Here is a 144,179-nt window from a genome sequence, read left to right as displayed (position 1 = left end):
CACCGCGGCCGGCACACGAACAGTTCGACGACGTTTGCAGCAGCATAGACTATTAGCTCGGAGACCATGGCTGCGGTTACCCTTGACAAACAGGAGCGCCTGCGATGGTGTACTCAACGACGAACCTGGGTGCAAGAACGGCAAAACGTCATTGTTTCGGATGAATCCAGGTTCTGCTTACAGTATCATGAGGTCGCATCCGTGTTTGGCGACATCGCAGTGAACGCACATTGGAAGCGTGTGTTCGTCATCGCCATAGTGGCGTATCACCCGGCGTGATGGTATGGGGTGCCATTGCTTACATGTCTCGGTCACCTCTTGTTCGCATTGACGGTACTTTGAACAGTGGACGTTACATTTCAGATGTCTTACGATTCGTGGCTCTACCCTTCATTCGATCCCTGCGAAACCCTACATTTCAGCAGGATAATGCACAAGCGCATATTGCAGGTCCTTTACGGGCCTTTCTGGATACAGAAAATGTTCCACTGCTGCCCTGGGCAGCACATTCTCCAGATCTCTCACCAATTGAAAACGTCTGGTCAATGGTGGCCGAGCAACTGGCTCGTCACAATACGCCAGTCACTACTCTTGATGAACTCTATTATCGTGTTGAAGCACCATGGGCAGCTGTACCTGTACACGCCATCCAAGCTCTGTTTGACTCAATGCCCAGGCGTATCAAGGCCGTTATTACGGCCAGAGGTGGTTGTTCTGGGTACTGATTTCTCAGGATCTATGCACCCAGATTGCGTGAAAATGTAATTACATTTCAGCAGGATAATGCACGAGTGCATATTGCAGGTCCTTTACGGGCCTTTCTGGATACAGAAAATGTTCCACTGCTGCCCTGGGCAGCACATTCTCCAGATCTCTCACCAATTGAAAACGTCTGCTCAATGGTGGCCGAGCAACTGGCTCGTCACAATACGCCAGTCACTACTCTTGATGAACTGTGGTATTGTGTTGAAGCTGCATGGGCAGCTGTACCTGTACACGCCATCCAAGCTGTGTTTGACTCAATGCCCAGGCGTATCAAGGCCGTTATTACGGCCAGAGGTGGTTGTTCTGGGTACTGATTTCTCAGGATCTATGCACCCAAATTGCGTGAAAATGTAATTACATGTCAGTTCTAGTACAATATATTTGTCCAATGAATACCCGTTTATCATCTTCGTGGTGTAGCAGTTTTAATGGCGAGTAGTGTATATGCTTAGCGGCAGCTGCAATTCATTTACGTATCCACACAAATACTTGCAAAACATAAATTTACGACAGACTAAAATTATAACTTCTTTTGCAATGCCTTTCTTGTGAACTGTATGCTACGTTACAGAATATATCACATTTTCCATTGACGTCAAATGGGTTGTGTAACACAATACAGTTCGTTTCACGTTCATTAGTCCTCTATTCTATTCATTAGTCTTATTGTGTAATTGTAATCTTTTGGCCTACACAATTAACACGATGTTTCTACAGAGATATTGCCAATACTAGCACAACTAATTACTACAACTCTTCTTACAAATTGTATGAAGGGGAGTTAAATTATATTATGGAAATTAATGTTCCAAATCTAGGTGCAATAAGGTAACACATTTCTTTAAATATTTTACACGAGATGCCTGTTTCGGCTTATTACCACTATCAAGTAACGTCTATACAGGGTGTTACAAAAAGGTACGGCCAAACTTTAAGGAAACTTTCCTCTCACACAAAGAAAGAAAATATGTTATGTGGACATATGTCCGGAAACGCTTACTTTCCATGTTAGAGCTCATTTTATTAATTCTCTTCAAATCACATTAACCATGGAATGGAAACACACAGCAACAGAACGTACCAGCGTGACTTCAAACACTTTGTTACAGGAAATGTTCAAAATGTCCTCCGTTAGTGAGGATACATGCATCCACCCTCCGTCGCATGGAATCCCTGATGCGCTGATGCATCCCTGGAGAATGGCGTATTGTATCACAGCCGTTCACAATACGAGCACGAAGAGTCTCTACATTTGGTACCGGGGTTGCGGAGACAAGAGCTTTCAAATGCCCCCATAAATGAAAGTCAAGAGGGTTGAGGTCAGGAGAGCGTGGAGGCCATGGAATTGGTCTGCCTTTACCAATCCATCGGTCACCGAACCTGTTGTTGAGAAGCGTACGAACACTTCGACTGAAATGTGCAGGAGCTCCATCGTACTTGTAAAGGCACATGTTCTAGCAGCACAGGTAGAGTATCCCGTATGAAATCATGATAACATGCTCCATTGAGCGTAGGTGGAAGAACATGGGGCCCAATCAAGACATCACCAACAATGCCTCCCCAAACGTTCACAGAAAGTCTGTGTTGATGACGTGATTGCACAATTGCATGCGGATTCTCGTCAGCCCACACATGTTGATTGTGAAAACTTACAATTTGATCACGTTGGAATGAAGCCTCATCCGTAAAGAGAACATTTGCACTGAAATGAGGATTGACATATTGTTGGATGAACCATTTGCAGAAGTGTACCCGTGGAGGCCAATCAGCTGTTGATAGTACCTGCACACGCTGTGCATGGTACGGAAACAACTGGTTCTCCCGTAGCACTCTCCATACAGTGACGTGGTCAACGTTACCTTGTACAGCAGCAACTTCTCTGACGCTGAAATTAGGGTTATCGTCAACTGCACGAAGAATTGCCTCGTCCATTGCAGGTGTCCTCGTCGTTCTAGGTCTTCCCCAGTAGCGAGTCACAGGCTGGAATGTTCCGTGCTCGCTAACACGCCGAGCAATTGCTTCGAACGTCTTCCTGTCGGGACACCTTCGTTCTGGAAATCTGTCTCGATACAAACGTACCGCGCCACGCCTATTGCCCCGTGCTAGTCCATACATCAAATGGGCATCTGCCAACTCTGCATTTGTAAACATTGCACTGATTGCAAAACCACGTTCGTGATGAACACTAACCTGTTGATGCTACGTACTGATGTGCTTGATGCTAGTACTGTAGAGCAATGAGTCGCATGTCAACACAAGCACCGAAGTCAACATTACCTTCCTTCAATTGGGCGAACTGGCGGTGAATCGAGGAAGTACAGTACATACTGACGAAACTAAAATGAGCTCTAACGTTGAAATTAAGCGTTTCCGGACACATCTCCGCATAATAACATCTTTTCTTTATTTGTGTGTGAAGAATGTTTCCTGAAAGTCTGGCCGTACCTTTTTGTAACACCCTGTATATTCTGACAGTTAAATTTTGACAATTATTTACTAGTAAAGAACTGTCAAAATATCTGACAAAACCTATTTTTAGGTTTCGTAACTACAAAAAGTAATATTCTTACCAAGCCATTGCAAAAAAATTATTTTTTATGCCATATGATCGTCACTCCCAACTAGACATCACTAGATAATGGCAACAAGCCGAAACAGGCCTCTCGTGTAAAATATGTAAAGAAATATATTACCTTATTGTAGCTAGTTCTGTAGCATTCATTTTCATTATGTCTTATACTTACGTTTATTGTGCTGTGGGCCTAACGGAAAGAAAAAAAAATATGGGAAATGACAAGGGACTTGTGTATCACTGTATAATAGATTTGCGCTGAACATTTTAACTAAACTGTCCTCTTAACGTTATGGGTACGTATGTTATTCTATTTAGAAGTTAAAAACTGTAATGCGCATAATTATTTCATAAATAACACAAAATCGTAAGATGGAGCTCATAGTATCGCGACTATTACTGTGAACTTCCCATCAGCTCTAGAGCTATAACACAAGCTTCAAAATGCTCATCACTGCAAAACCGGAGGGCGTATTTTGTATTACTTCTTAATACACTACTGGCCATTAAAATTGCTACACCACGAAGATGACGTTCTACAGACGCAAAATTTAACCGACAGGAAGAAGATGTTTAGATATGCAAATGATTAGCTTTTCAGAGCATTCATACAAGGTTGGCGTCGGTGGCGACACCTACAACGTGCTGACATGAGGAAAGTTTCCAACCGATTTCTCATACGCAAACAGCAGTTGGCCGGAGTTGCCAGGTGAAACGTTGTTGTGATGCCTCGTGTAAGGGGGAGAAATGCGTACCATCCATCACGTTTCCGCACTGCAGCCTATCGCGATTGCGGTTTATCGTATCGCGACATTGCTGCTCGCGTTGGTCAATATTCAATGACTGTTAGCAGAATATAGAATCGGTGGGTACAGGAGGGTAGGTAATACGGAACGCTGTGCTGGATCCCAACGGCCTAGTATCACTAACAGTCGAGATGACAGGCATCTTATCCGCATGGCTGTAACGGATCGTGCAGCCTCGTCTCGATCCCTGAGTCAACAGATGGGGACATTTGCAAGGCAACAACCATCGCCGCGCGGGATTAGCCGAGCGGTCTCGACGCTGCAGTCATGGACTGTGCGGCTGGTCCCGGCGGAGGTTCGAGTCCTCCCTTGGGCATGGGTGTGTGCGTTTGTCTTTAGGATAATTTAGGTTAAATAGTGTGTAAGCTTAGGGACTGATGACCTTAGCAGTTAAGTCCCATAAGATTTCATGCACACACAACAACCATCTGCACAAACAGTTCGACGACGTTTGCAGCAGCATGGACTATCAGCTCGGAGACCATGGTTGCGGTTACCCTTGACGCTGCATCACAGACAGGAGCGCCAGCGATGGTGTACTCAACGACGAACCTGGGTGTACAAATGGCAAAACGTCATTTTTTGGGATGAATCCAGGTTCTGTTCACAGCATCATGGTGGTCGCATCCGTGTTTGGCGACATCGCGGTGAACGCACATTGCAAGCGTGTATTCGTCATCGCCATACTGGCGTATCACCCGGCGTGATGGTATGGGGTGCCATTGGTTACACGTCTCGGTCACCTCTTGTTCGCACAGACGGCACTTTGAACAGTGGACGTTACATTTCAGATGTCTTACGATTCGTGGCTCTACCCTTCATTCGATCCCTGCGAAACCCTACATTTCAGCAGGATAACGCACGACTGCATGTTGCAGGTCCTGTACGGGCCTTTCTGGATACAGAAAATGTTCCACTGCTGCCCTGGTCAGCACGTTCTCCAGATCTCTCACCAATTGAAAACGTCTGGTCAATGGTGGCCGAGCAACTGGCTCGTCACAATACGCCAGTCACTACTCTTGATGAACTCTGGTATCGTGTTGAAGCTGCATGGGCAGCTGTTCCTGTACACGCTATTCAAGCTCTGTTTGACTCAATGCCCAGGCGTATCAAGGCCGTTATTACGGCCAGAGGTGGTTGTTCTGGGCACTGATTTCTCAGGATCTATGCACCCAAATTGCGTGAAAATATAATTACATGTCAGTTCTAGTATAATATATTTGTCCAATGAGTACCCGTTTATCATCTGCATTTATTATTGGTGTAGCAATTTTAATGGCCAGTAGTGTATAAATGGCATATCCGGCTTTCACTTCACTTCTCAGATTAGCTCGTGGTCCCTGTATAACTATAAATCCTAATGTAAATTTCTTACCCAACGTGCGCAAAGCTAAACGAAACAAAACTGCAGGACGTCGCTTGATAAACAGAGAAGCGAGTCGCAGTCATACTGCCACACACCGGTGCTAACCAGCCAGGCAGCTGTATTGCAAGCACAAATTGCCGGGGATTTCCATGTGATCAGCGACAGATCGCTGTGATTTGCGCATACAAAGCGATTAAAACAGAAGCGATCGGTCGCCACAAGGAGGTTAGAAAATAGAGAGTGCCCTTACGCCGCAAAAGTGAAGCCTGCTCTCTGTCTGCGTCCATCGTATTGCTGCGTCTTGGTAAGTGTTGATATCACTGTGCTGCTTTTCGAAACATAATCATAAATTCGTTAAGAATAGTCTATTGTGTTGCCTACGAATGTAGCAATAAAACTGGGAAGTCAGGTGTTACTTTTCACAAGTAATTATATTAATATTTATAGTTAAAATGTAGCACTCCGTCTTCAGGCCACGAGTGGCCTACCGGGACCATCCGACCGCCGTGTCACCCTTGGTGGAGGATGCGGATAGGAGGGGCGTGGGGTCAGCACACCTTTCTCCCGGTCGTTAAGGTGGTATTCTTGACCGAAGCCGCTATTATTCGGTAGAGTAGCTCCTCAACTGGCGTCGCGAGGCTGAGTGCACCCCGAAAAATGGCAAGAGCGCATGGCGGCCTGGATGGTCACCCATCCAAGTGCCGATCACGCCCGACGGCGCTTAACTTCGGTGATCTCACGGGAACTGGTGCATCCACTGCGGCAAGGCCGTTGCCCGTAGTTAAAATATAGACAATTCATTTCGACTAAACGACTTCAAATTGTTTGTAGGATCACGAAGGACAGTGAAGAAAGAATCTTGTGGAGCAAGAAGGCATTGCAACGAAAAGATTGGAAACTATCTGAATACAGCAGAGTATGTTCTGATCATTTTCGCAAAGCTGACATTCATCGAATGTCGTTGTCACGCGTTCATATCAGACACTGTGCAGTGCCATGCATTTTCTCGTCGTTTACGTCAACACATGCGGAATGAAAGTTTCACGAGATGTTACTGAAATGATTGTAATGTTTCAGTGTGCTGCGTACTTTTTGGAATTTGAAGTTCGGCTATTATTCGTGTTGTGTTGGTATCCGATATGTCTGTACTGCATACTTAAGTTTAACGTTTTGAGCTAACACAAGGAATAAATATTGTGGCCCGACTAAAAATAATTCTTTCGAGATGTTTAGTCTTTTTTGTTCCTACACGTGTGTCTAGTGCTAATTATAGGTTTGAAGACTTTTCTGCTTTTTTCGAAGCCATTGTACTTTATGACTGTTAGCAATATGTATGGATAAATATAAGATGAACATCAACATAAGCACAACGAGGATAATGGAATGTAGTCGAATTAAATCGGGTGATGCTGAGGGTATTAGATTAGGAAGTGAGACGCTTAAAGTAGTAAATGAGTTTTGGTATTTGGGGAGCAAAATAACCTATGATGGTCTAAGTAGAGAGGATATAAAATGTAGACTGGCAATGGCAAGGAAAGCGTTTCTGAAGAAGAGAAATTTGTTAACATTGAGTATAGATTTAAGTGTCAGGAACTCTTTTCTGAAAGTATTTGTATGGAGTGTAGCCATGTTTGGAAGTGAGACGTGGATGATAAATAGTTTAGACAAAAAGAGAATAGAAGCTTTCGAAATGTGGTGCTACAGAAGAATGCTGAAGATTAGATGTGTAGATCACATAACTAATGAGGAGGTATTGACTAGAATTGGGGAGAAGAGAATTTTGTGGCACAACTTGACTAGAAGAAGGGATCGGTTGGTAGGACATATTCTGAGGCATCAAGGGATCACCAATTTAGTATTGGAGGACAGCATGGAGGGTAAAAATCGTAGAGGGAGACCAAGAGATGAATACACTTAATAGATTCCGAAGGATGTAGGTTGCAGTAGGTACTGGGAGATGAAGACGCTTGCACAGGATAGAGTAGCATGGAGAGCTGCATCAAACCAGTCTCTGGACTGAAGACCACAACAACAACAATGGAAAAAAGGGTAGGGTTAAAAAAATTTCCGTGAATTGGATGGACTACTTAAACTCCTCTTAAATGGTTTTGTGCAGCTTTCTAAAAACCTTCTGACGATTGCCAGTACCGGTACCTAAATGACATGAAGCACACTGTGATGTGATGACTAGTGGTGACGAAACTTCTCATGAAGCAGCGTAATTAGGTTAAAGAGTCTTGAATACAGTTACTCTCTTATTTCATGTAAAAATTCATTTCATGTGATAAGAGAGATGTATCTCCTGACACCTTCGGAAGCTATCTTGTTACTACCAAATTAAAGTGGAGTTGTAAAAAAAAAAAGGAATGGATGGTTCCAGCTTAAGATCTGTAGAGAAATACACTATCAGGAGGCCAGTCTCCATGGTCACTGTATAACTCATTCAAGTAGATAACCTGCTTTTGACTCATATATAATGTATAATTGTAACCTGTCTGTATTACACTATTTGTTTCAATTTTCGTTTTGTTTTCTATTCTGCTGGTGTCCATATGAATTATATGAGTTGATTTCACGGTGGTAACTGCCAATTCAGAGCATAGGTCTTGAGCACAACATGCCTTAATATAGGCTGCACTTTTGAGCAAGTATTGCAATGTTGCAGGTTCCCAAACGGAGAAGTATTTTGCAGAGGTCAACACTGGAAATGACATCTGTGAGATGTAACCACCAATTCCGAAGAAAGTAAGTCTTACACTAATTGTGCGACAACTAATGCAGTGATTCTCAAACTTTCTCGGTACATCTTTATTTCATGTGTACTCTAGATTAGTTCTTGTTAGCTGTGAGTCTACACGTATCAAGTGTCATTGTACTTTTATGGGCCGGCCGGGGTGGCCGACCGGTTCTAGGCGCTACAGCATAGAACCGCGCGACCGCTTTGGTCACAGGTTCGAATCCTGCCTCGGGCATGGATGTGTGTGATGTCCTTAGGTTAGTTAGGTTTAATTAGTTCTAAGTTCTAGGGGACTGATGACCTCAGAAGTTAAGTCCCATAGTGCTCAGAGCCATTTTTTGCACTTTTATGTTAAAGTTTTTAGAATAACTTTGAATGGCAAAGTCCCCTCAGTCTGCCTTATGTTTTACCTGTTAAATGTGTTTCAAGATAGTGCTACAACAAGGGTTGTAAGAGGGACTTACGTTTTCAATAAAGTTACTGTCACGGCAACAGGTTGTGAGAGCTGTCAACAGAATACTTTGGGATCTATGGATCATAGACTGAGAACACCAGCTTCATTAAGTAGTAATTTCTGTGCTTCCAAAACTTGTGAAACGCTACTTTCGTAATTTAATGCTTTTTTTGTGTGCTGCCAACAGAAGTGCCACCAAATCCAGTCATACCACCTAATGAGCCTGTTGTATCAATGAAGCGTAAATTGGACACTACCTCAGAAGTAAACATACGGTACACAAAAAAAAGCTTCTTCAGCAGACAAACTGTCGCCTCAAGAAGCGAAACTATGGTTTGAAAGACATTATAAAGACTTTGCAGAAGAAGAACTATTTAGATGAAGACAATATTTTGGTGCTCAAGATTGTAACAGATGTAAATGAAGAGTTGTTGTCACGTCAGTAGTAGGGAGATGGCGGCGTCGCTGCACTTTTGATATCAAATTGATGTGCACATTGCCGGCCGGAGTGGCTGAGTGGTTCTAGGCGCTTCAGTCTGGAACCGCGCGACCGCTACGGTCGCAGGTTCGAATCCTGCCTCGGGCATGAATGTGTGTGATGTCCTTAGGTTAGTTAGGGTTAAGTAGTTCTAAGTCTAGGGGACTGATGACCTCAGATGTTAAGTCCCATAGTGCTCAGAGGCCTTTGAACCATTTTTGATATGCAAATTAATTAAATTGATCAATTAATCACCCTGTCCTGACCACCCCCGCGCCTGACTACGCCCACCGCAACCCCCAGATGATGTCACGTGTTTTTTCTCAGCTTGCACATTGGCCCCAGCCCCCTCCTCCCGCCCTCCCCAAACCTACCCTATTGGTGGAAATTTAGAAGTTTGGCGAGAATTTCGAATTTTTGTGGGAATTTCTTTGCCCCAGGGCTGCGCCAACGTCCCTCCCCATCCCGCTCCACCCGGGAATTCGCGGGCAATTAAAATTGGTGGTGCCCTTCCCAGAAATTGAACCCTGGTCCTCCTGAATGGAAAATCCAAGTGCACTCCCCTAACACAATTTAACCACCAGAGGCGCTTGAAATTGGTACTAGCCAATAGGAACTCAGCATCCGATCACAACGGCGATATAAGGCGGGCCCAGCAGCTCTGCACAGCCTCAGTTGCAGTCAGTCGCCCAGCATGAAGCGCCAGTCAAGATCGTCCAACGCCGTCCACTCACAGCAGCAATGGAATACGAAGAAGCTGCAGAAGAGTAAGTACCCTGGGCTTAATGTCTCTGTTTACTGCCATGTGAGGGTCTTTGTGCTTCTATGGCTGGCTCTGAGCACTATTGGACTTAACATCTGAGGTCATCAGTCCCCTAGAACTTATAACTACTTAAACCTAACTAACCTAAGGACATCACACATCCTGCCCGAGGCAGGATTCGAACCTGCGATCGTAGCGGTCGCGTGGTTCCAGACTGAAACGCCTAGAACCGCTCGGCCACACCGACCGGCTGTGCTTCTATCGTCGCTTGTAACTATGTTTCTTCTTTGCTCATAAGCGGATGCGACATCCTCCAGCCTGCCGGGGTCTGCAACAGTGACATATCCCAGCCCGTTGGGATCTACAGCAGTGGCAGCATCCTGGGATCCTGTCGAGCACCTGGTCAGCTTGATGGAGCACGACAATCACCTGTTATTATCGGTAAAGACACCCAGCCAGTCCCTGACTCGCTGAAGTGCACTGGGGATCCTAATCAGCATGACGCAGGTCGGTAACGGCCTCCATCATACGCGCCATCGCAGAATATTCCAGTGATACTGCGTGGACAGAGTGAGGATGTAGTGGATGAGTAGATACCAATTAAGCACCACTACTCTTCTTTTCAGCGTATAACTTAACTGCTAATAGTTCGAAATGTTTACATATTGGTGTAGAAGAAACCACAAAGAGTGGCGTATTGTGATAGAGATCGAGAATGCAGCTAAAAGTATTTAAGTGCGGTTTACGGAGAAGGAATGGGATGAACTCTGTCATGCAAAAGCATATATCAAGCACTGACCGCTGAGTATCACCCAAATCTTCCTCCTCTGGACATTTATTGTGCTGTTCTAACTCTATCCATTACAACCACATCCATTTATCTACAGCACTCAACCATTAAAAGCTTTTTCGATCCACAGATGGTGCTACTCATTGGGTTGGAAAAACTGAACAGATGGCTGCCTTGTGTTAAAGCTGTGTATCGAGACATTGCAGAATATCTAAGTATGAACAGTGTGTATGAAGATGACTTCGAACAGTGGGTCAGTATGGTGCCAGCGAGAACTATTGTACTGCGAATAAGTTTGAGAGAAATACATGCTGAATTCTCTGCTTACAAAAAGGCTTTATTTTTTTTATATTCTGTACTAGCGTTAGGATAAAGAAACAACCAGTTAATGTAGTGCATCATGTGTCTGATTACTGAATAAAGAAAAATATATAAGCATGTATGTGATTCTTATTTCTTACCTCTTATTATATTGCAAGTACTAAAGCTATTGCCCCAGTATTTTCACTGGAAACAGGCAACAGCAAAATATTATGTCATTTAACTACATTCTCCATGTAAGCCCATTGCACACCAGTACCTGAAATGGTTGGTATCATGGAAAGGGCATAGTGTTGATTATTTTCTATAAAAATCCATTGCACGGCAGTACCTGACGTAATATGTATCATAGCAGGGTGGGTGAAGCATCAATACTTTGTTGTAAGTGAATGGAGCTGTGACGGTGCGCAAAAAGACCAGAAGAAGAGGAATGGAACATTCCTTCCCAACAACATACGTGCAATAATTGTAGGTCCATCCAACTGCGGCAAGACAAATGTCCTCATGTTACTGCTACCACATCCGGAAGCAGTCCACTTTGAGTATGTATATATATTTTTAAAAACACTGTTTCAGCCCAAATACCAACTATTACAGGAAATTCTGCAAGGTGTAGATGGTGTGACATACACGACGTTCAGTGAGAGCAGTGATATCCCTCCATCAGGAAAAGTAAAGCCAAAAACAGTGATCACATTTGACGATGGTGCTGTGGAAACTCAAGATCAAATTAGGCGATATTTCTGTTTCGGTTGCCATATGGCTGTTGATGTATTTTATCTGAGTCAGACATATTCCAGAATCCCAAAACAGCTCGTGAAGGATAATGCAAACCTAATCATAGCATTAAAACAGGACGATCTGAGCTTAAAACACATTTACCAAGATCATGTAGGAACTGACGTGTCGTTCAATGATTTTGTAAGGATATGTGCAGATTGCTTGAATCAATCACAGTATGGGTTTCTCGTTATTGATAAAACAAGGAAACTGAATGATGGCAGGTACAAACAGAACTTCCAGGAGTTCCTATATATACACTACTGGCCATTAAAATTGTTACACCAAGAAGAAATACAGCTGATAAACGGGTATTCATTGGACAAAATATATTGTACTAGAACTGGCATTACATTTTCACGCAATTTGGGTGCATAGATCCTGAGAACCCCCCCATGAACCATGGACCTTGCCGTTGGTGGGGGGGCTTGCGTGCCTCAGCGATACAGATAGCCGTACCGTAGGTGCAACCACAACGGAGGGGTATCTGTTGAGAGGCCAGACAAACGTGTGGTTCCTGAAGAGGGGCAGCAGCCTTTTCAGTAGTTGCAAGGGCAACAGTCTGGATGATTGACTGATCTGGCCTTGTAACAATAACCAAAACGGCCTTGCTGTGCTGGTACTGCGAACGGCTGAAAGCAAGGGGAAACTACAGCCGTAATTTTTCCCGAGGGCATGCAGCTTTACTGTATGATTACATGATGATGGCGTCCTCTTGGGTAAAATATTCCGGAGGTAAAATAGTCCCCCATTCGGATCTCCGGGCGGGGACTACTCAAGAGGATGTCGTTATCAGGAGAAAGAAAACTGGCGTTCTACGGATCGGAGCGTGGAATGTCAGATCCCTTAATCGGGCAGGTAGGTTAGAAAATTTAAAAAGGGAAATGGATAGGTTGAAGTTAGATATAGTGGTAATTAGTGAAGTTCGGTGGCAGGAGGAACAAGACTTCTGGTCAGGTGACTACAGGGTTATAAACACAAAATCAAATAGGGGTAATGCAGGAGTAGGTTTAATAATGAATAGGAAAATAGGAATGCGGGTAAGCTACTACAAACAGCATAGTGAACGCATTATTGTGGCCAAGATAGATACGAAGCCCACGCCTACTACAGTAGTTTATATGCCAACTAGCACTGCAGATGACGAAGAAATTGAAGAAATGTATGATGAAGTAAAAGAAATTATTCAGGTTGTGAAGGGAGACGAAAATTTAATAGTCATGGGTGACTGGAATTCGAGGGTAGGAAAAGTGAGAGAAGGAAACATAGTAGGTGAATATGGATTGGGGGACAGAAATGAAAGAGGAAGCCGCCTGGTCGAATTTTGCACAGAGCACAACATAATCATAACTAACACTTGGTTTAAAAATCATGAAAGAAGGTTGTATACATGGAAGAACCCTGGAGGTACTAAAAGGTATCAGATAGATTATATAATCGTAAGACAGAGATTTAGGAACCAGGTTTTAAATTGTAAGACATTTCCAGGGGCAGATGTGGACTCTGACCACAATCTATTGGTTATGACCTGTAGATTAAAACTGAAGAAACTGCAAAAAGGTGGGAATTTAAGGAGATGGGACCTGGATAAACTAAAAGAACCAGAGGTTGTACAGAGATTCAGGGAGAGCATAAGGGAACAATTGACAGGAATGGGGGAAAGAAATACAGTAGAAGAAGAATGGGTAGCTTTGAGGGATGAAGTAGTGAAGGCAGCAGAGGATCAAGTAGGTAAAAAGACGAGGGCTAGTAGAAATCCTTGGGTAACAGAAGAAATATTGAATTTAATTGATGAAAGGAGAAAATAATAAAATGCAGTAAGTGAAACAGGCAAAAAGGAATTCAAACGTCTGAAAAATGAGATCGACAGGAAGTGCAAAATGGCTAAGCAGGGATGGCTAGAGGACAAATGTAAGGATGTAGAGGCCTATCTCACTAGGGGTAAGATAGATACCGCCTACAGGAAAATTAAAGAGACCTTTGGAGATAAGAGAACGACTTGTATGAATATCAAGAACTCAGATGGAAACCCAGTTCTAAGCAAAGAAGGGAAAGCAGAAAGGTGGAAGGAGTATATAGAGGGTCTATACAAGGGCGATGTACTTGAGGACAATATTATGGAAATGGAAGAGGATGTAGATGAAGATGAAATGGGAGATATGATACTGCGTGAAGAGTTTGACAGAGCACTGAAAGACCTGAGTCGAAACAAGGCCCCCGGAGTAGAAGAATATAATAATTCCAATCCCAAAGAAAGCAGGTGTTGACAGATGTGAAAATTACCGAACTGTCAGCTTAATAAGTCACAGCTGCAAAATACTAACACGAATTCTTTACAGACGAATGGAAAAACTAGTAGAAGCCAACCTCGGGGAAGATCAGTTTGGATTCCGTAGAAACACTGGAACACGTGAGGCAATACTGACCTTACGACTTATCTTAGAAGGAAGATTAAGGAAAGGCATACCTACGTTTCTAGCATTTGTAGACTTAGAGAAAGCTTTTGACAATGTTGACTGGAATACTCTCTTTCAAATTCTAAAGGTGGCAGGGGTAAAATACAGGGAGCGAAAGGCTATTTACAATTTGTACAGAAACCAGATGGCAGTTATAAGAGTCGAGGGACATGAAAGGGAAGCAGTGGTTGGGAAGGGAGTAAGACAGGGTTGTAGCCTCTCCCCGATGTTGTTCAATCTGTATATTGAGCAAGCAGTAAAGGAAACAAAAGAAAAATTCGGAGTAGGTATTAAAATTCATGGAGAAGAAATAAAAACTTTGAGGTTCGCCGATGACATTGTAATTCTGTCAGAGACAGCAAAGGACTTGGAAGAGCAGTTGAATGGAATGGACAGTGTCTTGAAAGGAGGATATAAGATGAACATCAACAAAAGCAAAACAAGGATAATGGAATGTAGTCTAATTAAGTCGGGTGATGCTGAGGGAATTAGATTAGGAAATGAGGCACTTAAAGTAGTAAAGGAGTTTTGCTATTTGGGGAGCAAAATAACTGATGATGGTCGAAGTAGAGAGGATATAAAAATGCAGGCTGGCAATGGCAAGGAAAGCGTTTCTGAAGAAGAGAAATTTGTTAACATCCAGTATAGATTTAAGTGTCAGGAAGTCATTTCTGAAAGTATTCGTATGGAGTGTAGCCATGTATGGAAGTGAAACATGGACGATAAATAGTTTGGACAAGAAGAGAATAGAAGCTTTCGAAATGTGGTGCTACAGAAGAATGCTGAAGATTAGATGGGTAGATCACATAACTAATGACGAAGTATTGAATAGGATTGGGGAGAAGAGAAGTTTGTGGCACAACTTGACCAGAAGAAGGGATCGGTTGGTAGGACATGTTCTGAGGCATCAAGGGATCACCAATTTAGTATTGGAGGGAAGCGTGGAGGGTAAAAATCGTAGAGGGAGACCAAGAGATGAATACACTAAGCAGATTCAGAAGGATGTAGGTTGCAGTAGGTACTGGGAGATGAAAAAGCTTGCACAGGATAGAGTAGCATGGAGAGCTGCATCAAACCAGTCTCAGGACTGAAGACCACAACAACAGATCCTGAGAAATCAGTACCCAGAACAACCACCTCTGGCCGTAATAACGGCCTTGATACGCCTGGGCATTGAGTCAAACAGAGCTTGGATGGCGTGTACAGGTACAGCTGCCCATGCAGCTTCAACACAATACCACAGTTCATCAAGAGTAGTGACTGGCGTATTGTGACGAGCCAGTTGCTCGGCCACCATTGACCAGACGTTTTCAATTGGTGAGAGATCTGGAGAATGTGCTGGCCACGGCAGCTGTCGAACATTTACTGTAGCTAGAAAGGCCCGTACAGGACCTGCAACATGCGGTCGTGTATTATCCTGCTGAAATGTAGGATTTCGCAGGGATCGAATGAAGGGTAGAGCCACGGGTCGTAACACATCTGAAATGTAACGTCCACTGTTCAAAGTGCCGTCAATGCGAGCAAGAGGTGACCGAGATGTGTAACCAATGGCACCCCATACCATCACACCGGGAGCTGCGCCAGTATGGCGACGACGAATATACGCTTCCAATGTGCGTTTACCGCGATGTCGCCAAACATGAATGCGACCATCATGATGCTGTAAACAGAACCTGGATTCATGCGAAAAAATGGCGATTTGCCATTCACGCACACAGGTACGTCGTTGAGTACACCATCGCCGGCATTCCTGTCTGTGATGCAGCGTCAAGTGTAACCGCAGCCACGGTCTCCGAGCTGATAGTCCCTGCTGCTGCAAACGTCGTCGAACTGTTCATGCAGATGGTTGTTGTCTTGCAAACGTCCCCATCTGTTGACTCAGGGATGGAGACGTGGCTGCACGATCTGTTACAACCTTGCGGATAAGATGCCTGTCATCTCGACTGCTAGTGATACGAGGCCGTTGGGATCCAGCACGGCGTTCCGTATTACCCTCCTGAACCCACCGATTCCATATTCTGCTAACAGTCATTGGATCTCGACCAACGCGAGCAGCAATGTCGCGATACGATAAACCGCAATCGCGATAGGCTACAATCTGACCTTTATCAAAGTCGGAAACGTGATGGTACGCATTTCTCCTCCTTACATGAGGCATCATAACAACGTTTCACCAGGCAACGCCGGTCAACTGCTGTTTGTGTATGAGTAATCGGTTGGAAACTTTCCTCATGTCAGCACGTTGTGAATGCTCTGAAAAGCTAATCATTTGTATATCACAACATCTTCTTTCTGTCGGTTAAATTTCGCGTCTGTAGCACGTCATCTTCGTGGTGCAGCAATTTTAATGGCCAGTAGTGTACATAGCTATGTAAAGAGGTGAGTACATCAGTATACGCATCAGCATGGATAAATTCACACCTATGCCGACAGCTCAGTTCGATAGGGTGGGTGTACATAGACAAAAGATTCACTTGTACGTGGACGCAAAAATTCAAACTGTCGAACATAAAATTGGTGGTGTACGCAAGGAACTAGACACGGACTGTCAAACCTTTCTGAGACTGAACAATACACTGAATGATTGGGTTAATGCAATCGACTAAAAGGGAAACGATTTAACTGAAGGGGAAATAGGTGTCATTGAGAACGGGACATTGTATGAACTAGTTAATGCAATTGAAAAGATAATAGGCTACTTAACTGAAGGGAAAATAGCTGTTACCGAGAAGGGGGAGCAGCATAAGAAGAAGAAGAGCGGATATATAAAACCTCACGCTGCACGGAAGTCCGATTAGTATACACCGAGATGTTGACTAAGCATAAAGTCATCAAGGCACGGAACGCCATTCGCGAGAGGCACGTTCGTGAGAAGTTATGGTTGCTGACGTTAGGGCATTTGAAGCGGGAGCAGACACTGCGGGAAACCTTTAAACCATCTCCTGAATCTCTCAATGAACTCTCAGTGAAATTCTGCAACGACAACAATGACGCTATTGCCAGTTTCATTAATCGTCACAGCAATGCTAGGATAGACAAAACATTCAGTGCGAGTGGTGAGAAACCATAATTGTTGAGCACACAGTCTGTTACTTTAAATGAAAAAACGATACAGACTGGCGATAAACAATTTCGAAGGTCACCCGGTCTACTGAACCCTATTTTCCTAAGACCCACAAAAACTGTAAATTATTAGCCTAATGATCTGGAAATGTATCGTGGAATATTGCTTTTAAGTGGTCTGCATAAGAATGCAAAAAGTCGAAGCAATGTGAAATAGAAATCCTTTATAAGACCTATTTTGGACGGTGAAAAAAATAGTGGTGATGGAATTGACATTCAGCATAAAAGAGTAAGAAATCGACTCTCGCAGTATACAGGGTGAATCACTAACTATTGCCATCAAGAACAACTCTAGAAGTGTGACAGTAGCTGAAAAGTTTGTGGGACAAATGTTGCACGGGGCAGTGGGTGCCATAATAAAGCGATGGTTTTTTGTTCCTAGGTGGGGTCGCGTCAGAGACATGAAGGTCAACTTTGTTTTTTTTTTTTTAAATGGGATGGTACTTATTTTCTGATAGCAGCTATCGAGACGAATCCAATAATGTGTAACAGTAAGGTCTTTGGAGGTCAACGAAGGTCATAAAGGTGGCATGAATGTCCATTTACAGAAAGTGTTCGAAGTGATGACCATTGGTATCAATGCAGTGCTGCAATCTTCTTATCATGGATTGAGCGGTATATCACTTAGGCACATAGCGAAGCACATGCTCTGACATTCTCTTTCGTATATCGTGCAAATAGTAAATATTAGGCAAATACGGAGTATCCATCTAACGTGCCATTGACATGTAAACACCATTCGACAGTTTCGCAATACAACACTAATAGGAATGGTAAGATTAGTATCGTCGAATCAAGCGAACGTGAATGCTATATTCCTTCAAAGAACAAGTCGATGTGCTTCTCATTTACAGAGAATGCCAACAAAATTCAGTGAGAGCTAGAGGCTTATACGCTGAATGATATCCTCAACGTACACGTCTTACACGTTGTACATTTAAATATGTGTATGATAAACTGAGAACAACTGGATCTTTAACGCATCAGAAACATATCCAGCAAAGGAAAGTTACTAATGAGGAAACGGAAATTGGTACTCTTGCCACTGTGGTTCGAGATCCTTTTGTTAGTTTGCGTTAAATTGCAAGGGAATCTGGCATGAGCCAGAGTAGTGTTGTTCGTGTTCTGCATCGTCATAAACATCATCCTTACCACATCAGTCTCCACCAATAATTAACTGGTACAGATTGTATGCGTCACATTGAATTCTGCCGATGGGTTCAACTTCTGATTCAGAGGGATAACACATTTATTAATTTGATTTTATTTACTGATGCGGCTACATTCGCGAACCGTGGAAATGTTAATTTGCATAACATGCATTATTGGGCAGCTGAAAATCCACGTTGGCTGCGGTAAGTTGCACACCAAAAACCGTGGTCGGTGAATGCATGCTGGGGGACTCTGGAGGACAGAATTATAGGCCCCTACTTCATCGAAGGAAATCTTAATGGTAGGAAGTACATCACATTCCTGCAAGAAACATTAGGTCTGTTATTGGGAGAAATACCTTTAGAAACAAGGAACAGAACGTGGTATCAAAACGATCGGTGTCCGGCACATTTTTCGCTGATGACTGAAAATCAGTTGCAGAAACAATTCCGAAATCGTTGGATTGGACGTGGAGGAGATGTGTCGTGGCCGGCTCGTTCGCCAGACTTGACGCCTCTGGATTTTTTCTTGTGGGGATTCGTAAAAGACATTGTTTATAAAGACGTTCCAACTGCACATGAAAATATGCAAGAGAGAATAGTCAGAGCATATGCTTTGGTAAGTGCCGATGTGATAAGGAACAACACTCAATCTGTGATAAGAAGATTGCAGCATTGCATTGATACCAAGTGGTGACACTTCAAACACCTTCTGTAAATGGACGTTCATGCTACCTTTGTGACCTTTGTTGACCTTCAAAGACCTTACTCTTACACATCATTGGATTCGTCTCAATCGCCGCTATCAGAAAATAAGTACCAAACTATACCATCCCATTAAAAAAAAAAACAAAGTTGACCTTCATATCTCTGAAGTGACCCCACCTAGCAACAGAAAACCAATGTCATATTATGGCCCCCTTTGTCCCACGCAACTCTTGTCCACAAACTTTTCAGCCACTATCATACTTTCGGAGTTATTTTTGGTGGCAGTAGTTAGTGACTCACCCTGTATACATTATGACGACCCCAATGAGCTAATAGACCGGCTACGACTGTTCAAGGCATCAGCTGCTGTTGGTAATATAGCTCATTCAAACGAAGTTGTTTCAATAGGGCCGGCCGCAGTGGCCGTGCGGTTCTAGTCGCTGCAGTCAGGAACCGCGGGACTGCTACGGTCGCAGGTTCGAATCCTGCCTCGGACATGGATGTGTGTGATGTCCTTAGGTTAGTTAGGTTTAAGTAGTTCTAAGTTCTAGGGGACTGATGACCTAAGATGTTAAGTCCAATAGTGCTCGGAGCCATTTTAGTTCAATAATTTCTGAGCTTAGAGAGAGAGGCATCATCGAATAAGTATGGAGATTGTAGTTCGAGAGCTGCACAAACCAGCACGCAAAACATACCCTCAAAGATATGTTATGATAAGAGGTTTGGATGACCTGTGGCAGAGGGATCTTGTTGACATGAGGGAATATTCATGTCCGACTAACGGATTCAAATATATTTTAATGATCATTGATACTTATTCTAAATATGCCTGGGCATTATCTGTGAATGTGAAAACAGGGCAGAAAGTTGCGCATGTGCTGCAGATCGGGACAAATCGAAGCACAGACAACCTTCAAACAGATCACGGTAGTGAGTTTTACAATAAATATTACAAGGACATGATGGAATATTATGGAATACATCACTGCTCAACGTTCACCCACCTGAAGGTGAGTACTGTGGAACGTATGAACAGAACAGTGAAAAAGTCAAATGTGAATGCAATTCAATCTTCGTGGCTCACACAGATGGATCAATATCCTCCCGCAAATAATTGCACAGTATAATCAAACCAAACATCAAACAATAAAAATGAGACCAATCAACGTTCATGATAATTCTAGATACAGTATACAATCGTATTAAAATTATAGATCCATGCAAACAGCAATTTAATGAAGGTGATTTAGTACGTATTTCAAAACACAAGACAACATTTGAGAAGTCATACATGCCAAACTGATCAACCGAGGTATTCACAGTTTCCAAAGTGGAGAGAACGAATCCTAGAACCTACCTCTTAAAGGACAGCAGTGGTACTGAAATTGCAGGATTCTTTTACACACAAGAGTTACACAAGAGCTCTGAACCAGATGTGTATCTCGTAGAGAGGGTCACACGGCGTCGAGGGAATAGAGCACTGATTAAATGGCTTGGTTTTCCCGCATCACAAAACAGCTAGGTCAGCGCTGACGATTTGTTATATAACAGGGACCGTAGATCACAAGCACCTCCGTAGCATGTCATGCGTGATAGGAGACGCATTAGGGGATAAAGTGGTACTCTCGACAAACTACCAGTCGAATTACACGTTCCTGGATAGAACTACTGTGGACCTGGAACAAAACTTCAAAAACGTTTGGCATGCGGTTATAGGGGAATAAATCAACTCGACGAAGCATGTATGGAACACACTGCTTACTCAGCAAATAAAGAGCGTCACACCGCCAATCGAATTTCAGCTGATAAAACTAGGGCAATACGTGCGAGAAAGGATATTGGTATAGGTCAACGCATTGCAGCATTTGCAGTTGAAAAAACTGTGTGTGGCGTAGTTAAGTTGGGTTTGGGTGTGAAGAATTTCAGCCAAGTTATGTGCGCTGCACGTAGGGCGCTAAGGAAGAAGATGAAAACCAGTGGGTGCATGAAAAACTGTATCCTGACTGCGTTGTATGCAGCTAAAAGCACCCTGAAGCAGAAAGGAGTGAGAAAAAAAAAGATCAATTAAACCACCCAAGGTTCTACCAACACCCAAGATGTCGGGTGGAATTATTCCCTTCCTCATTCCTGCCTTAGCTGGTCTCTCGGTAATGGGTTCACTGGCTGGAGGTGATGTGGCTATTGCCAGGACAGTCAAGAATGCACAAAGCTCTCAGGAACAACTGTAGGAGGTATGAAGACATAACCGCATGATGGAGGCAGCAGCCATTGGAAAAGGGCTATACTTGAAACCATACAAGAAAGGACTAGGTCTCTTCATAAACAAAACAAAAAAAGAAAAACCCTAGAAGTCCTACCAGACACGGCACTTACAAATACAGATCTGCTTAAGTTTTTTACGAAGAACTTCAACATTCTGAGGTGTGTTTAAGCGGAATACATTACTGAAGACTATGTGGAAATTAGAATAATAGAGAATTGTGAATCTGGAACTAGCAGGAGGACTCACTGGGTAGCATATGATATAAAAAGAAATACAAATAACGTCTACTATTTCGACTCATTCGGTGACCTGCAACCCCCAGAAGAATTGCGATACTTCACAGGCAGAAGACGTGTTCTACAATTTTTGACGCTACCAAGAGTTTAATACATTCCTGTGTGGTCATCTATGCATGTTCCTCCTGATTTTTACTAATGATATATAAGGTCGGGTATCAAGCACCCATTCACAAGTCCATGTTTAGATGCAATGTCGTACAGTCCGACATTAAAAGAACAATCGTCTATACTACATGCGAATTACTTCGTACCAATTGATTAAAGCATTGGAGATTGGAGCATCACGCTGATTGGATTGGAGACATACAACTCCATCCCAAATATCACAGAGGCTAACAGTAAACTGCATCTGGATATTAACGGTAAAGAAGGAAGCGTAGATACTAAACTTGGTGCATACGATACTGACGATTTAAATGAAGTTTTAAAACAGTCTGGAAAAGGGATTGAGCTCCGTGAAAACACCAGTACATTTAAATCTGAACTAAGGATGGGGAATGCTTTGACTGGCTTTAAACAGAAAAGTTCAATTGACAGATTCTTCCCATCAGTCGGAACAGGGTATAAGATTGTTGAGACTCCTACCACCGCTATATACCTTCCAGTGATAGTTCAGACATTGGACTATCTGGAGATGCGTATTATGGATCAGAATAACCAACTTGTTGACTTTTGTGGTGAATAAATCATTGTACGACTACATCTACGGCAAGATAGTTGCAAGGTATAAAACACCAGTGCACACAGCGCACAGCGTAGCACTTCACAGCAGAACCGCAAGGTGATAACACATGCGAACTATTAGTTTCTTATATCAGTAGGCTTGAAACGTCATAATGACGTCGTCACTCAATATCTCTCACCCAGTGGAGTACGATGAACAAATCATACGGCAGGAATACTTCTCACATAAACCTTATGCTTCAACAACATTTAACAAGAACAATTAAATTAGGATTGTCATCCAGCATCAAGACGCTATAACTCTTCCATGCAAGAGTTTCATATATTTGGATGGATCCTTTAAGAAAAAGGATGGTGGTCATTCAGTGGGATCAATGCTTTGGCATTCCTGTTCTAGGAAATACATTATGAGCATAATGGGGTGGAGGTTGATTGTACACGTAATGTTGGCATCGCATCAACCCTTAAAACATATGTCTCATCATTGTCCTCAGATTTGAATGGCTTAGAAAATGCACAATGGTCCATAGATGAGCCTATGGACAGAAAAGCAGAAGAGTACCACCGATTTACTGCATGTATACCTCAAAAATGCTTATGGGGTACTTTGAGGACATGCAGCAAATTATTATGAATCCTAAATAGGACCTTATTCAGGTACAGAGCGCAACAGATAGCAACTCACATTCAAGGAGCTCAAGAGGAGAATCAGATCATCATCAATAAAATCATATCGAAAATGCCACACATCACTGTGGCATATGAGGAGCGTTTGAAACTTTTAAAAGTTCTGAATACTGGTACATATCTGCCATTAAGTTTCTGGTCATGGGTGGTTTTTGTGTACCCAGTGCTACTGACAGCGAGCAAACATGGGCTTTTAATACTTCAGAGCAGCTTGAAACACCAAGATTCATCATACTTGCAATCCAGATGAATAGAAGGGGGGATTTAGCAAATGATTCCACCATATTTGACAACTGTAATTTAACTAATGCCAGAGTCTACTTGAATTCCAAACTCTACCCGTATGACAATTTACTGCTACAGTGGGATCAGATTGTACACAGTCCAGCATTTGACACGTACGCAAGGTTCCATGCTTCTTACTGTGAAGGTGTTGAAGAGGAGGGATGCCCTCTCAGACCATGGAAATTCAAGGAGCTGGCACCAATCATTGTAATAGACTGTAATAATCAGAACGAGATAGTTAAATCAGCACCAATAGATTTACGAATCAAATTTGAATCATCAAATTTCCCACAACACATTGCAGCATATGCTCTAGTTCTACACGACCGTGTGATTAACTATTGCACACTTACTGGTATGCAGCGTACTGTATAAATGACCCAGTGCTGTGGCATGTGTCATTTCACAATGACAACTTGCAGTGTGAACATCGTTGCCGAAATTCAAGGTTTCTATGATGACGAGTGCACACAATTCATATTTAAAGATGTTGCACTCATCACATACACACAAGATACTGGTATAACAGAGACATTCTCAGCAAGAATTGCATCTCCGAGGCCTTTCAACGATTTGAACTGTCCTAAAACATGGAGGACTGCAAAGTGGCTTACACGTTTCTTTCATGGACTCCACTGGGATGATCCTGGTATACCTTATAAAAAATGATAATGTCACTTTGAATATTTGATCATTCTGATACCATCATCTACATCAAAGGCGATGAGATCACATGGATACAGTGAATTTTCAAGCCTGCATCTATTGAAGACCTGCTATCCTTAACCTCAAGAAGATGTGTGAAAATAGTGTTGTGTCTGCTCATGAAAATGTAAAATTACTTTTAAATTGGATTATTGAAAATAAATGAATTTTTTACCTCACATTCTGTGTTTTTCTTTCTTTCTACCTAGCTCCTATTTAGATAGTATGTAGCTTTGCCCAGATCCTTTGTTCAATCACAGGAGATATAATTTCAGCCATAGCACGGTGGGCAGGGCCGGCGCAAGGCACGTGCAAAACGTGCGGCCGCACGGGGCGGCACTTTCCAAGGGGCGCCAAATCTGCCGCCGCCTCCCCCCCCCCTTTTTTTTTTGGACAAACTCAACATTCATGCCTAAGAGGGCATTCGAAACCAAACTTCTGAAGGAGCGGCTTCCGGAACTGTGGCATGGCGCCTCGACTACCTGCCGGCCGCCCCTGTTGAGCAAGGAGAGGAAAGGAGGACTAATTTGTTCCTCGCCACTGTGGCAGCACCGTCATGTTTACGCCGGAGGAACAGAGAGGGGGAAGCAGTCTGGCGTACACGCCAGTATTCTTACGAGTGGAGCGCCGCCAGCCTGTTACGCGCCATGCGTTTACTCACAACTAATTTTACAGAAGACGAAATCTAATTTGGAAATTCGAATGCAATGTTCGATACTGCGGTTACATGTTAAGCCTGAAGCAATTTTGCTAAGCCCTTCAATGGCAGTTACCGAATGTTTTATTCTTACAACATTATGGAAAAAAATGGTTAAACAATTACTACAAACATGTCCTACACCTACAACGGCTAGAAGTATTCCGAATGGGTAAATACGTTGCGAGTCATTACAAGGGATAAAGACATTGCTAATAAGCCTGGCATAAGTTGGGTTTCGACGTATTTTTGAAAATTTTTGGTATCCGTTTCTGAGAGATAGTCGGATGTTTTGGTTTTTGAGCCATGAAACACCTGTCTCCGCCTGCATGAACAACAATTAAACTCTGACCGGCTCCTTTGTTTGACAATACTATTAGCATACTATTACTTTGCAACATTTATTTACTGTATAATGGGTGTGAATCCATGTTTCATCTTGGTCGCTTTGATTCTGATGAAAACCTAAGAAAGTATGGTCTTTTAGCAACAATGCCCTCTCGTCCGCACAAAACAAAACGTTAATTTTGACACCTTCTAAAACAAAAATCCATAGACAGAACATTGCTTCTAAGCGTTTCCTTGCGAGCTCTGAAGCTCATTTCTGTTTGACAAAAGTTGTGCAGTTTTCGCAAAGTTCGTATTTCTTTCTATTGTTCGCAATGCCATAGAAATTGCTGCCTGATAATATATTTGTCCATATCATCGGTCACATACTTATTGTTTCGTCCAGGAGCCAAGACTCGACGGGGTATACGATGTCCGAATTTGGGAGCATTTCCTGGGATTTCTTCCAGTGCCCGATTCTTCAAGCTCCACTTTGACGTAGGTCATACTCAAGTTCCTGGAAGATAAAAAAAATCCTATTGTGTAATATGAGAGGGCAAGGATACGACAATGGAGTAAACATGAAAAGAAAGAAGTCTGGTCTCTAGAAAAGAATCTCAGATATGAACAAGAGAACATTTTATGTACCATGTAGCAGTCACTCATTGTATCTTGTTGTAAACGATGCTAAATGTGCTGTTTCCATGTTTTCGACAGTGAAAAGCTTGTATAACTTCTTCTCGTCCACCGTTCGACGTTGGGATGTCTTGAAGAAGTATCTGCCTAACCTCTCGCTGAAGCCACTGAGCGATACTAAGTGGGAAAGTCGCATCGATGCACTTACTCCCCTGAGGCTCCAAATTGGAGGCGTTTATGATGCACTGGTTCAGATATCAGAAGAATTCGATTGCATGACCGCTCACGAAGCAACGTCACTTGCGAATCAGATAAAGAATGACACTTTATTTATTTATTTATTGTTCCGTGGGACCAAACTAAGGAGAAGTCTCCATGATCCTGGAACGTGTCAATACATAAATTATAACACGATAGTAGAAACAGATAAAATGAAATATAGAAAACATATTCAGGCGACAAGTCATAAGTTTAAATAAAGAAAAACAAGAATGTAACACTGGAATTTGCTTAATTTTTTAGCTCTTCCAGGAGCTCCTCGACAGAACAGAAGGAGTGAGCCATGAGGAAACTCTTCAGTTAAGAGTCTTAAAAGAGTCTGGGCTACTACTAAGATTTTTGAGTTCTTGTGGTAGCTTATTGAAAATGGATGCAGCATAATACTGCACTCCTTTCTGCACAAGAGTCAAGGAAGTGCATTCCACTTGCAGATTTGATTTCTGCCTAGTATTAACTGAGTGAAAGCTGCTAACTCTTGGGAATAGGCTAATATTGCTAACAACAAACGACATTAAAGAAAATATATACCGTGAGGGTAATGTCGGAATTCCCAGAAAATTGAATAGGGGTCGACTAGAGGTTCTCGAACTTACACCACATATAGCTCGAACAGCCCGTTTTTGAGCCAAAAATACCCTTTTTGAATCAGAAGAATTACCCCAAAAAATAATACCATACGACATAAGCGTATGGTTCAAATGGCTCTGAGCACTATGGGACTCAACTGCTGTGGTCATAAGTCCCCTAGAACTTAGAACTACTTAAACCTAACTAACCTAAGGACATCACACACACCCATGCCCGAGGCAGGATTCGAACCTGCGACCGTAGCAGTCCCGCGGTTCCGGACTGCAGCGCCAGAACCGCACGGCCACCGCGGCCGGCCATAAGCGTATGAAAACATGCGAAGTAGACTACTTTTCGTGTTGAACTGTCACTTATTTCAGATACTGTTCTAATGGTAAATAAAGCAGCATTTAGTTTCTGAACAAGATCCTGGACATGGGCTTTCCACAACAGCTTACTATCTATCCGTACGCCTAGGAACTTGAACTGTTCCATCTCGCTTATAATATGCCCATTCTGTCTGCTCAAAATATCGGTTCTTGTTGAATCGTGGGTTAGAAACTGTAAAAACTGAGTCTTACTGTGATTTAGCATCACATTATTTTCCACGAGCCACGAACTTATTTCATGAACTACAAAATTTGATACTGTTTCAATATTACACACAAGATCCTTCACTACCAAGCTGGTGTCATCAGCAAACAGAAATATTTTTGAATCACCTGTAATACTAGAAGGCATATCATTTATATAAATAAGAAACAGCAGTGGCCCCAGCACCGACCCTTGGGGAACGCCACCCTTAACAGTGCCCCATTGGGACTGAACATCACTGCCACTCTCAATATTGCGGAGAATTACCTTCTGCTCTCTGTTCTTAAAGTAAGAGGCGAAGCAATTGTAAGCTACTCCCCTTACTCCATAATGGTCCAACTTCTGCAGTAATATTTTGTGGTCAACACAGTCAAAAGCCTTCGTTAAATAAAGTAAAAGACCTAGCATTCGAAACCTTTTATTTAATCCGTCCAAAACCTCACAGAGAAAAGAGAATATAGCATTTTCAGTTGTTAAACCATTTTTAAAACCAAACTGTACATCTGACAGCAAATTATGTGAATTTAAATGCTGCAGTAACCTTGTATATACAACCTTCTCGATAACTTTAGCAAACACCGATGGTATAGAAATAGGTCTAAAATTGTCAACATTATCCCTGTCTCCCTTTTTATAAAGTGGCTTCACTACCGAGTACTTTAATCGGTCAGGAAACCGACCACTCCTAAAGGAAAAGTTACAGATATGGCTAAGTACTGGGTTAACATACATAGAACAATACTTCAGTATTCTGCTAGATACCCCGTCATATCCATGAGAGTTCTTGGTCTTTAGTGATTTAATTATTAACTCAATATCCCTCTTGTCAGTATCATGGAGGAGCATTTCAGGTAACAGTCTCGGAACACTTTTTTCTAAGAGCGCTATATGATTCCCTGTTGGGACTAGGTTTCTATTTAGTTCACCTGCTATATTCAGAAAGTGATTATTAAATACTGTACATATATGCGACTTATCAGTAACATGGACATTCCCACTACGCACTGATTCTATATCCTCAACCTGTCTCTGCAGACCAGCCACTTCCTTTACGACTGACCATATGGTTTTAATTTTATCCTGAGACTTAGCTATTCTATCTGCATACCACATACTTTTTTGCCTTCCTAATAACGTTTTTAAGCACCTTACAATACTGTTTGTAATGGGCTGCTGCATTTAGATTTTGACTGTTTCTAACGTTTTGATATAATTGCCACTTTGTTCTACAAGATGTTCTTATCCCTCTAGTCAGCCACCCAGACTGCCTGTTTGTGCTAGTACCCTGTTTCGAACGTTCTAACGGAAAGCAACTTACAAAGAGCACGAGAAAAGTCTTGAGAAAAGCATTATATTTATCGTCTACTCTATCAGCGCTATAAATAACTTGCCACTCTTGTTCCTTGGTAAGGTTTACAAAGGTCTCTATAGCAACTGGATCAGCTTTCCTAAACAGTGTATTTAACATGTGTTGCAGCACAAAAATCTTTTAGAGTTAAAATTTGTGCATCATGATCTGAAAGGCCATTCACGTTTTTGCTAACAGAATGCCCTTCTAGTAATGAGGAATGAACAAAAATGTTGTCTATGATTGTTCTACTGTTCCCTTGCACTCTCACTGGAAAGAATGCGGTTTGCATAAGACTATATGAATTAAGGAGGTCTACCAGCATCCTCTTCCTTGCACGATCACTTATACAATTAATATTGAAGTCACCACATACACTCCTGGAAATGGAAAAAAGAACACATTGACACCGGTGTGTCAGACCCACCATACTTGCTCCGGACACTGCGAGAGGGCTGTACAAGCAATGATCACACGCACGGCACAGCGGACACACCAGGAACCGCGGTGTTGGCCGTCGAATGGCGCTAGCTGCGCAGCATTTGTGCACCGCCTCCGTCAGTGTCAGCCAGTTTGCCGTGGCATACGGAGCTCCATCGCAGTCTTTAACACTGGTAGCATGCCGCGACAGCGTGGACGTGAACCGTATGTGCAGTTGACGGACTTTGAGCGAGGGCGTATAGTGGGCATGCGGGAGGCCGGGTGGACGTACCGCCGAATTGCTCAACACGTGGGGCGTGAGGTCTCCACAGTACATCGATGTTGTCGCCAGTGGTCGGCGGAAGGTGCACGTGCCCGTCGACCTGGGACCGGACCGCAGCGACGCACGGATGCACGCCAAGACCGTAGGATCCTACACAGTGCCGTAGGGGACCGCACCGCCACTTCCCAGCAAATTAGGGACACTGTTGCTCCTGGGGTATCGGCGAGGACCATTCGCAACCGTCTCCATGAAGCTGGGCTACGGTCCCGCACACCGTTAGGCCGTCTTCCGCTCACGCCCCAACATCGTGCACCCCGCCTCCAGTGGTGTCGCGACAGGCGTGAATGGAGGGACGAATGGAGACGTGTCGTCTTCAGCGATGAGAGTCGCTTCTGCCTTCGTGCCAGTGATGGTCGTATGCGTGTTTGGCGCCGTGCAGGTGAGCGCCACAATCAGGACTGCATACGACCGAGGCACACAGGGCCAACACCCGGAATCATGGTGTGGGGAGCGATCTCCTACACTGGCCGTACACCACTGGTGATCGTCGAGGGGACACTGAATAGTGCACGGTACATCCAAACCGTCATCGAACCCATCGTTCTACCATTCCTAGACCGGCAAGGGAACTTGCTGTTCCAACAGGACAATGCACGTCCGCATGTATCCCGTGCCACCCAACGTGCTCTAGAAGGTGTAAGTCAACTACCCTGGCCAGCAAGATCTCCGGATCTGTCCCCCATTGAGCATGTTTGGGACTGGATGAAGCGTCGTCTCACGCGGTCTGCACGTCCAGCACGAACGCTGGTCCAACTGAGGCGCCAGGTGGAAATGGCATGGCAAGCCGTTCCACAGGACTACATCCAGCATCTCTACGATCGTCTCCATGGGAGAATAGCAGCCTGCATTGCTGCGAAAGGTGGATATACATTGTACTAGTGCCGACATTGTGCATGCTCTGTAGCCTGTGTCTATGTGCCTGTGGTTCTGTCAGTGTGATCATGTGATGTATCTGACCCCAGGAATGTGTCAATAAAGTTTCCCCTTCCTGGGACAATGAATTCACGGTGTTCTTATTTCAATTTCCAGGAGTGTATAACTAACTTTTTGTATTTCCTATAAAGTGAACCAAGAACCTCCTCTAGATTTAGCAAAAATGTTGTGAAATAGGAGTCTGGGGATCTATAAATAACAACAGTAAGAAGTTTAGCTCCACTAAATTTAACCACACCTGCACAACATTCAAACACCTTTTCAGTGCAGTACTTTGAAACGTCAATTGACTCAAATGGGATGCCATTTTTCACATACATGGCTACTCCCCTACACCGCAAAGAGCTCCTAGAAAAGCTGGCAGCCAACCTGTATCCTGGTAAAGGAAGCCTCTGAATTATCTCCTCATTTAAGAAGTGTTCAGATATACCAATAATTTCAGAGTCAACATCTATAAGCAGTTCACTAACTTTATCTCTAATACCTTGTATATTTTGATGAAATATACTAATTCCCTCATTACTCGGATACCTAAGCTTTGTCAAAAGTGGTTCCTTTGTTAGAGAGACTTCCCTTAAGCAGGAATACCTATCAGCTGACTTCAATCTAAAAAAAGTTCAGCTCTAACATCCACTACTGCAGAAATTTTCCCATGAGTGGTCCCACCACCCCCACCTATGCTGTCACCTATAAACTTTGCCAACCTCCCCTTTCCATATCTGTTGAGGTGCAGGCCATGTCTAGTGAAACCTGTCCTGCTGATAGACTCCACCGACACCACTGAAATGTGACCCATGCTTTCTGTCATCAGCGCACCCCCAAGTCTCATGTTATTACGCCTGACGACTGGATTACGATGAGGCCAATCGTGACGCTGAAACAGTTACACGAAATGCACATTCTTGTTGCCAGTCTGAGTGGCTATCTTTTCCAGGTCACCATCTATGTCATACTCTCCATCCCTATCAATACCATTACCAGCCCCACCCTCAATCACTACCTGATCCTCTTTAGTAAAATCCCTACATAACCCCCCTATGTTAACAGTCACCTGAGCCAATCCTGCATTAGGCTTCACAATGCTGGTGACCTGGTACTCACTCCCCAACACTTCCTACAACTGCTGGCCTACACCTCTGCCATGAGAACTACCTAACAGCAGAACCTTCTTCTTTCTCTTCGACTTTGCAACTGTCCTAGCCACCGTAACTGCTGAGGTCTGCTGCATACTTCCTACATCTACAGCTACTAGAGATTCCTCTCAACTAGACTCTGACAGTTGGTCATATCTATTGCAAACACCAACAGTAAAACTATCTGAAAATCTTCTCCTAGCAGATCTCTTGCCAACAGCCAGCTCCCATTCCCCAACCCCCTTCTCCCTCCTCATCCAATCTAGCTCCTCCTGCACGTTTTTCAACTGCACCTGAAGAGCACAGATCTTACGCTCCTGCTCCTCTATCAACCTACTCTTGCTACATAACCTGCAGTTCCAGGAGAGGACCTCACCAGAATGCCCACTGGCTTCCCCACTGCATTCCCCCCGCGAAAATACTTCGAACAAGTCTCACACCGCAATCCACTACTCACGAACCTACGGCAAAGCCCATACTTCTCACTCATGGTAAAATTTTACAGTTATTGAAACAAGAAAACTACTTTATCTAAGTTCCGCTACTACAATAAGAAGATGTTAAAAAAACTGACTACAATAATCACAAACTTATTCTACAAGGGAAGTAACTACTATTATTAACAGTATGAATCAACAGCAAATGAGAATATAACAAAAGACTAACACAGAAAGAAAATCAAACATCTAATGACACAGTAACGAAACTGAAAACAGTTCCCAAAAATTTCTTCTGAAATTATTTCACCAGAAAACACCAAGAACACCAGTTGAAGACTACTAAAGTTCCTAAATAAAGCACAATACACAAACAATTAATTAGTACTTAGCTTTCGATGCGCCGCTACAGCTGCAACTGGTCAGCGCGGAATGTAAACACAGGTAAGAGGTGAAGTTGCTCAATACGAAACACTCACAAATATCAGGTCACAACACAAGAAAGGCGGAGGTGAATGAAGAAACCACTAATAAGTCACTTATATAGTAAATATTATCACAAAAACCGTCACTTCTCTGGTAATCTGGTACGACGTTCTGTTTCACATCAGTGAAGTCAGTAAGGACCTCCAGGCCATTGACATAAATGTTTCTGAGGCCGTGGAAATGCTTGAAAAAACGAAAGCATATTGTGAGACCCGCAGAAGAAAAGTTTGCGTATTTCTTGATGGATTCCAAAGGATTGGCTACAGAATTAGAGCTAGAAGATCGAACGTTACCACGGATAAGTGTTTCCCGGCGACGAAGTAAGAAGCCAATACACTTTACCTATGAAGGAAGGAGGAGGAGGAGTTTAGTGTTTAACGTCCCGTCGACAACGAGGTCATTAGAGACGGAGCGCAAGCTCGGATTAGGGAAGGATGGGGAAGGAAATCGGCCGTGCCCTTTCAAAGGAACCATTCCGGCATTTGCCTGAAAGGATTTAGGGAAATCACGGAAAACCTAAATCAGGATGGCCGGAGACGGGATTGAACCGTCGTCCTCCCGAATGCGAGTCCAGTGTATGAAGGAAGGGATGAGACAATAGATGACCCAACAAAACGTTACAAAATTGAATTCTACTATTATCTTTTAGATATAGTAACCACATCTTTGAATGAGAGATTAAATCAACTGAAATCTCTTTGTGATTATTTTGATTTTCTCTACGACATTGGCGAGCTGACAGCCTGGACACAAAGTGTCGAAACCTCGCAGCGATTTTGCAAGATCATGAGTCAAGCGACACTGATGCACTGGAGTTGAGGGAAGAACTAAAAGTGCTTTTAACATTGTTGAAACCTGGAATAGGTCCAAAAGAGACTCTGAAGTTTATAGGAAGACACAATTTTTGCCCTAATGTTAACATTACTCTGAGAATTCTCCCAACACTCCCAGTGACAGTTGCGAATGGAGAGAAGAGTTTCTCAAAACTGAAACTGATAAAGATATACCTGTGATCAACGATGAGCCAAACTCGTTTGAATGAGCTTGCAACAATATCAATTGAGTACGAGCTTGCAGAGGACTTAAATTACACAGATCATGTGAAAGAGTTTGCACAAGCAAAAGCCAGGAAGGTTCGATTTCCCTAGTATTTTTTAAAAAATTTTATATTATCATCAGTATCTTGGTTATTTGCTATGTTGTTTCTTATTTTGTTCAACACTGAATAGTTATTCTAAATATTATTGTTCAAACCAAATTATTGTTAAATTGTAAATATATTTTGTTTCCCATTGGATACATTATCTGTTCACAACCATTGAAAAATTTTTATTTACGTTATCTGTAAGTTCATGCCGCGCGGAATTAGCCGAGCGGTCTTAGGTGCTGCAGTCATGGACTGTGCGGCTGGTCCTGGCGGAGGTTTGAGTCCTCTCTCGGGCATGGGTATGTGTGTGTTTGTCCTTAGGATAATTTAGGTTAAGTAGTGTATAAGTTTAGGGACTGATGACCTTAGCAGTTAAGTCCCATAAGATTTCACACACATTTGAAAATTTTTGTAAACTCACAAGGCTTATTAAAATTAGCTACCTTGTTCACAGTACGAGCAGCCCTTAGCGGCTCGCCATCTCACAAGTGTTCATGACGTCGCCTTTCTGGCTTAGATCTTTTTTAAAATGTGACTTGTAAGTACTGCATCTTTTTGAGTCAGTACAAACTTTAATTTTATTAATGTACTATATACCAAATGTTTTAGTACAGTTAGTCTAATTCTGAAGACGACGCTCATAGTAGCGTCGAAACTAGGTCAATTTTGACTTAATATTTGTGACCGAGGGCTTATTTGTTACAATATTAGCTAGATTTCTTCAATCAGGTTTGACTACATTTTTGAGCTGGTGCCCAGCGACTGTTATGTACAAACCTGTAGAGAATGGTACCAATCAGTCGCAATTTTTGTTTTTATTTTCCAGATCTACATAGATTTCGAGCATAGTGCGGCTATTCTCGGTGCTTTGAGTTATGTTTACATCTATACCGTCATGCTGAACGTAACTGTCAACATGACAGTTTAGATCAGGGGTCTCCAAACTACGGCCCGCGGGCCGAAACCGGCGCGCGAGGGCCAGAAGACCGGCCCGCGTCAGCTGGCCGGACATCCCCGGTATCCGGCCCGCCAAATATTTGAGGTGCTACCTATATTGCCGACAAATGAGTTTCGAGGCCTCTCGCGACCAATACACCGCGACATTGGCTCTGCTACTCGCTACATAACTAAACTTATTATTGCGCTGCTTGAAATAACATAGCGTTGACTTACTCTACCTCTGTTACATCTTGCAGTAATAGTGTTGTTAACAATGATTTTGAGATTTCGTTAACTTTGCAGGACGCTTTCGTGAAGAATGTATAGTGACATACTTTTTTGTCGGTGAAATTCGCCAGAATAAAATACGCCAGAATTTCCGTCAGGTACGTCCACCAATTAAAATTGTGTAATTAAATAAAAATCAGTTCGTTTCAGTGCTAGCTATTCACACAACCTTCGATTTTTGCGATTTCATCTTTCCTTTTGCCTTACATTACGGTGATCATGGAGTGCTAGGGTGCTTTAATCCCACTCGGTAGATCTTGGCCCTTATGACTTCGTGGAGGAGTCAAAGCGGCCCGCGGACTAAAAAGTTTGGAGACCCCTGGTTTAGATGTAAGCACATATTAAAAGCGTTGGGACTGGCCACTCAGTGGCCGAAACGTAGGTAGATCTGAAAAGTAAAAACAAAACTTGCGATTGATTGCTGACATTTCCTACAGATTCGTTTAAATAAAATTCCACAAACGTCATGAAAAAAAAAAAAAAAAAAGGATGGGGAGGGGGGCGGCAATTTAGCAGCTCGCACGGGGGCGGCACTTGGGCTTGCGCCGGCCCTGACGGTAAGCGAGACCCCATGCAATCATTACATATTTTTTGTTTTCCCCCATCTTAAACGTCACCTCATGCTTTAAACTAGTAACTTGTGCATTTTGCACAGCCTTTATATACGGGTAGGGATTGGTGAAATAAGTAAGATGTACGGTAACAAATAACAATTTTTTATTCAAACATAAATACTCACAGCAGTAATACAGCTTTACATCCACAAATATTGTTTTTTTGTACCATACACGAATTAATACTGCTTTTAAATTCACAGTTCTTGTAACTGCTTGAAATTTTGTTATTTACAGTTCATAGTTTTTCAAAATAATAGCACTGATTGAAAAAAAAATTTTTTGTGCTTTACATTGCAGTACTGTTTACGGCAATTGCAGAGGTATAGCTTCTCTTACACTAATACTATTACTAGTGCAATTCCACCCAAACAGAAGACCTAATTTATACTTTGAACTGGGTGGCTCTAAACATTTTCCACCTCAAGCAGCTGAAATAATTTAATAATACAATGAAATGGATGGTCCTAAAATGTTCATGCCAAACACTGCACTAAAATGAACTGGGTGGAACTCACACTTACAACTAGTATAACGTGGATAGCTAGCAGTAGGTGAAACTTAATAACTAATCTATTTACACATGCACTCATACTCTCTCTCTCTCTCTCTCTCTCTCTCTCTCTCATTTACACCGTCGGACTCCCCCTTTTGCACTTCAAGTAAATAGTGTGAATATGGGAGGGTTTTGATACCATCATCACAAATGGCTCTTTTTATCATCAAGAGGTGACGATCTGACTTTAGATTGCAGCACAGGGTACACCTCATGACCCCGCGATCGAATACTAGTTTGCTGTACCAAATGCGGAGGTTGCAGCAGAGCACCGCGAACGCCACCGTACAGGCACTGCAAGTAGTCTTCAACCGCGAGGACATGTGATGCCGCACATCGCACACCCTTAGCCAAGCTCTGGGTGTCTCCAATTGTTGTACAGTAATTTTGGATCTTAGAACTACAAACTCCACAATCAGCAGTCCATCCACCTTATCTTTCATTAAGCTGATAACTTTCTTGTTCTGAGGAACAATACTGCAAGAATTATTGCCTATGTATCCCGATGTGTTGAATTCATTACCGTGACACCTAATTACTTCATACGGATCACAGATCTTCACCCAGTAGATGAAGCTATCTTTATCCATGTAAAGAAACTTTGGTTCCACAAAATGCGTTCTAGCAAACTCATAGTGGAAGCAGCACATGTGGAGTTTGATGTCTAGTACACACACACCCAAATAGATTGTTTTCATAAACTCTACCGAAACCTTCACATCTCCGCAGCAACAAAGTTCTCATTGAAAATTGTGACCTGCTTAAAATTTGGTCTGGTGATGCACTTTCTTATGCCCCATGGTCCATCTCATTCGGCCCTAATCAAAATATCGCATTTGATTCTCACATTCTGCATGGTTTTATCGAAAATGGAATTATTAATCAATTTGTAAAAGTCTTTTTCAAAATCACTAGTTGCACTCGCCCTCTTTTCGGTATTTAATTCAATATACTCCTTCAACTGATTGAAGGAGATAGCCCAGGTGATTCCACCTAGCTCCATCCCTAAGGTGAGACACTGCTGGAGATTACAATAATGAATTACATACCTTTACTTGTGTCCCACAATGGTCACCATTTTAGGGATAGTGCTTCCTCGCAAAACTTGTTGCTCTGGACATAACGGCAATTGTCATTTCATGCAAACTAACAGGGTATATGAGGTCTGCCTCCACCACATACCCTACATCAGAATCAGCCCCCAGACACAATTTTTTTTTTTTTCACCTAATCCCTCTAATTCGTTTTTGGGCACCCATTGAAACCCACCAACTGGCAGCGGCTGCATCATGGCATGCTCATATAAGTTATTCACATCCAAATACAGAATATAACTTGAACTGAGGGATGCGTTGAACCCCGCACCCATACATGGATTATTTGCCTTGCCTTGGTGTGTCGATGGACACCCTGGTAAAGTCCTTCATGGATCCCACACTCAAAGAAAAGAAGCATATTGGCATCAGTCAAAAGTTCGATGCTGCACCTCATTTTCTTGAGCATTGCATGCCAGGACAACCCAGCTGCCACGTAATAAAAGATGGGGTCCACAAAGCACTCGTCTCCAGTTCATGCTAATGTTAAAGTGAATAAAAGCAGGTCTCAGATTAACAGTAAAAGTAAAGGTAAAACCTTACAGCCACATGGTACATGAGATGCACTTCAGAATAAGATGAGGACGCCTTGTTCTCAGTGGTTTTCAAATCATTATAGAAAAGCTTGTCTTCTCGTGATGTAAAAAATTTTAAGTGTGGTAAACGAGGTAATACTCAAACATTCTGTTTACACTGCAGCCAGGGCAGGCACTGGTCACCCGCACGGCTATAGTGTACCTTTCAGTAAGTGAATGTTGTGGCAGCACTGGCACCAACAGATGCTCCCTTTCCTGCTTTGCAGAAATCTTCTGCTGTAGTCTACAAACAGAAGAACAAACTTTTTTGTCAAGTTAAAGTAGCTCAAAAGACAATTAAATTATACTTAGACACAGGAGCACCTGTTTCACTAACTAATGAAGACATATATGAAATGAATGGTAGCCAACAGCTACAGAAGCCTACTTCTGTTTTGTCTGCATATAATGGACACAAAATATCGGTACTTGATGTGTGTAGTTTGCTAGCAACTTTTCATGATGTTACAAAGTGTACGATGTTCTAGAAATAGTGCAAAAAATTTCTGGTTTTAGACTTGTTTGATTTGTTCAACCCGCACATACAAAACAATGTGTTACAAATCAGTGTTCCAGTGTCTCATACTAATGTTTCTTACTCGTGTAATAAGTACTTAACTCTCTGAACCAGGTTTAGGAAGGGTTAAAGTTTTTAAGGCACCCATTACTGTTAAAGACTATGTGCAATCATGATTTCGTCATGCTAGGCCAGTCCCCCACGCAATATGCGAGCAGGCTGCTCAGGAACTGCAATGATGGAAAGACATTTGGGGGACAAAACCAATTTCTGCAAGTCAGTGGGTGTCCCCATTGGCTGTATTTCAAAAGTCATCAGGAGGTTTATGTCTGTGTGCTGATTTCAAAACCACGGCAAAACAAACTTTATGAATTAATTTCCTCTTCCACAACCAAAGGAATTACTGGGGAGATTGGGATAGGGAGATCCTTTTCCAAGATTGATTCACATGAGGCATATTTAGTTACCTCTGGATGAGCAGTCCAATCAATATTTTGTGATCTATGCTTACCTAGGCTTGTTCCAGTTCCAAAGACTATCAATCATTCAGAAGTGCTTTAGCTCTGCTGTTTTTCAGTGTTTCCTGGGATCGTTAGCAGCCAGTCTCCTATCTGAATGATATAGTTGTTGTGGGTTGTATGCCTGCGCTGAAAATTTGGCAAATTTAGAATGTTTGTTTAATGTGCTTGCTGCAGCCGTCTCAAAAACAAGGATAAGATCTTCTTCCATGAAGAACTTGCACATTTAGGACAGGTCATAAACGCACAGGGTATTCATCATGCTTCAATATTTAGGACAAGTCATAAATGTGTAGGGTATTCATCCCACTCATTCACACTTGTGTGCAATTAAAGATCTGCCAGCACCTCATATCAAGGAACTACAGGTCATCATGGGGAAGTTAACATGTTACATTAAGTTTATTGCAAATGCTGTGAAATTTTCTGCCCTGCTGAACTGGCTGTGCTAGGCTAGGTGCAGATGCATCTTCTTGTGGGACTGAAGCTGTGCTCTCCCATAGCAGTGGTACATCTGATGGGACCAGTGCTTTTTCTACAAAAGCTCTCAACAAAGTGCAGTGCAATTGCACTCAACTTGAAAAAAAAAAGGTGCACATCATTGTCTCTGGTATTACAAGATACCTCCAATATTTGTCCAATTGAAAGTTCTATTTCCTTACTGGTCATTGGCCTTTAATGGTTTTATTCAATCCTTCAAAGCCCGTGCAACTGTGGACAGCACAAAAATTGCAACATTGTGCTCTGTTCTTGTTTAATTATCAATATGACTGCAAAACATTCAAATGCTGACTTGTTGTCTCAGTTACCTGCTGGTACCAACAGAGCATTTAATTTGTCTGAGGAGTAGTCAATACTTCAAGATTTTGAAATTCTTCAAAATTTTCCTCTCGATTTTCGGCATATTTCTGATGCAGCTGCTTCTGACCCAGCTCTCTGGGTAGTTCTGCAATACCTGCATCATGGTGGACTCTTAGTCTGAATGTCCGCAGCATGTGGTCTAGTGGCTAGTGTTACTGCCGCTAGATCACAGGGTCCCGGGTTCGATTCCCAGCTAGGTTGTGGATTTTCTATACCCCAGGACTGGGTGTTTCTGTTGTTCTCATCATTTCATCACCACCACCATTTGTGACAGTGACTAGATTGGACTGCGTGAAAAACTGGACTGTGAATAAATTGGGACTTTGTACGGGCACTGATGACCGCACAGATGTGCGCTCCAAAAACCAGTCGTCATCATCATCATCATCATCTTAGTCTGAAAGAAATTCCCCGCCCAGTGACATGTCGCTACTTTTTGCATCATCATGGCCTGTCCACAAGGTCAGGTATTCTGCTGCTGCATGCAGAGAATGATGGTGCACAGGTTGTGATTCCTAATTCCCTCCCCAGCACAAAGCTTTCTCACTGTTACATCAAGGTCACTGGGGCACAGTTCACACAAAGCAACTCACCTCATGCCACTGAACTTTGCAGGACATGGACGCCAAAATTCAGCAAACGATGTCCTGTTGTCCTTGTCTCTGACAGTGAAACACAATTCAGATCAGCTGATTTTCAACAGTTTTTTGCTGACAGCGACATACACCGTGTAAGTACTGCCCCTTTCCACCTTTAATCTAACAGTGCAGCCAAACAGTTCGTTCAAACATTCAGAAGTCACACTGAGAACCTCTGTTCCTCCCAAACGCAGGAGCAAGCCTTAAAGATTTTTCCTTCCTCCTACCATTCCTTGCTACATGACGGGAAGTCATCAGCAGACTTATAGCACAGTCATCACCGTACCCTGTTGCATCTTCTGCAGCCGCCATGGAAACCACTTCATTCCACTGGGTCAGAGAAAGATTCAGCCACAGGATAAAGTCTTTTTTTTTCAGTTTTTGGCAAGAAACAGTGTTGGGAGCATGGTGTCATCAGATAAGTATTGGGTTGTTCGTCTTGCATCATTCAAGGTCCCTCTGGGCTGCATCATTAGCACCAGATGCAGCTCAGCATTCTTATATCTGTGATTCTACCACCGAATTTTTTTCCATAGACCCAGCATGCCACCGAGGTATGCAACAGCAGTCATCTCCATCTCTCCGCCCACTGTGGTTGGTGCAGTACAGAGCAATATCAATGGAGATCAATGTCATGCTACTGCCACCAACATCACTGTTGGTCCTGCTGCCAGAGCTGATGTCCCTGGAAACACTGTCCCCAGACACCTGTCACAATACCCGTTTCCCTTGCTGTCCTCACAACTGCAGCATTTGTGTTCCTGGATGTGGGTGTGCCCCCATGGCTGATTTTTTGGCCGGAGTTCCTGGTCACTCGCAAGGTGTGACAGGGAACTGCCATCAACCGTTGTTACAATATCTGCCTTCTCATCTACGTCTGCATTCCGGCATCCCCCCCCCCCCCCTGACCCACCTGCCAGTGTCACGTGACCCGCCAGTACACAATGACAATGCAGACGTTTGGGGGTAAGGAATGTGGTATGATCTGAAGAGGTTACAGTTGGTACTTCAAGAGCACAACAAGCTAAAGACAGCTGCTGCCAGATGCAGCCACAAATGACAGTTGTGAATGAAGACATGCCCTCAAGAGGTTCCACACACTGCTCACTGCTAGAAGACTACTTACATCAGAGAGCAGCACTGCTCACCCCACTCTGTGATCATCAATTAAACACAGATCAGATCCAACAGTGTGTGTATTATTAGTTAGAAATGTGTACCACAGTTTAAAAATAAATATAATTTTTATCTTGACTATACTTCAGTACTAAACAAGTACAAGCAGTATTCTTGTACTCAGCAATAGTAATAATATATTAACATTCAAGTGGACATGGACTGGAACTAAGTTAAATAATCTACATTAAACTTTTTTACTTAAGTTAATAATATTTTGTGAGTGTTGTAGTTAACTACTCAACCTCCTCCTGAAGTAAATCTAGGCTTGCTACAAGACACAGAAGTTACCATATGGCATCACTATGATCTCGCTGTTGTGAAAATTATTGTTTCCAATATGCGCAGATTCAGTACAAAACTGTTTATTACTTTTACACTCCTGGAAATGGAAAAAAGAACACATTGACACCGGTGTGTCAGACCCACCATACTTGCTCCGGACACTGCGAGAGGGCTGTACAAGCAATGATCACACGCACGGCACAGCGGACACACCAGGAACCGCGGTGTTGGCCGTCGAATGGCGCTAGCTGCGCAACATTTGTGCACCGCCGCCGTCAGTGTCAGCCAGTTTGCCGTGGCATACGGAGCTCCATCGCAGTCTTTAACACGGGTAGCATGCCGCGACAGCGTGGACGTGAACCGTATGTGCAGTTGACGGACTTTGAGCGAGGGCGTATAGTGGGCATGCGGGAGGCTGGGTGGACGTACCGCCGAATTGCTCAACACGTGGGGCGTGAGGTCTCCACAGTACATCGATGTTGTCGCCAGTGGTCGGCGGAAGGTGCACGTGCCCGTCGACCAGGGACCGGACCGCAGCGACGCACGGATGCACGCCAAGACCGTAGGATCCTACGCAGTGCCGTAGGGGACCGCACCGCCACTTCCCAGCAAATTAGGGACACTGTTGCTCCTGGGGTATCGGCGAGGACCATTCGCAACCGTCTCCATGAAGCTGGGCTACGGTCCCGCACACCGTTAGGCCGTCTTCCGCTCACGCCCCAACATCGTGCAGCCTGCCTCCAGTGGTGTCGCGACAGGCGTGAATGGAGGGACGAATGGAGATGTGTCGTCTTCAGCGATGAGAGTCGCTTCTGCCTTGGTGCCAATGATGGTTGTATGCGTGTTTGGCGCCGTGCAGGTGAGCGCCACAATCAGGACTGCATACGACCGAGGCACACAGGGCCAACACCCGGCATCATGGTGTGGGGAGCGATCTCCTACACTGGCCGTACACCACTGGTGATCGTCGAGGGGACACTGAATAGTGCACGGTACATCCAAACCGTCATCGAACCCATCGTTCTACCATTCCTAGACTGGCAAGGGAACTTGCTGTTCCAACAGGACAATGCACGTCCGCATGTATCCCGTGCCACCCAACGTGCTCTAGAAGGTGTAAGTCAACTACCCTGGCCAGCAAGATCTCCGGATCTGTCCCCCATTGAGCATGTTTGGGACTGGATGAAGCGTCGTCTCACGCGGTCTGCACGTCCAGCACGAACGCTGGTCCAACTGAGGCACCAGGTGGAAATGGCAGGGCAAGCCGTTCCACAGGACTACATCCAGCATCTCTACGATCGTCTCCACGGGAGAATAGCAGCCTGCATTGCTGCGAAAGGTGGATATACACTGCACTAGTGCCGACATTGTGCATGCTCTGTTGCCTGTGTCTATGTGCCTGTGGTTCTGTCAGTGTGATCATGTGATGTATCTGACCCCAGGAATGTGTCAATAAAGTTTCCCCTTCCTGGGACAATGAATTCACGGTGTTCTTATTTCAATTTCCAGGAGTGTATATTGTAGACATAATATCAGTTTCATGTTTCAATGGCGTTAAATGTTCTGCACATTTAAGAATATACCGTCTCACATATGGTATCCAAAAGAGTATTTTCATCCATTCTTGAAAACAAAATGTTATTATCACGGAATCAAACGGGCTACTTGTTCAGTCAATCACTGATTGTCCCATTCAAAAAGCAGCAGGGTCAGCCACGGCATGTAAAACTGCACGCATGGACGATGGTCACGCGCAATGTGCTGCGCATGTGTGGTCCGAGACTCAGTCTGTCTTGGCATTACTTGGTATATTTCAGCTTTGCTCGGTCCTTCACAGAAGTACTTGGTACAGCACAGCATTTCACTTAGCAGTACAGTGCGGCATTTTTCAGTCAGCACAACGTTCTTCACTTCCGCAAAATTGTGATGTCAGCACTGTTTATCCTTCGCTATATATTCATGGTATAAAGGAAGTTCACAACTCCAGTGGCAATTTGCACAAAAAGAGCAATCTAGCAATATATCTTCACAAGCCTTTAAAAATTAATTGGAATGACAGAAGAAAGGGAAGAAATTCTCAATACCTATTATGCAGTCACATAACAGACGGGCACTGCAAATTTGCTAAGGAACGGCATTACAACATCGTGCAGAAGGAATTTAAAGATTTAGTTGACAATGAAAGAGCAAAAAATTACAATCATTAATGGATGATTTGGATGGGATTCATTGTTATGTACATCAAAAAGCACTTCTTGCTAAATTTGCTGGCATGGAGCATGTGATGAAATTGATTGCACAAACAGCAAATTTTCTGAAGTCACACACATTATTACACTGACAGTTGCAACAGTTTTCAGTGGACTTTAAAAAGGCGTATGGCGACTTTATACCTTACTGCAAAGTCAACGAGCATATCTGACCTGATTTTTCGATTTAAAGCCTGATATTGATCAATTTCTGAAGGAAACAGGAAAGCAGGATAAGAATTAGGGCATCCACAAAATGGATTGCAGACCTCACATTTTATGTAGACTTGATTGCCCTCAGTCCAAATTGAGATGTTGCAAGATGAGAACCAATTTGTTTCCGATTTGATGGCAACACATTCAAAAAGAAAATCGCATTGCAAAAGGATCAAATTCTGACAGAAACACTGTCCATTTCTACAAGTTAAAAAAAAAAAAAACACTAATTGTGAAGAATTCACTGTGGCGTTAAAAGAATTACAAGTATGCCATATTCAGAAGAACGCAAAATCCTCAAGACTGGCTAAGTTTCACGGAAGCTCGAAATTTACTGCGGACATCAATGCGAGATGCTTTTAATAGTTTCTACAATGAAATATTGTCTCAAATTAGGGTAGAAAACCCAAAGAGATTCTGGTTGTATGTAAAGTACACCAGTGGCAAAAAATAGGCAGTATCTTCACTGCACGATAGCAATGGAAATGTTACTGATTATAGTGCCACTAAAGCGGAGTTACTAAATACAGTTTTCCATAATTCCTTCACGAAAGAAGATGAAGTAAATATTCCAGAATTCAAAACCAGAACAGCTGTTAGCATGAGTAACATAAAAGTAGAGATCTTAGGTGTTGCGAAACAAATCAAATCACTTAAGAAAGGCAAGTCTTCCGGTCCAGATGGTATACCAATCAGGTTCCTCTCAGACTATGCAGACACAATAGCGCCTTTCTTAGCAATCATATACAACCGCTCACTTGACAAAAGGTCTGTTCCTAAAGACTGGAAAGTAGCACAGGTCACACCAACATTCAACAAAGGAAATAGGAGTAACCCACTGAATTACAGACCCATATCACTGAGCTCAATTTGCAGTACGATTTTAGAGCATATACTGCACTCGAATATTATGAATCACCTTGAAGAAAATGACTTATTGATACATAACCAACAAGGATTCAGAAAATATCATTCTTGTGCAACACAGCTAGCTCTTTATTCCCGTGAAGTAATGAGTTCTGTTGACAAGGGATCTCGGATCGATTCCATATTCCTAGATTTCCAGAAGGCTTTTGATACCATTTCTCACAAGCAACTATTAATCAAATTGCATGCATATGGAGTATCATCTCAGTTGTGCGACTGGATTCGTGATTTCCTCTCAGAGAGGTCACAGTTCATAGTGATAGACGGTAAATCATCGAGTAGAACAGAAGTGATATCTGGCATTCCACAAGGTAGTGTCATAGGCCCTCTGCTGTTCCTGATTTATATAAATGATCTAGGTGATAATCTGAGCAGCCCCTTAGATTGATTGCAGATGACGCTCTAATTGACCGTCTAGTAAAATCATCAGACAATCAATTCCAGTTACAAAATGCTCTACAGAGAATTTCTGTATTGTGCTAAACGTGGCAATTAGCATTAAACAAAGAAAAGTGCGAGGTAATCCAAATGGGTACTAAACAAAATCCAATAAATTGTGGGTATACGATTAAGTGCACAAACCTAAGGGCTGACAATTCGACTAAATACCTAGGAATTACAATTACAAGCAACTTAAATTGGAAAGACCACATAGATAATGTTGAGGGGAAGGCAAAACAAAGACTGCGCTTTGTTGGCAGAACACTTAGAAGATGCGACAAACCCACTAAAGAGACAGCCCACATTACACTTGTCCGTCCTGTGCTGGAATATTGCTGCGTGGTATGGGATCCTTACCAGGTAGGATTGACGGAGGACACCGAAAAAGTGCAAAGAAGGGCAGCTTGTTTTGTGTTATCACGCAATAGGGGTGAGAGTGCCACTGATATGATATGCGAGTTGGGGTGGCAGTCACTGAAACAAAGGCGGTTTTCTTTGCAGCGAGATCTATTTACAAAATTTCAATCACCAACTTTCTTTTCTGAATGTGTAAATATTTTGTTGACACCCACCTATGTAAGGAAGAATGATCATAATCATAAAATAAGAGAAATCAGAGCTCAAACAGAACGATTTAGGTGTTCCTTTTTCCCACACACCATTCGAGAGTGGAATGGTAGAGAAGTAGTATGAAAATGTTTCGATGAACCCTCTGCCAAGCACTTAAGTGTGAATTGCAGAGTAACCATGTAGATGTAGATGTAGTTTTAGAAACACTCTTGAGGACACTGTCACTCTTTTATCTGTTTTTGAACCCATTTGCCATTTGAGTTGAAAACAACATCCTTGTGCAGGTGCAGAGGGAACTGATCAAACTGCAATGAAAGTCCTGTTTAAAGTAAAATTCCTTTATTGTAAAACTGTTCACGAGTTATACGTTGTTTTCCTCAGGAAGAGTTTCCATGGCCCCATAATCAGGTTACAAATGGGATACTATATTGCCATCAACATATGTCTATTAAAGACTTTCTTTGAAGCTAAATAAATCACAACTGTGTAGACTTATGAGTTACAAAAATCTGCGAAGTTGAGGAGGAGGAGATAGTGTTTAACGTCCCGTCGACAACAAGGTCATTAGAGACAGAGCACAAGTTCGGTTTAGGGAAGGATGAGGAAGGAAATAGACCATGCCCTTTCAAAGGAACCATCCCAGTAGTTGCCTGAAACGATTCAGGAAAATCCTGGAAAACCTAAATCAGGATGGCTGGATGTGGGTTTGAACCACTGTTCTCCCAAATGTGAGTCCAGTGTGCTAACCACTGCTCCACCTTGCTGTGAAGTTGTCTGCATCACACAAAAAATGTATTGTGTCTTGAATGTGCCAAAAATAATTAAATAATATTGAAAATTTTATTTCTTTGTGATGTACGTTACTGAGCCATATGCATGCCATTCAATGTGCCTTGCGGGACTGCATTGCTATCTAAATGCAGAGTGGGCACAGTTTCCCTCTCCACCTATTCAGACATCATGGCGTTTTGATGGAAGAAAGGTGCAACCAGGCAAGAAAGATCCACATGCGTGCAAAAGTTCTGCACACATACAGAAGTTTTGGCCATCCCTGGTCTACAACAATGTACAGAGTGCATTCCATAAGTAATGCAACCAATTTTTTTCTGACGCAACAGTACACCACAGCATGTTGTAACCAGATGGGATAAGTGGAGGGGGATTTTAGCTTCAAAACGCTCTTTATTTCATTCGGCTGTGAGCTGCCGGAGAGTCAGGATGTGCGTTTCTGTCAACCTTGTTTTGAGTTTATGTAACACGACACAATGGATCATTCTGTAGAGCAACGGTACGCTATCAAATTTTGCATTAAACTTGGGAAGTCTGCCACCAAAACGTTTCCATTACTTTAGCATGTCTTTGGGACCGATTGCTTGTCCAAATCACAAGTTTTCTGATGGCACAAGTCGTTCATGGAGGGCTGAGAGGAGATCACCAACGAACCTCGCAGTGGACAGCCATCAACCGCACGAGTTGACAAAAATGTGGCACATGTGCGTGATTGTTTGAACTCTGACAGACAGCTGAGCCTTCAATTGATAGCACAAACTCTAAACATGTTAAAAACAACCGTTTTCTGCATTGTGACAGAAGATTTGAACATGAGAAAAGTGTGTGCCAAACTCGTGCCAAAAGTGTTGACAGACGAACACAAGCACATGTGAGTGCTTCGGTGCCGAGAAATGCTGGAAATGTGTGAAAATTATCCTCATTTTTTTTTAAAACTCATGAGTTGTGGATTTTTGAGTACAACCCTGAGACAAAAAGGCAGAGTTCAAAGTGGCACACCCCATCGTTGCCCTGTCCCAAGAAGGCACGCATGAGCAAGTCCAGGATGAAAACAATGCTAATTGTCTTCTTTGACATCAGAGACATTGTCCATCATGAATTTGTACCAGGACTACAGTGAACTCAGCTTTTCTAGTTGGAAGTGCTCAAGAGACTGAATAGGAGGGTCTCGCGCTGCCGAAGTGACACCAAGAACATGTGGAAACTTCACCACAACAATGTGCCGAGTCACAGCGCCTTCATTGTCGACGACTTCCTGGTCAGGAACAAGACCCCATTGGTTCCCCAGCTTCCCTACAGTCCTGACTTTTTTTGTTTCCTCGGTTAAAAGGAGTCATGAAAGGAAAACATTGGGACACGACTGAAAGCATCCAAGCGCATGTTAAGATCAGCTCTAAAGGACATTCCAGAAAAGGTATTCCAGGATGCCCTCCAGGCATGGAAACACCGCCTCCAGAAGTGTATCGGCGCAAAAGGGTGCTATTTTGAAAATTTTTTATTATTTACATATTCAATAAATGATTTTTTATGAATTTGGTTGCATTACTTATGGAACACACCTTGTATGTTTGACTGTGTCAAGAAAATGTAAATATCTGGAAGGGTTGCAAAAGATGAAAGACTATGTTCCAAGAGAAATAACATTATTCTGCTATAAAGTGACATGACAACAGATTGTTGACATTTCTCAGTAATTTTGTGGTAGCCGAAAGGAGAAAGATATGACAAGGCATTCAAGCCATCAACTGTACAATATAATCTGTTAATGGGGAGGTGTAGACCCTGTAGAGTCAGTGATACCCTTTTACAGGATCCAAATACATTCCAAAATGTTGCACCACAGAATATTTTTTCATACACTTAATCTGATGGTGGTGAATGCTTGATTCCTTTATAGAGGAGAAGCATTGTCAAGTGGAGTACATACTCATAGCAGAAGCACATCTTCAGAGTTCCATAAGGCCATGTGTAAAGCGCCAATAACATTTGTTTTATTTAAAAAGCTTTAAGAGTTTTCACATAAAAATGTCAAAGGCATTACTTTTCAGCACAGCCTCATATATTGCTATATGCATGGTGCTGCTATATGGCAACAAATCTAAAATACTGAATAAATAAATAGTACATTAAAATATCTATGTTTAAACTAATACATTTTCACTGAAACTGGTTTTGCAAAAAAAGTCATGCAGTAGAGGGCTAATTACAAAAATCTTCGAAGTCCAACTTACACACGTCACAGGTTCCAAGCTGTCACCACTTTTACAGCTCCAATTTACACTGAGGTGAAAAAGTCATAGAATACCTACTAATATCATGTCGAACTGCTTGCTGCCCAGTATAGTGCACCAACTCGACGTGGCAAAGACTCAACAAGTCATTTGAAGTCCCCTGCATTGAGCCATACGGCCATTATAGCCATCTAGCATGGCAAAAGTGTTGCTGGTCCAGGATTTTGTGCATGAACTGACCATTCAATTATGTTCCATAAAAATGTTCGATACGGTTTGTGTTGGGCGATCTTGGTGGCCAAACCATTCACTCGAATTGTCCAGAATGTTCTAGAAACCAATGGTGAACACCTATGGCTTGGTGACAAGTTTGTGAATATGAATTCCATTAATGGCTGCAAATGGTCTCCAAGAAGCCAAACATAACCATTTACAGTCAATGATTGGTTCAGTTGGCCCAGAGAACCCAGTTCATTCCATGTAAACACAACTCACTCCATTATGGCATCGCCACCAGCTTGCACAGTGCCTCGCTGACAACTTAGGTCCATGGCTTCAAGGGGTCTGCATCACACTCAAACCCTCCCACAGCTCTTACCAGCTGAAACTAGTTATCTATGGTCCAACTAATATGGTCACAAGTTCAGGAGAGGCGCTGCAGGCAAAGTCATGCAGTTGGCAAAGGAACTTGTGTCAGTCATCCGCTGTCATACCCCATTAATGCCACATTGTCCTAACGGATATGTTTGTCCTATGTCCCACACTGATTTCTGCAGTTATTTCATACGATGCTGCTTGTCTGCCAGCACTGACAACTCTATGCAAATGCCGTTACACTCGGACATTAAGTGAAGGCCATCAGCCACTGTATTGTCCATGGCGAGACATAATGCCTGAAATTTAGTATTCTCGACGCACTATTATCACCTGGATCTCGGAATATCGAACATGCTAACAATTTCCAAATCTGAATGTACCATGCGTGTAGCTCCAACTACCATTCCGTGTTCAAAGCCTGTTAATTCCGATCATGCAGCCATAGTCACGTCAGAAACCTTTTCACATGGATCACCTGAGTACAAATGATGGCTCCACCAATGCACAATCCTTTTAATAGCTCGTGTACACGATATTATTGCCATCTGTATATGTGCATATCATTAGCCCATGACTTTTGTCACATAAGTGTATTACACAATTTGAGAGCTGTTACGGAACACTTCTGGAACAGTGGAAGCCATCTTAGAGTAAGTAATCCATTTCAAGTCTAGTTCATCCAGTATCAGAGTTCCACCCATAACAACTAGAGTCCAAAATGTAAACATTATTAACCAAAACAATATATTGACTGGCACACAGTTCACCAATCGAATCGTAACTGCCTCAGACCGGCCACTGGCTGGCTTATATGCAGGAGTCTAGCATTGTCTTGTCAGCGGGTGCTCTTGATGACAGGCGCTATCTGCGTATTGGTAACGTGGCAGTCGACAGAAACATTGTGCCAGATTCTCAGTTTCCATAGTGGCATCAAGTAGTGCCACTACACCTGAAAATCACAGTAATACTAAACTAATATATAATCAACAAATAAAAAAGAAAAGAGTACTTTTTAGCAATGAAAGTATAGAATTAGCTGATGAACTTTGGATCTAGGGAAACTGAAGACAATGACTGATGTGCAGCAAAAGTAATGTAGAGAAGGAAAAATGGCATAAACTGCCTTCGGTAAAGTAATGAGAAGTTTACAATCCGTGAGTCTTATAAGGTTTGACTTCTGGCAGACATGGAGTCTAATGGACGAACAATTTGAAAACTCAGAGTTTCTGCATAAAGCGAAACCTATGGTGAGAATTACGAGGGGGGAGAGAGAGAGAGAGAGAGAGAGAGAGAGAGAGAGAGAGAGAGAGGAAAACAAACAAGTGAATCAGGAAACAGGCTTGAGCAGAAGATGTAACTATGACTGTAATTAAAATAAAATGATGAGCACGGCATGTTCAAAATTGAGAGCATCAAGGCACTTCTCTGTTGGATTCCAAGATGTCGGAGAAGCCGAACATGATGATATTAAAAAACACAGAACAACCTGAAACTGGACAGTGAACTGTGGATGGAGAAGTCTGGAGTAGGCCTTTATCCAGCAGTGGATACTGAATGGCTTATGATGATTATATCCCCATATAGAAAGCAAATGGCTAACACCCCAGTAACTGCAGACAGCCTTTCCAACAACAGGGTGTATACAGTCCGGGACAACCGGGAAATCCGGGAAAACCCCAAGAATTTTTTTATCTGAAAGAAAACCGGGAAAAAACAGGATTTTTTTATAATTCCAGGAATTTTTCATTGTTTTAGTTTTTAGTCAAACTTTTGTAATTGTGACTGGTAGGAACTGATAAACAGCAAAATGTATCAAAGGCTTTAGGACGAAGACAATGAAATACTTCATAACAGCAAACTGCCTCCGATGAGCATGACATCCCAACTGCTTACATTAAGTTCGTTTTGAGCAGTTGCCAGAGGGCTAGTGTGCATGTGCAGTTGAGTTGCATATGAGCAGTGCCTTCTCCTGCTTCTGGCTACTGGAAGTGTGGCTGCAGCAGTAGCAAGAAAGTCATGCTACACAGAAAAAATTTTCTGGCATGTCCAAGCTGCCAGAGTCACACATGTGCAGAGCAGTCTGGGTTTTAGTGGGGAGGGGGATAGTGACCGATGTTTACATTTAGTGATTTTGCTGCTTCCTGATGTCCTATTTCCTCTTCGTTTACAGTTCACAAGTCAAATGAAAACAAAACGGATTTCTGTGACCGAGAGCTATCAAGTGAATTAAAATACATTCACATAATTACAGAAGGCTCTTATCAGTTTTAGTTTTCTGATTTTATTTTATTTCCACATTCTTGGCAGTCAAGCATGAATCGCCTTGCACATCAATGAAGTTATTTTTGTGTTTGCTAAATAAATGTGGCTTTTATTAACCTTTTCCACAGGTGCAGTCAATATATAAGAAACTAAGTGATTCATTCCACACTATTGGCTAGTTTCAACTCTTCACTGAATTTCAAGTGCACATTTTCATCTTCTGGGACATACGACACTATGCAATTATAAAGAATCAAAAATGAGACAACACAGCACTGGTACTCCAAGAAAATTTGCATCCTCAACAGAGCACTGAAAAGCTTAATATCAGGTTGGAGCCAACTTCATTGTGAATCCGAACATATGAATGTGTCCTTTATGCCAAATTATGCACTTTGGTATGGTTTATGAAATTCTTATGCTCTTGGAGTATCCTCTGATTCCTATTTCATTTATTACATCATGTAAGAGCTCTTAATGCTATATATGTATGAACATAAGGGCTTCCTACATCATCGTAGCTGTCCATGCGTGGTAATGCCTGTTTTCTGGCACTCTCTGGCAGCTGCTGAAACGAAACCACATTTAAGGGGTTGCACGAAAATATTGTGGATGCTTCTTCGAAAAGTGTTATCATTTTCAAAGGAAATTTTCCTTTATGCAAGGTGAACTATGTTACGTGTGAGAATGTGCAATGAATTTCTTAAATCACGGGACTTTTGGCTCTCATTTAAACCTTAACACCACTAAGAATAATTTTGAGCCAAACAGACCAGACATTAATGTCATTGTTTAACATTTTACTGGCACATTTGTGTGATGTATCTTAAAGTGTAACACACACTAAAAATACCAATGTTATGTGAAAGCTTAGCTTTTCTTGTAGCTATACTATGTACATTAATTTAAACCATTAATTTTCCTGTTTGTGCGTTCACACTACTTAACAGTGATGTTGCTATTGTCCTATGCTCTGAATATCTGCTGTCACTGGCTGACAAGATCACATGACAAGAGCTGTGAATGGCTTACAATAGCGCACTGCAATCTCTATTTCAATGCATCGGGAACTAACGTGCTGTGTTTGGTGGAATTCGAATGCATACTTTCGTAATACAAAAATATGCAGCATACATGTTGGTGCACATCAAAGATCTTTCCAAAACACTTTTTTTTTTTTTTTTGGGGGGGGGGGGGGGGGGGATCCACGTATACACCCTGAACAACCAGTTAGATATTAAAACATTGCCCAATTTGGTTTGCTCACACAGAATTAAGGAACAGTTATACAATTATCGAGATAATTAAAAACATGAAGTCAGCACTAAATTCTAAACAAATGTGTTTGGATTAATTGAAAAAAATACAGCTTTTTCTCTGATAATTCCCCTTGTTTAAAGTGAGACAGTAGACTAATTACATCTCATTTTGATCACTTGAAAGGCTCTGCTAATCTTTTGCTTGGAAAATGCATTAATGTACCTAACAAGGAGAAGTGGAGCAAAATGAGTAACTACTGATTTTACCTCAGTAATGCATCATAGGAAAGGAAGGAGATTGACGGAGATCCGAAGTATGAAATAATTTGGGTGAAGGTCACAGTTAAAGCAGGCTCAAACATGGTAACTGGATGTCCCTACAGGCCCCCTGGCTCAGCAGCTGATGTGGCAGAGCACCTGAAGGGAAATTTGGAAAATATTTCGAGTAGATTTCCCGACCATGTTATGGTTCTGGGTGGAGATTTTAATTTGCCTGATATAGACTGGGAGACTCAAACGTTTATAATCTGTGGCAGGGACAAAGAATCCAGTGAAATTTTTTTAAGTGCATGATCTGAAAACTACCTTGAGCAGTTAAACAGAGAACCGACTCGTGGTGATAACATATTAGACCTTCTGGTGATAAACAGACCCGAACTATTTGAAACAGTTAATGCAGAACAGGGAATCAGCGATCTTAAAGCGGTTACTGTATTGATGATTTCAGCCGTAAATAGAAATATTAAAAAAGGTAGGAAGATTTTCCTGTTTAGCAAAAGTGACAAAAAGCAGATTTCAGAGTATTTGACGCCTCAACACAAAAGTTTTGTCTCAAGTACATATAGTGTTGAGGATCAGTGGACAAAGTTCAAAACCATCGTACAATATGCATTACATGAGTATGTGCCAAGCAAGATAGTAAGAGATGGAAAAGAGCCACCGCGGTACAACAACCGAGTTAGAAAACTGCTGTGGAAGCAAAGGAACTTCACAGCAAACATAAACATAGCCAAAGTCTTGCAGACAAACAAAAATTACGCGAAGCGAAATGTAGTGTGAGGAGGGCTATGCGAGAGGTGTTCAATGAATTCAAAAGTACAGTTCTATGTACTGACTTGGCAGAAAATCCTAAGAAATTTTGGTCTTATGTCAAAGCGATAGTTGGATCAAAACAAAATGTCCAGACACTCTGGGACCAAAATGGTACTGAAACAGAGGATGACAGACTAAAGGCCGAAATACTAAATTTCTTTTTCCAAAGCTGTTTCACAGAGGAAGACGGCACTGTAGTTCCTTCTCTACATTGTCGCACAGATGACAAAATGGTAGATATCGAAATAGATGACAGAGGGATAGAAAAACAATTAAAATCACTCAAAATAGGAAAGGCCAGTGGACCTGATAGGATATCAGTTTGATTTTACACAAAGTACGCGAAGGAACTTGCCCCCCTTCTTGCAGCGGTGTACCGTAGGTTTCTAGAAGAGCGTAGCATTCCAAAGAATTGGAAAAGGGCCCAGGTCATCCCCGTTTTCAAGAGGGGATGTCGAACATATGTGCAGAACTATAGACCTATATCTCTAACATCAATCAGTTGTAGAATTTTGGAACACGTATTATGTTTGAGTATAATGACTTTTCTGGAGACTAGAAATCTACTCTGTAGGAATCAGCATGGGTTTCGAAAAAGATGACCGTGTGAAGCCCAGCGCTATTCGTCCACGAGACTCAGAGGGCCATAGACACGGGTTCCCAGGTAGATGCCGTGTTTCTTGACTTCCGCAAGGGGTTTGATACAGTTCCCCACAGTCGTTTAATGAACAAAGTAAGAGCATATGGACTATCAGACCAATTGTGTGATTGGATTGAAGAGTTCCTAGATAACAGAACACAGCATGTCATTCTCAATGGAGAAAAATCTTCCGAAGTAAGAGTGATTTCAGGTGTGCTGCAGGGGAGTGTCATAGGACCGTTGCTATTCACAATATACATAAATGACCTTGTGGATAACATTGGAAGTTCACTGAGGCTTTTAGCGGATGATGCTGTAGTGCATCGAGAGGTTGTAACAATGGAAAAATTGTACTGAAATGCAGGAGGATCTGCTAAGAATTGACACATGGTGCAGGGAATGGCAGTTGAATCTCAATGTAGACGAGTGTAATGTGCTGCAAATACATAGAAAGAAAGATCCTTTATCATTTAGCTACAATATAGCAGGTCAGCAACTGGAAGCAGTCAATTCCATAAATTATCTGGGAGTAGGCACTAGGAGTGATTTAAAATGGAATGATCATATAAAGTTGATCATCGGTAAAGCAGATGCCAGACTGAGATTCACTGAAAGAATCCTAAGGAAATGCAATCCGAAAACAAAGGAAGTAGGTCACAGTACACTTGTTCGCCAACTGCTTGAATATTGCTCACCAGATAGGGTTGATAGAGGAGATAGAGAAGATCCAACGGACAGCAGCACGCTTCGTTACAGAATCATTTAGTAACCAAAAAAGCGTTACGGAGATGATAGATAAACTCCAGTGGAAGACTCTGCAGGAGAGACACTCAGTAGCTCGGTACAGGCTTTAGTTGAAGTTTCGAGAACATATCTTCACTGAGGAGTCAAGCAGTATATTGCTTACTTCTACGTATATCTCGTGAAGAGACCACGAGGATAAAATCAGAGAGATTAGAGCCCACACAGAGGCATACCGACAATCTTTCTTTCCACTAACAATACGAGACTGGAACAGAAGGGAGAACCGATAGAGGTACTCAAAGTACCCTCCACCGCACACAGTCAGGTGGCTTGCGGAGTATGGATGTGGATGTGGATGGATGGAACAGCAATGAAGGACCATATGTGCAGAATTGTTTGCACATTGCATGGCTGATTGTGACAATTTTTTGTCAAGCATTGTCACTGGCGATGAAACACAGGTTAATCACTTCCAACCAGAAACAAAATGGCAATTCATGGAATGGCACCACACCACCTCTCCTCTGAAGACAATGTTCGTAGCCATATCCTCAGCTGGTAAAGTCATGGCGATGGTCTTCTAAGTCTCTGAAGGGATTATTCTGTTTGATGTCTTCCTTCATGGTTCAATGATGAGCTCTTAAGTGTATACAGCTGTCCTCATGAAATTGAAGAATCAACTGCAGTGTGTTTGTCACCACAAAAATGCAAACGAACTTCTCCTTTGCCATGACAATGCAAGGCCTCACACAAGTCTGCACACCCAAAAGCAACTCATAAAACTTCATTGGACTGTTCTTTCTCATCCAGGTTACAGTGCGGATCTCTCACTTTCTGACTTTGATCTGTCTGATACCCCTCATGTATTAAAATTCTCTCTCTGAAATATAAAGGGAGAACTATAGCATGAACATTAAGTCGGATGCGAGGTTTTGTGATAATGTTTGTTTACATAACACGATGACTATAAAGAGTATCCCAGAAATATTATAGTATCAGGTTTTACCATTCCATAATTTTTGTAAGTCCCCAGGGTAGTTCACACAATAAGACACGTGTAATTTCCCAATTACTTATTATTAAATCATTCTTTGTAACAAATTTTTAATATTATCTCACACATGTAGAGAAAAATGGGTAAGGTACACTAGATTCATTTTTCAAAACATCTTTAATTACAGATAGGCTTGGGTAAAAAAAACCACTAGCAGTCTTTGCAGATGACTGTAATATTGACACATGCTCCACTAATTTCCATCTCTTGAATACACACTCTTTTTACAAAAATTCTGATTTTTTTGTATTATTTTAGTTTTCAGTGACCAAATAGCACTTGAAAAATGTAAGACTAGCAACTTCATTACAACGGTTGACTTATTAATATAATTTACCCATACAAGAAACCAATGAAACTGATTAATAAATTACTTCATTCACAAAACTTGCAGATTTTTTTCTACAGTTTCCTGGCAAACATTTCTTTAACAACTGCGAAAGAAATAAACCAACTTTATGAGAAACATTACCAACAAAGCAGCTGACACTACAGAAAACAAGATATTGCAAGGCCTACATTAATAACATCCCGGAAAGGGTTCCGTACGATTTTTTCTCATAACGAATTGTATCTTGCGACTCATATCTTCATTATAAATTGCCTTACACCTTTCGTAGTTAACTCTTCTTCTCACCTGAAAATTTTAGAAGGGTGAAATTAGTATATATTGCTGTGGCTGAGAAAAGAATTGATAATGCATGATAATTGACGATGGGGAATGATGACTAAATGAGGTTACATTTACAGCCTACACTAATTATCATTTACCTACTTTATGTGAACACTTGTACTAAGTTACAAAACTAAGCTGAACAAGAAAATATCAAAATGTTAAGTTGCATCATCATGCTTGAAGGATCAAATTTACCTTCAATTTTAAAATAAATGTCTGGTTTCATTATGTAATGAAGATAGGATAAGAAAACTTTACAATACAACCTTGTTCCACTGTTAACAGAATTAGCTTCATAAGAGGCTCTAAATGTAACCTTAACAACAGTTGTATCTATACAAAACCCATTTTATCCATCTTTATTTTGTAGGTATCAGAGAATATTATGGTCAACTTCTGCTTATTCATCATACCAACTAGTCAGTGTTCAAGAACTTTATCTTTAGGAACTAAAATGCCACTCCCAATCCTGTCATTTTGTGCAAACAGATGGCTGCAACGCATGCTGAACTCAAATGGGAATCCCTGGAGGGAAGGTGATGTTCTTCTCATGAAATATTGTTGAGAAAATGTAGAGGACAGTAATTTGCTTATAACTGTGGAATGCATTCACCTCAGCCGAAGTACATTTCACATAATGGCCATGCAGACAAGAGAAATTAGAGCTTATATGGGGGCATATAGACAGCCGATTTCCTCTTGCTTCACTTATTAGTGGAACACAAAAGGAAATGACTCATAGGGGTACAAGGTCCCCATTGCCATATACCATACAATGGCTTGCAGGGTATGTATGTAGATGTATCAAATAAACTGAAGTTTAATATATTTGTATTAAGTTTATTGCAAAAAAACCTGGATCAAATCTCTGCCAGATGTAACACCTTTAATTTGTCCTTTGTTATTGTCCTCTACAATGCTGGCAGTTCTCTCAGCTTTCATAACACATATTATGCATATGCACTCCACTCATTTGCTTCTCTGTTCTCCTGCTTCTGCAACACCTGTCTTGGAAGCTGAGAACTGTCTTTGAGCTATCTTGCTTCCTTGCTTCATATCCATATATTTGTCTTTCTAAGGAGGGAACACTGCAGTAACTGGGCCAGCAATGCCCTCTACTTCATCGCCTCCTATCTTCAATTTTTTCCAAATTCTGAAATCAAATGTTTTTATTTCAGCTTCTGGTGACTGAAAATGACTGACAGAAATGGCACGTTTGCATGGGTACTTTATTTCCTCCAATACATTGGAGCAATTGCTGAGAAACATAGTCCTAGAGTGTCTTATTGTTAGTAGGAGTGACTTTTACAGTTACAAAAGGCCATTTAGCATTGTGCTGTGGAGTGGCACAATGCCTGTTACAACTCTTTGAATTTATGTACTGGTTGCCACGGATGAATTACGGGCAGAAGTTTATTCGAGAATGTGTCCACAAGTACACTAATTTATAAAAAAAAGTGTAACAACATGGCATTGCCCTATGTTTTCCAGGCAGACTACGCTTTTCCATTATAGGAACACATTATGAATCCATAAGCAGGAAGGCATGTTCAAGGCTGAAATGAAAGAAATTTCAGTTACCAATTTTCTAAGGCAACAAAGGTTATATGAAACACTTTCAATATTATTCCTACAGTTTTTGTCTCTGCTGAATCAATGTTGCTGCAACCCAAGAAGTCATGAAGTGGCACCTGTGCAGCGTGTGTCTCCATAATTTTTTAAGGTGAATTGCAGATGAACCAAACCAACATATCCCACAAGAAAGATTCGATTTTTATAACTTGCAGAATCAAGGAACACAAGAAACGAGATGACACTGCATCTGTTATTATTGCACCACAGAACATACAATGGAGAGCTTCTAACTCAAATAAATAAATCCGTAATGAATTTGCAAATTACTTTTTAAGCCCACATGAAAATGTAAAATGAGAAAATGAAATGACATTATATATGAATGTTGCAGTACAGTATAAAATACAAATAAAGACAAGCAAGCATGAATTTGTGTACCTCTTTGTCCACAGTGTATTTTGTTTCTTTGGGTTCATGAACATCAAGACATCCCACGAACTTATATTCAACCCATCGCAGCTCATACTGAGTCGTGCATTGTCTGCGCTCTGCCCAGTCTCTCTCACTGTCTTCCATCTTTCACTTCTCCCTTGGGTACTGTACAACAAGCAAGTGACATTTTTCAAACAAAGGAAACTCCAGGTAGGACTATCAGCAATGCACTAAAAGATAGAGTGCTTCTTACTGTAAATAGGACATGTTAAGTTGCAGACAGACATAAAGCTTTCGACCACAGCCTTAATCAGCAAAAAAGAAACACAAGCGATTCATACACACAAGCAAGCACACCTCATGCACACATATCAGCTAACTCCAGAAGCTCAAGCCAGAATGAAACTAACACATGGGATGCAAGCTGCAGTTTGGGGGGAAGGGGAAGGGGAAGGGGAAGGGGAAGGGGAAGGGGAAGGGGAAGGGATAGTAATGTATACACGGGATGAGTGACTAACGCTGTCTGGTGGAGTGTGCAGAAACTAGAATGCCAAGAGGCAGGAGGTTGTGGAACAGAGAGGTGGGAAAAAAAGGAGTGGAAAAGGGGATGAATGAGGAAAGATTGGCAGGTGTGTTGGCAGAGGGCAGCAAACAAAGAGGATGGGAGACGAGAATAGGAGGAGATGATAGGACAGAGGGGGTGGAAACTGTTGGGTGGAGCGTGTAGAGACAGTATGTTCCCATAGGTTGATTATCCCAGACTCAACCTATGGTAACATCCTGTCCCCACACCCTCCACCCAACAGTTTCCACCCCGTCTGTCCCATCATCTCCTCCAATTCTCATCTCCCACCCTTTTTGTTTGCTGCCTCTGCAACCGCAGCTGCTCATCTTTCCCTGCTCCTTTCCTTTTCCACTGCTTTTTACCCCACCTCCCTGCCCCATAAGCTCCTGACACTGCGCCTCTTGACATTCTAGTCTCTGCACACTCCACCAGACAGTGATCATCTCTCCCGCCACCCGTACACTACTAACCATTCCCCACCCCTCCAGATTGCTACTTGCATCCCACGTGATAGTTGCATTTCAGCCAAGCTCCCGGAGTTGATGGTCATATGTGCATGAGATGTGCTCACTTGTGTGTATGAATTGTGTGTGTTTCTCTTTTGCTGATGAAGGCTATATCCAAAACCTTTAAGTAAGTGTCTTAACTGTACTAGTCTGTAACTTAAATTGTCATCTTTATGACAAGTAGCAATCTATCTTCTACTACATTGCTGAGTGATACTTTTCTGTATGCAGTTGCTACTGGTGTTCAAAAAGCAGCAGCAATTTTCTGCAGTGAGTTGTGTCTGGTGTTGTCATTTTTGTAGTCTGATTCTTACATTCCATAAGCAAGCCTTTGACTTACACAATACTGAAATTTCACAATTTGATGCCTCATCCACTGCATTATCACACTGTTTATGAAGCAGTGACAATACCTGTACATGAAATCACAGCTCAGGATATAAATATAAGTTAGTGCTGTGCAACCACGATATGTGGCTGCTGGCTAGAAACGTTCTTTTCTTTGATTTGTACCACACTGCAAACATCAGCCACATAGTATAGCTGGAAACTCGTTGGAAAGATGTTTCAAACTCATTGTGCATGCAGCTTCAGGAGCAGCTACATGTTGTTTTCCCTGCCAAAATCCTCATTTGCCTGGTAGAAGTAGGAATATGTTGTGATTGGGAAGCAGGATTATGATTTTTTTTGGCTGTCCATATACACGCATACATAACACATGCATTGGGAATTTTTGTGTGAAGAATGAGTATTCAAATCTCTGTTCGATTGTACTGATTTATTATGTGTGTGTGTGTGGGGGGGGGGGGGGGGGGGCGCTTTTGCTTTTGCATGCCACAATGGTGTATCTGAGTTGGGAATTTGGGTCGGCCGGACTAAATGTTCACATTGCCGACGCGGTTGAGGCAAAGAGAAGTAAAGCATCCAGGTTCAAGTTCCAACCGGGCGCAGGTTTTCAATTCACATCCTTGATTAACTGCAATGCCCTAATGCGGCCACGGTTGGAAAAATTTCCCTAAATACTAACATTGATTTAAGTTTTCTAAAAGAAACACTTAAGGCACAGGCTGGGATAATCCATGTAAAAGGTTGTGCCAACTTTCCTTGCCTCATTTGTTCACTCACAAGGTCTGTTGTATTTGTAATCACCTCTACTGGACATAAGGGTTTAATTTTCTTTCCTTCTGCACCCACTCCATGTAAAATATGGCATAGACTGCTACCAAAAGATGTGCACAACATATTATCAGTAAACACAAATGTGTCTTGCAAGGTAACAGAATTAATATAGTTAAGAACATGTGTTAAATATAAAAAAGTACCACTCAAATGATTTAAAACTTACTGGTCATATGTGTATTTTGCATTCTACTGTATTTACAATGGCTGACACTTAAGACATGCTCATCAGTTACAAACAAGGTCTACCCAGTATTGTGGCCTTTATGAGTGAAGTGTAATAAAAAATACTGGTATAAAAACTTACTTGGTATGGTTTTTCATAATACTGTATCCTCCTGAACTGATCAAATATGCCTTCCTTCCCCAAAATTCTGCAAATGAAACAAATCAAAATTAACACCTGCACATTAAGATACCATTTCTGTTGTTATTACATTGAAAAAGCAGAAGTAAATCTGACTGCTGACAATATAAGTATTACATTTAAGTTTAATGGAGAAGCATTGACAGAAAAAATCACAAAAGAAATTTTCCATAAAATTAATCATTGGTTCTCTGTAAATTGATTATCACTTAACTTTAAATACAGAAATTCATACATTGCTAGATTAAGTTGAACAATAACAGCGTAATATGAAGACAGGACAAAATGCAAAAACAGAACATGTGAAATTTAAATTTTAAGATTCTGTTTACTTTCCATACTTCCAGCTGTTAACATCATATATTAACTTCTGCAGAAACTCTACACTAAGGCTAGGTATTCAATACACAAAAATATACATTATGGAAAATGTGCAGAGTAAATTTCAAGCCTCTGTCAGACAATTTTTCACCCAACCAGGCATACAAACAGAAGTTTCACAATATATTTACATCTTTATTATGTCTGTTGCTAACATGCATTGAGAATTTGGAAACATTAGCATTCATAAATACACTCCTGGAAATTGAAATAAGAACACCGTGAATTCATTGTCTCAGGAAGGAGAAACTTTATTGACACATTCCTGGGGTCAGATACATCACATGATCACACTGACAGAACCACAGGTACATAGACACAGGCAACAGAGCATGCACAATGTCGGCACTAGTACAGTGTATATCCACCTTTCGCAGCAATGCAGGCTGCTATTCTCCCATGGAGACGATCGTAGAGATGTTGGATGTAGTCCTGTGGAACGGCTTGCCATGCCATTTCCACCTGGCGCCTCAGTTGGACCAGCGTTCGTGCTGGACGTGCAGACCGCGTGAGACGACGCTTCATCCAGTCCCAAACATGCTCAATGGGGGACAGATCCGGAGATCTTGCTGGCCAGGGTAGTTGACTTACACCTTCTAGAGCACGTTGGGTGGCACGGGATACATGCGGACGTGCATTGTCCTGTTGGAACAGCAAGTTCCCTTGCCGGTCTAGGAATGGTAGAACGATGGGTTCGATGACGGTTTGGATGTACTGTGCACTATTCAGTGTCCCCTCGACGATCACCAGTGGTGTACGGCCAGTGTAGGAGATCGCTCCCCACACCACGATGCCGGGTGTTGGCCCTGTGTGCCTCGGTCGTATGCAGTCCTGATTGTGGCGCTCACCTGCACGGCGCCAAACACGCATACGACCATCATTGGCACCAAGGCAGAAGCGACTCTCATCGCTGAAGATGACACGTCTCCATTCGTCCCTCCATTCACGCCTGTCGCGACACCACTGGAGGCGGGCTGCACGATGTTGGGGCGTGAGCGGAAGACGGCCTAACGGTGTGCGGGACCGTAGCCCAGCTTCATGGAGACGGTTGTGAATGGTCCTCGCCGATACCCCAGGAGCAACAGTGTCCCTAATTTGCTGGGAAGTGGCGGTGCGGTCCCCTACGGCACTGCGTAGGATCCTACGGTCTTGGTGTGCATCCGTGCCTCGCTGCGGTCCGGTCCCAGGTCGACGGGCACGTGCACCTTCCGCCGACCACTGGCGACAACATCGATGTACTGTGGAGACCTCACGCCCCACGTGTTGAGCAATTCGGCGGTACGTCCACCCAGCCTCCCGCATGCCCACTATACGCCCTCGCTCAAAGTCCGTCAACTGCACATACGGTTCACGTCCACGCTGTCGCGGCATGCTACCAGTGTTAAAGACTGCGATGGAGCTCCGTATGCCACGGCAAACTGGCTGACACTGACGGCGGCGGTGCACAAATGCTGCGCAGCTAGCGCCATTCGACGGCCAACACCGCGGTTCCTGGTGTGTCCGCTGTGCCGTGCGTGTGATCATTGCTTGTACAGCCCTCTCGCAGTGTCCGGAGCAAGTATGGTGGGTCTGACACACCGGTGTCAATGTGTTCTTTTTTCCATTTCCAGGAGTGTATTTACCTGCTTTACACTGTAGCCTTAGACACTTACTTTACTTCATGTAGTACTTATGATATTGAATTATTTCATATGTGTCCTACACTGTGCTGCCACAATGCTGTTAGTACTTTAAGGTTTATATATAAACACCACCTCGGCTGCTTTTAAGAAATGCTTTAATATCTGCTACTGGTTATGTTAATCGAATACAAGGTTCTCGACACCTGTCACCATAAGATGTTCAATGAATGTAACCAGCAGTGAAAATTAAAGCACTTCTTAACAGCATGTGAGGTTGTGTTTAAAATACACCTTAAAATATAATATTGAAGGTTTAGTTCTACACTGAAGTTTTGATGGATCCTGTCTAGGTCTGACATTTGTTTACGTATGGCCAGCATACTGAACATGCACTAAAAACAAGCTCTGTACATTCTTACACATTTTTACATATACTGCTTGTAGTGAATACCTGCGCTAGTCTCATTTTCTAGCCACGTAAGTGAAGATTTATGTGTGTTTTAGAAAATATCTGATATTCTTTGGAATTCTGTTAGAAGCTCACTTGGGCATAGCATTTACTTTACAATATGTACAGCTGACATTACTGACCTTTTGCCTGTAAAGAAGTTACGTGCTCATAATTTTCTATTATTGAATAAATATAACACATTTCAGGATAATCACAGAGGCCTTCTCTCAGAGCTGCAAGATACACAGTTGGAATAGCTTGATAGAGGCAGGAAAGGAAGAGCTGTGCCGTTTGGGCAAAGCTGGAAAAAGTGAGGAAGGAGACAGTATGTGCAAAGGCAGTCATTGGGAACTGAGGTAGTTGGGAACTTGCAGGTGGTAGGAAGGTAGTAATAAGCAACCCTGGCATAGAGAAACAGCTGAAAGAATTGGAAACAAGTAAGTTGCCAGGTCTGGATGGAATCCGTATCGGTTTTACAAAGAGTATTCTATGGCACTGGCCTCATAGCTTGCATTTATCGGGAATATCTCAGCCAGCGCAAAGTCCTAAGTGACTAAAAAAAGCGAAAGTGACTCCTGTATATAAGAAGGGTAAAAGAACAGACCTGCAAAATTACAGACCAATATCTTTAACATCTGTTAGCTGCAGAATTCTAGAACATATTCTGAGTGTGAATATAATAAATTTCCTAGAGATAAAAAAGCTTCTGTTCATGACTCATAATATTTTTAAACATCATCGCTCTTGTGAAACTCAGCTTGCTCTTTCCTCACATGGAATACTGTGAACTCTGGAGGAAGGGTAACAGGCAGATTCCATATTCCAAGATTTCTGGAAAGCATTTGACATGGTACGAAATGCAGACTTAAAGGTATGAGCATATGGAATAGGTTCCCATATATGTGAGTGGCTCTAAGACTTCTTAAGTAATAGAACTCAGCATGCTGTCCTCAACATTGAGGGTTGATCAGAGATAATGGTAACATAACGAGTGCCTCTGGGAAGTGTGATAAAACTTCTATCGTTTTCTATATGCACAAATGATCTGGCAGACAGGGCGGGCAGCAATCTGCATTGCTTGCTGATGATGCAGTGGTGTATGGGAAGATGTTCAAGATGAGTGACTGTAAGATGATACAAGATGACTTACACAAAATTTCTAGTTGGTATCATGAATGGCAGCTGGCTCTAAATGCAAGAAAATGTAAGTTAATGCAGATGAGTAGAGGGGAAAATGCATAATGTTCAGGTACAGTATTAGTAGTGTCCTGCTTGACAGTCATGTCATTTAATATCTGGGTGTACCGTAGCAAAGTGAAATGATATCTAACAAGCATACGAGGATTGTGATAAGAAAAGTGAATGGTTGACTTCAGTTTATTGGGAGAATTCTAAGAAAGTGTGATTCATCTGTACAGGAGAACATATACAGGACACTAGTGTGACCTATTCTTCAGTACTGTTCGAGTGTTTGGGATCCACATCAGGTTGGATTAAAGGAAGACATTGAAGCAATTCAGAGGCAGTCTGTTACATGTGTTACCAGTAGGTTCGAACAAAATGCTAGTGTTACGGAGCTGCTTCACGAACTCAAATGGGACACCCTGATGGGAAGGCTATGTTATTTTCAAGGAAAACTAATGAAGAAAATTTAGATACTGACTGCATAAGAGAAATTAGGGCTCATACGGAGGCATATAAACAGCTGTTTTACTCTCGCTCTGCCTTATGAGTGGAACAGGAAAAGAAATGACTAACAGTGGTACAGGGTACCCTCCATCACGTACCATGTGGTGGCTTATGCAGTACCTATGTATATGTAGATGTAGAATGTGTACAAACAGTGAACAAATCACAGCTGTCAGAGCAGGAGTAGAAGTAGGAAACATGCAGAAGACTTTTCACACAATAAGGAAACAAACATAGTTAATGCTAGGTTATGAAACGTAACAGCCCATTTTTCATAAGATTCTGAAGATAATCTGGATTGCTAAGTCATTACCTGTATACGTAATTTCACATTTTGAGCTCAGCAATATGATTTTCAACAACTTCATGCCAAAGTATTCACTAATAGTATGTCCATCTATTGGTAGGAACATGTATAATTGATTCATTTACTTGTAATTAGCATTATTCATTTACAAACAATTGGATAACATAAAAAGCATCAAATATACTGTATTTTATAAAATGTCAGAAATCTACAGGGTGTTACAAAAAGGTACGGCTAAACTTTCATGAAACATTCCTCACACACAAATAAAGAAAAGATGTTATGTGGACACGTGTCCGGAAACGCTTAATTTCCATGTTAGAACTCATTTTAGTTTCGTCAGTATGTACTGTACTTCCTCGATTCACCTCCAGTTGGCCCAATTGAAGGAAGGTAATGTTGACTTCGGTGCTTATGTTGACATGCGACTCATTGCTCTACAGTACTAGCATCAAGCACATCAGTACATAGCATCAACAGGTTAGTGTTCATCATGAACGTGGTTTTGCAGTCAGTGCAATATTTACAAATGCAGAGTTGCCAGATGCCCATTTGATGTATGGATTAGCACGGGGCAATAGCCGTGGCGCAGTACATTTGTATCGAGACAGATTTCCAGAACGAAGGTGTCCCGACAGGAAGACGTTCGAAGCAAATGATCGGTGTCTTAGGGAGCACAGAACATTCCAGCCTGTGACTCGCGACTGGGGAAGACCCAGAACTACAAGGACACCTGCAATGGACGAGGCAATTCTTCGTGCAATTGACGATAACCCTAACGTCAGCATCAGAGAAGTTGCTGCTGTACAAGGTAACGTTGACCACGTCACTGTATGGAGAGTGCTATGGGAGAACCAGTTGTTTCCGTACCATGTACAGCATGTGCAGGCACTATCAGCAGATGATTGGCCTCCACCGGTACACTTCTGCAAATGGTTCATCCAACAATATGTCAATCCTCATTTCAGTGTAAATGTTCTCTTTACGGATGAGGCTTCATTCCAACGTGATCAAATTGTAAATTTTCACAATCAACATGTGTGGGCTGACGAGAATCCGCATGCAATTGTGCAATCACGTCATCAACACAGATTTTCTGTGAACATTTGGGGAGGCATTGTTGGTGATGTCTTGATTGGGCCCCATGTTCTTCCACCTACGCTCAATGGAGCATGTTATCATGATTTCATACGGGATACTCTACCTGTGCTGCTAGAACATGTGCCTTTACAAGTACGACACAACATGTGGTTCATGCACGATGGAGCACCTGCACATTTCAGTCGAAGTGTTCATACGCTTCTCAACAACAGATTCAGTGATCGATGGATTGGTAGAGGTGGACCAATTCCATGGCCTCCACGCTCTCCTGACCTCAACCCTCTTGACTTTCATTTATGGGGGCATTTGAAAGCTCTTGTCTATGCAACCCCGGTACCAAATGTAGAGACTCTTCGTGTTCGTATTGTGGACGGCTGTGATACAATACGCCATTCTCCAGGGCTGCATCAGCGCATCAGGGATTCTATGCGACAGAGGGTGGATGCATGTATCCTCACTAACGGAGGACATTTTGAACAGTTCCTGTAACAAAGTGTTTGAAGTCACACTGATATGTTCTGTTGCTGTGTATTTCCATTCCATGATTAATGTAATTTGAAGAGAAGTAATAAAATGAGCTCTAACATTGAAAGTAAGCGTTTCCGGACACATGTCCACATAACATATTTTCCTTCTTTGTGTGTGAGGAACGTTTCCTGAAAGTTTGGCCATACCTTTTTGTAACACCCTGTATAATAACTCTGTTTGTCATACTGTCAACTTGCTGTGCTATTGTTTAACTAAACAACTACTTACTTCGTAATTACTGTAATCCACAATACGAAACTAAATGAGAATGAAAACAAAGTGTTTATTTAGGCTACTGAATTATATACTGAAATTTTGTCTACACTAAACAATACTGTACTCATATTTGAAGCAAGAGTTATGGTAGGAATACTTGGGATAATGCAGTTTCAGTGCAATTAACAAAAATGTAATCAGTATTGTTTATTTGAATCATTTGACTTATTTTTTCCATGAAAATGACCTATATATATATTTGACCTTGTATCTTACTGCAAGTATTTCAAGGCCAATTTTCTATAATTTTGAACAAATTCTGTGATTGTAATTAGCAACATTACTATATGTAACAATGTTCCAATTGTCAGCGAACGTATATAAGACACATGAGAAATCACAAGCTGGGGCCAGTACAATGTGAGATTTGGAGCTGCACGGTGAGACGTGACATTAGTTCAGGAAATAAACAATATTCTAAATCTGCGAACATGCACCTAAATCACTTTTTGACCTTTCACACTACTGGACAATCATTGTCTTCTCTGGCTCGTCATCACTTAAGAAATTTACAGGAAGAATCAGCTGCAGTGGAGCAACAAAAATAAGTTCATGCCAACTTTTTTTTTAACAACCTGTGTTACACCCGTCCAACTTCAAGAACTTTTATTTCAGCTACCATCTTCACGATTAATATGAATAAAGACTTACTTTATTTATTTTCAAAGATTATTATCTCCCAAGCAAGGTGGTTACACTGTAATCTGGTGCTAGCAGCTGGGATCATGATTTAATTTGGGTCAAAGTGCTGATGTCACTTGTGAGTTTCAGGTGTATGATTCGAACATCAAGATTGAGATTTTATTTGAGAAGTAAAATTTTGGATTTGACGCAAACATCTGGAACTAAAAAATTAAGAGGGTGAAGAAACTGAACTGTGGAACTATGGGTACCAACGGCTACCATCAGTTTGGACATCGCAACAACTGAGGAATACCATCTACTATTATTTCATCTTTTCTTCAATGTCAGTTCACTAGGCTGAGTGAAGAATTTTTTGTTTAGGGAGAGTGGTTTTTGTTTTTTCTTTTTTGTTTTTTCGTATAATCTTTTCATGATGTGGGCTGACAATCAAGAGGTGGAGGAGAAGGTAAATTTGATACAGGGTAATTAGGAGATAGTTCAATGTAATGCTAGTCATATACAATCAGAAGGGGAAGCAGAAGGCAGAGATCCAAACAGTATCTGTTCACCAGTCCAAGGTTTCAGTAATGAGGAAATAGTTGGCAATAGTAGCAACATTTTTAATATGCTTGCAAGACTTGTTAGGGAGAAATTAGATAAACAAAATCAGAAGCTAGACAGTTGTGTTGGGAAAAAACCTGAAAACACAGCGAAAAATTAAGTAAAAAGTTGGATCAACAATGGAAAAAATTAGATTATTTAATAAAAACTTGAAGAGGAAAGATCAAACCCTAAAATGTATCAGAAAAGAGTTAGAGGATTCAAAGTTCATGTAGAGAAAATTAGAGAGATAACTGAGGGGTTAAAATGGATTTAAATGATTTTAAAACACATGTGAACACACAGCATAGTACATTTGAAACCATTATTAGTTCTGTAGAAAAAAAAGAACTGAGAACTTAGCAAACAATCTGATCAACGACATAGAGAGAAATGAAAGGAGCTTAAAAATCTTACGTTCTATGATTAAAAACAAAAGCAACAGTATTAATTTGAAACTGAGTGAATCAAACAGAATATTTAATAAAGAATTGTCAGATGTAAAAGATGGTGGTGCATAAGTTAGTAATACAGTGACAGAAGAAAACTGCAACACCAAGGAGTTATGTCAAATCAACGAAAGTTGGCTGGTGTGTTTCCAAATCTGAAAGATGCTGATTATTCAAATTTTTTGCCAGTCGCATAGGAGTGGGGTAGTAGTGCTGGAATGAGGATGAAGTGGTGAGTTGGTGATAGTCAAGAATACCTTTAATGCGACTGAGTTTGAACAAAGTTGTGTAATATGGCTACGAGAAGCTGGATGTTCCTTCTGCGATACTGCAGAAAGACTTGGCAGGACTGTAGCCACTGTAAATGACTTCTGGCAGCTGTGGTTACGAGAATGTACAGTTGCAAGAAGACCAGGCTCCTGATGGCCAACTGGCACTACCAAGAGGCAAGATCATTGTGTTCGGTGCAAGGCTCTGGCACATCATACTACATCTGCAGCAGCAATTTGAGCAGCAGTTGGCACCACAGTGCCACAATGAACTATTACAAATCTGTTATTTCAAGGACAGCTCTGAGCCAGATGATATGTAGCATGTATTCCACTGACCCCAAACCACCACCATTTGCAACTTCAGTGGTGTCAAGTGAGAGTTCGTTGGATGGCAAGATGGAGGTCTGTTGTGTTTTCTGATGAAAGATGCTTCTACCTTGGTGCTTGTTAAAAGGAGGCTAGTTGAGAGTCTGCAACCAACCTGTCTGCACACTAGACACACTGGACCTGCACCTGGAGTTATGGTCTGGGATGTGATTTCATATGGCAGCAGGAGCACTCTTGGTTATCCCATGTGCCCCGACTGCAAATCTGTACATCAATCTGTCTGGTGACTCAACCTCTTGTGCTGCCACTCACTGATTGATGGGGGTTGTGGGATTTAACAGTGAGTGGGCGGATTCAGTCAGAGGAGTCAAACTATAAAGTGAGGAAGCTAAAAACACACACTGCAGAAGACATAAAAGGGTATGTCAAATCTAAAAACTGGAAAAACAGAGGGATGAAAGAACGGTCTTTGTACAGGAGAGATGTCATGGGTCCCAGATCCAGAAAACATGAAGAGAGGCACCAACCACAATCACCCTGCCTGCCTCTGCTCCAGTAGGAACACAAAACCTTATAAACTGAAAATAAAAACCCCTTTCATGAAGGAAACTGAGGACCAGTTTGGCCATCCGTGAATTGTCTGCTAATATTAAGGGCAAGGAATTTGGAAGGCCATACTTAGTACAAAGGGCCAAAAGAAGGGGATATTCCACCAATATATGGGATACTGTGAGTCTGGTCCTACAACCACACTGTCGGCGTAGCTCGTTACACGAGAGAAAACAAAGGGTGAGCCCTAGTATGACTGATGAGTAGACGACATAAGACAGTGGTCTCCTTCCGAGAGGAGCAGAAGGGAGAGCGCTAACTGCAGTTGTCTCCTTGACTGTGCAGAATTTATTACTAATAGCAGTAGCACACCAGATGTCATTCCACTTTTGGGCAAAAAGCTATTTGATGTGAATCTGCATATCTGCACTTGGAATCATGGAAGGGAATGGGAGATAAGTATCTGCCTCTCTAGCCAAACAGACAGCAAGTTCATTACCCGGGATGCCCACATGACTAGGACCCAGAGAAAGACAACTGAGCAAGCGGTACAGCTGAGGGCAGAGAGCAAGTCATAGATAGCAGAGACGAAACGGTGACGAGAGTAGCATCAGTCTATAGCCTGCAGACTGCTCATTGAGTCTGTACCTATTAAAACACTGTGGAGAGACTGAGTATTAAAATGGAGGGCCCTGTTAATGGCTAGCAATTCTGCTGTGAACACACTACATGATGCCGGCAGAGACATAAAAGCGTATCCCGCCTTATCTATTGTTTTAGAATCATCAGTGTAGAAGATGGTAGCACCCTGGAACTCCTCAAGAATGTAACCTATAAGACTATGGTATATCATAGCAGTAACAAAGACTTTAGGAACCTGGAATTGATCACTCCTAATCTGTGGTCACGACACCATCCAAGAGTGGGAGGGGGAGGGGGTGAGGAGGGGCGGAGGTGTAGCAGGAAAGACACTGGGCACAGATGAAAGTGACACATTCCAACCGGCAATCCCACCCGAGGGCAGCTATGAGGAGGGAGAACACTCTCATTTGCAAAGAGGACGGGGTACACGGGATGGTGGACAGAGTACACGGGATGGTCAGGGAATTGTTGAATGGTTATTCTGTAAACAAACAGGAGTTGGCTCCATTGTATTTTTAGAGGAGGAATCCCCACTTCTGCGGGGAGGCTGTTGACAGTACTAGTGTGAAAGGCACAAACAGCCACACACGCTTCATAATGATGAACAGCGTCAAGTAATTGCAGAGTGGAAGGAGCTGCTGAGCCATAAACCTGACAACCATAATCTAGTCTGGACAAAACCAGAGCAGTGCACGGTAAAGATGTGTGAGCCAGGAGGTGGAGAGCATTAAGCTTCTGCATCCATATAGTCTTCAGGTGATGAATACGGGGCAGCCATACCAGCTTTTTATCAAAAAGAAGGCCCAAGAAATGGAACTGCACTACAACACATAGGCCTAAAAGGACATCACCTAAATAAAGTTCTGGATCGGGGTGTACTGAACGTCTATGGCAAAAACGCATAACATGCATTTTGGAGGGAGAAAACTGGAAGCTACAGGAAAGGGCTTACGCAGAGGACTGTCAGGTGGTGCCTTGGAGCTGGTGTTCAGCAGATGCTACCAAGTGGGAGCTGCACCAGATGCAAAAATTGTCGGAGTAACCAGATGCCCAACAGAACGTACAAGCCCATTGATGGCGATGAAGAAAAGTGTGACACTTAACATAGAACCCTGTGGGATACCATTCTCCTGGGTCTGAGGGGTGCTGAGTGAGGTGCCAACTCGAACCTGGAAGAGCAGGTGGGATAAAAACTCGTGAATAAAAATGGGAAAGGGGCTGTGAAAGCTCCAGTCATGGAGGGTAACTAAAATGTGATGACACCAAGCCCTGTCATATGCCTTACGTAAGTCGAAGACCATGAAAAGGTATCGGCAGCTAGTAAAAGCTGTCTGATTGTTGTTTGCAATCTGAGTATATGGCCAGTTGCAGATCATCCTTCCCAGAAGCCACACTTATACAAGGTCCGGCAGAAAAACCTCCCCTTTAAGGAAAGCTAATAAAAACAAAACCAAATAAGGTAGAACAATTTTATTTATACTAAATAAAAGTACATATTATGCCATTTTAGAAAATACTCTTATGGTCTTACTTTTTAAATAAAACATCCCTTAAATGGCTTCCTGCACTGTCGACACACTGATTGAGTCTTTCCCTGAAGTTATTCATTACTCTTTGAGTCATTTCAGGTGGAATAGCTTCAACCTCTTGTGTAATTGCTTCTTTCAGGGCTCGTAAAGATTGTGGACGTTGTTCATAAACTTTTGCTTTTAAATAGCCCCAAAGAAAGAAATCACAGGGCGTTAAGTCCGGCGATCGTGGGGGCCAGCCAATGTCTCCACGCAACGAGATCACATGTCCAGGAAACATTTCCTTCACCAATGCCAGTGACTGCCGCGCTGTGTGGGCTGTAGCACCATCTTGCTGGAACCACACGTTCTCTATTTCAACAAAAAAGCTCCCTTAGTTGCGGTTGGAGAAAGTCGCGGAGCATGGCACAATAGCGTTCACTGTTGACGGTTAAATTCCTGTCATTTTCTTCGAAAAAGTAAGGACCGATCACTCCGGAATTGTAAACAGCACACCATACTGTTACTTTAGGGCTATGAAGTGGTCGTTGATGAAGTTCTTGGGGATTGTGTTCACACCAGTACCTGCAATTTTGGCTGTTCACTGTTCCAGCAAGGTGAAAGTGTGCCTCATCAGAAAAAATCACAATATCGTTGGGACGAATGTTCTGAAGAAGGTCTTGGCACAAACTTACACGGACACCACAGTCTCGTTCACTCAGTTCCTGCGTAGTTACAAGTTTGTAAGGATGCATTTTAAGATCTCGATGCAAGATTCTTCTCACACTTCGATCAGATATCCGTAATGCTGCCGCATGCTTTTTAGCGGATCGTCGAGGAGATTGTTGAACTGAAGCTCTAACTGCATCAACATTTCCGGGGCCTGTTGCAGTCCGTGGTCGTCCAGGTGGTTTCCTTTTTAATGCGGAACCTGTCTCACGAAAGTTAGCAACCCAAGAATAAATTGTTTTCTTATCGGGAACAGGGTCCCGTCGTCCGAGCGCAAAGCGAACGCGAAAAGCACGTTGAGTATTAATAGGCGATTCGCCATTTTGAATAAAATCTTCCACTACGAAGGCACGATGTTCACCAGACCACGCCATGGCGTACACTGAAAACGGCACGTAGGCAGCTACTTAACGACGCGCCCCCCACCACTCTGCTCCTTCTACTGTCCGCTGCACGTTACTTTGTAATCGGGGAGTTTTTTATGCCGGACCCTGTATGTGGATAAAAGGCCCTGAGATTTGAGTACCCAACGTAATATGCAGCCAACCATCCTCCCGAGCAGTTTACAAAGTACATAATCAGACTAATCGGTCAGTAGCTATCAAGAGACATTGGAGTCTTACTGGGCTTAAGGATGGGGGTAACTAGGCTGTCTTACAATTGCAAGGGGGAAAACACCTGTGAGCCAAATGCAGTTGAAGACCCTGAGTAGATTTTGCCTTTGGGTAATGTCCAAGTGTTGGATCATCTGGCTGTGGATGGAATCTGGTCCTTGGGCCATGTCGTGTGAAAAGCTACAACTTACACACTCAGGTTGTGGAATACAGGGACTTCCCTAATGGAGTGGATGCCCTACATCCACCAGAAAGGGGGTTTACTGTACAGCAGGATAACATATGCAAAAAACGCAAGCACTGAAAGCACCTCATAGGTGGTGAGATGTACACGGCTTTACGTCACATCGGGAACACATGACCTTCACCTTCTCTGGGAGAGTATCTCCCTCAAAAGGCAGAATAAAGGTGCCGGTATCGGTTTTTTTCTTTTTTATGGTTTTAGGGCGCAAAACTGCTACGGTCATTAGCGCCCGGTCTGTGACTTAGGAAAAGGTAAAAAAACGAAACTGGAAACCAGCAGCAATGGGAACGACACTAAAAAAACTGGAGAAACTAAAAATAGAAGGAAAGCTTAAAAAACCAATATAGAAGGGGGTTGGTTGTCCCCAAAAAGAGCTTCAAATGAGTGATGTCATCTCACTGGCACTAATAAACTCAAGAATGCAATCGGCTGAGCGCGTGTCATCTGCTAAAATGGAAGATATATCAGGCGACAGCTGTAGACGGGCGCGTAACGGAGTACAATAGGGGCACTCAAGTAAAAGGTGTCTTACCATCCACAGCTGAGAGCAGTGGGGACAGAGTGGGGGAGGATCACCACTTAAAAGATGTCGATGGCTAAAAAGACAGTGCCCTATCCGGAGTCTAGTTAAAATTACCTCCTCTCGATGACGCGTTCGGGAGGAAGAGGTCCAAACACAGGGAAGAGCTTTCACGTCCCGCAATTTATTATTGGGAAGTGTCGGCCAATGCACGTGCCATAAAAGAGTAACACGACGACATAAAACACTCCGTAGATCGGCGAAGGGAATCGTGCGAATAGGTGGCTGAAGAAGAGAGATTGCAGCCTTGGCCGCTATATCGGCCACCTCATTTCCACAGATACCAACGTGTCCTGAGATCCAGAGGAACGCCACAGAGACGCCCCCCAAGTGGAGCAAGTGGAGGCAGTCCTCAATCTGGTGCACCAGAGGGTGGACAGGGTACAGAGATTGGATACTGAGGAGAGAGCTGAGAGAATCTGAACAGATAACATACTGTATCCCCTGATGGCGACGGATGTATTGAACAGCCTGGAGAACAGTGTAAGGCTCCGCAGTATAAACCGAACACTGGTCGGGAAGCCGAAATCGATTTGGGGTGTCGCCAACAATATAGGCACTCCCTACACCTAACGATGTTTTTGAGCCATCAGTGTAAATAAATGTGGCTTCCTTCATTTGTGCACATAGAGCAGCAAATGCCCGACGATAAACAAGTGGAGGGGTACCATCCTTGGGAAATTGACAAAGGTCACGGAGCAGGCAGGTCCGGGGACGGAGCCAAGGCGGTGCTGTACCCCAAGTTGTCAAGAAGGTTTTAGGAAAGCAGAAGGAAAGAGAATGGAGCAGTTGATGGAAGCGGACTCCCAGTGGTAGTAGGGAGGAAGGGCGGCCTGCATACCCTAAATCCAAGGAGGCGTCGAAAAAAATGTCATGGGCCCGATTAGCAGGCATGGAAGACAGATGGCTAGCATAACGACTCAGAAGGACAGCTCACCGATTGGACAGCGGGGGTTAAGCAGTCTCAGCATAAAGGCTTTCCACAGGGCTGGTGTAAAAAGCTCCAGACACTAAACATAATCCATGGTGGTGGGTAGAGTCAAGACGCCGAAGAATAGACGGCCGAGCAGAGGAGTAAACTATGCTTCCATAGTCCAATTTTGAGCGCACTAAGGCGCGATAGAGGCGGAGAAGGACCACTCGGTCCACTCCCCAGGAGGTACCATTCAGGACACGGAGGGTGTTGAGGGATCGCACACAGCAAGCCGAAAGATAGGAAACGTGGGAGGACCGGCACAGTTTTCTGTCAAACATAAGACCCAAGAATTTAGCGACGTCTCAAAACGGAAGGTTGACAGGTCCTAGATGTAAGGAAGGTGGAAGAAACTCCGTACGATGCCAAAAATTAACACAAACGGTCTTACTGGGAGAAAAACGGAAGCCTGTTTCGATGCTCCAAGAGTGGAGGCAATCGAGACATCCTTGAAGACGTCGTTCAAGAAGGCTGGTCCGTTGAGAGCTGTAGTAGATCGCAAAATCGTCCACAAAGAGGGAGCCCGAGACATCAGGAAGGAGACAGTCCATAATTGGATTTATGGTAATGGCAAACAGTACAACACTTAGCACCGAGCCATGGGGTACCCCGTTTTCTTGGGAGAAAGTACGGGAGAGAGTAGTGTTCACCCGCACTCTAAATGTGCGCTCTGCCATAAATTCGTGAAGAAAAAGGGGCAGCCGACCTCGAAAGCCCCAAGAGAACAGTGTGCGGAGGATGCCTGTCCTCCAACAGGTATCGTATGCTCTCTCCAGATCGAAAAATATTGCTACTGTTTGGCGTTTCTGGAGAAAATTGTTCATGATATAAGTGGAGAGAGAAACAAGATGGTCAACTGCAGAACGATGCTTTCGGAAACCGAAATGGGCAGGTGTTAAAAGACTGCGGGACTCCAGCCACCAAGCTAAATGGCAATTCACCACACGCTCCAAAATCTTACATACACTACTCATGAGAGAAATGGGGCAATAGCTAGAGGGGAGATGATTGTCCTTTCCAGGTTTCGGAGCAGGAACGACGATAGTACTGTCGGTCCAAATTCGATTATAAAGGCGAAGGAGGTAATGCAGACTGTGGTATGATAAATGCAGCAACATTTGGATGTGGATACCATCCGGTCCTGGGGCGGAGGAGCGAGATGAAGAGAGTGCATGTTGGAGTTCGTGCATGGAGAAAACAGTATTATAGCTTTCGCGATGTTGAGAGGAGAAAGCAAAAGGTTGCACTTCCGCTGCACGTTTCTTCGGGAGAAACGCTGGCGGGTAATTTGAAGAGCTCAAAATCTCAGCAAAGTGTTCACCAAATGAGTTAGAAATTGCGACGGGGTTCACTAATGTATCATGCGCGGCAGTGAGCCCAGAGACTGGGGAGAAACTAGGCGCGCCAGGTAACCGTCAAATCCGACTCCAAACTTCCGAGGACTTGCTATTGCAGATGACGCAACGGCATCGTGCACGGAACTGCTTATAGCGGATACAGTTGGCCAAAGTAGGATGGTGGCGGAAAACGCGAAGAGCACGTCGCCGCTCACGTATTGCGTCCCGGCATGCCTCATTCCACCAAGGAACTGGGGGGTGCCGGGGCAATTCGGAGGTGCGCAGTATTGAACGTTCCACAGCTGTAAGAATAACGTCTGTAATATGTGTGACCTCATCGTTGACGCTAGGAAAGTGACGGTCATCGAATGTCGCTAGAGACGAAAAAAGTGTCCAATCGGCTTGGGCAAACTTCAAACGTCATGCGCGTATATATGGCAGTTGTGGCTGCAATCTAAGGACACATGGAAAGTGGTCACTCGAGTGTGTATCAGCAAGGGCGAACCATTCGAAGCACCGAGCTAGCGGAACAGTACCGACCGAAAGGTCCAAATGAGAGAAATTTGTCAAACACTTCCTTCCAAGCTGTCACTGTCCGTCTTTCCCTTTGACAAATTTCTCTCATTTGGACCTTTCGGTCGGTACTGTTCCGCTAGCTCGGTGCTTTGAATGGTTCGCCATTGCTGATACACACTCGAGTGACCACTTTCCATGTGTCCTTAGAGTGCAGCCACAACTGCCATATATACGCCAGCGACGTTTGAAGTTTGCCCAAGCCGATTGGACACTTTTTTCGTCTCTAGCGACATTTGATGACCGTCACTTTCCTAGCGTCAACGATGAGGTCACACATATTACAGACGTTATTCTTACAGCTGCGGAACGTCCAATACCGCGCACCTACGAATTGCTCCGGCAACCCCCAGTTCCTTGGTGGAATGAGGCATGCCGGGACGCAATACGTGAGCGGCGACGTGCTCTTCGCGTTCAACAGAGGGGAGATCAAATCGGACTGACTGAAAATGGGGGAGAACAAAGTGGTCGTGGGGACGCAGCTTTGTTTCCTGAACACAGAAGATGACCAGCGAGTAGGATCGTAAGAGGATCGACAATTCACCTCGATTGGCTCGAATGCCGCGGATATTCCAGTGGATAAGGGACATAGGGTGGACAGAAAATGGAAGAATGTGACCAAGGTTGCTGTCAGCTCAATGACTGCTCAGAGCTTGCGACCGACAGCGTGGAACAGCATTCAGCCACAGGCAGAAGATCCTGATCCATAGGTTGTTCAGGAGCAGCTCCTGCCACCAGCGATTGGCCGGTTGATCGGCCGCCAGCAGTGCGCCTCGGCGACACAGAGGACAGCCGAGAGCAGCTACCGCCAGGTGGTGCTGTAGACGAGACACGCCATGGCGGAGAAGGAGACGAACTGGGTTTCTTATTAGCCTTCTTGGAAACAGGATGTTTAGATGAAGGAGGAACCGATGGTTGTGAAGTTGGGGTACGTAAAAAATCTTCACGAGTAGGCTCTTTTTTGGAAGTCTTGGTGTCTGACTTTTGGGCTCGAGATTTAGCAGAACCCGATGAAGGATGAGCCATAGAGTGAGCAGGCGAAAGTGGGGAGGTTGAACAGGCGATCTTTGTGCTGGCCGATCTGACAACCGTGGCACTAAAGGTGAGATCACAAGTCTGTGTGGCCGCCTCCTTTGTTGGCCGAGGAGAGGCAAGGACAGTGCTGTATTTTCCTGTTTGAGGCACAGCGGGCTTTCGACTGGCGAATAATTTTCGAGCAGCAAAGGTTGACACCTTTTCCTTCACTCTGATTTCCTGAATGAGCTTTTTGTCTTTAAAAATGGGGCATTCTCTAGAGGAAGCAGCGGGGTCACCCATACAGTTGATGCAACGAGGGGATGGAGGTGGACAAGCACCCTCATGGGCATCCTTGCCACACGTAACACATTTGGCCGGATTGGAAAAGGACTGGCTGGTGTGATTGAACTGCTGACACTGATAGCAACGCGTAGGGTTTGGGATGTAAGGGTGAACGGAAATTTTCTCATAGCCCGCTTGTATGTTCGATGGGAGTTGAACTCTGTCAAATGTCAAGAAGACAGTACGGGTTGGAACGATGTTCGTGTCAACCCTTTTCATGACTCTATGAACAGCCGTTACGCCCTGGTCAGACAGGTAGTGTTGAATTTCCTCGTCGGACAATCCGTCGAGGGAGCGTGTATAAACGAACCCACGTGAGGAATTTAAAGTACGGTGCGCTTCCACCCGGACAGGGAAGATGCGTAGCAGTGAAGTACGCAGCAGTTTTTGTGCCTGGAGGGCGCTGACTGTTTCTAACAACAAGGTGCCATTTCGTAATCTGGAACAAGACTTTACAGGACCTGCAATTGTATCGACACCTTTCTGAATAATGAAAGGGTTGACCGTGGAGAAGTCGCGACCTTCGTCAGACCGAGAAACAACAAGGAACTGTGGCAACGATGGAAGGACTGTCTGTGGTTGAGACTCATTGAACTTACGCTTGTCAGCAGACATAGTAGAAGATGAGGAAACCATTGCGAAAGTATCCCCCATGATTACCGGCGTCTCCGATGGCGTGCTTCTTCCTTGTGGGGGCCCTCTCTGAGGGCACCCCCACCTTCGGTGATTGTTCACACCTCAGGTCACACCTCCCGAGAAACAGACGGAGGGACCAATCGGCACTTTCGGAAGGTATCAGCTCGGGTAATCACCCCTCCCTGGGCCTGGCCGTTACCAGGGGGTACGTACGTGTCCTACCTGTCTACCCGGGGCGGGGAATTACGCGTTACCCCGTCACCGGCTACGCATGGAAATGCGTGGGTCGGCCTTCAGACACGCACAGGGAGTAAAAAAGAGAAAGGGAAATACCAAGGGAAAGGAAAGAAGAGAGGTCTCAAACGCCGCAGCGGAGAAAAGGGGAAAGAGAAGAGGTAAGAAAAAAAAGAGAAGGACAAAGAGTTGCAAGCAGAGAAAGTGAAGAATGTGTTACATTTTCAAGCATCCGTCTCCGGACGTAGGCACAAAACATACCCCCAGAGGGGGAGAAAGGGAAGAAAAGAGGCGGAGGTGAGGGGGGGGGGGGGAAGACGATGGGGGATGTGGAAGGATGCGGAAAGGGAAGGTATGTAGCCCGGAAAGGAAGGAGGGCCACATTAGCTTGGGGTCCCGTGCTCGCTACGCACGTATCCACAAGAGAGTTGTGGACCCCCTGGGGGGACGGTATCGGTGTGGTTGTATGTGTGATCATCCTGCACATGTGGAACTAAGTGAATGCCACGCTGTTCCAGATTAGCCTGGAGTTCCTCGCCAGTTTGCAGGATGAGGTCCCAATGAAAAATCATTCCCTGGACCTAGTGAGAGATAATAGATGCCATGACATCACCAAGATGATCGCAAGCACAAAGAGTGGCAAGATTGGGTGGCACGAGGAGGATTAATCAACAGGAAGCCCGACCACATCTTACTGAGAGACTCCACTTCGCCAAACTTGTCCTCGATATTCTACACAAAAAATAACAGCTTTGTGGCAGTGAATGTGTTCCCAGCCATCATAGTACAGACCAGGTAGCAGGGAAAGTATTTCATCCCAAGGCAGCGAGCCTGGACCTCCTCCCAGAGCGTAACCAGGGAAGGGAAGGGAAGGCTGCAGGGTCATACGAAGCAGCATTCAATGAACATTTACTACACGAGAGACGGCCGTTTGAGAACAACCAGATTTTTGCAGCTTGATACACTTCATGTTCCAGGCATCTCCCCATGGGTGCCACCCAGTCAAAACAACAAGGGTTGTCCGGTGCAGCAGTCTTTGCCAGAGTTCCAATGCTCCAGGAAGACAAACAACCACTCCTTGCGTACATGTGGAGGCAACAGCTAAGGTCACAGTGGTGTGGACCCTGCGTTGTCAGGGGCTCAGATAGATGGGTACATAACAGCCCCACCACACAGACTAGCTGCACGTGGTGGTGAACTAGTGCGGTGGAGGGGGGCTATGGCGGGGAAGGAAGGGGGCAGATGAATCCAGACAATAGAGCTAGGAAGGGAGTTCTTCACCAATGGCTCACACTAAACACAGAAAATTTAGAAGTAGAGGTCAAACCCCAAGGGGGGACCAAAACACCAAAAAGAATGAAAGAGAATGGGCAAGAGGCACAAGATTGCAAGGAATACAGGGAACCAGGTGGATAGCCAGGTTGACATAAATCAGAACACCAAGAAAGGGGAAGGAGTGGGCAGTGGGGAAGGAACAAGGATGGGGAGGGAGGGGCACAGTGAAGGAAATGTAGCCAGGGAAGGAAGAATGGGCTGCAATAGCTCGGCATCCCGTGTGCACCACGCACTTACGAAATAACCATGAGCCTCCTGGGGGCTGCTGCCATTCGTGAACAGCATTCCAGGAGGTGTTTTCCAACTGAATAACGCTTGCCCACATACTGCTGTTGTGACCCAACATGTTGCACAGAGTGTCAACATGTTGCCTTGGCTTGCTCTATCACCAGATCTGTCTCCAGTCGAGCGAATATGGGGCATCAGATGACAACTCCAGCACCATCCACAACCAGAATTAACCATCCCTGTATTGACTGAACAAGTGCAAAAGGCATGGAACTTCACCCCACAAACTAACACCTAGAGCCTGTGCAACACAATGCACGCACATTTGCATGCTTGCATTCAACATCCTAGTGGTTACACCAGTTATTTATGTACCAGTGTTCAACATTTGCAATGGCTTATCTCGCATTTACATTAACCTATGATTTTGCAATGTTAATCGCTTAAAAAAAAAATGGTTCAAATGGCTCTGAGCACTATGGGACTCAACTGCTGTGGTCATAAGTCCCCTAGAACTTAGAACTACTTAAACCTAACTAACCTAAGGACAGCACACAACACCAAGCCATCACGAGGCAGAGAAAATCCCTGACCCCGCCGGAAATCGAACCCGGGAACCCGGGCGTGGGAAGCGAGAACGCTACCGCACGACCACGAGATGCGGGCTTAATCGCTTAAATAGGTTACCGTTACCTAGCAAACATATTCCAGAAATTTCATTACTCTACATTAAATACTTTTTGGTACTGCAATTTTTTTCAATCAGTGTATTTCAAATGTTAGGGCAAATGAAAATGACATCAAGGAAAATGTTCTAACCAGACATTTTTGTAGCAACAATGGTAGTACTTTGTGTAGTATAAACATAATGAATTTTCCTGGGGAAAACTAACTCCACCCCATTGAATGTATTTGCCAGTACAGGGATAATTTTAGCAACAATATGCCAGACAACTTGAAAATTAAATTCGTAAAGAAATTTTTTGAGGGGGAGGCACTGTTGTTGTTGCACAACTCCTAGTTAGGATCCGATCAGAATTCTAGAATGGACCATAAGGTAGTGCTCAGATGGAAGATTTTTGGGAATAGCAACTTAAAACATTTATCTGTTTAAATAAACCAATAGATGAGATAAAACAAATGGATGTATTAAAAAGATGATAGCCACAAAGTACAGTGGGGGTTAGTTTATGGGACCAGGTGACTGTACTGAACAATTTTTAAGATATGTTGATAAACTAGATATGGCAAGGAAAAGAAATGAGAAACAGAGAGATAAGCAGAGGGAATATAGGGGCAATGATGATCATGGAGACAGAAACAGAAGAAGAGGTAACAGGAACAATTATCATGAGCATATTAATAGGAGGGACACCACTGGAATGACAGATGCAGGGACAATGACAGGAGAAGTAATATTTGGAATGATAGATGTAGAGACAATGAAAGGGGTCTTGAGCAAAGGAATAGGCAGTGGGAAGGTAATGACTAAAGGTATGATAACAGGAATTTTGAAAATAGAAGTAATGGATCAGAAAACAAAACTGTGTCTCTTGGGTAGCCTGTCAGTTTAGGGGCAAGACAAAATAGATACCAAAATCAGACAATTAATTTTAGGAGAGGAAGAGGTAATTTTCACCATAGAGATTACTGTAGCTCACACCAGATAAATAGGATAGAATTTAGTAGGGAAGTTTTGGTAGATATATTAAAGGAAATGAAAGCTGAAGGAAACAGGAAACAGATGGCTGAAATTGATCTTGATGATGATGTCTTGACAAACTTATTTAATGAATCTTGTAGCAATAACAGAGCAGTAGCTACGATGATGATGATGGTGATGGATGATGATTATACTTGGGCTGTGAATAGTGATGTTATTGATGATGATTTGGGTAAGGTTGATGTTGAGGTTGAAAGTGATGATGATGATGATGATATGCTTTGTGAAGAATTAGATGGGATGACTTATGATGAGATTAAAGAGGAAATAATGATGAATGATGATGTTAAGAGTACAACTGTAGGTCTTGATGATTTAATGAAGAATAGGGAAGTACATGACGATCTCATTATACCAGTTAATATCAGTGAAATAGTGTCCACTTATTCTAATGTTAGTAAGGAAAGTGAGCTGATTACTGATGAGATTTTGATGGTTACTTATGATTATTTTGATAACATTGATAATGGCACTGAAATGTGCGATGTTTTGAAAGTAATTTGTCAGAATATGAACTAGAATTGGGGGGAGGGGGGCTGAATTTTGAATCTAATGAAGAGCCAGTTAGATTACAATGTAGTTTTGGAAAGCTTACAGCCTGTGGAAAGTGCTGCAGAGAGAGAAGAGGATTTGCTGTATAAAAATGAAAACATTTGTAACTGCGATGTACAGGGGAGGCCATATACACTCCTGGAAATGGAAAAAAGAACACATTGACACCGGTGTGTCAGACCCACCATACTTGCTCCGGACACTGCGAGAGGGCTGTACAAGCAATGATCACACGCACGGCACAGCGGACACACCAGGAACCGCGGTGTTGGCCGTCGAATGGCGCTAGCTGCGCAGCATTTGTGCACCGCCGCCGTCAGTGTCAGCCAGTTGGCCGTGGCATACGGAGCTCCATCGCAGTCTTTAACACTGGTAGCATGCCGCAACAGCGTGGACGTGAACCGTATGTGCAGTTGACGGACTTTGAGCGAGGGCGTATAGTGGGCATGCGGGAGGCCGGGTGGACGTACCGCCGAATTGCTCAACACGTGGGGCGTGAGGTCTCCACAGTACATCGATGTTGTCGCCAGTGGTCGGCGGAAGGTGCACGTGCCCGTCGACCTGGGACCGGACCGCAGCGAGGCACGGATGCACACCAAGACCGTAGGATCCTACGCAGTGCCGTAGGGGACCGCACCGCCACTTCCCAGCAAATTAGGGACACTGTTGCTCCTGGGGTATCGGCGAGGACCATTCACAACCGTCTCCATGAAGCTGGGCTACGGTCCCGCACACCGTTAGGCCGTCTTCCGCTCACGCCCCAACATCGTGCAGCCCGCCTCCAGTGGTGTCGCGACAGGCGTGAATGGAGGGACGAATGGAGACGTGTCATCTTCAGCGATGAGAGTCGCTTCTGCCTTGGTGCCAATGATGGTCGTATGCGTGTTTGGCGCCGTGTAGGTGAGCGCCACAATCAGGACTGCATACGACTGAGGCACACAGGGCCAACACCCGGCATCATGGTGTGGGGAGCGATCTCCTACACTGGCCGTACACCACTGGTGATCGTCGAGGGGACACTGAATAGTGCACGGTACATCCAAACCGTCATCGAACCCATCGTTCTACCATTCCTAGACCGGCAAGGGAACTTGCTGTTCCAACAGAACAATGCACGTCCGCATGTATCCCGTGCCACCCAACGTGCTCTAGAAGGTGTAAGTCAACTACCCTGGCCAGCAAGATCTCCGGATCTGTCCCCCATTGAGCATGTTTGGGACTGGATGAAGCGTCGTCTCACGCGGTCTGCACGTCCAGCACGAACGCTGGTCCAACTGAGGCGCCAGGTGGAAATGGCATGGCAAGCCGTTCCACAGGACTACATCCAGCATCTCTACGATCGTCTCCATGGGAGAATAGCAGCCTGCATTGCTGCGAAAGGTGGATATACACTGTACTAGTGCCGACATTGTGCATGCTCTGTTGCCTGTGCCTATGTGCCTGTGGTTCTGTCAGTGTGATCATGTGATGTATCTGACCCCAGGAATGTGTCAATAAAGTTTCCCCTTCCTGGGACAATGAATTCACGGTGTTCTTATTTCAATTTCCAGGAGTGTATGTGTGTTCAAACTGATAACTGGAGGGGTAATTGTCTGGTTGGCACTGGAAATTTTATTTGTGGAATATCAAAAAACCTTCAGGATAGAATACAAGATGGGGAGAATTTTGCTGAGTTTTCAGTAACTGGGGCCAAAATTAAGAGTGCCACGGAGAAAATTAGTAAAGTGATTACCATACAAGTTTTACTGTATTTCAATGATGTTTCTTTTATGTAGGGATATTTAGTGATTCAGGATTTGAATGGAAGTTTAATACTGGGATTGAATTGGACTGTCAAGGTTTTAATTGGAATGAGATGAAATTGTCATTCACTGATTCTAAGAGGGGACTTTCTCGGGAGACATGCACTGTTATGATAAAACAGTATCAGCAATCAGGTCACGGGGGTAGTGAAATTTGATGATAGGGGATACTATGGAGAAGGTGAAGGGTTTTATGATGGGCAAATGACTAGTGATTCTTACAGTGAATTTTTATCAAAAAAGATAGGGGAAGCTGATGCTTTGAGTATTGAGGACGAAGAGGAAGTAGAAAAATGTTTATGGGAATATAATCATATTTTCGATGAGAAACCAGGAAGAGTAAAGAATTATCATAGTAAACTTAAAGTTGAAACCTCATGACCCATTTTTCATTAGCCTTATGGTGCACCCATGGGTAAGACTAAAGCAACTGAAAGGGAGTTACAGAAAATGCAAAAGTGGAGGATAGTGGAAAGGAGTTGTAGTCAATCTAATAATACATTGGTGGTAATTACTACATGAGATGGTGGGAATAGGCTAGTTCTGCACTCCACAGACATTTGAAAAAATACTTGGAGAGAGAGAAACTTATCACCCATAAAACAGATGAATTACTGATAAATCTGAGAATGTAAAATACTTGACTAGTTTTGCCTTCTGTTTTTCATCAAACTGAATTAGAATATGACTCTATGAAATATACTGCATTTTTATATAACGGTCAGAGTTTTCAGTATTGTGTGATTATATTTGAGTTTCTGCAGCTGGATTTATTAGGGGGTTGGATATTGTTAGCCAAATTAATTATTTATGTAGATGAAATTCTATTACCCACTATGACCTGGAAGGGCCGTGAGTACTTTAAGGGAAATTGGGGAGAAATTGAGACAAGAAGGTATGACTTTGAAGTTAGAGAAATGGAAAAGTGCTGTGGAACAACTTTTTCTTCACCACAAAATAACAGAGCAGGGAATTTTGCCTGATAATGAGAAAACTAAAGCCACTGCAAAATTTTCCTAAGCCAACGAGGGAGCTAATATCGTGCTTCAGTATTTTATGTTTCTATAGAAAGTATGTCAGAACTCAAGCTTTAAATGCACTTGCTTAAGCAATCTGTTGAAAAACAATACTATATGGGAATGGAGTGAGAAGAATCAGATTGTCTTTGATGAGATAAAAGAACAACTTAGTAAGAGTGAAATTCTACACAGACCAGATATTTCTTTGCCATTCTGTTAATGGCCGACCACAGCAATTCAGGCTTGGGTGTTCACTTGTTTCAGGAAAAGTAGTAAATGGGGTTACAGAACATCATTCAGTTGCATCCAACACCACAGCTTTACAGAACCATGACAAGAATCACATCATCACAGAAAAGGAGCAATAGTTTGGGGGTGAAGTAATTCAGGAATTATTTACTGATCATAAAGTTAAAGTTTATTCATGAATCACAAAGCCTCATTTTATATTCAAGAATATAAATTATAACACAGAAGGATCACCAGATGGGCAGTTTATTTACAATAGTTTGATTACACACTAGAGTACATTAAACGAAAAGCGAATGTTATTGTTGATGCTTTGTTTAGGTCACCTGTGGGGGAGGTGGGGAGTGATGAACACAGTAATGGAAATACAGAAAGAAATTTCAAAACTATGTATATTAAGGGAGTGAAAGATCAGAAAGATATCAGGAGAATTTGCATTCAATTCAGGAGAAACAAAAACCATGATGATCACTGGAAGTTAGTTAAAAGTTACTTGGGGAAGAAATTTTATGGGAAACTACTGCTATATTATCAAGTTTACAAAGGTGTATTATTCTACAGACCCAGCCCAGATAGTGGCAGATGGAAAGTTCATTGGCCTGAGCAGTACACTGACCACTCATTAAGTACACACATCAAAGCTTTGGTCACTGCAGTTCATTGAAATGCATACAGAAAATTCAAGAAAGTGTTTACTACCACAATATGGCTAGAAGAATCAGCAAATATCTTACTACTTGGGATAGATGGCAGAGAGTCTGTTGTAACTGCAACCATTCCAGATGCGGGGTTGCCGAGAACGAAATCGTGTCGGGACCAAATGGAAGCGGCCAGCGAACAAACAAAATGAACGGGAAGGACGGACACGAACAACAATGGACGACTGAGCAAGACCTAACGAACAACAACACGCAAATAGCAACCGAGTCACACGCGAAACCTCACGAATCCACAATGTCCTCTCGTACATGGAAACCAAGTAAACACACTGCCTATAAGCGAGATGTCGATAAACTAACATGAATATCAGACTACCTGCTGAGTGAGAGGCAGGCGCTTAAATACCTGATAGAGTACGTTACTATTGGCCACTGGGACCACGTGCTCCACCGTGGTGCCCTCACATTATACGTGGGCCAGGAGTGCGCGCGCAGCCACAGGTTATGGCGCGACAGCTGGAGAGACCTCTAGTGGTAATCGATGTCAATGGCGTCTGGCACGGATTCGAAACCCGCGGCGCTCGGTATCACATACCTCCCCCCTAAAACTTGCACGAGGGATGGAAACGCCCCGGACGGTGCCGAGGCAGTCGGCAGATGGGAGAAGACCCAGGCTGGTGAACTGCCGGTGGCCAGGAGGAAGGGATGTCTGAGGTGTCCATGACGGCCAACCCAGACGCCAGGGCGGAGGAGGGAGCCGCCAATCCACCTGGGGCAGGGAGGGCCGGTGGCACGCCCACAGGGGGAGGCAGTGGCGGCAACTCAAGGACCACATCTGTACCAAAAGGAGGTAGAGGAGGAGGAGGAGGAGGATGAGGAGGAGGTGGCAGCGGGAGTCCCGTAGAAGCACGCGAGCAGAGCTGGTTATGGTGATGGCGCTCCAACCCTTTCAACGTCTGCACCGACGTCACACACTGCCACTTGTGGCCGCGCCATAGGACGCTCATTACCCGCCTCAGCAATTTCAAAGGAGTCTGCAATGCAGAGAATCTCTTCCAAGGAGGGGTTATCGAGTTTCAATGCCGCAGTGCGGACCTCAGGATCGGGATCCAGCTGAACCACCACATCCCAGATCAGGGAGTCTGCATACGAAGCCTTACACTGCTGACTGGTGCACGTAAAATTGCATCGACGGCTGAGACCCTGCAAGTCCGTGACCCAGGAACGATGTGACTGACCAGGCTGTTTATGGTACTGGTGGAACTCTTGCCAAGAGGTGACCACATGGTAGCGTTGGGAATAATAGTTTGTCAGCAAAAGGTATATCTCCTGGAAAGAGAAAGCCACAGGATCGGACAAAGGTGCCAACTTGCAGAGAAGAAAGAACATGTCTGGGGAGGCCCAAGACAAAAACAACGACCACTGCAAGGAGTTATCTGCGACTTGAAAATCTGTGAAATGTTGTTTCAGCCGATGTAAATATGTTTCTCAGAGTTCTGGGAAAGTACGAAGGACAACTGAAACACGCGGAAAGATATATACGTTCAGTAAACTACATTAAAAATATCAGTAATGTCATATCTCAATGGTTGTTGTCTTGCAAACGTCCCCATCTGTTGACTCAGGGATCGAGACGCGGCTGCACGATCCGTTACAGCCATGCGGATAAGATGCCTGTCATCTTGACTGCTAGTGATACGAGCCGTTGGGATCCAGTACAGTGTTCCGTATTACCCTCCTGAACCCACCGATTCCATATTCTGCTAACAGTCATTGGATCTCGACCAACGCGAGTGGCAATGTCACGATACGATAAACCGCAATCGCGATAGGCTACAATCCGACCTTTATCAAAGTCGGAAACGTGATGGTACGCATTTCTCCTCCTTACACGAGGCATCCCAACAACGTTTCACCAGGCAACACCGGTCAACTGCTGTTTGTGTATGAGAAATTGGTCAGAAACTTTCCTCATGTCCGCATGTTGTCGGTGTTGCCACCAGCGCCAACCTTGTGTGAATGCTCTGAAAAGCTAATCATTTGCATATCACAGCATCTTCTTCCTGTTGGTTAAATATCGCATCTGTAGCACATCATCTTCGTGGTGTAGCAATTTTAATGGCCAGTACTGTACTATCTGTAGACTGTAAGAAAAATACAATAATCTGCTACTATGCTCAATATGTATGTAATTAAATTTGTACTACAGTTACTGAAGTTCTCATGTGTCGATGAATACTAAGTACTAACAATATCTAAGAAGATGAAAGAAAAGAGATTTAAATAATATGCCACCGGCTAACATTTTGGAAACTGCTTTGTCTTTGAATCTAGTGATGTTGAAACGTTGCACCAGACAGTCACTCTTTCAGCCAAAAATAAGGTAAAATTTGAGGTAACCCAAAAGTACCAAAGAATACAAAATCATCAAAACGTTTTATTGGAAAACTAAAGCAATTATGTAAAAGAACTTGAAAATTGTACAGCAGCAGTAGAGGTGGATTCCTAACTATGAATTCAGTACCATTTGTGTAGATACTTGAGAGTAATGTTAAAGTCCATGTGATCAATGTAACGTGAAGCTAAGTTCAGTTGCCTGTAATAATGTGTATTTTAAGTAAAACATCACAGTGTAGCCCTTCAGGCCAGAGTAAGGCAAAGCTGAAGTGAAACACGTTATGTTGACTGCAGTAATATTTATCAAGAGAAAGGTTAGTCAAAATGTACACCTCAGGCAAAAGGATAGAGTAGCATGGAGAACTGTATCAAACCAGTCTCAGTACTGAAGACCACAACAACAGGCAAAAGTAAAGAGAAAGATGTTCTTTAAAGTAAAATAGTGCTTGGGTTAGTTATTGTTTTGTCTGTCACATAAAGGAAGGTACAGTCTTGTCAGTAATATTGTAGTTTGTTGCTGCTGAGTGCCATTCTTAAGAAAAATATTTGTGATAAGGCAAGACAGGGTGAGCCGTGCTCTCTCCCAACTATGCATTTCCGTGAACTTCACTGTCTATCTGTGTTTGGTTTTCCGCCCTTGTCGCAGTTACGTCGTGGTTCTTCTTCCTTCTATGTGTGGAAGCAGTGATGTGTATCGATATTTGTGCGGTGTACCATCTTTGGTTTGGTGCATATAGTTTCCAGCAAGGGGGTCTGCAGTGAGTTGGTCAGTTGTTGTGGACGAGGGAAGTTATCTCCATGCTGTGCAGTGGGCTGGGGCCACTGGCAGCCCATGCGCCGTGTTTGAGCATGTGTGGAGCTGTCCGATTGCTACGAGCTTCATGGTTCGCTGACCCAGGACGTCAAAGTTGAGTAGTGGTTTCAACTACCCAAGCCATGTCTATTCATGCTGTGGTGGTTTGCTTCGGTGGTTTGCTGTTGGGGAGGTTTTCCGGTGAGCAACACAGAGTGGTTCTACTGCTAAGATTTAGCCACCATACGGTGCAATTAACTATTTTGGTCGACTACGTTTTGAGTGCACCAGTGAGATTTTCTGTCTTGTGGCCATTTGTGTTCTGGTTACCTGCCCTGGGCACTGACATAAATTCAGCCAGTGTTCTTTTGAGCGAAGTTAACTATTACTGTGTTTCAAATTCAAGTGTACCAGCAGAATTTTCTGCCTAGTGTCCGTTAGTGTTCCAGTTACCTGCCCTGGTCACTAACGTAATTTCAGGCAGTGTCCTTTCCTCACCTGTTGTCGCTATCCAGCATGGTGCGTAATTTTGACAGCTAATAAATACTCCGTTGTGGATTATCACGCCTGTAACATTGCCAGTTTGAGTTCTCATGTACTGATTGACGTGAAGCAAGTCGTCTGTCAGTCGGTCCGTGGCTGGTCCCCTGGTTGGGTTTCGACGGATCAAGTATAGGTGGGCTCACAACCTGTCTCACCTAAGTGAAGGAGGGTAGACTGACCTCCCTAGACGGTTTCTGAGTGCCACCAGTGTTTAATTATCTGTTGTCAGCTATTTTAAATTTTAGGCTTATGGTTATTTGTTTTGTTTCCTTAAAATTTTGCAAAATTAATTTTTAAATTTATCTTTCAATCTTAAACACAGTGGCCTTCTGCCTTTAAAGATTATGGTAAAATATTTCAAAATTTTTGAAGTTTAATTGTGGCCCTCAGCCATTGGTATTGCACCTTGCGTATGTTGCTTCTTTAAATTATTTTATTGCTACCTTAATTGGATTTTTATCTTGTTGATTTATAAGATTTCTTGTTGTTAAACATGCCGGCCTTCTGCCTTTAAAGGCCTACGGTAATATATTCTAAAATCTTGGAATTTCATTGTGGCCTTCAGCCAATTGTACCGCACCTTGCGTATGTTGATTTTTGAATTATTTTCTTGCTATCTCAATTGGATTTTTATCTTGTTAAGTTTTCTTGTTGGAGGCCTTCAGGTGTGAAAGAGTTGCATTCGGTAAAGGTTCGGCTATGTGCCGCTTTGGTTGTAAAGGTCATTAAATTAGAATAAATGACAATTAGAAGCACAAACTGACCTTAACCCTTGGCCCTTTCCACAATCCTATTACTTGTTCTGCCCAGCGGGTTTACCTGGCGTCTCACAGGGAACTGATGTTTAATGACATTTTAATGAAGAAGCATTTAACGAAGTAATAAAGCAACAAGATGACATTGTTAATGTTGATGTAAGGAATATTAATTATGTGTAATAATGAGAACAATGAAGTAACAATGGATAATATAAAGTGTATTATGTAATACTGGGAATTTGTTAGAGACCTTGTCTTTGTGGCAGTCAATTTTTACAAATGCACTTCATTAGTTAACAAATTGTAATTAAAGTAATGAGAAATAATTAAAGATTTGTATTGCCTAGGAAGTATTGATAAATATTAAGACATGACTATGTAATAAAGATAATACCTTCTGTGAAAGAACATCTATCTGATTTGAGGCAACAATCAGATAATTTATTTGAAAGCTATGGGAGTGGGGTTAAAACAGTTTAGTAATGACGACTTCAAGCAATAATTAAACATGAAAAGTGTGTCCAAGGATAGTTAAACTGAGAAGATAGAGAAGTAAAGAAACCTGACAGATATTAAGAACAGAATTTCAGTGATTTTGAAGTAAATGAATTTTGGCTGATTGGTTGGTTTTAGGGTGGGGGGTGGAGGCAGTAGTAAAGGACCAAACACTGAGGTCATCAGCCCTTCAATCCAAGAGTAGTGAATCTGGAAGTAGAGATGTCCACCAGGAATGTTTTATGATCTAATCGGGAGATTCCGAACAGTAAATGCGAGAAGGTTAAAATGTAAAGGATACCTTTTGTACCATCAATAATAAAAGCAATACGAAGGAGATAAGGAAGTCAGCAGGTGGGTGCCTCCGAGACTCTGAATGTGACGGGGAACATTCTACCCACAGCTGTCCCACCACTGATCCTTTAAAGTTAAGAGCACCCACTATCCAATAAAGTGCGACATTCAGAATACAAAATGGAGTTTTTGCAGAAAGGAGGCAAACTGAATCCAAAAGCGATTAAAGCAGAGTAAAATAGGAGTGAAAGAGTAGCCTGGTCGAGGAGGTACGGTTGGGGATCTGCCAGATCTAGCATACAGCGGGAGACATCCCATCACCAAAAATCCTGCCTCTGCTCCTGAGGTACATTAAAACGTTATAACTGAGACTAAAATCTACTTTCGGAGAGGAAACTGAGAACCAGTTCAATGATCTGTGAATCATACACCAATATTGGAGGCAATGAGCCAACAAGTCCATACTTAGCATGGAGGACCCAAAGGAGGGGGGTCATTTCACCAAACTATGAGCTACTGTCTGTAAGGCTCCACAACCACAATATGGGGGTGGCTCATTTGACAAAAAACAACTATGGGTTAACTTGGTATGACCAATGTGAAGATGATGTATGACAGTGGATTCCTCCCAGAAGGAAGAGCCCCATACTGCAGTAGTCTCCTCGATTGTGCAGAGCTTATTAGATGGGGCAGTAGCCCACCAGATGTTCCAGTTCTGAGCGTGCAGAGATTTTACGTGCCCTTACAAAACTGCACCTGGGATCATCAAATCAAACAGGGAGCAAATAAGTACGCCTCAAACTAAATGTGGGCCAGTTGATTCCCTGGGATACCCATATGACTTGGGACACAGGGAAAGAAAACTGAGCAGGCAATGCGATGAAGGTCAGTGAGAATGTCATGAATATCAGAAACCAGAGAATTGTCAAGAATACCATCAGTCAGTAGCCTGGAAACTGCACATCAAGTCAGAACATGGCCAAAGTAGGCCCATTTAATTAAATGGAGGAATCTGCTAATGGCTATCAGCTCTTCCGTAAACACACTACATATTCCCACCAGTGAATGGTGCTCCATACCGGCCAGGGATGTAAAAGCATATACCATCTGATCCACAGTCTTAGAGCCATCAGTGTAAAAAATGGTAGCAACCTGGAACTCTTGAGGAACTCGACGTTTCAGATGCTAAAAGGTCATTGGGGTGACCAAGACTAAAACCTAGGAAGAGATCGGCTGTACTCCATGACCTGCACACCATCCGTGGGGGAGTGTGCAAGACAACACGAGGAGTCCTCGTACATAAAGATATATGAGAGATGTTCAGGGAATTATCGAATGGTGATTGCATAGTGTGGTGTGCGTACTGTAAGACCTTCGGTACACACACCATCACATTATTTGACTTGTCGCTCTAACGAAGTAGACGAGTGTCAGCAATATGTCTCGTGGTCTTATCGTGGCGTGTTTATCTTCTGCCGTTAGGTCAGACGATAGAAATGCCACTTGCACGCTTAAGAGTAGCAGATTGACGGTGACCAACTTTAAACAGAACTTGATTAATTTTCACACACATTTATTAAAATAATAACAAGCATAAAATTACTTAATTTGATTCTGGATGCTATTTACAATTGACAATCTGAAGTTCCTTTGGTCTTGGTATGTTAATCTTATTCTCACATATCTCTGATACTTGACAAAGTGTCTATACATTTATCTTCATGGCTGTGTACAGGAATATGATAATCTTATTAGGTGCAGACTGAAACTTGACTATAGACTGGTAAAGACAAATGCAGACTGGTACAGACTGGTGCAGACAAATGCAGACTGACTAATCGGAGGTCTGTATACTTGTTACAATACCTCACGCGTTCAGGTATCGCTGCGCGAGTGTGATCCGCGAGGAGAAAAGGTTCTACGTTAGCAGCAATCTCATTGGCTGCCTTACATATTAATACGCGGATTGGCGGGAGCAGAATTTGGTCCGTCTCTAAGGCAGTGCCCTCTCGTAGTGCGGAGACGGACGAGCGCTGCGCCTACACTGTTGTGCTTAGCGGGGCGCGCTCTAGTGGGAAAGTTGTGTACACGCTGACTACGTGGAACTATGTACACAACACATAGTGACAGCTGGTATAGTTGAACCTGAAGGGGATGATTTCCGCTTTGGCAGAGACACTGTCTTACGGGACTAATCTGAAAGGCAACCCTGTTCAGATATACTGCACAATGGTGGAGTGGGTCTACCAGCTCTAAAGTTGAAGGAGCTGCCGAGCCATAAATCTGGCAACCATAGACCGGTCGGGACAAAACCAGGAGCCAGTAAACACGGATAAGAGTAGTATGATCTGCACCCCAAGATGTGTGGGTAAGGAAGAGTGTGTTATGCTTCCGCATGCAGTTAGTCTTCAGGTGAGAAATGTGGGACAGTCAAGTCAGCTTTTTTATGAAAAAGGAGGCTCAAGAAACAGGACTGTGCTACAACGTCCAGGTGCTGGGTACCTAAGTAGAGGTCTGGGTCAGAATGGACTGTGGTACAATGGCAGACATCCATGACTTGCAATTTGCAGGAGAAAATTGGAAGCCAGAGGAAAGAGCCCATGCAGAGGACCACCAGATGGCACCGTGGAGCTGGCGTTCAGCAGAGGCTACCGAATGGGAACTGTACCAAAAGCAAAAATCATTGACTTACAATGCAGGGGTGACCAACAGCCCAACAGAAGTCACTAGCTCATTGATGATGATATAAAAGAGAGTGACACCCTCAACACAGAGGTCTGTGGTACGCCATTCTCTTGGACCCATGGGGAGCTGAGTGAAATGCTAAGTCTAACCCAGAATATCTGGTGGAATAAATATTGATGAATAAAAATTGGTATGGAAACCGACAACCCCAGTCATGGAGGACAAGTGAAATGTGATGACACCAAGCAGTGTCATTTGACTTACGCAGGTCAAAAAAGACAGCTTCCAACCTAAGTAGATGGTGAGTTGTGGATTATCCCTTCCAGAAACCACACTGATCTACATCTACATACATACTCCGGAATCCACCATCCGGTGCGTGGCGGAGGATACCTCGTACCAAAACTAGCATCTTCTCTCCCTGTTCCACTCCCAAACAGAACGAGGGAAAAATGACTACCTATATGCCTCTGTACGAGCCCTAATCTCTCTTATCTTATCTTTGTGGTATTTCCGTGAAATATAAGTTGGCGGCAGTAAAATTGTACTGCAGTCAGCCTCAAATGCTGGTTCTCTAAATTTCATCAGTAGGGATTCACGAAAAGAACGCCTCCTTTCCTCTAGAGACTCCCACCCGAGTTTCTGAAGCATTTCCGTAACACTCGCGTGATGATCAAACCTACCAGCAACAAATCTAGCAGCCCGCATATGAATTGCTTCTATATCCTCCCTCAATCGGACCTGATAGGGATCCCAAACGCTCAAGCAGTACTCAAGAATAGGTCGTATTAGTGTTTTATAAGATGAACCACATCTTCCCAAAATTCTACCAATGAACCGAAGACGACCATCCACCTTCCCCACAACTGCCATTACATGCTTGTCCCACCTCATATTACTCTGCAATGTTACGCCCAAATATTTAATTGACGTGACTGTGTCAAGTGCTACACTACTAATGGAGTATTCAAACACTACAGAATTCTTTTTCCTATTCATCTGCACCTTCCCGTACACCACGGCATCATCAGCAAACAGCCGCACATTGCTATCCACCCTATCCAAAACATAAACAACAGCGGACCTACCACACTTCCCTGGGGCACTCCAGATGGTACCCTCACTTCCGATGAACACTCACCATCGAGGACAACATACTGGGTTCTATTACTTAAGAAGTAATAGAAGATAGGCGGACATAAAGCCCTGAGATTCATGCATCTATCGTAATCTGCAGGCAACCATCCTTTCAAGCAGCTTATTTTCGGCCTAGAAAAGGGGAAAAAAAGAGTGAAATTTCAACACCTAAAAAAATGAACTCTCCAGGATAGGGACTGTCTCAAAGTCTACGGGGCAACACAGCACCACAAGCAGTCACAGAGCTATGACTTCTGCATTCCAGTTGGCATGCTGTGTAATAATGTGACAAACTGGAGGGACAAGAATTAGCTTGGTGCAGTCCTAGTATGCTAGAAGTTGATTTTACGAGCCAGTTTGAGGATGGTTTCAGAATCATTCCCACATTCATCTTGTCACACGTTGACACTGGGTTACACTTTATCTAACGAATCCAAAAACTTTAGTTTCCAAAACACATTTTGCTCAACTTCAGTTATTCCAGCAGGCAATAAAAAATAAAAATCATGAAAGTAATGCAATAAATCAATCAAAGTTTCTACATTCTGAGAGGTATTAGCCTTTGCAATATTAGGTGAGGGGGTTACATTATGCCCACAGAAAATATTGTAATCTAGTCAGTTACTTTAATTTTAAAATTTTGAAGAAAGAATATTGTTTTTAACGAATTCTTCAACCAAGTTCCATAGATGTTTTAGATTTTTCACTTAAACTCAAAAATTTAAGTCTTGGTAGTAGATGGCACTTTCCCCAATGAATGTCTTATTCATTATCTTCAAAGGACCTTACTTACACATCAACATTTGTTTAAAAAGTATGTTGTGAGTAAAAGTCAACAACAATTAATGAAATCTGCATTTGTTAATTTTTTGTGGTGGCCATATAGTACCCCTGTCCTTCCCCTTGGTCGTACATGTAATTGAAAGTGCATTGATATTGCTAAGAGTCTGATAAAAGATTTTTCAGTTTCTTGATCCTACTTACACGACATAGCATGTTGTTAACATTAACAATTCTTTTTTGGGGTGCACATGAAGTACCAACACCCCTCCCCCCCCCCCCCCCCCAACCCTGTCCCACCCCACCCTCACTCCCTTGGTATTGCAAATGTGACATTTCTATTGATAGGCAGCAACAATATCTCAATCAATCATCCTTTCTTCCTATTTCAGATTTTTAATTTAGTTTCAACCAAACATTATGGGAGAATGAATAAATTATTTTTGTGAATATTTTCTAGTTTTATTTCGTAGCACATTGAATGATCTGGATTTAACCATAGGAGGATGTAATTTTGGATTGTAGAATCAAAAAGGTGGCATCCAAGTTCATCTTAATAACATAAAAGATGTACTTAGCATATCCTATTTAAGTACGCTTACCATTTAGGTACCAAAATAATCTGCTTTAAAAATACTGAGGAGATAACCATCAAACTTTTGGGAGACAATAAGTTTCGCGTACTTATATCAAATTTAGTTCTTGGGGCACGACATTTTTCAAATTCATTGAATTAGTTATATCAATAATGGCTATTTTGAATCTTGCACTTCCTCCACCCTTCGGAAAATACAGTTGCAGACCTTTAAGTAGCCAAGAAAATCTTGTCACCAAAGGTAAAATATCCTGTCAGGGCAGTGCATGGGATCTGAGGCAGAAACCAAAAGAATTGAGACAAGAGTCACTGAGAATAAAACTATGTATTATTATTATTATTATTATTATTATTACTATAATCAACTTTTGAACAATGGCTGTTCACTGAAATCCAAATACAACTCCTTGGGAAATGCTGATAAAACACTTTAACTATCAATAAACGTAAGCCTGGAGGCCAGTTCTGAAGCATGATTTCCATGGAGAAAGTTATATCTGCACTAAGATGATGATAGATCACTCTATACTGGAGCAACAACAACAACTCTGCTAGAAATCCACAAGAACTCACACGAGCTTGAATGGTGATAAACTGGCTGAGCTGCAGATTGGAAGTCCCTTTATCCTTGTGATACATGGCACCGGTGGCATCTCATCCCAGGGGCTGGGGCACTCATGTGGCTAGTGGTTGGGTGGTGCTGGTCACTGTCACTGCCGCTCTCTGACAACGCAGGAAGCTCTAGTGCCAACCTCAAACAATTGCCCCCCCCCCCCCCCCCCTACCCGTGTGGTATTGACTGGTCACAATATCATAGACACCTGCTGGCATGCTGCTACTGTACATAAAACTACTTTAAGTGTGGGGATTGATCATTTACATTGGCAAGGGGGCACATTTTAAAGGTGGACGATATCTGATCACAATTAGAGTGGATATATATTTTGAGATGGCAGCCATTGAAAGCACAAAGCTTGACATCCATAAAAAGTTAGTAATTTTGTGTGTGTGCCATTTGCCTAGGAGCAATATGGGCACCTTTCTTAACCTGAAGTGTTGGACAATCTCAGCTCCCAAATCCAAAAATCACATGTGGAGATGTGAACACAAAGTTTTAAGGGTGAAAATAGTAACAAATTCTTAAAACATCTTTAATACTTTTGCCATGTTTGTGATCACTGCAACAAAGGCAACCTAAAGTTCAGTACCAGTCTTGGACCATGTTATTTATACATATCACCAGGGAAAATTGTGACCTACCTACACTAATAATAAAACTGTAAAACTGTGTCTGAACACATTAATCTCCAAAATTACTAGGCCTGGTGAATTTTCTTAGAGTTTTCACAGATAACTTGAGAATAGCTTGGGGCAACATACAGACTTCATTTAATCAAAATTGGATCACAGAAAAAAAAAAAGATATCTTAATTTCACGTTTTATCTCAAATCGTCTGCTCAGCATCGTAGTTCAGATGTTTACCTCAGTAACATGATAATCATGGCATAATCAATCAAAGAACCAACAAATGGCACTGTTAGTTATATAGTACGCCAGAGAACTACTACATATAAGTCCTTTAACTCTGTGACGGATGTATTGCATATAACACGAATTAAGGAAACAAATTTACTCTTGAGAAACCTATTTCCTGTTAGTTTTGAACTTTTTCATATTTGTGAAAATGCTTTTATTGGTTGATACGTTCTGTGTACTACGATTCAATGCAATGAATACAATGCTTATACAATCCACAATGTGTTTGATCCATACTTTCATGCCAATATTACTACATGTGAAACTAAAAAAAATGCTTAGCAAGCTGAAATGTTTATATGAATCCATACAATAGTCAGTTCATGATGACATCAGACCGCTGCCTAAGATCACTTGGTCATGCCCACGTATGCAACATTTTCAACCCTCCCCCAATAGGCAGATCATAACTAATATGTGTACCATACTTGGTTGAAATTGTTCCAAAGGTTTAGGATGAGTTTACTTGTGGCTTTGTTCATGTATGCCTATGTCAAACACATTTCACAAGTATTTAGCATATTTCACACATATTTAGAGATGCATTTCACCCATTTCCATAGTGAATTTCATCCTGCAGTTTTTTCCATGTAGCTCCATGTTTGTGGCATTGTATCTCATGAACTGTGTGTCGTACAGTGACATATTTTTGTAGGTACATTCTGCGTCACATGTGGATACTGTATGTGAATTGTGTTCTCAATAGTTAGTACCAAAGAAGCAATAAATTTAAACATCATACACAATGCAGCAGATTTCCATGCATCTCAGTGTTTATGGTGCCACATCCACTCATCTGTGTGTCATACAATGATATAATTTTGCTGGTACATTCTATGTTATAAGGCTGCAAAAACTGTCTCATGAATACATTTAGTAGTAAAGAAGTAATAAATTAATACAGCATGCTTCATGTGGCAGTTTTACTGCATGACCAGCGAAAATGTAGTAACTGATGAACTTTTTTCCTTTCATCATTTTGTGTGGGTTGTCAGCAAAAACAAGTTCGTAAAGTTTGATATTATGTGTAAAGTTTGTTGAAAGTTACTAAATGCTCTCATTCTCAAATACTGAATGAATAAAATATGGGTGGCTACACTCCTTTTTCATCCCCCCCTCCCCCCAATACCTGTAAAAGATAGTTATTCTTGGTCATTTGGTGTCTGTTTTTCAAGACCCACATCATTGCTCCACATTTTATCAAGGACTCCACTTTGATTGTGATGAAGCTGTGCAAACAGAGGGTGAGCTTGTGGCTCATCCAACGAAGTCAAATCAGGGTTGCCACATGTTTTCCCAAATTAAATTCTCTGATATTCCCTGATTTCCAGACAAGTTTTAGCATTTTTCCCAGACACATTTTAAGATCTCGAGGGTAAGTAAAGACATATGACAAAAATATGTAAGGACTTCTGTATTTCTCCCCTGTATGAGCAAAAATCTTAAGTACTAACATCAACACCTTTTGCAATGAACTGTTTTCGGATGGCGTATGTGTGTTTCATTAAGACCACTGTTGCTATTTTATTTCAAAAAAAACAAAACATATGGTGACAAAAATACACATTTGCTTGGAGTCGCAAGACAGATTTAAAATACCTTCACTGATTTCAGAAATAGCCTCAGTAAAAAGGTAGGCCTTTGGAAGAAAGTGAAGTCTCCAGCATTGAAAGATGAAACTTTAGGCAGAGAATTATGCCTTGCACCTTGGCCCTATGCCCAAAAATCAAATATCAGAAATATCATTTGATATGTCTGTTACATTTTTGCAATGAAACCACTGAACCCATGTTGGTAAAATTTGGTGCAGAGATAGCTTTAGCCCTGAGGAAGAACATAGGCTACTTTGGAGGGGGGGGGGGGGGGGGGAGGGAGAGGACCGTAAGGTGGTGAAGTAGGGGATGGAACATTTTTACATCAGTGAACATAAACCATGTTAAAAAATATTAAATTTGTTGCACATTGTATATGTTGTATAATGTATAGCTACTTCAATAGCACAATGAACATACATGTGCTCCAATCCACTGCTCCTCCCCTCCCCCCACCCCCACCCCCACTGCAGGCACTTCTGGGCTACGATATAGTGCATGTTGCTGCATTGTGTGTTGGGGCAGTTGGGTGGGGATGAGAGGCAAAATCACTAAGCTACACTTACCCAAACTGGCAGACATGTGAGGGCAACTGATGTTACTTCATGCACAGTAGCTTGCTTACTTACTCACCATCACTCATACAAAACCACTGATATGTGAGCAAAGCCGCAGGTAACAGCTAGTGTACACACAGAAGATTTAAGCCCCTCATGTCATTAATGCTAGAAATAAAACTACGAGCGGGGTTGGAAAATTCTACAAAAATGTTGGTCTATAAAGGAATCTAATCTAAATCTAAAAGACATTATTTTTTAAGGATACTGGCAAACCAGACCTGGGACGAATTGTATGCTGAAAACAATGTAAATCCAAAAGTCTCTAAATTCTGCATATAGTTTACCGTAATTTTTGGGAAACATGTCCAAAAACGGCAACTTCAATATAAGCAGCTGAAAAATGTAAATGGATAATTGCAGGTATTAATAAGTCCTCCAAGACTCCTAAATACCTCAGTTTCTTATAAAACCAATAATCTATAATACTCTTGAGTTCCTAAATTATCATCATAGTTACAAAAAGATGTACAGTATGGTACTGCTTGTTGGAAAAAATTTCATGGAAAAATAACAGAAAATAAAAATAGCATATTAGAAAACTGATTCACATTTTGTGAATCTGCTTTGATGTCACCTGTTTGTGATGGATGAAAATTTGCGGTGGACCAGGACTCGAACCTGGACTTCCCACTTATCACAAGCGGTCACCTTAACAATTTTGGCAATCCGTGCATGTCTCCATAGCTGAACCAAACTTCCAGATGTCATGGAGTTCCCAATTCTTACACTCTCACATTTCATGACTACCATACAGGGACAGTTTTGATCCCCACACAGGGAGAAAAATATTTTCTATAATCAGGCATGGATACAACACCGATAGATACTACATCTGCATTTATGCAATGTCTGTATATTCACATTACAATGTCCTTCATATATGCCTGCTGTATAAAATCGGACATTGTAACCATAAAAAATAGATTTTGCTTCTGTGGGGATCCACAGCCTCTGTTGTTGTTGTTGTTGTTGTTGTCGTCATATCAGTCCAAAGATTGATTTGATGCAGCTCTTCATGTTACTCTATCCTGTGCAAGCCTTTTCATATCCGAGTAACTACCGCAACCTGCATCCTTCTGAATCTGTTTACTGTATTCATCTCTTGGTCTCCCTCTACGATTTTTACACCCCACGCATTCCTCCAGATCCCTTGATGCCTCACAATGTGTCCTTCAAGCTGATCCCTTTTTCTAGTCAGGTTGTACCACAAATTGCTCTTCTCCCCAATTCTGTTCATTACCATCTCATTAGTCTGTTCAGTACCATCTAATCTTCAGCATTCTTCTGTAGCACCACATTTCAAAAGCCTCTATTCTCTTCTTGTCTAAACTGTTTATCATCCATGCTACACTTACATACATGTCTACACTCCATACAAATACTTTCAGAAAGGAATTCCTGACAGTTAAATCTACACTCAACGTTAAAAATTTCTGTTCTTCAGAAACGCTTGTCTTGCCACTGCCAGTTTATATTTTACATCCTCCCTACTTCAACCATCATCAGTTATTTTGCTTCCCAAATACCAAAACTCATCTACTACTTTAAGTGTGTCATTTCCTAATCTAATTCCTCAGCATCACCTGATTTAACTCGACTACATTCCATTATTCTCGTTTTGCTTTTGTTGATGTTCATCTTACATCAGCCTTCCAAGACACTGTCCATTCCACTCAATTGCTCTTCCAAGTCCTTTGCTATCTCTGACAGAATTACAATGTCATTGGCAAACCTCAAAGTTTTTGTTTCTTCTCCCTGGGCTTTAATTCGTACTTCAAATTTGTCTTTTGTTTCCTTTACTGCTTGCTCAATATACAAATTGAATAACATTGGGGATAGGCTACAACCCTGTGTACTCACTTCTCAACCACTGCTTCCCTTTTGTGCCCCTCGACTCTTATATCTGGCATCTGGTTTCCATTGTATTTTACCCTTTAGCATCTTTAGACTTTAAAACAGAGTATTCCAATCAACATTGTCAAAAGTTTTCTGTAAGTCTCCAAGTGTACTTTATTAACATTGTGCTGTTAGCTAATTTTAGCCATGAGCCATTATTATGCACATTTGCTACATCACGTATTACATAGCATGCTCATCACATTCCTTTATGTCACATACACAAAACCAGAAGTCGTATTTCATTGTAACACACTAAGTGCTACAGACTGACAACTAAAACAGCTGATTTAGTTGTCAGGCTGCAGCACTTAAGAGTGTGTTATGATGGAGTACTAGTCCTGGTTTTATGTATGTGACATAAAAGAATGTGATGAGCATGATATGTAATACACGACACAGTGAATGTGCTTGGTAATGGCTCAGGGTCAAAATTAGCGAATAGCATGATTTTAATAAAACACAACAATACCACTTACAATGAACAACGTATTCTTTTATCATAAAAAATAGGATAGCTTGGCACATTATAAGAAAAAGTAAATGGAAGAGGCAGACAAGTACAATACATACAAATCCAAGTGGATAGTAGATTAATAGGAAGTCCATAGGAAGTAATAAATTTTCATGTATGGCAGAAAAAGTGCAACAAAACTTCCTTAAAATAAGTATATAATTCTCGAGGAATTATGTTGCCAGTAAAATGATGATTTATCCAACAATACAGCATAAAAGCCGGGAAGATATTACAAAAATTAAAATTAGTCACCAGGTCTAGATGATGTGCCAATAGGTTCTGAAGACATGCATGACAGTAGGCCCATACAAATTCCATTAACCAACATCAAATGAAATATTTGTTTGGAGCATATAAAGCACCCACTACAGAAAAGTACTGTAGGAAGTATTAAAAACTGTGAGTTACTTTGCCTAGTCTCATCATTCTCAAAAATAATAGAATCAAACATGAAAGACTGACTAAGGCATATCCTGAATAAATATAACCTTGTTAATGAAGCACAGTCTGGATTCTGAGCTAGCAAAAATACAAATTCGGTCATAATGGAAGTTACAAAAGTGGTACTTAAATCTACTGACAAAGACAACTGTGTTGCAAGTACATTCTATACCTGTACAAGGCTTTTGACACTGCTAACCCTAAAACATAATTAAACAAACTACAGGTAAAGACATTATGTATAGGAGTAGTAGCTAGTAAGTGGTTCCAGTCACACCTGAAAAAACAGAGCACAAAAGAGTGTGATGGTATACACTTCATATGATACTATCAATGACATTCCAAGACAACATAAAAAAAACAGAAAAAAAATTCTGATAAAACATCAAAATCCCTTCTTGAGAATTCAAATACATCTCCCAAGGATGTTACAGTTCGTCAGTATGTAATAAATTTTTACCAAGCATACAGATGACAAATAGTGTGAACTTCAACTTAATGAGGAAAAATAACTTCACTGCATTAAACATAAATCTGTAAACTGTCTAGAAAATACATAGTTTTATAGATGAGTACTGATTAATTACCAATTGAATATCAAAAGAATTTTATCAGCATGTTATGCCCTTGTGATCCTATCATTTGTGTGTAAGAGCCAGTACCCTGTGGTCATATCATATTCAGTAAAAGTAACATATATCTACATCCACCCACGACTACACAATCCACAATAACATGCTTGGCAGAGGGTTCACAGAACCCCTTCAAACTATTTCTTGACCTTCACACTGTTGAACAGCTCATAGGAAAACTGAAAACCTAAATCTTCCAGTGTGAGCTCTTATAATCACTTATCACTTCCGTAGCACTCTTTCCTTTCTGATAATACAAAATGACCTGCCATTCTTTGAGCTTTTCGGATACCGTTCATCAATCTTATCTGGTAAGGATCCTATATCGCAGGGCAATATTCCAGAAGAGGGCGGACAAGAATCATATTCTAGCAGACTTGTTGCAATGTCCCAGTGTTCTGTCAATAAAGCACAGTCTTTAGTTTGCCTTCACCACAACATTTTCTGTGATGGCTCCAGTTTAAATTGATGGCAATACCTAGGTATTTAGCTGAGTCAACAATCTTTAAATTTGTGTAATTTATCGTGCAACAGAAATTCAAAGCTTTTTTTTATTTTTATTTTTTTTAGTGCACCTGGTGGAGTTCACATTTTTTATTCTCCATGGTCAATTGCCACTTTTTACATCATACAGAGGCTAAGTTATTTTTCTATTTAAATTGCAGTGGTTTAAAAGAAAACCTCCTTAGCATGTTGCACATTAAGTTTTTTATTTAACTTGGGCACCCATAGGTGTTAAAATAGGAAAGCTGAATATGCAGCACACAAAAGGCATTTTTCTCTAACTACGGCAATTTGTATACAGCTGCTGCAAAAATGCCCACCAGATGGAACATGTTATTTTTGTATCTGTTTTGATCTGATGTCCTTACTAGACAGTACACAGCAACATTATTTGCAAATAATACTAGAGTCCTGCTCAGATTGTCACCTAGATTGTTTATCTACATCAGGAACAACAGAGGGCCTCTAACAATTCCTTGGGAAAGTTTCTGCTTCACTCAATGACTTGCCGTCAACTACTATGGACTGTGACCTTTCTGACAGTAAATCATAAATTCAGTCACACATTGCGACAATACTCCATAGGTACACAATTTGATTTGAAGCCGCTTACAATGAATTATGTGAAAAGCCTTCCGGACCTCTAGACATATGGAATTCATTTGAGAGCCATCATTAGCAATCATTACTTCGTGTAAATTGAGAGCCAGCTATTTTTCACAAGAACAATATTTTCTGAGTCCTTGCTGGTTATGTGTCAATAAATCATTTATTCATGGTACTTCATAATGTTTGAACATAGTTTAAGTCCCAAAATCCAACTGTAAATTGATGTCAATGATGTGGGCCTATAATTCAGCAGATCATTTCCACTTCCTTTCTTGTGTACTGATATTACTTGTACAAATTTCCATTTTTTAAGTGCACATCTCCTACTGAGTGAGCAATTGTAAAGGACTGCTAAAAATGGAGCTATTCCAAAAGCGTACTCTGAAAGGAAACTAATTGGTATACAACCTGGAACAAAATACTGGCCTTTATTGAGTGATTTAAGCTGCTTCACTACACTGAAAGTATCTACTTCTAAATAACTTACACTGGCAGCTGTTCTTGATTCAAATTATGGGATATTTACTGTGTATTCGTTTGTGAAGGTATTTCTGAATACCATGTTTATTAACTCCACTTTAGTAAAGCAATCGTGTCTTGTTGCTGGTATACTTCACATATGACCAGAATCTCTGGATTTTCTGCCAAATTTTGAATTAGAGTATCACAGTAGACACTATTTTTCTTTGCTTCTGGAAAAGTGTGCTGATCTGTCTTGTGTATCATGGAGAATCTGTTCCATCTGTCATTAATTTGCTTGGTACAAAACTCTCAATTGACATCACCACTATTTCTTTGAATCTAAGCCACATAAGGTAAATGCTTACATAGTGAATTTTCAAGTGCCAGGATAGAGACATATATACATTCGCCGATCTACTACCAAGTATGTAACTTTGTTACAAATTGAGGTACAATTTTTTTTAAATAAAGGTGTTAAAATTATGTAATTTAAAAAAAATATTTTATGATCAAACTATGAGTGTTATCTTCATCATTGTAGATCCACATAAACATAATACCACTGTCAATAAGAGGTGAAAATTTCAGAGCCTTAGTTTCAGTAGTTTCTGAGGTAATGGGAGACATTAGAGAAACAAGTAGTTCTTCAGAAATCACACTTGAAAGTTGAAGTAAAGGAAAACTCACTACTGAGTGAAGAAACGGCCTAAAACTCGTTTTGTAATCTTTATCTTCCCGAGGATCACGCATATGCAGTCTATTTCTCTGTATAAGGGATATTGCTGGTTCTGTTGTATTTTTTACAATAATTTCTACCTTAAAGACCTACTATCTACCCAGTTCTTGTTGGATTGCTTCTGTATTACGGCCAGACATTATTGCAAATTGCTTCAGAATCTTCATTCTTTCTGTATTTCCATAATTACAGGTGATCACAGCACCATTGACCCCAATCTTGTTATTCAAGGCCACAAATACATTTTTGGGAATCCTGGTCTGTACAACATTGTTGAAAGACTCATTTACAGTTTGAGTTTTTCCTCTGAAGCATTTCTGCAGAAGATCTAAACATGCTAGATCTCTATATACTGGCTTTATTACTGCTCCAACAGCTTCAGGGATGGAAATGGGTGGTGGTTAAAAAAAATAATAATAATAATAATATTAATTTACTCTGGTTGTCACATATATACCTCTACCCATACTAACTCACAGCAACTATCTAATTTCACCACAAGGTAAATCACTTTTAACAGCATCAAACATACCATCACAAACTGAATTTCATCTACCCTTTCTGAAAACCATTAGATCCTCAGCAAAAATATCAGCTGAACTTATCTTTGGCTTTATTAAGCTTTCGGTACCTGTGACAATTTCTGCTTCAGTGGTTTCTACAAGTGCTTGGAGCTGTGCTTGTTCCCCAACAACTATAATGCTAATGCCTCCTAGGTATAATCCTGCACTGTATGTGAACTGCACCCTTTGAAACTGAACCCCCTTTTGTTCTTGTGCCAGAGCCTCAGATATAAAAATCCGCCCTGAGGTCTTACAGTGTTTACGTTGACTCCACATGTTGCCACCAGCGCGCCGCACCACAGGCAGTCAAGTACAATAGTTCTAGCCTGGTCACAAGCGGACATTGCATTTGCTCCGTATTCTCCATCACTAGCTGCAAGACTGATGGGGGGACGGGGTCACATAGGAAGATAGAAGTCACCGCTAATGGCCACACCCACAATAGAGCAGACTATATCCTTCCATGTCTCTTTAGACATCAGTGCACACAGAGACCGGGCAGAAGACTCGGAGAAGATACCAAAAAGACTTGTCGAACCTTTGAGGACTTTCATCAATGCCTACGTCACAATCATCACTTACCATAAGTGACTGCTTAGAACCAAGGGCAGTATTCAGTGATACAAACCATTGTAATCTAACAGAAGATGTTACATATCTGCATTGCCCCTGCCAGCTTGGCTACGTGTAAACTTGCAAGTAAATGTGTGTGATTTTTACCCACGCACCTGTATGTATTTGTGTTTGTAATATAAATATCTACCTCATCCCTTCTACCTACAACTGTAGACGCAACACATCCAGTATACTTCACACAGCTCCTGCAAACTGTCTCACATGGATGTAATAGACCATTGATTTACTAAGTAGATCCAGACACCTCTCCACTCTATGGTGTAAAGTTGAGGACTCTACAGCCTATACAATTGCATCCCTTCCTGAGCCTCCAATTCAGACCCTAGACTCTGCTCTGTACCAATGACAAATGATGCTACTGCTGCTCTCCGCCTACATCTTGTACGCAAGAATATTTGTCTTTGCCATTTCAGATAGCCATCGGAAACCAACCCAAAGAGACACACATCATTAGTACTGACAAGAGCCACCACCTGCAGTTGGCTGCACACTGTTCTCTTCAAGGATTGTGGAAGAATTCACTCCACATCTGGAATGACTCCCCCTGTACGCTCACAGAGTGCACAATGGATTACTTTCCCTCTCTGGCAGCCACATCCCTAAGGGGCTTCATCACGTGCCCAAAACTGGCACTCCCAACTAACAATAATCCCACCCTCTGCGAATTCCCAGATCTTACAGGCTGAGAGGCTCCTCAGCAAAAGGGCAAATAACTGTAGCTGGCTCAGGATCATTATCAGCCACAGATAGTGCCTGAAACCTGTTTGTCAGACAAGCTGGGAAGGCCTTTAGCTCTGTCACCCAGAAAGGACCCACTAGCATAATTATTGTATGAAATGTGTGTAAAAGTTTGTTCATAATCTAGTACTGGGTTTCTGAATTTATCTTGCCATTTTAGTTTTTTTCATGAAAAGACCATAGAATATGGCAAAGTGAGTAAAAAATGGTGCATATGTAAACATTATGATTTACCACAGACCAGTCTGTTAGCACAACCTTTATTTGGCATTCACATTCATTGGCTTGTCAACTCACAACCAAAACATCTTTCCAGCATAACCTAGACCTCTGGCTATGCTACAGATCAATCACTGCAACACAAAGATTTCAGAGGTGTCCAGTATCACTCTCTAGCATACTGTTCCTATGTACACTCAATTCTTAGCTATGGGATTCTTTTTTACATTTACATTATATTAACTGTATTCCACAGATCCCATGGAGAGTGGACACTGGGATTTGAAAACAAGACAAGGATGTACATTTAATTTAAGTGTAATACAGTGAAATGACATTGTTTATTGCATTACAGTGCTACTTCTAACTATACATTAACCTAAAGCAAAAAAATTTATGAGTTTATTTGGAGATACTCTTCAATGGAGTACAGAGTTGCCCAACAAAGTACTTCAACTCAGTCTTAAGTTCCACTACATTATCCACATGACATTTAATGTACTCTGGTAGGTAGCTGAATACACGTGTACCTGGGTATCTGACTACTTTCTATACAAATGTTAACCCTTTGAGGTCTTTGTAGTGGACGCTTTTGGTCCTAGTGTTATATTCGTGCTTTTAACTATGTTGTGTGCACGGAGAAATAGTGGTAGTGAGAAAGGACATTAATGAATGTATGTATACGCTGTGGAGTAGTTGTCAAAATATCTAAGTCTTTTTTAAGAGGTCTCTGTAGGATGTTTCTGAGTTAACAGCAGATATAGTTCTTATAACATACCTCTCTGTTCTGAAAATACTATCCCTGTAACTTGAATTTCCACAGAAAATTATTCCATAACTCATTAGTGAATGGAAATATTCAGAATAAATGTTTCCTCATTTCTAAATTGCCTATAGCAGAAATCATGCAGACTGCAAATATATCTGAATCAAGAAGCTTCATTCACTCTACACAGCCGGTTTCCCAATTTAGGTTGTGCCCCATCTGTAGTCCCATAAACTTAACACTTTCTACTGTTTGCATTCCACGGCTTGAGAAACCTATTTTTATAGCTTGTGGAGTTCTGTGATACATACTGAACTCTATGTACTCAGTGTTGTCAAATTTAATGGTAATCCATTTGCCCTGAACCATCTGTTGCTGTTTTCAAATATCTCATTAGCTGCCTTTTCAGTGTGGAGACTGGTACCAACTTTTATTCCTATTGTTTTGTTTTAGGTCGTAAAAACACCTAGGTTCATATGCGCCCATGCCAGAACAATAGAATACTAAGAAAAAGAGGGAGTTAAAAATGACTACACATTAAGCCCAAGCGACAGAAGAAAAGACAGTAAAAACAGGGACTTGGAGAAAGGTCCATAAAACACACCATTAGGAAACAGAGGTCCTGAACTAAAGATTAAATGTCCTTCACCATATTGTTACAATGGATAAAAAGTAAAAGTGGTCAACAGCCCACAAGTGATTCGCTAAACAGGCCGATAAGCATTTCAGAATTAGAAAGGATTAGCATTGTTTTGTCCTTCCTCTGATGATGAAGACAGTTCATCTAGTTTGCCTGTTCTGAAGAAGTAAGTTAAAAGATATACGGCTTTCAACAAAGACTGGTTAGGAAACATCAATTTTTCCACATGGTTGAGGAAAGAAAACAATTTCACAGCAAAGTGTGGCATCCCTACCAAGGACTATTTTGGACTCATATCTAGGTATTCTATCACAAAACTCCTGTAGTGGATCACAGAAACCATTTACCACATCTTCATCTGATTCTTCCGTTGATGCACACACAATTACTAAGGTCACACTGTGAAATTTGCCTTTGATATGCAGAGTAAATATTCTTTAGTTATGTGGAGTGAAAGCAATAACAGATCTTTGGAGACTATGAAACCAACTCCACACTCCCCTTATCTTTCATCTTTTCCTGGATAAGACAGGGAAAATTTCTGCTTATGAATCTCTTCTACACGATTTCCTAAAAGTGCAACAATTCCCATTCCATACTGTCCATAGCTCCTATCTGTAACAGTGTACACATGTTTTATGTTCCAAATTTAGGCAATAGTATACCCATATTCCTATTCCTTGGTGCAATTTGTCTTTGTATCGGCAGTTGTGATGATAGGTTTTTCAGGGCAGGGGTATAGTTCATGCACCTGGAGGACCAGGTTTTCATTTTCGAGTTAGCCCCTAGAGGGGTTGCCAACCTAGTTTATATCCCCCTCTAACCTATGGTGTGGGACACACTTTGTCTGGCTACTGCACTGGGGCCAGTCGGGTTTGGGTGACTCAGCCAACAGCTATGCTACTGCTGGAATAGCCCTCAGCTTCTTCAGAGCTCATAAGCCTCTCCGCCCAGCACACAAGATGTCTTCGACGAGGTGGTATCCCTTGGAGATTACACAACTAGCTAAATACATTATTAAGTTCAGCTGAACAATATTTCATTCTTTTACTACTGATTTCATCATGACCACCAAAAGTTTTATTTTTAAGAGACTTAATAGTACCGAAAGCTTCCTTTGGGTTGTTGGATGTTGTTGAATTTTGTAAAAATTGTTATGGAGAGCTTTTCTTTAGGAACTTAAGGTCATCTCTTTAAGAAGTGTTTTGGTTTAAATTATGTGCTATTGACTGGAAAAAATTCGTTACAACTTCCTGTAATTTTAGGGCTATCTTTGATCAGATGACTCCATTCGTAAGCCAGGGTTTAGATGCGTTTCATCTGCTTCCACTGATTAGTTTCTAAGGAAAACAGTTTTCAAAGTAATTTATGACTACACTGCAGAATGCATTATATATTTTTTATTTGCACCAGAGGTGTTGTCCACACCTTTCCAGTCTGTATTTCAAAATTCTTCTTGAATTCCTCAATTCCTTTTATTACCCTTGCACTTTTCTACTTATTTTTATTTTTGTCACGCACTCTGATACTGAATTTAACGTTGGCCGTTACAGTCTGAGAGGTCATTAATAGTACGAATCATGACTTTGCAGTCTTGATGCAGCTATGAAAATATTGTTGGTATCAGTGCTGTTAGCCCCCATAACTTGTTGTAGACTGTATGAGGGGAACTGGATTATGTGAAATGGCAAATGACCCATGTATAACTGTAGAATAAATATGTGATACAAATTTAAATCAAAATCTCCACTTAATATGGTATGTCCAGTAATTTAACAAAGCACCAAGTTGTTTAATAAATAAGTCAAAATTTCCAGGTAGAGACCTGTACATTGTGATTATTTTTATTGACTTCCCATGAAAATGTAGCTCTACAGCACAAGTTTCAAAATGCTGATCACTTAAAAATCTGTGGGTATCAATGTTTCTATAGTTACATTCCTTCATAATGTAAGTGGAGAGAAAAGGAAACAGGGACACAATTTTCAACCTACAGAAAAAAGGACACATAATAATAACTAAAAGTAGTAGTTGGGTGTAAGAAAATATGTATCTTGACAGTGTCAAGTTGGCTCACCTACCCATGTGTTATGCATATCACAAAAAACATTAATAAGTATGCCACAAATAGTTCAGTTGAAGAGGAATATTCTATATGAGTAGTTGTTGGCTTCGACCAGTGACGTAGCAAACTTGTGACAAATGTCATAAACAACACGGGGAATACAACGTGGTATCAGTGGCAATTTTCTCAAATGGGCTACGCTACAGATAAGGTTTTTTCTTCAGTTTCACATTCGTTGGCTTTGCCAAGAAAGCTTCTGCTGTGTTTTCCGTTTCCTCTGTTTCGGACGCAGTGTGACTCACCTACTCAGAGAATGGATCTGGTGCTAGAGTGGTTCTAATGGACAGTGTGGAAATGAGCTAAAGTTTACAATGGGCCACCCTTGCACAGATGTTGACAATGCCTGTGGATGTATCATTAAGAGTGAATGTGTTATTACTTTCGACTATAAAAAAATCATTCACTTATCTCCCGCCATCCATCTCTCTAGCCCCATGATTTAATTAAAAAAACAAATCATATGAAACACTAACTCACAATTCAGCTGTTTCACCCACTTAGATTTCCCCCAAGGACCTTTGTAAAGTTTTACCACAATAGGTTTTTCACACGTTATACTTTTCAGCTGTATTAAGTAACGGCTTCACGTGTTTTTATTTTTTCAGAAACATTTTATATCAATGTTTCACATAGTAGTTACATCAGTGATTTACCTCTTGTGCATGTTGTAATCTCAGTGTTGGCCATATAGTTGTGATTTCCCTTCCAATCGTATACTGAGTTAGATGACTATGGCAGTATTAATGCAATGGACTTGCATTCAGGAGGAGTGGGTTTTATTCCCTGTCCTGTTATCCTGACTTAGGTTTTCCCAAGTCGCTAAGGTATGTGCTGGAATAGTTCTACTTATTACGCCATGGCCGACTTCCTGCACTACTGTCATTAATTCTATCCCAGTTTGTTCATGTTTTGTTTATGTATGTATTCCTTTTTGTAATGTTTGACATGTCCGATACTGTTGTTCTAAATGGACCAAGAACTAATAAACGATAATTTTTACTTTCACATTGACTGGCTATGCCAAATTACAATCGAATTGTCACCTTCCAACCTAACCTAGAACTTGTTAAGCTACTGATCAGTTTGTTACAACAACAACAACTACCCCCCCCCCCCCCCACACACACACACACACATTCATCGGCTTCGCCAAATAACAACAAAACTGAATATATGCAAAAAAGGTAATGTCACAACAGCCGTTAGCATTACGTCTGTAGTCTTAACCGATGACATCTAATGAATATTCGTCTAAAAAGTTCTACATATGAATGTGCTACAAGCGCCAGCGCCGGTATGTTCTTACAATTACAAAGGTGAATGAAACGAAAAACTCTAAGGAGCGTTTTATATTAAGGATGGATATAGGGATTAACTGAAGGTTTCAACACCGTTTTGCCAACATACTTTAAACCATTTAATCTACACTTTGAGCTTCGCCACACATCAATAACGCCAAACTACGATCTAGTCTCCAAGGTACAGGTCTGTGAGTTCTGTATACACATATTTTCACTGATAAAATCTATAAGCCATTGACATGTCCGATACTATACTAACCTATAATGGGCATTACCAAAGAGATATTAAAAGTAACTAGCTTTGTGGGCCAAAGTTATGTATTAGAACACTTTCCTTCCCCAGCCCCCCCCCCCCCCCCCCCCCCCAGATCTGTAGCGCAGCCCAATGTCTACGTTAGTTTGGCCGGTGACCACATTTGGTTGTGAGTTGGTATAGCTCATAACTCAAATGGCTCTGAGCACTATGGGACTTAACTTCTGAGGTCATCAGTCCCCTAGAACTTAGAACTACTTAAACCTAACTAACCCAAGGACATCACACACATCCATGCCCGAGACAGGATTCGAACCTGCGACCGTAGCGGTCGCGCAGTTCCAGACTGAAGCGCCAAGTCGGTGTAGCCAACGAATGTGAAAGCATGGATAGTTGTTGTAGCAAACTGACCAATAGTTAAGCCTAATGTTTATTTCCGCGTCATACAGAAAAATGCAAGGTGGGTTCCTACACGTAACTTTTACCGCTTTGTCTTGCAGTAGCTATTAATATCAGTCGGTGATTCTTTAAGTAGGTCGAGTAATATCAATTCATTTACTGATGTGGAAAATAAAATCTGACAAATACTGATACAGAAATACACGAATAATTGAAATACGATAAAATTACTATGGTACACAAGACAGCGGTGACCGTACCTATTTAACAGCTTACAGGCGTCGTCAACATTGCCATTCTTCACCATAACAGTTCTTGCTATGAATCTTGCATGATTTGTGGTCATTGTCTGCAGAAAGAAGTGTAGTTTTAATAATACGCTGCAACAACAACACAACACAATTTATCAATATCAACAAACAACTCTATACAGTAATCGATTAGCTGTAATCGAAGAGGAAAACGACTATCGAAGTAGTATAATCGATAGAAATATAGCAAATATTGCAGGTATTAAGCCCGGTCCACACGCAACGATCTGTCTGCGCAGACATCGGCGCAGATGTCTGTACATGCAAAAGATCGCTGCAAATGTGGTGTGTTCACACGACACAAACCCCAATCTACTACTCGCCCGCCATCTGTCGGTGTAGAAAAGAAATATCAGTGGCAAGCGACTACGCTCCCCGAAAACGTCAAAATTTAATTCAGTTATTTTGAAAAATAGAAATGGAGGAAGTTCTGTTGTGGTCTGTGTTCCCAACTTGTGTTGCAAAAAACATTCAGACCAACCGCAGGAAACAGAGAAAGCGGTCAAAATGGTGCAGACAGTGGCTGCTAAAGCGAAAGCAGTTTTGTCACGTAAATTTACTGCGAGAGTTGCAGGGCGAACCTGTTTTGTTTTACATAACCTCGTGTTCCATTTCCTCGCACATTGGCACTCCAATTTCATCTTCAATTGTACTCCTGCTTGGTCTTGGCGTTTCTTGATCACTAAGAAAGCCAAGTAGATCAAAATACCATAACGTTGGCTGGTATACTTGATCTACTCCTACACCAGATCTTCTAGATTTCTGAACTTTGGATAACTCTTTTCGGTAAACAGTTCGCTGACAGACTAATTTACTTGACTTGCCTTCATGAACTCATCCTTCAGGAAAGCGTAAATAGCTTCACATGTGTTGGGTATTATTTCACTCAATGCTTGTTTCGATATTGCAGATGTAAATTCCAAATCATTGTAGCTCCTTCCTGTTGCTAGGAATCTTAATGTTACTGCCAGGCGTTCATGAGGAGAAATTTCCCTTCTCATACAAGTATTTTTCTCATAATATGAGGGGTTACATGCTTTAAGAGATAATTATAAGTTTCGACATCCATCCGCAAATAATTTCGCCAGTTCGCAACGAAATTATCTTTTTATTGCCGTTTCTCTGTTTGCCGAGGCGCCAACTGCCCGCAATTTTTCAATTAGAGCATTGTATGCTGCTGTCTTTTTGTCTCGGTCACTATATTCTTTACTTTTAATCTTCCACAAACATGGGTGGTTTCTGTATATTTCAATGAATTCACTTACAAACTCTCGAGAACACTGACGAGTATCAGCCATTTTAATGCCCTGTGCACACAAATACAAACACTAGACTGAGCAAACAGCTGTTTCGCGCCAGATTTGCGACGATCTCCTGTCCACACGCTCCAACTTGTCTGCGCAGATGTGGTTTGAACAGACAGATTTGAGAGGTTTCGCTCAAACCTCCAACTCCAACTTCCAGGTTTGCACACACCTCAGGTTGGTGCAAATCTTCTGTTCACACGCAACGATCTGTCTGCGCAGATGTGATGTGCGCAGACATTTGCGCAGACAGATCGTTGCGTGTGGACGGGCCTTTACGCTATCATATTTCTTTGTCAAAGTTGATATGTCAAATATTTATGTCAGAGAAATTTGATGTTGTAATAAGAAACTTTATCAAATCTTCCCTGTCTTCAAATAAATATGATTAAAACTGGGGCCTCGCTACAAAAGTCGTTCGTCTTCTGATGCAGGCGACTTCATGTCTACAATCTACATATGAAAGCATCCAGGCAGCTTTTCAGCAAGCCGAGTAGGGGACGTGGTCACACTCAAAAGTAAAAAATTCTTTCTTAGCTTTCCATTCTACTTTGTCAGTTTTTGAACTCTAGATGCCGGAAGTTAAAAAGCGCTTCATCTGTTTCGTACTTTTTGTTAATTTTTATAGTTGTTGGAACAATAATTCCATTAATTAAATTATTTAAAAATAAAAATATTTCTTATAACACATACAGTGTACTAAACATTTATTTACCTTCAAATAAATGTATAAATCGCTTCACACGTTTCTGGAATTATTTTGGTTAATGTGCAATATGATATTCGAGTACTGTGTTGTAAACTAGAATAGCTCTCTCCTGTATCAAGACATCGCAGTGTCACGGTTTGCCTGTCTTCTGCACATACAGCATTTCTCAAGAAAGTATTCTTTTTTGTAGTATGAGAAGCCACTTTACTGAGCAAATGCTAAAATACACTCTCATCTATTCGTAAGTAGTTTATATATTAAGTCTTAATCCACTTGCAGGTCTCGTAACAAATTTTGTTGAATGTTTTTATTATCTCGACGTAATACCTATGGCTTCTTCCAAGAATGTTTCCTTTTTTCCGCCGCTTCTCTTCCAAATACACACACAATGCAATTACTGGTACAAGTAACTGCAGCGCATAATAACAAGTTGTTGTCCGCTATCTTGAAATTTGATGAAAAATCTGACGACAGACTAATATCCCTTTTTAGCGCCACGTCAAAGATATTTGTCAAAGAAATATGATAGTGTATACTGGCCTAATGTGGGTGAGTAAAGCTTCACGGACATGTCTGTTGCCCGTCCACTTGCGACGATCTGTCTGTGCAGGTACCTGTACAAATATCTGTGGGTGCGAAACACTGCTTTCCTGTCATCTAGTACTTTCCCCTCTTTGGGGAAATGTGTGGCGGAGTGTGTAGCCTTTTGGCTTTTACTCCATGAGTTAAAGTGTGAGTGTGTGTGTGTGTGTGTGTTTTCTATGGTTTTTGGATGTCTGTGTATATTGATGAATGTTCTGTGTGTGTCTGGTACTTGCCGGGGTTGTCGAGCTGATTTGATTTTAGGGGAGAAGGAATAGGAATTGGAGACAGGGATTTTCCCTTCAACTCAGTCGTCAAAGATCGTCATCGGGCATTTGTGATTATCGCGGGACATGTCGTACCAACCTATCGAGCGGATGAGGTCATTTCCAGATCTGGAAGAGCTCTACGGAAGGCTGTTTCAGGAAAGGGACTTCATCTGTGGCATGCAGATCATCAGTGGGTAAACCTAGAGATAGATCCAGTGGCCTCCCAAGGGCACGGTTCTGCAACCTCTGGAGTTTGCCCAGAACCTGCTTCGCCATGTATCCCCAGACGGGGCATGCATACTAGGTGTATGAGTGCCTGCTAGACATTTATTCCTACAGAGCAGGGAAGGGAGCTAGTAGTGTTAAGGATTGGGTATAGGATGGACAGTCTGCCACAGACCTTCCTGTAGACCTCGTCTATGTGAGGCTTCTACGTAATATGAGAGTCCAGGCTTACGCCAAGATACTTGGCAGTTCTGTACCAGAGGAGTTGGGTTCTGTTTAGGTGAAGGTGGAATGGGGAGTGTTGAGGAGGCCAGCGACTTCCGAGCCTCTGGGTTATCAGCATAACCTGCGTCTTCTCAGAGTTAATGGTGATTTGCCAGCGGCACACCCAACTTTCTGTGTCATCTAAAACCCTTTGTAGCCTATGGATGACCAGATCCTAGTTCACATTTCGTGTGTAGAAGACTGTGTCGTCTACATATTCTGTGGTGTGCACCAGGGGGGCCATTGATGTGTCCATAGTGAGTCTGCCTTCAAATTGCCCTAGTGCTGCTGTATCTCCCTTATTGATCTCGTCATTTCGGGTCTACAGATTGCAGCTATTGTTAGGGGTCCTGTGGCAGTGGTTGCTTCTACTACCACTGCTTCGATTTTATTGGTATCTGCTGCCAGGGGAGTGCCTTTTAAAACCTTCGTTGACACTGTTAGGTTTCCTGGTTGCATTGCTGGCCCTAATGTGCTGGTCGACATGGAGGTCTGGTTGGCAGTGGCAGAAACATTCTCGTTGGTTCCGCAGCCAGCTTCCAGCTCCTGGCCCACAGTTTACCTAACCCTGGGGGGGGGGGGGGGGGGGGGGGGAGCGGAGCCTGGCTCTGTGGCAGCTTTGGTGCTCGAAACGGCCGGCGACGTGGCCCACGGCAACAACAGACAGTTCTCTTGTCAACAGCGGTAGATGCCGGCGATCTCAAGGCACCACTAGCGCTCGACGTCCCGGAAGGAGAGACAGCACAACTCTGCTTTCCGGCGTCTCCAAAGGTTCCTCGCCCACAGATGATCTTCCTGACCGCCAAACTGTATTTTAAGGAAAACGCAGTGGGTCGTTCCTGCTTCCTCGGTAGCCAAGGTATGAAAGCTTTGCGCACCCTTGAGATGTAACCTAGCCAACGACGGGGCGTAAACTGCTAATCTTAATCTCACTTTCTGAATTGAATGGACAGACTTTATTGGCTCGGTGGAGTACCTTATGTACTCCTGTAGCTCCACACACGATCTGCAAAGTACAGCTGTCACCGAGCGAGTGCTGCAAATGTGCTTTGTTCGTATGACACAACTTCAAATCTACCACTCGTCCGCCATCTGTCAGTGTAGAAAAGAAATTGCAGAGGCAAGAAACTACATTCCCCGACCATAAATGGTAATTCCAGTACAAGATTTGTGCTTCATTTCGCAGTCAGCCAATGGAGACATTCTGATATAAGTTGTGTATTTAGTAGATTACTTTGCTTTAAATACGGGTCAAATGTGTAGTGTTCTGCAGAGATTGGGGAAATATTTTTGACTACAGTCATAACTTATGGAAACATATAAGCATTTGCCATGGCAACAGCAAGGCAAAGAAAAACAATGTGAGATTTGTGATGGCTCTTAAAACATGTGAAAACACACAGGTGTACGAAAGGAGGGGTAGGAGAAGTATGACCAACAGGTGAAAGAGATAGGTAGACGATCAGTATGCAAAACCGAAAACTGAAAGAATAAACTGATCAGTTGGGCACTCTGTGGACACTAACTGCAATGTGTAAGGCACACGGGCCTGGAGAAGGGAGGTAGAAAGTAATGGTTGAGGTGGGAAAGAGCAACTCAAAGCAAAGGTAGGAACCCGGTGCAAAGCATGGGCAAGGAAGACATAGGGCGATTACATCTCGGGAGGGAGAGGGTTAATTACTACAAAATACATAAGTTCCCTGAAGTAACAGGGTGAGTTATGAAAAGAGGGGTATGAAGTACTGCAATAGTGGTCAATAATCTACTATAGTGTACAATATATTTTCAACTAGATAGCATGTTACCGCTCTTGGGTGATGACATCATGTCATTGGCACTAATCATTAACAAACAAGTACTTATTTCAACGGGAGCTTCCATCTTGGAACATCATGGGCGTGTTTGAATAAACAAACGAGTGTCTCTCACTTCCTAAGTGCACGGTGGGGCACTGTACCCAAAAGGTAGTAGTGTCGATTTTCGTGCTCACTTGTAACAACTTCACTTCCTCAATCATTTACTTCGTAAGAAGTAGGGTGAATAATAACGAAACCTAAATTCATCTGGCTGAACTCTTAAATGTGCAACACACATGTGGGATGCTAACTGATATTCTTCATTTACTTGAGTGAAACTTATTCACATCTCCCCTACCACAAATTCTATCTTGCTTACCGCTCTACAGTGAGAGGGTTGTGTACTTCTTTTCAACTTCAAGGGCGCATTCAACTCATCTCTATTGGGTATTTGATATAACTCAGGTGCTTTACTCACTTCTAAACATACCAGTCCGGCTCTGGTCACAAACATGGCACATAATAGGATTTCAGAACCCGTAACTCAAAAAAGTCATGTATCACGACTTTAGGGGCAGTCTTACATTATGGGAGTATTGTTGTAGTGCAATATATATAAAATCCAGGCTGTGGTGGGTCTTTACATACTGGGGTTGGCGGTGTTAGGTACAAGTACATATTATACAACACATAAACTATAAAAATACATGCAAGTAAAAACATATGGGACATCAAGGCCATTCCTGCGCAGTAAAATGATGATGTAATGTTTAAACCCAACATAAAACCACAAGGGAATAAAAATAAAAGAAAAATACAAGTTATTGGTACCAATTATTAACTAGCTATCAACTGACAATGTGTAGTGGGTCGGACTTCACTCAACACTGTTAAGCATACAAAAGGCATAGAATACAGAGTGGTGAAGCAATTTATCAGACTCTGTACTGGGGAAAGCAGGTAGCATTATGAAACTGGCTGGAGGCAGAAACAGACAGAGGCAACAGAATCAGGTTTCAAGTTAGTGCTGAGACTGCAGCATTGCGTACGTGTGGTGCTTAGATAGAGGAACAGCTGCGAAGCACGTGTAACATTGGCCTAGTCAGGAGTGTTGCATTGTAACTAACCAGTTGCAAAATGTAGTCCATAAAAATTAGTAAGATTATAGCAGATTTAGTGATTGCTGGGAATAGTATTGACAATGAAATGATAAATAAGGGTTGAATAGTCTGTGATGAGCACATAATAGTGAAGCCATCTATGAATTTGGAAAAAGAGTAGGTAGTCGGTTATGAAGGTATGTGAGACTAAATGGAGGGTGGGAGGGTGATACTATTCTTCAGGGGAGGTTTGTAACTACAAAGCGCCACCAAACCAAATGTTGATGTACTGGAAGGCACCCCTTTAACGGCGTGATTCATTATTGTGGTGTGTTTCCGCTTCACGATCCATGAGCTGGAGGTCGTTTGTTTCTAAACTTCCCTTGGAGGTATAGCCTGATTAGGAGATATGTTAGAGGCTTAGGAATGCAAATAAATTTATGGATTGAAGTTACTCAGGCAGTGAGGTGGAAGGATGGAAGAAGTTACGTCTAAAATAGGTATTGCTTAAAAAAAGGTGGTGCCTTTCTGTGCTATGCATTGATAGCGAAGATGGTTCTAGTGTGTGTATCGTAATCTAACGGCGGAAGAAAGATCAGCAGATGGTGAACAGATAGACGGTCAGGAGGGGGAAGGGGGGGCCTCGGGCGGCGACAGCTGTGCGCGGCTAGTGAGTCGCCGTGCGTCGGTGGAGGGGCGCGGAGGTACTGCAGTGTCAGATATGTGTCTCCGCCCTTCTACACAATGTCCGCCACGTGTGCAGCTCCCTGGTTGACAGCACCAGCTGATTTTGACAGGCAGAGTGCACTAGTTCACAATTTTGTAGTAGCAATCTTCAAACGAGAGAGTTACTCAATAAAATAATGCCCTTATTTGGAATTAACTGTACTAGTACTGAGAGTAGAGCTGCTGTCCAACCACTAGGCGTGTCATAACACATAAATAACATAATCAAAGTAAAATCAATAAAACACTGGTTAGACCTAAGAATTAATTAAGCGAGGCCAGCATTGCAGAACAGGGTGGGCGGGCAAAACTCTGACAGTCTCTTTCAGAGGGGGCTGCTTGGGGACATTTTAGTTATTATAGTAGGGGTAAAATGTTCACTTGCAAAGAGAAAGATAAAAAATAATAAAGTGGTTGCCTGAATCTTGTTACTTTTTCTTTTGATTGATCAAAATGGGAATCTCTTAAGCACAAAATAGCACCTTAGTTTCTAATCTCTAGACCAAAGGCTTAATTCCTCTAGATTTTTTTCTCCCCAGTAGCACCAATATTATAAGCATGCATTTTTTCTTAAGCCACAAAATTCCTCCATTATTTTTCCATTACATTCATCTTTCAATTTACCTAATCCATTTTATTTAGTTGAGGAATGTAAATATTATCTTTTGGATAAGCACTTGTTTCAAATTTATCAAACATTTTATTCATATCTTCATAAAAATCTTGCATTTGTATATTATAAATGTAATAGTCAATATATTGATTTTAGTTATATTCATGTTAATTGCAAAATGATTATCATTAAATTGTTGTATATAGTAAAATATTCACTCCTAAGAATAGCAAAATGGATAAGTGGAAAGTATTCAGATCTTATCAGAAAGACAGTTTAGAAACTGCTGCTGAGCGAGAGGCCTGTGAAATATTTGTCTGATATGCTTGAAGCTGCTATGCAAAGCTTGTTCTGCTAACAAGGAGTTTACCCTGGAGCACCATGAGATTTGTAGAAAGCACAACCGCCTGACCCTTGGACGGCACAGGCACTAGCACAAGGCGAACACTTACAGAAGACATTGGGCAATATCACATGCTAGCAGCAAGACATGATGTGTTAGCTTCATTACGCTCACGAATGAAACAGCTCTCATGGAAAATTCCAGAAGAGTGGTGTCAAGTGCAACCACCCCTTATAAACAGGTGACCCACCGACTGGAGGAGGAGTGCATTTGGGTAGACATCAGGGACACTACCTCTGTGTTGGTCAGTATCAGGAGTAGCAGTTGTCATAATCCATAGAAGAAAGTACTTAGTAAAACTCCACTCACCTCTCCGCAGCAGTCAGGATGTTAACGTCACATACTTATGATACTGGAACACAGTAATGTTATATAGTTATGGAATGTGCCAAGGGGGTACTTCCAGGAAAAGTAACTACTTGTCTATGAGTAAATGACTTGCATCTGCTAAATGATCAGATTACTACGGAGTCCCACACTCTACACTAGTCAATAGTCTACTTTTCAGCTTAGGTAGGGGCTAAAAATGGCGGCCCACAAGCAGTGCCTCATCGGAATCACCAACTGACGTAAGATCCCCTGTCTTTCGCAGCGAGTGTTGCTCTTACTACCTCTCAGGACAAGATGAGATGCAAAAATTTTGGTGTCAGATGTGTGGAGACAAGTTAATTGATCAATAATAGAGGCAATTCAGAATGGAGGAATAGGTATAACAGGAGTGCCGCAACACTCTATCACAGAATCGATAGCGATGTCGCCGAGCATCCCTGAACCACAGGGGTGTCGCAGCATGCCAGCGCAGCTGTGAGAGGGCACTGAACTGCGCTGCTGCCGGGGTATCGCTTCACGCCGGCACGATCACATGACTGAGCAGGCGGCTAGCCACAGCAGAGGACACACATCGCGCCAGCAACGTGATCACTGAGTCCATCTCACCAACCGCAATCGACAAGGTTAGTGACAGTGGAAGACATTGCTTATCCCAGTAGCACAACTGGCAGGGAAGTGACAGATAAAAATTATCTTGATAGTGCTTCAGCAACTGAGAGGGGTCAGGAGTACCTAAGGTACAGTGAAGCAGCTAAATTAGTTCTGAGAAAATTTGATGGAGATAGGGACCAATTATCTGAATTTATAGACAACTGCGATAATGCCTATATTTTAATAGAACCTAATGGTAGGACAGTATTCTCAAAACATATCATTGGACAGATAACTGGGTCTGTCTGCAGTAAACTCTTAGTAAGAGATCACACAGAAACTTGGTCCAAAGTGAGGGCTGTGTTATTAGAGAATTATGAGAATAAACATACTATCGATTTCTTTGCATGTCAAATGTTTAACAGTCGGCAACGGAAAGAGGAAGGTGTGGTTCAGTGGGGTTCTCACGTGGACACAATGTAATTCCATTTCAGGAAGACAGCACAACGAGTATTGAAGGACGAGGAATGGTAGGCAGTAACAATGTAATTGGGAAACTAGGCAAAGCAGTCTTTGTTCCAGGATTTTATGATGACAAGAAAAAGACAGTAATAAGGCTCAAGGGAAAAAGTTGACTGTATCGGAGGCCACTGATTTGGCGGCATTGGAAGAATGCACTATTCTGTCTGACAAGAAGAAGCACCAGGTGGTAGGCATGCCCTGGCTAGAATGAAAAGTAGCTGCTAAATGTCTCAACTGCAGCAGGACTGGGCATATAGCGTGAGACTGTAGACAGAAGCATACTGTTCATAAGCCAGATACAGTAAAAGAAGCTCCACAAAACCTGACCACGGTAGGCTGCCAGTTAAAGAAATAGATGTTTAAGAATTCAAGTGAAATGAGTCATGATCCCATTGTCCTGCACTGGCACGACGTTCACAGTCTAATGTAATGGGGCACTCTGCACTGTACCTCAAGGCAAAGCCTGTGGAATCCTTCATGTGTCACCAGTTCAGACATTTTGCCTGGGAATGAGAGGAGAGTAAGTGGGCAAATATACATAGAAGGAACAAGCCAGAAACGCAAAACAGGCATAATGCAGCAGTCTCATTATGCTGCGTCAGGGATAGTACGAACCACTGACTGCACCGGAAAGAGTGATTATGTGTGTTTGCAAAGTAGGGATGTAAATGGAACAGAAACAAAGCTATTAATTGATAGCCGTGCCCATGTGAATCTCATAAAGGCGAAGGTCTTGGAAGAGCATGTACAATGGGACACCAGAATGGCAGTACCTATAAAAAGTATTCCGAACGAACAAATCCGAACAGAAGGGCAAGTATCTATACGGCTCCAGACAAAGACAGGGGCCAAATGGATCTCTCAATTCCAAGCAGTAGGCGCTCAGATCGATTTACTGTTTGACGGACTGTTGGGGCGAGAGTTTCTGGAAAAAGAACAAGATCATACTAAATTATGCACACTGCAAAATGTGGATACATGGTGAACGAATCGCATTAAGGGAAGCCAGGGAAGATGTGAATATAGGTCAAATTACAGTGCAAACTAACAGGAACCAGGGGGCCAAACATCCAAAGTCTTCAGCGGTAACGAAAACGAGTTGTAATGAAAGTATGACAATGTCTTTCAAAGGAAAGGCAAGTCACAGGAGACACACAGAACCCGAAGCAGTAGCAATGCAGCTGGCAACAGGTAACACCGCGCCACGACTCTTAGTTAAGAACACGCAAGTGAGTCCCGTAACTGAACAAACACAAAAGTTACTATCACTTGCCGTCTTGTGTGAGCTGAGAACAGGGAGCTGCCAATGAACTACGTGCTCCAGAAGCAACGAGAAATTATCCAAACAGGAGCCGAGCACTAATGGCCCTGGAATAACCGGAATCAACCCGAAATATTAGTAGTCATCGAAGCATGGGAAGAAAATATTCTATAGTCCGGGTGACACACCGTCTAGGCTCATTGGTAAAAATTCCATGATAAGAAATTAGACCAGTGGTCTACATACCGGAAGCACCAGCAACAGTCAAGGACAGGATGTGTATCACAAGTATAGTGAACACCAGAGAACAGGATGTATGGTTTCCCACACCTGAAGTGTTTGCAGAGAAGGTTCCATCTCTGAGCGGTTATAAAGTCCGACACACCGTGCCCACACGGAAAGAGGAAGTAAAATCATAGCAGAATTTGCTAAAAGAAAATGTGTGCTCCATGCATTTGAATGGCGAAGAATCAGGGGCAACAGAAGAGTTACGTGTCGCTTATAACGATGTATTCCACTTACCAGGAGACATGCTCATGCACATCACACTGGTAACACACAAGATCCCACTAATCCCAGAAGCGGAAGGAACCATAATAGAGGGGATATTAGCCAAGGCCATAATATCGGAGAGCATCATTGCTTGGAATTTTGCTCTCATCGTTTTACCAAAAAAACCACATGTGGGCAGCAAACAGAATTGTGGGTAGTGGAAGGTCATTGGACACTAAATGATATATCAAGATTTAAGGTATATCCATTGCCCAGAATAGATTAGATACTCAGCAGCATAGGAAAGGTGAAGTACTTCTCCATGTTAGACCTTGCCAAAGGATACTATCAAGTACTGATAGACAATAAAGACCGGGAGAAGACTGTGTTCAGTACACCATCAGGCCATTATGAACATGATGGTGATGGGCTTGAAGACGACTCCATCTATGTTTCAGTGACTGATGAACACAGTGGTGATAGATGTACAAGGAAACAAGGTACACTATGTGATCAAAAGTATCCGGACACCCCAGAAACAACCATTTTTCATATTAGGTGCGTTATGCTGCCACCTACTGCCAGGTACTCCATATCAGCTACCTCAGTAGTCATTAGACGTTGTGAGACAGCAAAATGGGGTGCTCCGCAGAACTCATGGACTTCGAACGTGGTCAGGTGATTAGTTGTCACTTATGTCATACATATGTATGCGAGATTTCCACACTCCTAAACATTCCTAGATCCACTGTTTCTGATGTGATAGCGAAATGGAAACATGAAGGGACATGTACAACACAAAAGTGTACAGCCCGACCTTGTCTGTTGACTGACAGAGACTGCTGATAGTTGAAGAGGATTGTAATGTATAATAGGCAGATATCTATCCAGACCATCACATAGGAATTCCAAACTGCATCCGGATCCACTGCAAGTACTATGACAGTTAGGCAGGAGGTGAGAAAACTTGGATTTCATGGTTGAGTGGCTGCTCATAAGCCACACATCACGCTGGTAGATGTCAAACGACACCTAGCTTGGTGTACGGAGTGAAAACATTAGACAATTTAACGGTGGGAAAACGTTGTGTGGAATGACGAATCATGGTACACAATGTGGCGATCCAATGGCAGGGTATGGGTATGGCGAATGCCCAGCAAACATCATCTGCCAGAGTGTCTAGTTCCAACAGTAAAGTTCGGAGGTGGTGCTGTTATGGTGTGGTCGTGTTTTTCATGGAGGGGGATTGCACCCTTTGTTGTTTTGCATGGCACTATCACAGCACAGGCCTACAATGATGTTTTAAGCACCTTCTTGCTTCCCACTGTTGAGGAGCAATTCGAGGATGGTGATTGCATCTTTCAGCATGATCGAGCATTTGTTTATAATGCACAGCCTGTGGAGTGATTACATGACAATAATAACCCTGTAGAGGCCTGGCCTAAACAGAGGCCTGACCTGAATCCAATAGAACACCTTTTGGATGTTTTGGCACCAACTTCTATCCAGGTCTCACTGACCGACATCAGTACCTCTCCTTAGTGCAGCACTCTATGAAGAATGGGCTGCCATTCCCCAAGAAACCTTCCAGTACCTGATTGAAAGTAACCGGAATCGCCAAATGAGGTAAGTTACTCTGTCTTGCGCAGTGAGTGTTGGTCTTACTCCCTCCCGTTACATGACAAAATATTGTTCTCCCTGTGAAATTCAGTTTTCTTAAAAGTTCTTCACACTTTTGCATCAGTAATTAATTTTATATCCATCCTGTTTCTAATATTTTCAATGATTTTCCAGATACTGACTTATTCATGAAGACGAAAAAATTGTTATCTTTTTAGTATCATTTGTTGCTTTATTTCTCATTTCTGTATTGAGGTATACCGCCTCTGATACCTTTTCAAACCGTTAGTATCATGTCATAATCAGCTAACAATTGTATATAACTTTTGTCATTTTAAACTCGAATTCCAACCTAAACCTAACGCTGTAAAACATCAAGATGGGTTTAAATTATAAGTTTTATAAAAAGTTCCATAAAATTTTCAAAACTTTATAGACAAAAACAATACAATAGTTTTAGTATATATATCATGATATTCAGCAAGATTTTTTGTATTAAATTTTTCCCAAATTAATTCTGCAAATTCGTAATCTTCATCAGTAATAACACATTCATTTAACTTATAATGGAATGTTTGTTTTCATGGAAGAAGTCTTTCTTTAAAGTTTTTGAACTATCCATACAGTCATGAGTACAAACACCATTTTAATTACAAAATTTAGTAGACCTTTTGTAAAGGTTTTGTAACTTCTGTCGCCTGATCCTTTCTTAAATTTGATGATAATATGTCAGTTGAAGTAGCCTTAAATTTGAATATATGAACAATCTCATTTTCAAATTTGCTCTTTTTTTTATCAAAACTAATGTATCTATCTTCATTGTTATGTATCAAATCTACTTCTTTTTCCTCACAACTGAGTTCCTTTATGGACAAATCAGTATCATATCCCAAGAGGTTATGGGTGTTTCAGTTGTTAATTACAGTTATTAGATACCAGCTTTTTGTACTTTCCAATTAAATGATGATGAGGATGTACTTTTTGCTTTATTGTGAATTCTTTATTGTGAATGCTTTATTGTGAACTTCTACATAATGAACATATTTTTTAAATTTTTTATGTCTTGATTGTTCTTGAAATGCTAATGATTTCATTTCTTCAATTTCAGAATATGAACATCCAATTTCTTCAACTTCTTTTTACTTACATTCGATAAATTTTTATGACAATTTGGCCCTCTCTATGTACTCATATTATATCAATTCATATGTTTAATGTAATAACAGAAACCTATTGGTTCTCGTTTTTTATATTTGACCGTATATGACTTTCCTAGATCAGGCTCACAGTTATCCATTTTTAAAAAGTAAACTTCCAAAATCAGAAACTTTCATTGTATATTGATAATTTTTAAAACTTATATATGACTTTTTCTCTGATAATTCCACTTTTAGAGGTATATTTACTAAACAGTTTGAAATATGACTATCTAAATTTTGTTTATTGTTAAAATGTAAAGAACACATATCACAAATAAATTTCATTTATTTATGTTTTGAGATATGATCAATAATGAGTTCAACATTTTTATATTTTGTAACTGCCTCTACATTTTTATCTACAGGATATAATACTGGTTTTATTGGCAACAAAAAATATTTTTAATCATAATTTTGAACATTAACAGAAGCCTTTTTATATTTTTCTGGTATTTCGATGTAAGTTGAACCTCTTAATTCAATATATTTATTAATCGCTAACTGTAATTCAATAACATGATCCAGACTCCAACCAGATCCTTGAGTTTGAAATTCAGACATTCATCATGTAAATTCTTTTTTCCAATTTCAAACATTTAATCAAATCTCTTTCATTCATTGTTCTATAATTATGTGTAGCAATTTAATATCCATTGTCTCTTCAGAATCTGATTATTTCATCATATAATCACAAAAATTACAAAACTGACTTTCGAACCATTATGTAATTTTAAATTTTCCATCACTGTTTCCATAATTTCTCATTTGATTCATTAAAAAAATTTGGACCAAGCATGTTTGGATTGTTCTCTAAATTTATAATATATAACCTGTTTCCAAATGCTTTATTAACTAGATGTTAATTAAGTGTTTCTTTATTTTTTGTTTCTCTAATAAATTAGCAGAAAATGGAAATATTTCTTTCAAATGTTTATTTTCATCATTCTTAACAAATTATCATTATTTCAAGTTCAAACTCAGGCAAATGTTTTGACATAATTAACTTCATATTAACATGTTTAATAATAAATGCAATTGAAATTTTTTTGCTGAAATTACTGTACCTAGTAAATTAACAATTTTACAATAATCATGAACATTAATTATATTCATCTGTCACAATTTTGTCTCCGTTTATAAGAAAAATAAGTTTAATAAAGTACATGAAAATTAATTATGACAGAAAATTAAGTTAAAATGTATAAATTAGGGCAAAGTTAGAAAAATTTAAAAAATACAAAATAAAAAGAATTAAGAAATTATTAAAACTTAAATGAATATATGATAAATTTAGAGAGTTCAAATTGAAGATAAATTTAACTGTATTGAAGATAGTTGCAGATTATTTAAAGTTAAGAAAATGAACTGAGTTCAAGATAAAGACAGATTTTTAGTCAGGTTTAAGAAGATTTTTTTTATCGACAGAATTTTTGATTCCGACAAATTATTCTGTACATTTTTTACATTTGCCTCAATTTTTATCGTTGGATGACATTTTGATAAAAACAACTCCAATCTTTAATTATTTTACAATTAATACATTTTACATCCAGTTTGTTTTCATCACTGTCATTGTATTTCAACAACAGTAATATTTTCAAATATATCTTCGAATGTTCATCACTTTAATTTCGTTTTAAATTATTCTTATAAAAATATGTAGAAAAATTTTTTCTCATACACAAACAATAAATACTTGAAAAAGAGATGAAAATGCACTATAAAAGAGTAAATATATTCAGAAAAATGGTTAAAATGCACTAAAACAATGGCGATTGTTATTCGTTCATGCCGATTTCACGTTTTTTGTTAGCAAAATCTGACATTAGTCAAATTCATTTTTTAAATGAATTTTTAGATCTTTTTCGTGAAATTTACCTAAAATTTGATGGGTTTGTAAAAATTTGTGATGAAAGAGCCAAAATAGACCAGAAACCCCAAACGTATCTACTGATAAATGTTCACAAGTGTTTACTAAATGTTTTGGAAGTCATTTTTCTTATAAACATAGCTTTCTACTACAGCATCTTTCCCCCAGATTTCATTAATCCTTTTCTGTGTACTAATACTGTCTTCTTTGTGACACGGAGGGGATGGGGGGGTGTGTCATCTCACAGCACAGAACTGCTGTGCACCTGGTGGCAGGATACACCTTGGCAGTTATGATTTCAGGAAGCTCCTTTTCCAGCACTGCTCGACAAGTATGAAGGAAAGTAGCCACATCAATGTGCATAAATATCTGCCATGTTGTGGACGCGGGTTCAATTCCTTGTACTAGCAAGAATTTCTCCTCAGTAGGGGAACTGGTATGGGGTATACTCTGCCTTGTGATGCCAATTCCTCAATGGGAATTTAGGACTACAAGGTCTGGAAAGTCAGAAAACCAGCAGGGAGAGCAGTTCTGCTGAATGCATGATTGTCTGTATTGCATCCACATGACACTGCATTACAGAGACTGTTACAGAAGCTGGTCAATTTCCATTGGCTCCCAGGGCTTGGATGATGAGCTGTTTTTTATCATGCTCTTGGCATCCAGCAAAAAAGTATTTGATAGTTTACTAATTCAGAATAAGAGAGTCAGAGTAACAACAAGGGCTGATAATATTATAAAGTGAATGATTTTGTTCATTAATATGAAATCAATCTATACATTTTGGCAGTGTTAACTACATATGTCCTGAATTACCTAACATAATTTTAGTAATTCAAATACAAGAGTACAGTGGCAGATCATGTACATCTCTACTCTCACCACAGAAAATATTAGCAAGACCTAACAACAGCATGGTTCATATGACAACTGAAATAGTGAATAAAACACATTTTCTTAATACAAAGTATGACAATACAACTGTTAAAGAAAATGCTGCGCAGTTTCTCATTAGGAACCCCACTCTATTCATTAGAAGAATTCCAAGAAATGCCCAATAGAACATAACCACATCAAACTATTTACATAAAATTCTGTATTAAAAAGAATTAATATTTCAAGCATTTAGATGAAATCATACTTATTCCAAATGACTAATCTGTAATCTGCATAGTTGGAAAAAAGTATCAGTTATCACATTACTGTCTTCTTAAATATTCTGAGAGTAACAACAAAGGCATATAACAGAACATACTGTAAGTTTCCATTCACTAAATTGAGTTGGAAACCCGAAGGAACCTACTGTTCTTCTCGTACTGCGCCTATATGTTCAGAGAGAATAATACAGAGGGAACAAAATTTGATTAAGTAGAGTTTGGGCAGAAGTATAGTTCATCCAGGTGTTCATTTTGTAAGACAAGCAGCAAGAGTACTTCATTTAAATCTTACTCTGGCATGCACAGTGACAGGGTTACATGTTACGAGTGTTGTGTCTAGAAATCCTGCATACTCGGTTCGGTAGACAAACAATCAAACAACTCATATCAATGAGTGTTATTTACAACAAGACAACTACAAATACTTAACTTTGATTTGAGAATTCTTGTAGTGACTGCTGATCTCTAACTGAGCTACACAGGGTTTGCTGATGAAGAGGCTACGATGTGATGGCTAACAAAGTGACTAATGTTGAAGCTGCTATCAATGTAGTTGCCATCAGTCGGGTGCAGCGCTTATGTTGTCTTCACCTAGGGGCCACTGCTGTCACATTGTCATCCTGGATGGAGGTCAGTCAGCATGCGATTGGCTGACCTCTCCTCACAGCCTTCTCTTCTCTGTCGTTTCCGACTGGCATGCTATCACTGTCTTTATGCCATAACAATGATCATCTTCTCTAAATGTAGAATGGCTTATTTTCATCTCATCTAGTGCACATATAACAGTGAATCACAGTTATAACAGTGAATCACAGTGCCATGCAGATAATGAATTGTACCAGTTATGCAGTGAGATGCACAACAGAGCTGGATACGTTACTGGTGACAATGCTGTGACTAATTGAGTAGTATGGAATTGTAAACAGTTCCTCCTACTCCACAGAAATATACAAGACATTATAGCACACATACAAACTGTTGCTTCTCTTTGACTGGGAAAGCATATAGTGACACAGACACATTGTCATAATATAACTAATTACTTGCATAATGATCAAATTAACAATCACTAAGAGAGATGCTCAAAATTGCTCTGTATTACCTTATTAATCACTTTGCAGGTTTACTAATGTCTGAAAGACTATAAACTAAAGTAACTTTGCAGAGCCCTCAGCTACCCACAGCAAAGCATGATGAGGAAAGTCTCACAGCATCAGAATTTCTAGTAATCAAAGCTGCATTCATCACTATCTCTGAAAAAAAATGGTCATTTGAAAAGAGCTAACATATTATTCATTGAGTATAACACAATACTGAACTCATATTCAGCAGAGGGGACAAAATCTAAGAACAGCCTTCACAGTTCATGGTAACATGGTTTTCCACTCAGCACTCTGCAGGGTACAGTATGGAATGTGGGATATGGTACACAGTATCATTACAATTCTCTTCTGCACTTATGTGTGTTAATTATACACAGAGTTACCAGTTGTTCCTTGTAGCTTTACAAGGATTCACTAATGTTGGTAAATTCGGTGTAGCATTTCTTACACATTACTGATTGTATGTGTGTGTGTGTGTGTGTGTGTGTGTGTGTGTGTGTGTCAGTCTGCAATTTGCAGGGGGGAGGGGTTGGGGGGGATTTCCCCCCCCCCCCCCCCCCCTCTGCATCAGACCATCCCCTCCTCTGGTTTTAGTTTATGCATCCCAACCTGGGATGTTTATTTCCCACACACTGTAGTAAAACTTTACATATAATTTAAATTTGTGGAGCCGAACACTGAAAGTTTTTAATAAGTCTTACTATTAATACTATTAATATGTTTCAGTTTTCTATCATCAGAATAAGTACAGCATTTCACAAATTTGCCTCTACTTTTTGAATTCCCCTTGAATACCTGTATGTAGATGATTTTGTAAATAAGCTTTATCTATAATGTACTTTTAAAGATATAACAAGGGATGGCTTTTCTGATAGTGCATACGCGTGAATAGTGAGTTTCGGCATTAACATCTGTTTATAAATAGCTGTTGAACCATTCGTAATGCCATAGTCCAAGCTAGTAACAAATATAATTCTACTAACCCCCCCCCCCCCGCCCCCGCCCCACCACTGGTAAAAGCACAAATCGCACCCTGGTGTGTGTGTGTCAGGGGAGGGTGGGCTGTTCATTGTATATTATGATATCCTCTCATAGAAAAGAATTAACAATCTTAACAGTTGATGAACTCACCTTGCTTTTACCATTCCTTTTCAGAGCCTGTGAAGAAAATGTATATTATACACAGTTCTCTTTTAAATTTTACAAGGGAATGATGGGTAACAACAAGTGAAGAAGATATGAGTAGCTGAAGGAATGTTATTTTGATTGCAATGTAAACCTTAATCAGCTTCCTGACAAAGAAGCCATAGAGAAATTTCAGAAGCACATGTTGAACAACTATATATCACATAATTATATTTAGGAGTTACAATTTGAAATGTTGAGTGTTCTGATTATAGCAAACACCAATACTCCACCCAGTGATACAATAATCATTATTCAATGAATTGGCATTGTCCTTATGAAAAACTCATTTATTTAATTAATACATTTTTGTTACATAGGTTTAAACTGGCTTTCAACACATATTGAAAAGAAATAATGTCAAGGGGAATCTCTTTTCCATGGAACTGATTTGTCTGTACTAGTCCACCAGTAATTGCAGATAGGTTCCTGTGTACCTGAAACAATATTGGAGCTTTCTCATACACGAAGCAGTGGTTCTATATTTTATTTTTAAAAATACATTGTATACACAGTATCTGTAATACGTGCCAGTTAGAAATTTGGATGTATCAAAGAGGCACTTAAAATTCCAATCCACACATTAAATTTAAACTACTATCGGTATCTAGTGTTACTGTACCATACGGATTTTATCTATCCACAAGAATGAGTTTTGAAAATTTGCTGCTTTGTACCTTTAGAAATTTTCCTTCTCTGTAATCAAGAGTATATAAACAATGGATTTGTAGTCTGTGTAGCACACCTTTGGCAAACATTCTCCTATTGTCTAGTAGCTGCAGATCCAAGCGAGACAATATCATAAGATCATGAAACACCCCCCCCCCCCCAACAACAAATAGTTTGGTAAAAGCATTTATATTTTTACATACACTAATTTCTAAATTTCTCAGTGAAATTTCAGGGAAGACAGTAGAATGACAACCAAGCACCATGAAAATGACAAATAAGCCTACCGAATAACAAGCTACATTTAACACAGGCTGCTCTTTTGTTGCTAGCCTATAGAGATGGGATGGGTGTCTGACCAGATGCAGAAAACATTCCAGCTGGATGTTGTTGTGTGGTCTTCAGTCCTGAGACTGGTTTGAAGCAGCTCTCCATGCTACTCTATCCTGTGCAATCTTCTTCATCTCCCAGTACGTACTGCAACCTACATCCTTCTGAATCTGTTTAGTGTGTTCATCTCTTGGTCTCCCTCTACGATTTTTACCCTCCACACTGCCCTCCAATATTAAATTGGTGATCCTTTGATGCCTCAGAACATGTTCTACCAACCGATCCCTTTTTCTAGTCAAGTTGTGCCACAAACTCCTCTTCTCCCCAATTCTATTCAATACCTCCTCATTAGTTATGTGATCTATCCATCTAATCTTCAGCATTCTTCTGTAGCACTATATTTCGAAAGCTTCTATTCTCTTCTTGTCTAAACTATTTATTGTCCATGTTTCACTTCCATACATGGCTACACTCCATGCAAATACTTTCAGAAACGACTTCATGACACTTAAATCTACACTCAATGTTAACAAATTTCTCTTCTTCAAAACGCTTTCCTTGCCATTGCCAGTCTACATTTTATATCCCCTCTACTTTGACCATCATCAGTTATTTTGCTTTCCAAATAGCAAAGCTCCTTTACTACTTTAAGTGTCTCATTTCCCAATCTAATTCCCTCAGCATCACCCAACTTAATTTGACTACATTCCATTATCCTTGTTTTCCTTTTGTTGATGTTCATCTTATATCCTCCTTTCAAGACACTGTCCATTCCGTTCAACTGCTCTTCCAACTCCTTTGCTGTCTCTGACAGAATTACAATGTCATCAGTGAACCTTAAAGTTTTTATTTCTTCTCCATCGATTTTAATACCTACTCCGAATTTTTCTTTTGTTTCTTTTACTGCTTGCTCAACATACAGATTCAACAACATCGGGGACAGGCTACAACCCTGTCTCTCTCCCTTTCCAACCACTGCTTCCCTTTCATGTCCCTCGACTCTTATAACTGCCATCTGGTTTCTGTACAAATTGTAAATGGCCTTTCGCTCCCTGTATTTTACACCTGCCACTTTCAGGATTTGAAAGAGAGTATTCCAGTCAACATTGTCAAAAGCTTTCTCTAAGTCTACAAATGCTAGGAACATAGGTTTGCCCTTCCTTAATCTAGCTCCTAAGATAAGTCATAGGGTCAGTATTGCCTCACGTGTTCCCATATTTCTACGGAATCCAATCTGATCTTCCCTGAGGTCGGCTTCTACCAGTTTTTCCATTCGCCTGTAAAGAATTTGCATTAGTATTTTGCAGCCGTGACTTATTAAACTGATAGTTCGGTAATTTTAACATCTGTCAACGCCTGCTTTCTTTGGGATTGGAATTCTTCTTCTTGAAGTCCGAGGGTATTTCGCCTGTCTCATACATTTTGCTCACCAGATGGTAGAGTTTTGTCAGGACTGGCTCTCCTAAGGCTGTCAGTAATTCTAATGGAATGTTGTCTACTCCCGGGGCCTTGTTTCGACTTAGGTCTTTCAGTGCTCAATCAAATTCTTCACGCAGTGTGATATCTCTCATTTCATCCTCATCTACATCCTCTTCCATTTCTATAACATTGCCCTCAAGTACATCGCACTTGTATAGACCTTCTATATACTCCTTCCACCTTTCTGCTTTCCCTTCTTTGCTTAGAACTGGGTTTCCATCTGAGCTCTTGATATTCATACAAGTGGTTCTCTTTTCTCCAAAGGTCTCTTTAATTTTCCTGTAGGCAGTATCTATCTTACCCCTAGTGAGATAAGCTTCTACATCCTTACATTTGTCCTCTAGCCATCCCTGCTAAGCCATTTTGCACTTCCTGTCGATCTCATTTTTGAGCCCTTTGTATTCCTTTTTGTCTGTTTCATTTACTGCATTTTTTATTTTCTCCTTTCATCAATTAAATTCAATATTTCTTCTGTCACCCAAGGATTTCTACTAGCCCTCGTCTTTTTACCTACTTGATCCTCTGCTGACTTCACTACTTCCTCCTTCAAAGCTACCCATTCTTCTTCTACTGTATTTCTTTCCCCCATTCTTGTCAATTGTTCCCTTATGCTCTCCCTGAAACTATGTACAACCGCTGATTTAGTCAGTTTATCCAGGTCCCATCTCCTTAGATTCCCAACTTTTTGCAGTTTCTTCAGTTTTAATCTACAGTTTATAACCAATAGATTGTGGTCAGAGTCCACATCTGCCCCTGGAAATACCTCACAATTGAAAACCTGGTTCCTAAATCTCTGTCTTACCATAACATAATCTATCTGAAACCTGTCAGTATCTCCCAGCTTCTTCCATGTATACAAACTTCTTTTATTATTCTTGAACCAAGTGATAGCTATGATTAAGTTGTGCTCTGTGCGAAATTCCACCAGGCGGCTTACTCTTTCATTTATTAACCCCAATTCATATTCACCTTGCTACGTTTCCTTCTCTTCCTTTTCCTACTCTCGAATTCCAGTCACCCATGACTATTAAATTTTCGTCTCCCTTCACTATCTGAATAATTTCTTTTGTCTCATCATACATTTCTTCAATTTCTTCGGCATCTGCAGAGCTAGTAGGCATATAGATTTGTACTACTGTTGTAGGCGTGGGCTTTGTGTCTATCTTGGCCACAACAATACGTTCGCTCTGCTGTTTGTAGTAGCTTACCCGCATTCCTATTGCTTTATTCAATATTAAACCTACTCCTGCATTACCCCTATCTGATTTTGTATTTATAACCCTGTATTCGCCTGACCAAAAGTCTTGTTCCTCCTGCCAGCGAACTTCATTAATTTCCACTATATCCAACTTTAATCTATTCATTTCCGTTTTTAAATTTTCTAACCTACCTGCCGATTAAGGGATCTGACATTCCACGTTCCGATCCATAGAACACCAGTTTTCTTTCTCCTGATAACGATGTCCTCCTGAGTAGTCCCCGCCTGGAGATACGAATGGGGGACTATTTTACCTCCGGAATATTTTACCCAAGAGGATGCCATCATCATTTATCCATACAGTAAAGCTGCATGTCCTCGAGAAAAAATTATGACCGTAGTTTCCCCTTGCTTTCAGCCGTTCGCAGTACCAGCACAGCAAGGCCGTTTTGGTTAGTGTCACAAGGCCAGATCAGTCAATCATCCAGACTGTTGCCCCTGCAACTACTGAAAAGGCTGCTGCCCCTCTTCAGGAACCATATGTTTGTCTAGCCTCTCAACAGATACCCCTCCGTTGTGGTTGCACCTACGGTACGGCTATCTGTATCGCTGGGGTACGCAAGGGTCCCCACCAATGGCAAGGTCTGTGGTTCATGGGGGGAGGTCCAGCTGGATAAAGAGGCCCATTCACTAAGTGACTGTAAATGGTGCCAACATCAAACCTGACATGGTTCATTAGCACACAAGCAGAGCGAGCAAACTGTGGAGGAAAGTAAGGAAGGCAAGACAGAAAGGGAAAGGTGCTCCTCTGAGTGATAGATGAGAGGGGAGAGAGGGGAGAGGGGAGAGAAAGAGAGAGAGAGAGAAAGAGAGAGAGAGAGAACACACCGGTAACAAATGAAAGAAGCAGCATTCCAATTATTTACATGCCTGTATAGCTATTGTCTCCAGAGTTTTGTTCAAAGTCAAGGTAAAAAGTGAAATAATGTTAATGGTGGGTGCAGGCTATAGTTCCATATAACATAAGCTATCACACTGTCAAAGGTGTGAGATTTTGAAATTGTATCATCACTGGCATGTAGTGACTGCAATATTGACATTAATTAAAAAGGTACAAATGACTAGTTTCAATAATTAAAGCACCATCCTCTAACATAAAATACTTGACTATCAGGACTCTGTTGATGTGAAATGTAATATCATAAGCATATCGTACCATAATTCACACTGCTTTGCTGCTGTCATTTGAAAGACATATATCTTCTCCAGGAAGCAATGTAATGCAACTTTCCTTTTCAGATCTACAAGCAGACTATGGTCTACCTATGTTTTAAATTATACAGGATGTGTCAAAAAGAATCACCCAATTTATGTTATTTGAGATGTATGCATGAACAATGTACTGTTGAAAGGAGAAAATTCTCGAGTTTTACATGATTCCTGCTAGGTACCAGCAGGGTGCACCCTGTTTAGTTCTTGCAGAAATGGTGTCAGAACAACAGAAAGGGTTTCCTGTTCTATGTTTTATGCAGTGCAGTTCAATAATAATGGTTCAGCGTGACTTTTGTACTGGTATGGTGTGAATCCTCCTACAGTACACAGCATTAGATGATGGCATGAACAATTCCAAGGAACAGATTGTTTGTGTAAAGGTAAATCGCTGGGCCATCCACAATTGTTTGAGACAGATGTCGAACACATCCCCCATAGTTTCAGCCCCCAATGTCCATCTAGAGTGTGTTGTGTTGATGTTTACACATGAAACCATACAAAATTCAGCAACTGAAAGCTCTTCTTGAAGGTAACACGGCCTTTACTTAATAATCAAGAACAGCAGTGTTTGCTTACAGTTATCAGTGCTAACAGACAGGCAACACTCTGTGAAATAACTGCAGAAATGTTTGTGGCATGTACAACAAACTTATCTGTTAGGACAGTGCAGTGAATTTTGGCATTAATGGGTTATGGCAACAGACGACCAAAGCTAGTGCCTTTGCTAACAGCATGACATCCCTTGCAGTGCCTCTCCTTGGCTCATGACCACATCAGATAATATAAAAACTATGACCTGGTCAGATGAGTCCTGGTTTAAGTTGGTAAGAGCTGATGGTAGGGTTTGAGTGTGGCGCACAGATCCCATAGAAGCCATGGATCCAAGTTCTCAATGAAGCACTGTGCAAGCTGGAGGCGACTCCACAATTATGTGTGCTGTGTTTACATGGAATGGACAGTGTCCTCTGGGACAGCTGAACTGATCATTCACTGTAAATGGTTATGTTTGGCTATTTGGAGGTCATTTTCTGCCATTTGTGGCCGAATTTTTATGGGTAATAATGCACCATGTAATTGGGCCACAGTTGCTCACAACTGGTTGGAAGAACATTCTGGACAATTTGAGCAAATGGTTTTGCCACTCCAATGCCTCAACATTAATCCCATCAAATATTTATGGGACATCATCGAGAGGGCAGACCATGCATAAGGCCCTCCACTGGCAACATTATCATAATATGGATGGCTATAGAGGCAGCATGGCTCAATATTTCTACAGGGGACTTCCTACGAGTTGTTGAGTTCAATGTTGTGTTGAGTTGCTGCACTAAACAGGGAAAATGGAGGTCCAACACAATATTAGGAGGTATCTCATGACTTTTGTCACCTTAGTGTAGTTAGCTTCTCACGTTATGGGCTCAGGAATATCTTTTTGAAACACAATGCAGCTGAAAGCATGAGACTAAAGGCGAACAATTGTTTTTAAAATAAAGAGATCTATTTCTACATCTATAATCTCACTCCCCAAAATACTGTGAAGTACATACTAGAGGGTACTCCCATTATACCCCATATTAGGTTCTCCTACCATTCCTTTCACATATGTGTCTGTCTGCTCTGTAATAAGTCTCATTTGGGCTATAGAGCCCCACAGGAACAATACACAGGCCCTGAACTATATCTCTACATTTTTCATTTAATACTGTTGCCTGAACCATGAGAAGTGGGCTTTTATAGGATAGTTGATGTCTACCTTCAGGCATCTGTCAGGTCAGGTTTTACAGCATTTCATTATGTAATTTTAGAAAGCATTATAAGGAGAATAGAACAGTAATCTTCATGGAGCACTTAAAAATTAAAATTAAAACAGTTTGGTCATAACTGAACATTTTCTAACAAATTTCAACCAGTTTCAGACAAATAGCAATCACCTTCAGATACAATAAGATAAGTACAAGGTATATTTCCTTCCATATTGGAATTGTACTTACCTATCAGTGTATATGGTCTGAAGATGTTCACTGTTTGGCTGAAATCAGTTGCAGTCTTTTAATCAATGTTCTATTGGAATCAAAACTGTTTTAACTTTAATTTTAAGAACTTTTTATGATTTCCTCTTGTAAGTCAAAAATACCTGTCCCAATTCATGCTGTCCTTCTCTGTATACAGTCTGCATTCCCTCATATATGTGAGTGATCTCAGTTGTTACTCATTGAATTTGTTGTTATAGGATACTATGCTTTTGCATTTCTTATCTCTCTTTCTCTTTCCTCCCCCCCACCCCCTCTCCTTCTAGAAAGCTGCTGTCTCAAGGTAAGCAGACTGCACAGAAGAAAATGACAATTAATGGCCACACTGCACATACTGGTTCATTTGAAAAATAAGTCACCTAATTATAATTTTCTTTCTTATTCTAAAAATATATTAATTCATTTGTACCAAGGTGCAGATTCGAACCCAGATCAACTGCTCACTAGGCAGACATGCTACCACTTCACCATCTTGGCACAGTGAGATTACCCAACTGCGTGGACAAACCTGCAAGCCTCCCTCCTCGATCCAAATTCCTGTTCACTCCTCAGCTAACTTGGCATTCCTAGTTTAGGGGGAATGCTAAGTGGGCTGAGGCATGAAAGAGAATTGGGTTTGAGGAGGGAGGCATGCCAGGGTTGGGTGAGTTGTTGTGCAAAGTCACTGTACAAGTGTGGCATAGTGTTTAGTACATCTGCATAGTGAGGAGGAGATCCAGGTTCGAACCCTTTCCTCAGGAGAAGTTTTCATTTGTCACTTCGGTATGTATATGAATATCATAGATGTGATTCTGGTGTGAGGTGCTGGTGGTGGTAGTGGTCATGTGTGTATATGGTGTGCTTGCTTGTGGGAGTGTGGTTGTGTGTGTTTACTTTGATGAAGAAGGCTGTGGCCAAAAGCTGTAATGTGTTGTTGTGCCTGTCTGCAACTCAATGGGTCATCTTAACAGCAAGTAGCGATCGGTACTTTCCCTACAATTGTTGATATTCCAACCTGGAGTTTCATTGTTTGATAGATGTTTGAGAATTGAAATGGTCTCTGGAACCACATAGTTTCATTAGATCAAAACTGTTACTTCTCTTACTACACATAATAACTGCCCCTAATCAAGGCAATGCATTTCTGTAAACTCTTCATTTTTACTGACTGTGTAAGAAAGATTAATAACTGAAAAGGTTATTTGTTGCACCCCATTCAGCTGAGATGCCGAGTCGCAGATAGGCACAAGAAGAAGACTGTCAGGAAGTGAGCTTTCGGACAACTAGCCCTTTGTTGGAAATAGAAAACATACACACACACACACACACTTATGAAATTGCAACTCACACACACACATGACCACAGTCTCTGGCTACTGAAGCCAGACGCTGGCAGAGGTTAGGGTCTGTGTGTGCATGTTGTCTGTTTCCATTGAAGGCCTAATCAGCTGAAAGCTCACTTTCAGACAGTCTCTTTGCTGTGCCTATTTGCGATTCAGCATCTCAACTATAAGGTGAGTACCGAATATCCTTTTCCTAATATTCTTACATTCCATCCTGGACATTCCACTGTTTAAAGATCAACAATTATTTGTATCAACAGTTCCACATATATTTAAAAGAAAATAAAAATTTGCACACTAGCTGTGTTGTGGGGAATGTTTTTCATAATATCAAGAAGCTATGTTACTCATAGAATTATTAAGCTATGTAAAGAAAGTGAAACATTTGCTATTATCTTTGAATGGATATTGTTTTGAATACAATTATGTGCCAAACTCTG

General features: G+C 41.7%; 1 protein-coding gene across 1 annotated transcript; it reads right to left on the bottom strand.

Moving 5' to 3' along the window:
* Nucleotides 1–56,676: 56,676 nt before the first annotated feature.
* On the bottom strand, nt 56,677–116,258 carry LOC126470848 (28S ribosomal protein S21, mitochondrial). Its single transcript, XM_050098864.1, has 3 exons — nt 116,068–116,258; nt 61,913–61,979; nt 56,677–57,309 (listed from the first exon to the last, which is right to left on the bottom strand). Exons 1-3 carry the CDS (start codon nt 116,151–116,153, stop codon nt 57,193–57,195), a joined length of 270 nt encoding a protein of 89 aa, XP_049954821.1. The 5' UTR covers nt 116,154–116,258; the 3' UTR covers nt 56,677–57,192.
* Between the last annotated feature and the right edge of the window lie 27,921 nt (nt 116,259–144,179).

This window comes from Schistocerca serialis, chromosome 3, assembly GCF_023864345.2.
Source record: "Schistocerca serialis cubense isolate TAMUIC-IGC-003099 chromosome 3, iqSchSeri2.2, whole genome shotgun sequence".
Taxonomy (NCBI): domain Eukaryota; kingdom Metazoa; phylum Arthropoda; class Insecta; order Orthoptera; family Acrididae; genus Schistocerca; species Schistocerca serialis.
The sequence above is the reverse complement of the archived record's forward strand: the minus strand, read 5'-3'. Positions and strand labels throughout refer to the sequence as shown.

Excerpts from the sequence above, each read along its gene's own strand:
- LOC126470848 (XM_050098864.1), bottom strand. The coding sequence starts at position 116,153 with ATGACCACAAATCATGCAAGATTCATAGCAAGAACTGTTATGGTGAAG. Across the intron at positions 61,980-116,067 it reads GCCTGTAAGCTGTTAAATAG|AATTTTGGGGAAGGAAGGCA; the intron begins GTACGGTCACCG and ends TTTCATTTGCAG. Across the intron at positions 57,310-61,912 it reads ATTATGAAAAACCATACCAA|GTGAGAAGAAGAGTTAACTA; the intron begins GTAAGTTTTTAT and ends TAAAATTTTCAG.